The 144,179-nt window shown below is 34.8% G+C and overlaps 4 protein-coding genes and 1 pseudogene across 4 annotated transcripts; 2 read left to right on the forward strand and 3 right to left on the reverse strand.

Annotated features, from left to right (window-relative positions):
* Window positions 1-24,109: 24,109 nt before the first annotated feature.
* Window positions 24,110-29,940, reverse strand: LOC148547474 (uncharacterized). The gene is made up of 7 exons (XM_088495457.1): window positions 28,943-29,940; window positions 28,168-28,885; window positions 27,967-28,094; window positions 27,537-27,848; window positions 27,344-27,440; window positions 27,031-27,244; window positions 24,110-24,258 (listed from the first exon to the last, which is right to left on the reverse strand). The coding sequence occupies exons 1-7, from the start codon at window positions 29,938-29,940 to the stop codon at window positions 24,110-24,112; spliced, it is 2,616 nt and encodes an 871-aa protein (XP_088351583.1).
* A 4,871-nt stretch (window positions 29,941-34,811) lies between these two features.
* Window positions 34,812-35,849, reverse strand: LOC110265812 (dnaJ protein homolog; annotated as a pseudogene).
* A 31,633-nt stretch (window positions 35,850-67,482) lies between these two features.
* On the reverse strand, window positions 67,483-71,321 carry LOC107623068 (serine hydroxymethyltransferase 1, mitochondrial-like). Its single transcript, XM_088497517.1, has 7 exons — window positions 70,968-71,321; window positions 70,769-70,819; window positions 70,559-70,645; window positions 70,169-70,245; window positions 69,813-69,937; window positions 68,728-68,845; window positions 67,483-67,514 (listed from the first exon to the last, which is right to left on the reverse strand). The coding sequence occupies exons 4-7, from the start codon at window positions 70,233-70,235 to the stop codon at window positions 67,483-67,485; spliced, it is 342 nt and encodes a 113-aa protein (XP_088353643.1). The 5' UTR covers window positions 70,236-70,245; window positions 70,559-70,645; window positions 70,769-70,819; window positions 70,968-71,321.
* A 3,034-nt stretch (window positions 71,322-74,355) lies between these two features.
* On the forward strand, window positions 74,356-76,470 carry LOC148547475 (uncharacterized). The gene is made up of 5 exons (XM_088495458.1): window positions 74,356-74,659; window positions 74,745-75,142; window positions 75,378-75,399; window positions 75,500-75,698; window positions 75,819-76,470. Exons 1-5 carry the CDS (start codon window positions 74,356-74,358, stop codon window positions 76,468-76,470), a joined length of 1,575 nt encoding a protein of 524 aa, XP_088351584.1.
* A 12,757-nt stretch (window positions 76,471-89,227) lies between these two features.
* On the forward strand, window positions 89,228-92,122 carry LOC107613836 (uncharacterized). The gene is made up of 3 exons (XM_088496181.1): window positions 89,228-89,443; window positions 91,638-91,729; window positions 92,011-92,122. Exons 1-3 carry the CDS (start codon window positions 89,228-89,230, stop codon window positions 92,120-92,122), a joined length of 420 nt encoding a protein of 139 aa, XP_088352307.1.
* The last annotated feature ends 52,057 nt before the right edge of the window (window positions 92,123-144,179 follow it).

Genomic DNA, 144,179 nt, shown 5'->3' on the forward strand with positions numbered 1-144,179 from the left:
TGGCGTTCAACGCCAGAACAGAGCATGGATCTGACGTTGAACGCCCAAAACAAGCAGCATCCTGGCGTTCAGACGCCAGAAATGCACACTGAGGAAAGCTGGCGCTAAACGCCAGAAACAAGCACCAATTCGGCGTTTAAATGCCAGAATTGCATGCAAAGGCATTTTACATGCCTAATTGGTGCAGGGATGCAATTTCTTGATACCTCAGGATCTGTGGACCCCACAGGATCAACTCAGCATCTGTGGACCCCACAGGATCTCCACCTACCACCACTCATTCTCTTCCCTCTTCTCATTCATCCTCTCTTCCCAATAAACACCCTTCCCCAAAACCCTTCACCAATCAACTCAATCTCTCTTCCCTATTACCCCTTCACCACTCACATCCATCCACTCTTCCCCATAAACCTACCTCATAAACTCCACCTACCTTCAAAATTCAAAATCAATTTCCCACCCAAACCCACCCTAAATGGCCGAACCTTACCCCTCTCCCTCCACTATATAAACCCCTCCATTCTTCTTCATTTTCACACAACACAACCCTCTCTTCTCCTTCTTGGCCGAAACACAACCCTCTCTACCTCTCTTCCATATCTTTTTCTTCTTCATCTATTCTTTCTTCTCTTGCTCGAGGGCGAGCAATATTCTAAGTTTGGTATGGTAAAAGTAGAGATTTTTTGTTTTTCCATTACCATTGATGGCACCAAAGACCGGAGAAACCTCTAGAAAAGGAAAAGGGAAGACAAAAGCTTCCACCTCCAAGTCATGGGAGATGGAAAGATTCATCTCCAAAGCTCATCAAGACCACTTCTATGATGTTGTGGCCAAGAAGAAGGTGACCCCCGAGGTCCCTTTCAAACTCAAGAGAAATGAGTATCCGGAGATCCGACATGAGATCCAAAGAAGAGGTTGGGAAGTTCTAACAAACCCCATCCAACAAGTCGGGATTCTAATGGTTCAAGAGTTCTATGCAATGCATGGATCACTAAGAACCATGATCAAAGTAAGAACCCGAATCCAAAGAATTATATTACAATGGTTCGGGGAAAATACTTAGATTTTAGTCCGGAAAATGTGAGGTTGGTGTTTAACTTGCCTATGATGCAAGGAGATGCACGCCCCTACACTAGAAGGGTCAACTTTGATCAAAGGTTGGACCAAGTCCTCATGTACATATGTGTGGAAGGAGCTCAATGGAAGATTGACTCAAAAGGCAAACCGGTTCAACTTAGAAGACTGGACCTCAAGCCTGTGGCTAGAGGATGGTTGGAGTTCATCCAATGCTCCATCATTTCCACTAGCAATCGATCTGAAGTTACTGTAGATCGGGCCATCATGATTCATAGCATCATGATTGGAGAGGAAGTAGAAGTTCATGAAGTCATCTCCCTTGAACTCTACACAATAGCCGAAAAGCCCTCTCCCTTGGCAAGGCTAGCTTTTCCTCATCTTATTTGCCATCTATGTTACTCGGCTAGAGCTTCCATAGAAGGAGACATTCCCATTGAGGAAGAGAAGCCCATCACTAAGAAAAGGATGGAGCAAACAAGAGAGCCCACTCATGGAGCTCAAGAAACACATGAGGAAGCTCATCATCAAGAAATCCCTGAGATACCTCAAGGGATGCACTTTCCTTCACAGAATTTTTGGGAGCAAATCAACACCTCCCTAGGAGAATTAAGTTCCAACATGGGACAACTAAGGGTGGAACATCAAGAGCACTCCATCATCCTTCATGAAATTAGAGAAGATCAAAGAGCAATGAGGGAGGAGCAACAAAGACAAGGAAGAGACATAGAAGAGCTCAAGGACATCATTGGTTCCTCAAGAAGAAAATGCCACCATCACTAAGGTGGACTCATTCCTTGTTCTTACATTCTCTGTTTTTCGTTTTTTATGTTAAATGTTTATCTATGTTTGTGTCTTCACTATATGATCATTAGTATTTAAGTGTCTATGCCTTAAAGTAGTGAATATGAATCCATTACCTCTCTTAAATGAAAAATGTTTTAATTCAAAAGAACAAGAAGTACATGAGTTTCGAATTTATCCTTGAACTTAGTTTAATTATATTGATGTGGTGACAATACTTTTTGTTTTCTGAATGAATGCTTGAACAGTGCATATGTCTTTTGAAGTTGTTGTTCATGAATGTTAAATATGTTGGCTCTTGAAAGAATGATGACAAGGAGACATGTTATTTGATAATCTGAAAAATCATAAAAATGATTCTTGAAGCAAGAAAAAGCAGTGAATACAAAAGCTTGCAAAAAAAAATAGAAAAAAAAAAAAAGAAAAAGCAAGCAAAAAAAGCCAAAGCTCTTAAAACCAAAAGGCAAGAGCAAAAAGCCAATAACCCTTAAAACCAAAAGGCAAGGGTAAATAAAAAGGATCCCAAGGCTTTGAGCATCAGTGGATAGGAGGGCCTAAAGGAATAAAATCTTGGCCTAAGCGGCTAAACCAAGCTGTCCCTAACCATGTGCTTGTGGCGTGAAGGTGTCAAGTGAAAACTTGAGACTGAGCGGTTAAAGTCAAGGTCCAAAGCAAAAAGAAGAGTGTGCTTAAGAACCCTGGACACCTCTAATTGGGGACTTTAGCAAAGCTAAGTCACAATCTGAAAAGGTTCACCCAATTATGTGTCTGCGGCATTTATGTATCCGGTGATAATACTGGAAAACAAAGTGCTTAGGGCCACGGCCAAGACTCATAAGGTAGCTGTGTTCAAGAATCAACATACTGAACTAGGAGAATCAATAACACTATCTGAACTCTGAGTTCCTATAGATGCCAATCATTCTGAACTTCAATGGATAAAGTGAGATGCCAAAACTATTCAAGAGGCAAAAAGCTACAAGTCCCGCTCATCTGATTGGAGCTATGTTTCATTGATAGTTTAGAATTTATAGTATATTCTCTTCTTTTTATCCTATTTGATTTTCAGTTGCTTGGGGACAAGCAACAATTTAAGTTTGGTGTTGTGATGAGCGGATAATTTATACGCTTTTTGGCATTGTTTTTAGTATGTTTTTAGTAGGATCTAGTTACTTTTAGGGATGTTTTTATTAGTTTTTATGTTAAATTCACATTTCTGGACTTTACTATGAGTTTGTGTGTTTCTCTGTGATTTCAGATATTTTCTGGCTGAAATTGAGGGACTTGAGCAAAAATCAGATTCAGAGGTTGAAGAAGGACTGCTGATGCTGTTGGATTCTGACCTCCCTGCACTCAAAGTGGATTTTCTGGAGCTACAGAACTCAAAATGGCGCGCTTCCAATTGCGTTGGAAAGTAGACATCCAAGGCTTTCCAGAAATATATAATAGTTCATACTTTGGCCGAGTTTAAATGACGCAAAAGGGCGTTGAACGCCAATTCTACGCTGCAGTCTGGAGTTAAACACCAGAAACACGTCACGAACCAGAGTTGAACGCCAAAAACACGTTACAACTTGGTGTTCAACTCCAAAAGAAGCCTCTGCACGTGTAAACTTTAAGCTCAGCCCAAGCACACACCAAGTGGGCCCCGGAAGTGGATTTCTGCATCAATTACTTACTTCTGTAAACCCTAGTAGCTAGTCTAGTATAAATAGGACTTTTTACTATTGTATTTACATCTTTGGATGATCATCATCTTTAGTTTTCATCTTTAGATCACGTTTGGGGGCTGGCCTCTCGGCCATGCCTGAACCTTCATCACTTATGTATTTTCAACGGTAGAGTTTCTATACTCCATAGATTAAGGTGTGGAGCTCTGCTGTTCCTCATGAATTAATGCAAAGTACTACTGTTTTCTATTTAATTCAACTTATTCCGCTTCTAAGATATCCATTCGCACCCAAGAACATGATGAATGTGACGATTATGTGACGCTCATCATCATTCTCACTTATGAACGCGTGCCTGACAAACACTTATGTTCTACATGCAAACAAGGCAGAATGAATATCTCTTAGATTACTAATACAGGGGACCGAGTCCGAGATATTAGGATCTTCGTGGTATAAGTTAGAACCCATGGATGGCCATTCTTGAGATCCGGAAAGTCTAAACCTTGTCTGTGGTATTCCGAGTAGGATCTGGGAAGGGATGGCTGTGACGAACTTCAAACTCGCGAGTGCTGGGCATAGTGACAGACGCAAAAGGATAGTAAATCCTATTCCAGTATGATCGAGAACCTCCAGATGATTAGCCATGCAGTGACAGCGCATTGGATCATTTTCACAGAGAGGATGGGAAGTAGCCATTGACAACGGTGATGCCTTACATAAAGCTTGCCATGGAAAGGAGTAGGAATGATTGGATGAAGACAGCAGAAAAGTAGAGGTTCAGTGAAACGAAAGCATCTCTATACGCTTATCTGAAATTCTCACCAATGATTTACATAAGTATTTCTATCTTTATTTTCTATTTATTTATTATTAATTTTCGAAAACTCCATAATCAATTATTATTCGCCTGACTGAGATTTACAAGATGACCATAGCTTGCTTCATACCAACAATCTCCGTGGGATCGACCCTTACTCACGTAAGGTTTTATTACTTGGACGACCCAGTGCACTTGCTGGTTAGTTGTATCGAAGTTGTGACAAGTATGAATTAAGAGTAGAGCACCAAGTTTTTTTTGGAGCCATTACCAGGGATTGTTTGAGTAATAATTTCGCCCAGGGATCACAATTTCGTGCACCAGATGCCTTCCACGAAGTGGAAATTGCCCGTAAAGGTTATACTTTTGATTGGGACCCCGTCCTAAAGGTGATTGCTAAATCCGGAAGCACTTGGATTTATGGGCAAAGCAAGGTTAACCCAAAGGGGCTTTCAGCTAATGATTTAACAGATGAGGCTCGTCTCTGGCAACAAATTATGTCTTACTATGTCTGGCCGAGTACTCATGAATCCTCTATCACCGGGGACATGGCCGTCCTTGTATGGTGCATTCTGACTGAGAGGCCATTAGCATCCATAGACTCCTGTGCCGGGCCATGGGCCACGTTCACACGATTGGTAACATTCCCTTCCCAGCCTTGGTCACGAAACTAGCATCTGCGGCTAGCATTACGCACGAAGCGGATGACGTCAAGAGTAAAATTCCCTTAGGCGATGAACTGGTTCCCCATGGGAAGTGGATTATGCCACAAGTGCCACCCAAGAGCCTGAATGACAACCCGTCTGTGGATGCCCCATCATCTTCTGTCCCACCATCATCAACACCACATGCACTACCACCATCCAACCACCAGTTGCTACTTGAGATCCTAGAGAGGCTAGACCGGCATGGCCAGCGGATGGAGCAGATTGAGCGCCACAACAAGCACCGATACAACTACTTAAAGAAGCTCAATAGCTGTACTCACCCACCTCCGGAGGAACCCGATGATGTGCGGAAAACGATCCGACACAAAACTTACCGGCAAGTGCACCGGGTCGCATCAAGTAATAAAAACTCACGGGAGTGAGGTCGATCCCACAGGGATTGAAGGATTGAGCAATTTTAGTTTAGTGGTTGATTTAGTCAAGCGAATCAAGATTTGGTTGAGAGATTTGTGATTTGCAGAATTTAAATTGCATAGAAAGTAAAGGGAATGGGTAAATTGCATGAAATTAAAAAGAACTGAAATTTAAAGTGCTGAATCTTAAAGAACAAGAAATTAAATGGCAGAAACTTAGAACGCAAGAAATGTAAATTGCAGAATCTTAAAGTGCAAGAAATGTAAATGGCTTGAATTGTAAAGGGAATTGGGAATTGGATTTGCAGAAATTAAACAAGGAAAAGTAAAATTGCAACAAACATAAGAGTGGAAGATGAATTGGATTGAATCGGATCTTGAAACAGAAATGTAAATGAGCTTGAAAGCAGTAAATAGAGAATGTAAAATGATAATTCAGATCTCAGGACCCAAGAGACTAGATAACCAAGTCTAGATCTCAATGCCTTCCTAGATCCAACAAGAACAATTGCAAAGGAAATGTAAATTGCAGAGAAAGTAGATGAAGAAGCAATTAACAGAAATTTAAATTCAATTGTGCAGTAAAGAAACAGAGAGGTCTCAGGATGAGATTGAAACAGAATTCCTTCAATTCTCCAACCCAAGATCCAAGACAATTGTAATTGAAATTGAAAGCAAGAAAACTAAGAGGAAGGGAATTCAATTCTCCTTCCCCGAGACTTAGAAATTAAAATTCACTCCACACCAAAAGCTCTCCGAAAACTCTCTATGAAAACTAAAAGGAAAGCTCCCCAAAAACTTAAATCCTATGCTATTTATACACTTTCTTCAAATGGTCTTCAAGCCTTCAATTGGGCCTTTGCTCTTGATGGAATTGGGTTGATAGAGGCCTTGGTTGATTGCTCTTGGAGTTTGGAGAAGAACCGAAGTGAACCGGGTTTGGAATCATGTAAGCTTGAGTAAAAGTTTGAGTAAAAGTTTGAGGCAAACTTTTACTCAAACTTTTCATATCAGCCACCCCATCCTTGCTGCTACCAACGTTTGAGCCAAAGTTTGGGGTCAAACTTTTGCTCAAACGTTGGCTCCCCCTTGCACACTCATGGCGCCAACGTTTGCCAAAAAGTTTGAGGCAAACGTTGGCGCAAGCTTTTGCTCTCCAGGGTGTGTTGTTCATGGCGCCAACGTTTGCCAAAAAGTTTGAGGCAAACATTGGCGCAAACTTTTGCTCTCCAGGGTGTTGATTTGTGATGCCAACGTTTGCCAAAAAGTTTGAGGCAAACGTTGGCTCAAGCTTTTCTCCCAAAAGTTTGCCAAAAAGTTTGAGGCAAACTTTTGCTCAAGCTTTTTGCCCAAAAGTTTGTGCAAAAGTTTGAGGCAAACTTTTGGTCAAGCTTTTTGCTCCCTGGTTCGTTTTCACTTATTCCAAAAGTTTGAGCTAAAGTTTGAGGCAAACTTTTGCTCAAACTTTTTGTCCTCTCTTCCTCCTAGCCATTCCTTCTTGCTTCAACCTTTCTCCAAGCTTTCTTCACCTATCATTAATCAACCAAACACATCAAAGCTATGCTCAAAATCATGAGATATTCATTCTTTCATAATATGTGACAATTATAGCATAAAACCTCATGAAATTGCATTAATTCATCTATGGTTGATTAAATCAAAGGAAGCATGAAAATCTACCCAATTGGCTTGCTTATGGCTCAAGAAAGTGCATAAATCAATTGAAAACAAAAGAAAAAGGCTAGTGAAACTAGGCTAAGATGACTTGTCATCACAACACCAAACTTAAAGCTTGCTTGTCCTCAAGCAAGAAAAGATTTATTGAGAAGAAAAAATGAAATGGAAGATGATGTTCATGCTAGCAGAGTATTGTTGGTAGTTCATGGGGTTTTATGTGGATATGTAAACACTCACTTCTTATTGACTCTTAGGCCTAGAAAGTCTTCTTCAAGCATCAAGCAACACACTGCTATGACCTCTCATTATTCCTTTATCCTTGGCTATTATTTTGTTCATAAGCTTTATTTGAGTGTCATGTGTAACAAGTTCATTGATTTCTTTATACTTGACACATTATTCACTATAGACACTTGGCTCACATTCCTTCTTAAAACATTGATGCCCAGCACCTCTTTGGGTTACTAAATGCCTTGTAGTTAGGTTGCTCTTGATAGTGGACTTTCAGCTGATGATCCCGGGTTAGTTAACCCAAGTCACCAAGTGTTGATGCACTCCAAAGAGCTTAATAATCCAAGCAGATCCTAGTACAAAGACACCACAGGCATATATTCTAAGGTTCAAGCTATTGGTGTCTAGCTTTGTTTCTTTTTGTTTTTCTTTTGTTCTGTTGCCATTTTTGGCTTTTTCTTTTCTCTCTTTTTTTTTGTTTTTCTTTTTAACCAAGGATTTTTATTTGATTGAGATTCATAGACAGTAGGCCACTTTCTACTTAAGAGGAGACATCCTAGTTCTCTTATTCATTAAAAGTGAGCTATTATGCAATCACACATTCATACCACCACTTACTTTTATTGTACTTCTATCTAATAGAGAACTATCTCACTTCACATTCAAACATTTCTTTTATTGAATTAAAGATGCAGGGGACAAAGCATGCTTTTTGTTCAGTGAAAGTAAACACACAAGCACACACATAGGCTAGCTTACTTATTGCAAAAGAAAATTGATTCTACTTGTACTAGATGAACACTTTAGCAAGATATAAATCATAGCATCTCTCAACAGCTGAAGTTAAGTATAGATACAACCTATTGGTTTGCAGTTCTTTTGTCCTTCTTTTTGTTGATCCCTTTTTGAGTCATGGTGCATTATGTCTTCAATTGGTGGTTAGTTCCCTGCACCATTCTCAAAATTTGCTTGCTTCTCAAGCCCTTAGGTGACTGGTTAGTATGCATGAATTGAGTGTGGCTTTTGGATTTAATTTGGTGTGGGAACACCAAACTTAATTCCTTGCCACTGTCTCTAATGCAACAGGTTGTCTACTTATGACTTCTTTTGGCCTTGCTAAAGGTTATGGAACCAAAACTAAAAGCAATTAAATGGTTGAATAATTTGTCTGATTGCTTGGAGCTAGCATTATACATTCGCCACTTCCCATTTGATTTTTTCACGAAGACGACGTTGGCTAGCCATAGTGGGTACTTGACCTCTCTTATAAATCCTGCCTCCAGTAGTGCTTGTACTTGTTTTTCTACAGCTTTGGATCGTTCTGGCCCGAGTTTTCTTCGTCTCTGCTGCACCGGCCGAGATCCTGGGTAGACCGCCAACTTGTGGCACATTAGCTTAGGGTATATGCCTGGCATGTCTGCGGCTTTCCATGCGAAGAGATCGACATTATCTCGTAAGAATTGTATCAGTAATTCTTTTGAGTCTCCTCTTAAGATCGTGCCGATATTGGTCGTTTTGTCCGAGGTTTCTCCGATTTGAATCTTTTCTATCTCGCCTTCTGGCTGTGGATGGAGTTATTCTCGTCGCTGGACTCCGCCCAATTCAATTGTATGAAACTCTTCTCCCCGGCCTCTAAGGCTTAGACTTTCGTTATAACAGCGGCGTGCCATCTTTTGATCTGCTTTTATCATGGCTATCCCTCTGTGGTTGGGAATTTCATGCATAGATGTGGAGTTGAGACTATTGCGCCGAGTTGATTGAGTGTTGTCCGACCTATTAGAGCATTGTAGGCTAAACTTACGTCGACCACAATGTAGTCTATTTTGAGGGTCCTAGATTGGTTCCCTTTTCTGAAGGTTGTGTGTAGCGATATGTATCCCAGTGGTTGTACCGGGGTATCTCATAATCCGAACAGGCTGTTCAGGTATGCTCTAAGCTCCTTTTCGTCTAATCCGAGTTTGTCGAAGGCTGTTTTGAATAAGATGTCGGTAGAACTCCCTTGGTCCACTAATGTGCGATGTAGATTGGCGTTTGCCAGTATGATAGTGATGACCATGGGATCGTCGTGTCCCGAGATGATGTCGGATGCGTCCTCTTTAGTGAATGTTATCGCAGGGATGTCGGGTGCTTCCTCCTTTCCCTTGACATGATATACTTCTTTGAGATATCTTTTGCGAGATGATTTGGAGATCCCTCCTCCTGCGAATCCGCCATGTATCATGTGCACGTGTCTTTCTGGTGTCCGAGGTGATCGTTCAGTTCGTCCGTCATCTTCGTCCCTTCGTCTTTTTCTTTGGTCATCATCTCGGGTAGCCAGAAATTGATCTAATCTTCCTTCTCTCACCAATTTTTCTATGATATTCTTTAAGTCGAAGCACTCGTTGGTGGAGTGCCCTCGAACTCGATGGTATTCACAATATTCCTTCTGGTTTCCCCTCCCCTTTTGCCTTTGAGTGGTCGCGCTGGGGGGATTTTCTCTGTATGACAGACTTCTTTGTACACGTCGACCAGGGATGCCCTGAGAGGAGTGTAATTATGGTACTTTTTTATTTTCTCCCCCTGTCGATCTTCTTTCTTTTTGGATTCCTTGTCTTTATCCCGGTAGGGGTTCCCAGATTTTGAGGTTTCTCCCAACCGAGCGTTTTCTTCCATGTTGATGTATTTTTCTGCTCGCTCCTGTACTTCATCTAATGAGGTAGGGTACTTCTTTGATATAGATTGGCTAAATGGTCCCTCTCATAGGCCATTGATGAGTCCCATGATGGCGGCCTCTGTTGGTAAGCTTTGTATGTCCATGCATGTTTCGTTGAATCTTTCCATGTAGTTACGGAGGCTCTCCCGATCTCCTTGCTTGATCCCTAGTAAACTGGGGGCGTGCTTGGCCTTATCTTTCTGGATGGAGAATCTGGACAGGAACTTTTTGGCCAGGTCGTCGAAGTTTGAGATGGACTTTGGAGGTAAGTTGTCGAACCATCGGATTACTGTCTTCGTGAGAGTTGTTGGAAAAGCTTTGCAGCGAACGGCGTCTGAGGCGTCGGTAAGGTACATTCTGCTTCTGAAATTGCTAAGATGGTGGTTGGGATCTGTGGTACCGTCATATAAAGTCATATATAGGAGTTTGAAGTCCTTTGGGATTTTGGTTTTCATGATCTCCCTGGTGAATGGATCCTGTTCTTTGCGTGGGCTTTCCTCAGGAGTGATCCGAGGGGCCTTTGATTTGAGATCGGCTTCTAATTGCTGTAATTTTTCTTCCAATTCTCGACGTCGATGTACCTCTCTTTGTAGATCCTTTCCGATTTCTCGTTGTTGTTGGGTTTCTTTTTCAAGTTGCTTCAAGCGATCTTGAAGTGCTTCTATTGCTCCCGGGTTTGCTGAATTTTTGTCTCAGTTGGATTCCGGGGTGTTTTTTGGTGGGGTGTCCGCGTTTTTGTGCGGCGTTCTGTTTTCTAGATCTGAATCATGGTCGTTGTCATGGTCGTCCGCCATGGTGTTGGGATGACTTCCAGGTCCCCGGCAACGGTGCCAATGTTCCGAGGATTACCTGAAACTGGAGGTCGATCTCGGGTGAGATCTTCGGTACTTGTCGGTGCCGACGTGTCCGGCTGGTGGGAATGGCCGGAGCTGTCGTGTCCGACTTGTTGGACTGGATGCACTGCTGATCCTTTGTTACCGGATGGTGGGGGGTACCTGCAAGAGACTCCGATGCTTAAGTTAGCATGGGTATTAAACAGGTTTTTCGTAGAATCAGAGTATGAGTTATACCTGGGTACTCCAGTGTATTTATAATGGTGAGATGTGACCTTTTGGATAAGATAAGTTAGTTATCTTATCTTATCTTTTTCTTCGAGTTGAGGTCGGCGTATCTTCAATGGAACCGCCTTTATCTCTATAGGCTTGGGCCGCCTTAGGATTTGAGTCGTGTTCCTCTATCCGGGCCCTTTACTGAGCTCTCTTGTTGACTCGGCCGACTTCTTTACAAAGAAGTCGGTCCGCTTGACCTGAAGAGGTCGGTCGCTTTGTCGTCGATTATCCCAGGTCGGATAGCTCGACCCAGGGTATGAACAAAAACGATGTATGTTAAATAAAAAACCAAATCTTCAAAAAATCGATCCGATTGTCTAATTAATTGTCGATTTGGCCAATTTTTTAACCAATTTTTTGCAAGACAATTTTAAAGGCCAATTGAACCGACTAGAAGATCGGTTTTTGATTAATACGCGAATCAGTCAGTCTAATTCGATTTTCAGAACTTAAATTTACTATGCTGCATTTACACACACAAAAAAATCCAAGTACATAGCATATAGTAAAAATAAAAATAATTCTTTTAAATAAAATATTAAAAAATATTCTTAACAAAATTCAAACTAAGTCAGACTAAGTTATTAATAAATTATTAAATAACAAATTATTAAATATTCTTTTATTAATAAATAATCAAATTTTTAGATGAATTTATTTATCATAAAAATAATAATTACAAAATAAAAAAAATCTCATTTTAAATACTAATCAGGGCGTTTACTTTTAATACTGACCGAACTAATATTTTATCTGTATTAAATTTCATTTTTGTCTATGTCTCACGTTGGTGCTTTTCTATGATCATACTTAAATTTCAATTTTGTCCGTGTCTTATGTTGGTATTTTTCTGTGATTACACGCTAATGCTATCTATTTACCTATTTAGCACCAATATTTTAAATTAGCTTATCTAATACATATCTGATATGATATTTTATAAATACTTTTAATTAATAATATTATTGACTTTTTTTTTATCTTCAGATATTTTGAATTTTATATATGTATATATAAAATTTAGAATTTAGTTAGAATTTAAAAATTAATAAATAAGTGAATTTTATTACGTTTACACTTAAATGATGCTAATATCAAAATCATGGTTTCACTCTTTTTTAGCTTAATATAAAATTTTAATACGTATTTATGTTAATTTTATATTATTATTATTATTATTATCATATATTATACTATAGATTTATATTTGAGTTAAATCTTAAAATGGTTTTTGAAATTAATAGTTATTTAAATTTATTTTTAAAATTATACTTTAGAACTCATAATAGTCCCTAATGCATTTTTTGTTATTGAAAAACTGAGTTAAATTGATTTCAAAACGACGTTATTTTGTATTTATAAAAGAAAAATATTAGTCTTTGATGGCTCCTCCCCAATCTCTCTCTTCCTTCGTTATGGCCATCCTCCAACAAGACCACAATCCATCTATTAAATTCAGCAACCCAAACAGTATAACCGAATTTTTGCCACTACTACCGCTACCATAAGTTTTGTGATAGAATCCAAGGATTTTTTAAAAAAATTCGTTTTCCAATCTCTTCACACGGCACACTCCAAGATTCTACTCAAACTTCAACAATTCTCAATTTTGCTGTTTGTTTGTACATACATTTTTTGAAGACTAAAATTTTCATATTTTCAATTTGTTCTGCTTTGTGCTGTTGATTAAGATTTTATTCTTTTATTTTTTCAATTTTTTGTTTGTGCTGTGATAGAAGGTTCTAGGTGATAATGTGTTCCCAAAAGACGGTGGCGCCATTGAAGGTATCAGACATGGTGTCATTGTTGATGAGGCCAAAGGTGAAGGCAGAGGAGTTGAGGGCGCGTGTGAAACTGAGGTAGTTGAAGATCTTGTTGAAGAGCTTGGAGGTGGCAAAACAGAGCTCAACTATTCTCACTAACCCTAACATCAAACACTCTTCTTTCATTTTCATCTTCTTCATCTTTTTATTATTTTCTTTTGACACACTCCTCCCTCTCTCAGAATTGTATGGAGTTTCATTCACAAGATTACTCAGCAACAAAAACAAAAAGAAAAATAAGAAAAAAAGGAAGATGAATCAACACCTAAAAACCTTTAATACGTTAAACAAATCAAAAGCATATGTTTCTCTGATTTGAGAATATGGCCGAATAAAGGGGGAAAGGAGTTGGGGAGAGAAACTCGAAGGCTAATAGTTTTTTTTAATAAATACAAAATGACGTTGTTTTGATAGAAATCGGTCTAACTCAACTTTTTGATGATGGAAAGTATTTTAGAGATTATTATGAATCTTAGAATGCAAGTTTGAGAACAAATTTAAATAAGTATTAATGTTACAGATTACTTTAAGATTCAAGTATAACTTCAAAAATTATTTTAAGACTTAACTCATATGTAACTTTTATCGTATTTTACACTTTTCTATGCTGTTGTATTTTCGTAGTATGTATCATATCCCTATATCATATTTATATACATGCTTTATAGCTATTTAGTCAAAGCACCAAGCCTGATCACTTGGCATATTTAAATATGAAATGTTATTTGACTTATTTGTACTTTCAAATAAATGTAAAAATACTTATGTGGAAGAGCTAAAAGCAAGAAATTAGAGACAAATAAATGGAGAAAAGTATAAAAAAAATTGTCTCCAAAGATTTACGCGTAGATAGAATATTTTGAAAAAATCAAAACCAAAAAATGCTTTCAAAAATTTTTAAAAAATGACTAAAATAACAACAAAATGTCCTTTTTACAAGTGGTAAACTTTTTCGGGTATTTGGCAAAATGCTATGAAGTACAAACACTTCGTTGAGTTGTCGTGTCTGTGTGTCGGACACATTTTAGACACGACACTCACCGATACTCGTCCGACACACGAGTCTGCTATGTCCAATCGTATCTTAATAAAAAAAAATTTCTTCTCTAGACACGCTTGGACACACTTAAATACCATCACGTGTCAGCGTGTCCAATCTTATTCTTAACATATATTCTTGAAATGAATTTAGATATAGTATATATTATTATTTATTAAAACAAAAAATATTTTAAATACTTGATATAATTAAAATAAGACATTAAAAATAATTTAAGAAATTAATTTATATTTTAATATCAATAAAATATCAAAATATGATTACGATTTATCCAAAAAATAATTTATATTTTATATGTATGTGTGTCCCGTGTCTTATAAGATTTTACAATTTGCGTGTTGGCGTCACTACAAGAAAACCGGCAGATAGCGGCGGATATTTAGCAGCGGTTTTTTTCAACCGCTGTTAAATAGAATCTGCCAGCGGTTCTTGTGGCGGTTTTAGGAGATGCTACCAAATGATCTAATTTTGCAGCGGTTTTTCGGTCACCGCTGCGAAATGTACCTGTTTTGCAGCGGTTCTAGTGGCGGTTTTAGGAGACGCTACCAAATAATTTTATTTTGCAGCGGTTTTTCTGTAACCGTCGCAAAATGTAAAGTTGTTGAATACATTGATACTCATTTTGCAGCGGTTTTTGTCTAACCGCTGCAATATTATTTTTAACTTGAATTTTTTTTGTATAAACATAATTGCCTTCTTAAAACTATTCTAGTCCTCGCTATTTTTTTTACTGAAAAAATATGTTTCAAATACTGCAACTTAATGCATTAAATAAATTTTCATTTTTGTGTTACATAAAAAAGAATTCATTAATTAAAAAAATATTTATAAATGAATAACTAAAAATAAATTTACGAATAAGGTTTTCTCTTGAACTATCAGCCATTTTGAGTTTGTATTCAACCATAAATGGTAACATAAAAATCAAGTGAACGTCCGAATTCATAAACTCAAAACAAAGTTCAATGGAGCATAAAAATCAGAATTACTAAAGTAGACAAACAAGTTTTGATTCATAATTTCTCATCAACATCGTATTGACCTGGCCAGAAATACTATGTCAGAAACCTGCTGCAGTAACGTGATAATAGATCTGATAAGTCATCTCCAAACCATGGCAACTTGTTTAGATCGAAATCCCTTTTTGCAGCTCGTACGGCATCTTCTCTATGTTGGGTGTTTAAAGTTTCATTGTCTTCTGGAACCTTATTGAGCTCAACATCCCTGGAGATGTCATATCCACTGGAGGAGATAACATCTAAATCGTCTTCTAAATCAGTGTCTGCTCCATCTAGAGTGTCAGCAACTATTTCACCTGAATATTCAGCTGACACTGAATACATGAACATGCAACCAACAACATATAAATCTACTTAAAAGATACTGATAACTTCCAGGTCATTACCTAGTTATTAAGGGAAAAAATTGTGGAATTATGGAAAGAGGACTTTCAAAATTAACAAATACAAAATTAACTATTACCATCTCCTTCATCGGTAGTTTGGACAGATTTCTTGGAAAGAAGCTCTCTAATAGCACGTTCTATATACTTCAATTCCTCTGTTGAAGCAATCTCCAACTCAACACCATGCGAGTTATTAAAGCGAATCTACACCATAATAAAATGTATAGTTGATGGTCTTTTTTGTAAAGCATATTGTGTCTCTATAATTCACTTTCTATGCTAGAAATTTATTTCTAACATTTAATTCAGCAAGTATGTCTTCAGATGTCCTACCAGCTACAAATGTCACAAAAACATAGCCAAATTTCTCCTCGTATCTTAATCCCCATTCATGAAGGTCCTACAAATTTTAGCATGAACGTAACAACTATCATTGGTTAAATGTTGTACGCATATATCAAAGTAAAATACTTATTAATAATGTTTAACTCAAGTGTTTAAGGGTACGGTTAATGAACAGACCTGCATGGTAGCTTCGTTCGCCATTTTCAAGTATTCATTAGAACAAGATCGTCTTGATATAGCCTCCAACCAAGACCTAACATTCAACTTACGGTACCATATGTCTCTGGCAACCGTAATTGCATGTTCCAATGAAGAGAATGGAGAGGCCATAGCCATTTCGTTAGCGAATGTTGTGCCTGCACAGCATGATGAGAAATCCTCCGTTTTCATTACTCCTGTTACAACACGATTTTAGCATTAAATATATTTGTCAATGATAACAATATCGTAATTCAAGATAATTTACTCGATATCATAATTTTCTTTATTGGAGGTTAAGAACAATAACAATGATGATGAGAACAACAAAGCTTTGAAAACTAACTTTTAAAAGCAAAAATCGTTGGAAAAAAATGAGGAACTGGTGGTATTCATGAAAATCAAATTAAAATAAAAACTTAATTCAAATACGAAAACACAGATAGTAATGTAACCAGCAAACTACGTACATCATAAACACTCTTAAACTTATCAAACACACACAGATACTCTAAAAATGATGTACATGTTTAGCCATATTTTCACTATGCCACATAATCGATGTTATCAGAAACATCTGCTACTGGGTCTTCTATATCATCATCCCTTGTCAACTGTAAATCACTGATGTCGCCTGCTGTTGACATGTTCAACCCGGGCTGAGGAGAAAAAGCAGCTTCAACATCTTCATTCTCTCCTTCCATGTCATACAAGTTTCGTGGTTTTACATGAACCACTACACTCTATTCTTGATCTACTTCATCACATACATAGTACACGAGATGAGCTTATGATGCTAATATGTACGGTTCATCCTCTTCTCGATCACCGGTGTGAATTGGACGAGCGAAATTAACGCTGGTAAGCCCAGATGGTCTTGTTTAATTCCTCTGCTCGTAGTTGTATCAGCCCAAATACATTTGAACAAAACCACTGTGAAATGGCAGCTGTAGTTCAGTTCGATTATGTCCACAATTTTTCCATAATATGGAACACTACTGTTCATACCCTGGGTCGAGCTATCCGACCCGGAATGATCAATGATAAAGCGACCGACCTCTTCAGGTCGAGCGGATCGACTTCTTCTTAAAGAACTCGGCCGTGTCAACAAAAAAGCCCAGTAAAGGGCCCAAATGGAGGAACACGACCCAAATCCAAAGGCACTTCAAGCCTATAGAGATAAAGGCGGTTCCCTTGAAGATAAGCTGACTTCACTCAAAAAAAGATAAGATAAGATAAAGTAACTAACTTATCTTACCCGAAAGGTCAGCCCACATTATTATAAATACACTGGAGCACCCAAGTACCCCCCACCCTTCGGTGACAGAGGATCAGCAGCACGTTCAAGTCCAAACAAGTCAGACGTACCAGCTCCGGTTACCATTCACCAGCTGGACACAACGGTTCCGACCAGCACAGAAGATCTCGTCCGAGATCGACCTACAGTTTCAGGTAACCCTCGGAACATTGGCGCCGTTGCCGGGGAACCTGGAAGTCATCCCATCACCATGGCGGACAACCATGACAACGACCACGACTCAGATCTAGAAAATAGAACACCGCACAAAAATGCGGACACCCCACCAAAAAACACTCTGGAATCCAATGGAGACAAAAATTCAGCTAAACCGGGAGCAATAGAAGCCCTTCAAGATCGCTTGAAGCAACTTGAAGAAGAAACCCAACGACAACGAGAAATCAGAAAAGATCTACAAAAAGAAGTACGACGACGTCGAGAATTGGAAGACAAGTTACAGCAATTAGAAGCCGATCTCAAATTAAAAGCCCCTCGGGTCACTCCTGAGGAAAGCTCACGCAAAGAACAGGATCCGTTCACCAGGGAAATCATGAAAACCAAAATTCCAAAAGACTTCAAACTCCCGGATATGATTTTGTACGACGGCACCACCAATCCCAACCATCATCTCAGCAATTTCAGAAGCAAAATGTACCTTACCGATGTCTCAGATGCCGTTCGCTGCAAAGCCTTTCTGACAACCCTCACGAAGATGGCGATCAGATGGTTCGACAGCTTACCTCCCAAGTCCATCTCAAACTTTGACGACCTAGCCGGAAAGTTCCTTGCCAGATTCTCCATCCAGAAAGATAAAGCTAAACACGCCCCAAGTCTACTAGGGATCAAGCAAGGAGATCGGGAAAGCCTCCGCAACTACATGGAAAGATTCAACAAAACATGCATGGACATACAAAGCTTACCCACAGAGGCCGCCATCATGGGACTTATCAACGGCCTACGAGAGGGACCTTTCAGCCAGTCTATATCAAAAAAAGTACCCGACCTCCTTAGACGAAGTGCAGGAACGGGCAGAAAAATACATCAACATGGAAAAAAACGCTCGGTTAGGAGACCTCAAAATCGGGGGCCTCCTACCGTGACAGAGATAAGGAATCTAAAAAAAAAGAAGACTGACAAGGGGAGAAAATTAAAAAATACCATAATTATACTCCCCTCAGAGCATCCCTAGTCGAAATATACAAAGAGGTCTGCCATACAGAAAAAATTCCCCCAACACGGCCCCTCAAAGGAAAAAGGGGAGGAGGAAATCGGAAGGAATATTGTGAATATCATCGGGTCAGAGGACACGCCACCAACGAATGCTTCGAATTAAAAAATATCATAGAAAAATTGGTGAGGGAAGGAAAATTAGATCGATTCCTGGCCACCCGAGATGATGATCAAAGAAAAAGACGAAGGGATGAAGATACCGAACGAACAGAACGATCACCTCGGACACCAGAAAGACATGTCCACATGATACATGGCGGATTCGCAGCAGGAGGGATCTCCAAATCTTCCCGCAAAAGGTATCTCAAAGAAGTATATCATGTCGAAGGAGAGGAGGAAGCACTCAACATCCCAGCGATAACATTCACTAAGGAGGACGGGTCCGGCATCATCACAGGACACGACGATCCCATGGTCATCACCATCATATTGGCAAATGCCAACCTACACCGCACCTTAATAGACCAAGGGAGTTCTGCCGACATCTTATTCAAGACAGCCTTTGATAAACTCAGCTTAGAAGAAAAAGAACTTAAGGCATATCCAAACAGTCTGTTCGGGTTAGGAGATAACCCGGTTCGACCACTAGGATATATATCACTACATACAACCTTCAGAAAAGGAGACCAATCCAGGACCCTCAAAATAGACTACATCGTAGTCGATGTAAGTTCAGCTTACAATGCTCTCATAGGTCGGACAACACTCAACCAACTCGGCGCAATAGTCTCGACCCCACACCTATGTATGAAGTTCCCAACTCCAAAAGGGATAGCCACGATAAAAGCTGACCAAAAGATGGCACATCGCTGTTATAACGAAAGCCTAAACCTCAAAGGTAAAGGAGAAGAGTTCCACGCAATCGAGTTGGGCGGAGTTCAACGACGAGATGATCTTCGCCCCCAACCAGAGGGCGAGATAGAAAAAATTCAGATCGGGGACACCTCGGAAAAAACAACTAATATCGGCACAATCCTCAAAGGAGATTTAAAATAATTGCTAATACAATTCTTACGAGATAATGTCGACCTCTTTGCATGGAAAGCCGCAGACATGCCAAGCATAGACCCTAAGCTAATGTGCCACAAGTTGGCGGTCTACCCAGGATCTCGACCGGTACAGCAGAGACGAAGAAAGCTTGGGCCAGAGCGATCCCAGGCTGTGGAAGAGCAAGTACAGGCACTGCTGGAAGCCAGATTTATAAGAGAAGTTAAATACCCGCTATGGCTAGCCAACGTCGTCTTGGTGAAAAAATCGAATGGGAAGTGGCGAATGTGCACCGATTACACCGATCTCAACAAAGCTTGTCCAAAAGATCCATACCCACTCCCAAGTATTGACGCCCTGGTAGATGCTTCCTCTGGATATAAATATCTCTCATTTATGGATGCATATTCAGGATACAACCAAATTTCCATGTATCCACCAGATCAAGAAAAGACCTCATTTTTAACACCAAAGGCGAACTACTGTTACATCGTGATGCCCTTCGGTCTCAAGAACGCAGGAGCTACTTATCAAAGACTAATGAATAAAGTTTTTTCGAATCACATCGGAAAGATCATGGAGGTCTATGTGGACGACATGCTAATAAAAACACAAAGCGAAGAGACACTATTGTCCGACCTGGCTCAAGTATTCGACACCATAAGGAAGCATGACATGTGACTCAATCCCGTGAAATGCACCTTTGCAGTAGAAGCAGGCAAATTCTTAGGCTTCATGCTCACTCAAAGAGGAATTAAAGCAAATCCAGACAAATGTCAGGCCATACTCAACATGAAGAGCCCAACATGTGTTAAAGAAGTACAGCAACTCAACGGGAGACTGGCCGCCCTATCCCGATTCTTAGCAGGAGCCGCGATAAGATCTCTTCCCTTCTATGCTACTTTAAGAAAGGAAAAACAATTCGAATAGACAATAGAGTGCGAGCAAGCCTTCCAAGACCTCAAGAAGTTCTTAGGACAGCCACATATCCTATCCCGACCGCGAGTTGGAGAACCACTCATATTATACCTCGCAGTGGGAAGCAAGGCAGTAGCATCAGCACTAGTCAGAGAAGACGAAAATGGACAACAACCTGTCTACTTCATTAGCAAGGCACTACAGGGATCTGAGCTGAACTACCAGCAAATAGAAAAATTCGCCTATACTCTTATCCTAACATCTCGACGACTCCGCCCGTACTTCCAGGCTCACACCATTAAGGTTCGAACTAACCAACCCATAAAAGGAATATTGCAGAAAACAGATCTAGCAGGCAGAATCTTACAATGGGCAGTCGAGTTGTCAGAGTTTGATCTCCAATATGAAGCTCGGACGGCAATCAAATCACAATATCTGGCCGACTTTATCGCAGAATTCACAGATGCCCTAGAAACCCCCATAGAATGGAACCTTTACGTGGATGGTTCTTCAAATAAGACTGGAAGCGGCACAGGCGTGATAATAGAAAGCAACCAAGGAACCCAAGTCGAGCTCTCCCTCAAGTTTGGGTTCCCGGCCTCAAACAACCAGGCGGAATATGAAGCATTATTAGCTGGCTAAAGAGGTCGGAGCTCAAAAACTCAACATTTACAGCGATTCACAAGTGGTTACATCATAAATAACAGGGAGCTACCAAGCCAAAGATCCCACCATGAAAAAGTATATGGATAAAACCAAGGAACAGCTCGGACAAATCGGGGAGTATAAGATCTGCCACATACCCCGCGAACAAAATGCCCGAGCTGATGGACTCTCAAAACTAGCCAGCACCAAACCAGGGGGTAACAACAGAAGCCTCATCTAGGAAATGTTGCAGAACCCGTCAATCTCGGAAGAGGAAAAAGTCCTGACTATAATAAGTCAGGACCAAGGATGGATGACCCCTATAACCAACTACCTCAAAACAGGAACACTCCCCATAGAAGAAAAGGAGGAAAAAAGGTTAAAAAGGGAGGCACAGTACTACACCATCATAAACAACATCCTGTACAAAAGAGGAATCTCAACACCTTTACTAAAATGCGTGCCAACCTCCAACACAAGAGAAGTGCTAGAAGAAATATACGGCGGTATCTGTGGCAATCATCTCGGAGCACGAGCTCTCGCCAAAAAAGTGCTTCGGGCAGGATTTTATTGGCCAACTCTACAGAAAGAAGCCACAGAATTTGTAAAGACATGCCCACCATGTCAGAAACATGCCAACTTTTACATCGCCCCGCCAGAAGAGCTCATCAGCGTGACCTCGTCTTGGCCATTTGCAAAATGGGGACTCGATCTTCTCGGCCCCTTCTCACAGGGATCAGGACAAGTTAAATTCCTCATAGTAGGGGTAGATTACTTTACAAAGTGGATCGAGGCAGAGCCCCTAGCCAATGTCACCGCTCAAAGAAGCCGGAAATTCTTATATAGAAACATTGTCACGAGGTTCGGGGTTCCATATTCAATAACCACAGACAATGGCACTCAATTCACAGATGCAGGCTTCAGAAAACTAGTAGCCGACTTGAATATAAAGCACTAGTACACCTCCGTTGAACATCCACAGGCCAACGGACAGGCCGAAGCTGCTAACAAAGTCATACTGGCCGGATTAAAATGGAGATTACAAGATGCAAAGGGAGCCTGGGCAGAAGAGCTTCCACAGGTCCTATGGGCATATCGAACAACGCCACATTCCACCATAAAGGAATCCCCCTTCCGATTAGCATACGGAATAGAGGCAATGATTCCAGTAGAGATCGAGGAAGGGTCGCCCAGAGTAGTTCACTACAATGAGGGAGCAAACTCCCAACTTCAGAGAGAAGAGCTCAACTTGTCACTCGAACTCCAGGAAAGAGCTCAGATCAGGGAAGAAGCTCTAAAGCGCCGAATGGCTTCCAGATATAATCAAAAGGTAGTGCCGAAAAGTTTTGCAGAGAATAATCTCATCCTAATCCGAAATGATATCGGAACAACTCGACCAGGAGAAGGAAAGCTGGCAGCAAACTGGAAAGGACCCTACCGAGTTGTAGAAGTACTTGGAAAGGGCTACTACAGACTGTCTGAACTCGAGGGACGAGAGCTTCCCAGGTCGTGGCACGCTTGCAACCTAAGAAGGTACTACAGTTAAAAAAAGATAAAAGATCTCATCATTGGATGCGCTCTTTTTCCTGAAAAAGTTTTTTAATGAGGCACCAAGTTGAGACTCAGACAATCCTATATGTATCTATTTGCACTTTTCCTTTAAATAAAATATATTTTAGATATTCTACAAAGATTTCAAGACGCATTAATCTGAAGCATTCATCGTCCGATTGTAAAGCAACAGATCAGCAGAAAGTGAAAAACAATTTCACTGCACGATCACGATAAAGACAACCGTCCGATAAAGGTGAAAATGCGATTCACCCAAAGGACTATCTAGAGATGACAACCACTTTCTACAAATCGGCAAAGATGAACACAGAATAATGTAAGAAGTTATCGAAAGTGATCTAAAAAAGAACCTGACGAGGTCTTACGGATCGCTAAAATAATAACTTAAAAACTGGTCGAACATTAAGAAGTCAAACCAAGTCAAACCAAGTTATAAGTAAACCCTGGAAAGAGGTCTGGCCAACCCTATTAAAGAGGATTACTTTAACTTAGAAGAGCCCGACATAACAAAGTCAGCCCAAAACAAAAAGTTATTAAAGTAGTCCCTGAAAGAGATCTGACAAAGATCCAAGAAAGAGGACTACAAAAAATAACCTAAGGGAGACCGACATAACCAAGTCGGACTCCTACTACCAAAAAAGTTATCAAAGTAGTCCCTGAAAGAGATCTGACAAAGATCCAAGAAAGAGGACTACAAAAAAATAACTTAAGGGAGACCGACATAACCAAGTCGGACTCCTACTACCAAAATGTTATCAAAGTAGTCCCTGAAAGAGATCTGACAAAGATCCAAGAAAGAAGACTACAAAAAATAACTTAAGGGAGACCGACATAACCAAGTCGGACTCCTACTACCAAAAAGTTATCAAAGTAGTCCCTGAAAGAGATCTAACAAAGATCCAAGAAAGAGGACTACAAAAAATAACTTAAGGGAGACCGACATAACCAAGTCGGACTCCTACTACTGATAAGTTATCAAAGTAATCCCTGAAAGAGACCTGACAAAGGTCCAAGAAAGAGGATTACAAAAATAACTAAAAAGAGATCGACCTGACGAAGTTAATCTCCTACAGACAAGTTATAAAAAAGTAATCTCTGAAAGAGAGGATTACAATAATAACTTAAAAAGGGACCAACGCAAAGGAACTAGTCACAAATACAGAAAGTCGAGAAACAAGTTGGACCTCACAAATCATAACCTCAAAGGATTCAAGCTGCAAACAACGAAATAACCCAAGGAGGTCGAGCCACAAGATATCACACATCAGCAGAAAACAGAAAAATGGCAAATCAAAAGGCATTATGTAAAATCTACAAAGTTGCAAAAGCCTCGAAGGCCAGCAAAATCTAAGGATGGCGAGCTACCTTTTTTGTTTGTTAGAAAAGCAACTAGGAAAGCGTCAATAAATAAATAAGAAAGTTTTAAAAAGCCCACAAGCCGGGCCAACTACACAAATTCCCAGGAAAGAGATCAGCAAGCATCAGGAGCCTTCTTGGCAGCATCAGGACAAGGAGAAGGAGGACGAGTATGAATCGGTACGGCGTCTACAGTTCCATCCTCCCGGTTCAGAATCTGGTAATCCGAATCAGGTGCAACCGGAGGAACAGAAGAAGTCGGCACTTTAGCAGAGGACACAGGGGGAGGAATAACCTCATCATCATCACCCTCATCATCAGGGACAATCTTGTCATCTCTGACAATAATATCTAGGCTAAAAAGGGTAAGATCGGCCTCGGGAGCAATGACCCGAACTTGCTCCTTCAAGTTCTCGTAAGCAGCAGTCACGCTGCCAACGAGATGACCTTGAAACTCAGAATAATCTTCCCGGGCATGGTCGAGCTCCTCCCTCAGGCGCATCACCTCTCGATAAGAGGTAACGTAACTATCCTTGTGCATCAAGACTGCGTCCTCAGCCAACCTCAACGAAGCTGCCAATGACTGAGAACTCGCCTCCTCATTCTTCAAGTCCTTCTCCAGCTTGGCCACCTTCGTCTCAAGCTCCTCCTTTAACTCCTTCATCCGATCAAACTCTTGTTTTGCCTCCTCCATAAACGCTTTAGTGGCGTGGAGAGGGAGATTCTGAGCAGTCCGATATATGGCAGCCGACATATACGCCATCTTCACATGATTTCGGGCCATGAATTCCAAGTGATAAAGTATGGACACATCGTCCATGGAGAGAGCGCCGTAGGGACCGATTTGTTGATCCACGAATTCAATAGCATTAAAATCAGGAGCATCGAGGTCGAAGGGCTCAGCAGTCTTTTGTTTTTTATTGGGAGGAGCAATAGAAGGAGCAGCAGAGGCGATGTGAGGATCTACCAAACGAACTCGGGGTGTAGGGATCACTTTCTTCACCCCGGCAGAACTCTGCACTGATGGCTTCTCGCGCACCTGGGAGGATCCCTCCCCAGCTGCCCTGGCAGCAACATTTCTGGCAGCAGTTGCCCTCTGTGCCCTCTTAAAAGCTTTCATAGCTTCATTATTCTTCATTGCCTCTGCAAGCAAAATAGAAAATTCAGCTACAAGTCGGATAAGTCGGAAAAGACAGCTACAAGCAACATAAACAAGATAATAAAAGAAACACAAGATACCCAGTTCAGTTTGAAGAAGAGAAGGATTGGTTAGAAATTTCTTTGTGTCAAGATGGGGAGGTTGACCCCAGCGTTCTTCTAAGATAGTCACAAAGGCTCGCTCAGCTTCATCCAACATTTCCCACGAATACCGGGAGACCCTCACGTCTTTTTGCCATTCCAAGGGAAAAGCAGGTTCGTCATTCTCATCTAGAAAAAAGGGCCGAGCTCCTTCAACAGCTCAGACCTTGAAAAAGTAGTTTTTAAATCACGGAACGACTCGTCAAACATGGAAAAAAACCTTCTTTCCTTGGGTAGAACGAAAGGAGACCCAAGCTGACTTCTTTTTTACCACACCGGGCTTAGTCGAGACAAACAGATAGAAAAAGAGAGATTGGGAAGCAGGAATACCAAAACCATCGCACAGCAATTGGAAAATTTTAATAAAACCCCAGGAATTGGGGTGAAGTTGAGAAGGGACAACATTACAAGACCATAACAGATCGGCTTCAAATTTGGTAAAAGGAAGGGTGATACCCAGCTGACCAAAGAAAAAATCATAAGCATAAAAGAAAGGGCGACCATCAACAACCTGAGTTGAAAAGCAGACTCTCTCGTCAGAAGAGGGGGGACAAGTTCATAGTTCTTCTCATCTCCAGAATTACTACAGACACTATGAAGCTGCCTAAGCTGAGCACAAAAATCAGAATCAACCAACGAGACACACATGAGAACCATGGAGTCCACCCAGTCGGCCATACCTGCGGGAACCTGGGAAGGCATCTCTACAACGTTATTTCGGGAAGACATGAGGTCAACTAAATCCTACAAAAGAAAAGAAGAGTGGATTACTAACAAAACATCTCGGATGAGGGGCAAAACAACTCGACAGACAAACAAACAGGAAAGGAAAATCCCAAGACTCAAACCAAAGCCCTTGGGGCATCCCTTGGAGGCAGTAAACAAACAAGGACTTTCAAGTTACTTCTACAGCCTACATCCCGGCACTCATCAAAATAAAATACAGAAAGAAAAACAAAGGAAGAAATTGCAAAGAAGTTACGAAAAGAGCGAAGAAGGGAAACCGTTTCCTGAGTATGAAATTCAAAAATAAAGAAGTTTAAGGGAAACGGGGCAATTAAATGCCAATTAATTAGGGTATTAAACCCTCGCACGTTCCCCAGAACAAAGCGCTAATACAAAAGCACGCGCTTTTTGAGGAAAAACGTTCTACATTCAAAAGCTACTACGAAAGAATCGACAAAAATGCTTGAGTTCGGCTTCAAGAAGGACTGAAGTCAAGGACTTGACCTCGACAAAGAAGACCGAGCTCAAGCAGGGGCACTGTTCATACCCTGGGTCGAGCTATCCGACCCGGAATGATCAATGATAAAGCGACCGACTTCTTCAGGTCGAGCGGACCGACTTCTTCTTAAAGAACTCGGCCGTGTCAATAAAAGAGCCCAGTAAAGGGCCCAAATGGAGGAACACGACCCAAATCCAAAGGCACTTCAAGCCTATAGAGATAAAGGCGGTTCTCTTGAAGATAAGCTGACTTCACTCAAAATAAGATAAGATAAGATAAAGTAACTAACTTATCTTACCCGAAAGGTCAGCCCACATTACTATAAATACACTGGAGCACCCAGGTACCCCCCACCCTTCGGTGACAGAGGATCAGCAGCACGTTCAAGTCCAAACAAGTCGGACGTACCAGCTCCGGTCACCATTCACCAGCCGGACACATCGGTTCCGACCAGCACAGAAGATCTCGTCCGAGATCGACCTACAATTTCAGGTAACCCTCGGAACAACTACCAACAGTCACTCTGTTGTCACGTATGCTGGCATAAATTCTTGTATTGGATGAGACATAAACTCCACTATTTTGTGTTTTCAGCCCGTCTTCCTTTGTGATGGTTCTAAACTTGTAACCATTGACGTTGTATGCCCCAAAACGTCTTGCCTGAAGCATGGGACCACATGCCAGCAACTTCATTTCTTTCGAATGTACAGTACTGTCCATTGGAACCTAGCACCATAAATTAGAGTTTGTTCGTATAAAAAATTGGAATTCATAATTTATAATTCTAGGGCACAAATAAGTTGGTTAGGTTAAATTTCTACGAACCTCACGCTTGAACCGGCGAGGAAATTCTGCATGCACAACACGGTCTATCTTAGATTGCGACCTTATTTGATCCCGTAATTTTCGCTTGGTTTCTGACCTAAATGTACTTTACGACATAACAAGAAATTAGTCCAACGACTGAGTGTTTGAAATTGGTTATAATCGTGCTTAATGGTTACGTGTGCATACTTACTCAATAAATGGAGCAACAGCCTCGCAATTGACTAGCACATGACGATGTGCCTGATCTCTTTCCATTGGGGTCAGTACAAAATATGATACAGCCCCTGAAGCTTTTCCAATTTTTGGGAACATAGTACATCCTGTATTATTTGTAACATCAATAGGTCGATCGTCAACTCGTGCTGGTCGGTTGATTCTAGTCTCAATATTATCCAAATATCTGGAGCAGAATGTCAAAATCTCCTCAGATAAATAGCCCTCCGCAATTGAGCCTTCTGCTTGTGCCCTGTTACGCACGTATTGCTTCAATTGTCCTAAGTACCTTTTGCATAAATACGACATAACGCTTAGTATATACGTAACGAATTTGAAAAAAAATGACTTGAATGTGTTTAGTATCAAGCTAACCTTTCTATTGGATACATCCACCGATAATGTACCGGCCACCAAGTTTTATTTCATCAACGAGGTGCACCGTAAGGTGAACCATGACAGTGAAGAAGGATGGAGGAAAAATAATTTCCATCTGACATAGAGTTTTCACAACATGATTCTGAAGGGCACCAAGCTGCATAGGATTTACAGCTTTTCCACAGAGTTCTCAGAAAAAATGAGGACAGATTCGCAATCACATTCGATACCGGACTTGGCAATGCATTCTTTCCCAAAATTGGAAGTAATTGTTCTATTAGAATGTGGCAGTCGTGACTCTTCAACCCATATAACTTGCGCTGCCGGATGTCAACACAACGAGCAATATTGCTCAAGTAACCATATGGAAATACCATGTTCTGTAGAGTCTTCAAGAATACATCCTTCTGTGGATTCGACATTGTGAAGATTGCTGAAGGATATTTACCACCTTCATCCGGCCACAATTCAGGCCTTATGCCCATGCTTTGTAAATCTTTGCGAGCCTTAAGATTATCTTTTGATTTGACACTATCGTTTAAGATAGTGAAGACCACATTGTCACAAATGTTCTTCTCTATATGCATCACGTCAAGGTTATGACGCAACATGTGATCCTTCCAGTACGGGAGTTCAAAGAACACACTCCTCTTTTTCCAATACGAGTCATCTTGATTTGCATCTTCACCAATGCGTCTTCTTTTGGCTGTCAGAGTTAAGTTCTTCCCAAATGATACTTGCATGTTACACTGCTGCCTTAAGACATCTGCTCCAGAATACTTCTTCGGTGGATCTCTGCTTTCAACTTGTCCGTCAAATCTAATCCGGTCTACTCTATATTTATGGCCATAATCCAAGAAGCGGCGATGGCCCGTGTAACACCATTTTAGACTGAATGTTAGTCGCTGAGCCTTAGCATCCACGTTATACGTGGGACAAGCTAACCCACTGTACGTGTTCCACCCAGATAAATTTCCCAACCCTGGAAAATCGCTAATAGTCTACATTAGCGCCGCATGCATCTTGAAAGTGGTCCCCTTATTAGCATCATAAGTTTCAATGCCATCCCAGAGTTGCTTCAACTCATCCACCAGGGGCTCCAAATAAACATCGATGTCGTTACCCGGCATTTTAGGACCGGGAATAATCATAGAGAGTATAAAAGATGCATGTTTCATGCATAGCCAGGGAGGAAGATTGTACGGAATAAGAATCACAGGCCAAATGGAATACGTGGTACTCATATTTCTGAAAAGATTAAAACCGTCACTTGCTAAAGCTAAGCGAACACTGTGAGCATCATTAGAAAAAAAAGTATACTTTGCATCAAAGTCTTTCCATGCTTCAACGTCCCTTGGATGCCTCAAGTACCCATCATTGTTATCTGCCTCTTTATGCCATAACATGTCAGATGAAGTTTTGCTACTCATGAATAACCGTTGCAGTCGTGGTATAAGAGGAAAGTAACGAAGAGTCTTTGCTGGGAGAGGCTTTCCATTTTTTCTGACAGGTATTTTGAGTTTCGTAACGGAACCCTTTCGCGTCTTCTGCTTCCATCGTGAAGTCCCACACTGCTTGCATCTGGTCGCGTCATCATCCTCACCCCGATACAACATGCAATCATTCGGGCATGCATCTACCTTTTTGTACTCAATTCCTAACTTTCGGATAGTTTTCTTGGCTTCATACAAAGTGGACGGGAATTTGGCTTGCTCAAATGTATCCCGCAATAAGTCCAAAATCATCGACATAGCTTTGTCACTCACACCACACATACACTTAATGTGATAAAGCTTCACTAGGAAAGACAATTTTGAGTATTTCGAGCAGCCGGGATATAATTCCTCCGCTCCATCCGCAAGAAGATCGGCAAAATCCTGTGCCTCGTGACTTGGACCATCGTACAAGTACGGCAACTCTATATCATCATCTTCTACAGGATCCGCTGTTGTGGTCTCCTCACTTCCAGGAGGCATTGTGAAGTTAAATGCCTCGTGCACCATTTAAAGATATGGTTTCACCTCGGGTGTAGGTTTCTCAACTATCGGTGTGCAAGTAGAGCTCTCCTCAGCTGGTTTCTCACCATGACGCAACCACAAAGTATAGCCAGCGGGAAAGGGCTTTATCAACAGGTGATCGTACACATCCTCTCTTGTTTGCATAACTTGAAACCCACATTGAGGGCATGGACACTTTATCATGTTATCCGACGATGCATTCGCAAATGCAAAGTCTAGGAACTTATTAAGTCCTAGTCTATATTCTATGCTATCTTGTGGCTTAAGAATCCAGGTTTTGTCCATATCTATTATACAACAAATATATGGTTTAATAATTAATGTGATACAACTTTTTCATCACTAAAATAATGTTACGTATCTTACTATATTCATTCCGCATGATATAAGAAATACGGTTCTAAAAACATAACATGCATGGTAAAATACGTGTGCAACTACGAACATTAAAATTTATACTGAAATGTGCAGTAAAGGTAGAATATAAAACTAATATAGAACAAAAAATATGCCTCATAATCACAATTATAATACGACAATAAAATTTACGCCAATTACTTTTTGGAAAAAATAACAAGATTCATTTTTACATATAATAGTCATTTATATAAGTTCATTCATGGAGTACCTTACGAAAATTTTTTGTCCGTAAAACACTCCTCCTATAAACCTTTTTATAGGAGGGAATTCAAAATTTCTGTATTCTTATTTGCATTCAAGGTTTATTTTTATGTTTTATTTTAGGTATGTTAATAAAAAATGTTAGCATTAGTTTTAATTTTTTTGTATTTTCTAGAGCTAGTTTTTTCTAGCTTTCTTAGAGGGGGGCGAGTAGTGGCCTCGACCCCCCCTCGACATTTAAGAAACTATACTTATATACGAGATATGTATTTTAGGAATAAAAAATATTACATAATTTAATAGTTTTATATGTAATTTTACTATCTTAACAGTTTAGTTCACTAATATTTTTTACTTAACTAACTTAATATCATACCCTCAGGTCTTTGTACCTTTCAAATTAGTTTTTATAAAATAATCTATATTTATTTTTAAAAACATCATTTATTTTTTTATAATACTATATTTAATGTTTATATTATTATATTCAAAATATTTACGTAATTATATTTTGGTAATCACATTATGTACTTTAGATATTATGTCTCTTGTAAAAAATACTCATTTTTCTTCTAAATTTATGTTCTTAAAAGAAAAAATAATATAAAGATATCTTATATATTGTATCTATAAGAGTATTTTTTAAAAACCTTTGAAAGAATTAATTTTTGAATAATAAGATATGTGATAATTTTTAAAAGAAATCCGCTATAAATTATTGGTTTTTTATAATTTTATAATGTACTCTTGATATTGTTATATTTCTTTTATGTAATTATCATATTAAAAATAAAATTGTGAATATATATTGATAAATCTTTTCAAAAACCAACTCTAATAACTATATGTTAACTACTTTTATGGAATGAAAAAATTTATCTAAATTTTGGCCCCTGCATATTAAACTTTCTAGATCCGTTCCTGTATATGGTATTAACTAATTAAAGAGAACATAAAAAGAGATTAAAAATATGAAGTAACTTCTATAATAATAAATTCTTTAATAATATGTATAATAAAAAAAATGCTTTAAAATGATGTAACTCACCAGAAATTTTTTCTGGTGTAAATTACAAATCATCAATAGAGTGACTACTAATTAGTACTCAGCGGAAGAATACATCAAAGCCACAAAAAATGAGTCAAACTATTTTAATTAAGTCTTACAATTTTTATAAACTATAATTAATATTTATAATTGGATAATGAATAAGCTAAATATTAATTCAATATGTCAAATAATAACGATATTCATTAATAAATGACCATTTCTTAAAATTAAATAATCAAGACACCCATTGAGAATATTATTATGACAAACTAATAAGGGAACTAATAAATCCAAGATACTCCAAATAGTACAACATATACACATAACTCATTACGCACTTTATGTTTGTAGGTCAAAGATGCCAAAAAATAGTTTGAAATGTGTATCAAATAAAAGTAAAAGAGTTAGTAAACCAAAAATTAAGTCCAAAAAATTATTCTCTTCATCCAAACATTTCCAAAAAATTTTATCATAAAAAATAATATAAGATAATTATATTCTAAACCAATAATTAAGAAACAGTTTATCTGTAATAACATATATCACGTACAACATACTTAAAAATAAAAAAAAAGAGATCAACAATATAAAAGGTACACAAAACTAATTTATTGTTTTTCCTATATAGAACATGATTAATCAAAAAAATATATGTTAAAACCATCATTAAAATTTTTAGTATAACATATTTATAAACATTAGCTAATCAAATAAAAATTACCTTTAGCATAATCAAACAGACTTATTTTCTTCTTTTATTGTTTGTTTAAGTGTAGTCGGTTGATTAAGAAAAAATTAGATATTTTAAAAATTGAAATTAAACCGATGAACCGGCCGAGATCCGGTCGGGTGAACCGAACTGTGACCTGGCCGGCTTTTTGAAGCAACATCATAAAATCCTCCGTTTCAACCCACAATTAACCCTAATTAGAACCCACTCCAAGAGAAATGAAGAGATGCTACATCTAAAGTTCAGAGCGCCGCCCTCACGCGAAGGTCTCCGCCGAATCTCCTCAAGTGCGTCGCCCTTCACCTACGGCCAGCCATATCCGCGTGCCGCCGCCGTTGGTCCTCAGGTCGCTCCCTTTTCCTCCGTCGCAACCCTCCTTCCCTTCCATTAAGCAGCCATTGTGATCACCGCGAAGCCTCCCTCGCGCACCCAAGCTGTCGCAAGCTCTGTTCGTTTCTCGGTCGGAAGGTGCTCCAATACTGCTACTTGCCTTGGTCACTCGGTGGCTCTGTCTCCCCTCCATGAACGTTGACATTTGGTCGAGCTTCCAGGTATTTTTCTCTATTTATTTAACTGAATATGCATGTTTTTTTTAACTGATTTTTGTTTGTTTATTTAACTCAAAATTCATGCTTTTTTATTTTTAGTTTTAATGTTTATGAAACTCTATTTTAGTTATACGCTAAGTCTGGTTCCTTGTTATACCATGTTTGTAGTTTGGTTTTAATTAAACAAAATAAATAAAGCTATTAGGCTTGTGCACTCAACAATTCCTTACTGATATCTAAATGGATAATATTAGAAAAATTAGTCCATAATAAATAAATTAGTTCACTGTCTCTTAAAATTATTATTATGTTTTGGATGAACGACACATGAAAGCTTAATCAGTGGCTTTCAGTTTTATAATGCTAGAAGCTATGTACGAAGATAAATCATATGATAATGATTATGGTATATGTAATTGATGACTATAAATTTTGATAATACTTCAAAAATCAGCTTAAAATCAAAGTTATAATTTTATACTATGTAAAACTATTTTGATTTGTGAAAATCATTTTGAGTCCCCTACTTAATTTATTGTGTTTTATTTGAGTCCCCTACTTAATCTATTAATGAGATTTTTACTTACTTGAAAAATTAAGAACATCGAAAATTTGAGTTTAAAAATTGGAGAAGAGATTAGTATCTAACACTGAAAATGGTGGTACCTGGATGAATGTGTAGTATGGTGGTACCTGGAAGAGATTAGTATCTAACACTGAAAATGGTGGTACCTGGAGAAGAGATTAGTATCTAACACTGAAACTCACAGAAGACTGGTGTTGGCTCCTAACATTTGAAAAGAAGAAGAGTGGAGATTTTTGAGTTTAGAATTATATGGGATGAAATATGTTATTATATAGATATCTTTATACCTTTAAAATATAACTAATAATCAAATTTGTTTTGAAGATAAGAAAAAAATTCAAATTTGCCATCATTGACCGGATTTACAGTCACTTTTTTAACAGAAGGCATTTATTCAGATACAAATAATTAATTAAAAGGATAAATTAATTATATAAAAGATTAAATTTATTAGAAGTAGAAACGGGCTACTCAAATCAGATAAATTAAAATTTTAAATTTGAAATCAAATTAGGTAGTTAAGTAAACGGAGAAAATCTGATTCAGATGAAGTTATTAGGATTTCAAAAAATTCACCCAATATTTTAGCAGTCACTCTCTCCCGTCTTGTTAACATACTCTGTGCCTCCTTCACCCCAAGCCAGTTTATAAGACTGATTTCGTATAATCTTTTCATGAATACTAAGCTTACTCCTCTGCACAGTAATCATGTCTTCTTAATCATTGAGAAGAAGGCTCTTAAATTTAGTTAAAGGGTTGAAGTGATTCTGAAACAGTGGTTTTTGGCTCTATATTTTCTGCTCAGTCACCTAAGGTTAATGTATTTTATTTCATGTTTCCTTTTGTTCATTCTTATGTATTTAATTCCTGTAGTGTCTATCTTTCTGCACTTCATGCTTAGGTTGATGATGATTTCTCCTATGTAACAGATTTTCTTTTGCTTTTGCATTTGTTTTTTGATTTTGTTTTTGTTGTTCCTGCAACATAGTTCCAAATAACAAAGATAAGCATGTAACTTGGACGTGAAGATGAATTGAATTCAGTTAGCTTTTCCAAGTTCTTTGAAACATCTTAACAAAGTTTTCATTGCATATACTTAGACTCATTATTAAGTATCTCTTACTGTTTTTTATTTTATTTTAGTTATTTGTTTATTTGTGTTGAGTCGGGTATTAGGTAGAGAATCTGAGTCATACTAATAAATTTCTTTAAAATTTACTACTTTATTGAAAATTTGCTGAAATTCTTGTGTGGAAATTTACTACTTTGTTGAAAAATTGCTGAAATTGTTGCTGGAAATAATGAGATTGTTTAATCCTATTAATCCACATGGACCTCAAGAACCTTCTTCTCCTGTACAACCTTCTCTCATTTGCACTATGGGCAACGGTCCCTGTCACTGATGGTTTCGCTAGTACCCTTACATTCATTGCAAGGATGCTGCATTTGCTGAGCAATAGAGGGACCAAGGTGCCTGATAGAAACCTTCATACCAGTTCCTTGGCAACCAGCGCACTTTGTAGAATTCCCAGACTTGTACTCTTTGCTACAAAGTTCAATAACACAAACAACCACACAAACGTAAGAAACCAGTGTACATACAATCAATCACATCATAATAGAGTACCAATAACTTGAAATTTTGATATGATTATACTTACCCATTGCACTTTGAGCAAAGCACATTGCGAGAGAGCGAGAGCTTCTTAGATGTTCTGAGGTATAGGTTTTCAAGCGAGACCTTTAGGGGGTGAACCACATCTTCTACCCTTTTCTGCCTCCTCCCTCTGCTACTACCACCTGTTCAAAGAAGCCATCAACAAATCTCTCAAAACCCAATCAAAATACAAAATTAACACAACCAATAAAAATTTCCCAAAGCTGAAAATACATCTGATTATAACATACCGCCGCCAAAGGGACTCCCACCAAAGAAAGACTGGAATATATCAAATGGGTCGTGGCCGCCATCCATTCCTTCTTTGAGAGCATCCTCACCCTACTGATCATAAATCTCACGCTTTTCAGGATCACTCAGAACCTCATAAGCCTGGGCAAGCTCTTTAAACTGCAACAAACCAATCCAAAATCCATATTAACATCTGCTCCACTCCTCACCTCAACGACACACAAAATTCACAGAACAAATCTATTTCACAAAAGCAAAACAAGAAATCATGTTTGACCACACAACGCATCATCATATATTGAATTAGCTAAGCTGAACATACCAGCTTCAACCACGCTAGAGTTAACATAATCTTTATCCTTTTCATCAAAATTCTCAGTCGTACCTCCGCTCCCATTTGAAGGTGAGTTGAAACTGCAATGCACAGTCTTGCTCTTGCACTTTCGCATGTTCATATGGAAAGAAAGAACAGTGGCCTTATCTCTGCTACACTTGAGTCCCCAAAATTCAGTTCGAATACACTTAGCCTTCATTGGTCCAATTAAAGGAACACTGCAGAGCCCTGCTACTTTGGCACGAACAGTGGGGATCACAACCGGTCCCTTTAGATTCAAAGAACCTATTCTACCTTTATAATATATATATTCTCACAACCTTCACCAAAAAATTCACAAACCTTTTAGCCATCATGATCTAAAATTTGTATAACCCGTTTATAAGCATTTTGAATTATTATTAATTAAATTTAAAAGCAAAACGCACCTCGAACTCGAATTCTGAAGTGTGAAGCTTTAGGATCAGACGATGATCCAGTCACCGATCAACGCAAGAATATTGAAGAATTGGGTTAAATAGGTTTGTGAATTCAGAAGGGGAAATTAATTATATGTGTATTATTAGTACATGTCTGATCAGATCAAGGTGGAAAGTGAAAAGACGAATTGAGATCTGAGAGTGAAAAGAAGGAACGGAATTGAATTGAATTGAATTGAATTGAAGTGAAGTGATGAATAGGGCTCAGAAAAAAGGGGGATATAAAAGAGGATAAGAGATTCTTCTTGGTGTGTTGAGGGAGAGTGAGAGAAGGATCCCAAATCAATAATCAATAAATAAATCTTACTAAGCAAGCATGGATCCACCGCATGCATCAGCTTCAGCATCATCTCATAGTAAAATATGAAATCACTATTCTACCCTCCTACGTCCTTTTCCTCTATATATATTTGCACGTCATAAATCAGCTCAATCCGAAGTCCAAACACATCTCATAGTATGAATTGCTGTTTTGCCTTATTTTCATCATGCTATCATGCTATTCTTAAGTTTGAATTGCAATTTGTTCGAATATCTGAAATATTGTTGAGATATTGCTGCTGGGATTCGTGAGTTTGAGTTGCATTTTGATTAAATGATTTTCATTCTTAGTTCTGTCTCCAACCACTAATCTGTGATTGTGTTTTTATATTTAGGAACAAGATATGATTTGATTATTGTTATTCATTCATCCATATATATGTGCAGAAAAGTGTATGGTTTATCCCTCTTGTTCCTGTGCTGAATTAATGCTTAGATGTTATTTAGATTAGCCATTGTCATTAGATATTATAAAGAACCAAAAACTAGTTGTAATGAACTTAAATAGTTAAAAAAGGCTATAGTATTAATTTTACTGCTTAAAAATTATGGTTTGAAAATCGGAATTTCTAAAAACTAGTTTTAAAACTGGATTTTTGGTTAAAAAATCTGGTTTGGAAATGGATTTCTAAAAACTTGTTTTAAAACCGGATTTTTGGTTAAAAAACCATATTTAAAACTGGATTTTAAATTTGGATATTAAAAAACTGGATTTAAAACCGATTTTTATTTTTTCAGACCGGCTTAGAACCGATTTCTCTTTTTAATCCGGTTACAGTTTGGTTCTATAACAGTTGATATTGCGGAAGAAACAATAAATTTTTTGGCTCTGCCTGAACAGCTATTTCAATTTTATTTGTTTACTTGAGTTATTTTAATAAAACATGATATTATATTGATGTAAGGTTATATATATATATATATATATATATAGTAGTTATACGTCAGAAGCTTGATCACAAGAGGAATGGAACTCAAGCATATACATATATAAGCTAAGGCAGAGTATAAATAAAACTAGTTTATATTGTTAATTTATAATAATATATTCTCGAATTTATCCTTATCTAAAAGGATTTTATTTTACTAAAACACCTATCAAATATTGATTCAAAATAGAAACACATCAATTATTGAGTGTCTATCTAATTTGCAGGCTGTTGATTTTAGGAGCTCTCATCAGAACTTGAATGTGAACTTTATCCCACAGGCCATAAAGGTACGCAGTATGGGCAGAAAGGAAGAAATAATCCCTATATATATAATATGTAATGAAATTAATAATGAGTCATTCAACATTCCTGCTTTAGTGTCTTTAGTGTTAAAATATTTGAGATCTCATGCATGTATATATTTGACTTAATATTGTTGTAATTTTGTTGTCTGAAACTGAAATTGCAATGCCCCACATGTGTTGATACTTAAGTTTTCTCCCTTTGGTTCTTGATGATCTGCTACTTTACTTGCAAGATAGCCCAGTTACTACGCTACCAAACATTTACAAAATTAATTAGATTTACTTCTAAAAATTGTCGCTATATAAAGGTTGAATAACCATCAATATTCATTGACTGTTACCCCCAATCTTTGGATTAAGGCCTCAAAATTGGACATGACTTGTTTAGGGAAAATTTAATGCAATAGATGTTTAAAGGTCGTATGATTCTATATACCAACAACTGTAATGCTCGCTTTGCTTTGATTTAATCAAGGTCGCAGTTTCATTAATTTCTCACATCACTTGGAGACTTATTTTTTGGGGAAAAAATTTTTTTTGTCATGTCATCTTTAACACCACCAAGTTTGTCTCCTATATTAGCACCTTTAAAAGTTGATACCAGACTTTTTTTGATTAATTAATTTTATGTATTTATTACTATTCAGACATTAAAATTGTTAAATAGTGCACTATATTGTTTGACACTTGATTCAATTAATTGATATAATCATTGTGCACTATTGAGTTTTACATTGTTGTTCTCTTGCTAAAGGAATAGTCAAATGCCAAGGAAACCTCGGTACACCGTTAGTACTGCAGTCGGACCTGTAGCTGCCCCTGATAGTCAAACACACGCTACTCCGGTGAGTTATTTAATGCACAACTTAGATCAAATGTTCATTTGCCTATTAGGATAGACTTTTATTCAATATAATTTGTGGGAATACTGAAAAAAATTGGTTGATGTATTAACTACTTTGTTTTTAGCACACGGATGGAACACATGATGCGGGTGCAAATACTTCTAGTGCACAGCGACGTGCTAGAGCACCTCCACCTCCGCATTCCAGCAATGGTGCTCGACAATCCCGGGTTAACGCTATACCGTTTAGACCACCGCGCAATGAAGCACGGCTGGCACCGTCAAGTGACATTGGGGACGCTTGAGCTCCTGCGACAAATAAAAAACATCCGGATTTACATGAAGTTGTAGATGACCATTCAGAAGATGAAGACTATGACCCGGAGGCGGATGAGGTCGAGTCATTTGATGACCATGTGGATGACTTATTTGCTGCACATGAAGTTGAACGCCAAGGCAATGCCAACGGCAAAAAAAAGGACACCGATTATTGGGTTGTTGATGTCATAGGTATTCTTTTGATGCTCGTTTCTTAGAAAGTGTAATTACTCTTCTCCGTGCATTCTAAATCGCTGAGTAAACTAACATTTAAAGTTTGTTCCCTCTATTAGAAAATGGTGTGACTTATTGTATGGAGCTGACTGTTAAGGAGGCATTAGCACTTCCTCCTGGAAAGAAGATCGTGCTAAACCATAACAGAGAGTTGCAATAAGTTGGTCAGGCAGCGGGCCTATTGAGCGGGTTCTTGGGGACATTGGCGTCTGATTTTCAACAGTTACCAATTTATGAAAAAAGTTGGAAGACAATGAGCAAGGCTTCCAAGGAGCATGCCTTTGACCAGTTTAAGGTAATGTTTAGTATTTTTTTATAAAGTAAGGCGTTACCAATGCTTAGTGTAAAATGCTTTTTTTTTATCTATTAAATGAACACTACAAGGAAAGATTAAGATGCACACACATGATATCGACCATACAGATTTTTTTTATAGAATATCGATAAATTTCTAATGAATTTTTTGTATAGTGTAAATTGCCAAAAAGTTCTAACAAATTGTATTAGTAACTAGAATCATTATTTAATGAAGTGATATATATTTGATCACTACTAAGCTGGTCCAGCAAGGGGGATTCGGTTCATACTTTGAAGGTGATTAGGCATGCTTATATTGGAGGTGATTCTTGCTATTTATATGTTTATATTGGTTGTCAAACTTGGATTTTGAACTTAGTCTTTAGGATAAAGTTTTCATGGTGGAAAGTTCTCAATCATATTTGTTTGTGTGTTGAGTTGATGAATCGTGTATATAGGTTCTTCTGTGATGTAGAATGGATTTGGAGTTAAAGTTAATGGTTACAATGATGGTGCGAAAGCACTGATGTCAATATCGTTATCATCTTTATTGTGTTATCTTATGATCTGAACTACTTGTAGCGAGTCTTCCACTATGAGGACGATGGAAGAGGGATCATAAAGCGGGAAATTGTACAAAGAATAGGAAGTTCCTGGAGGAATGCAAGAAATCATTTGTTCCATAAGGTTTATGACGAAGAACTGACGTTTCCGGAAAACCTCATGCGTAAGCCAGCAGGAATAAAGGCAAATCACTGGAGAAAGTTTCTTGAATATCGGTTGAACGAGGACACACAGGTAACAAATATTTAGTTGATATTTCGTTGTTTTCTAATATAAATCGTCATGAATTACTACTAAATATGCTGAATTTATTGTGATAGTGGAAAAACTACTACCAAAAAGTTCGTCACCTTATCCTTTTTTGTGTTTCCTAAAGTTGTACATGCCTGACTTATAAAACCATTAAAAGTGTAGTAATTTATCCCAATAATATTTATGTTTGTCATTTTGTGTGTAAGAGAAGTGTAAAAAAAATGCCATTAATCGTTCAAAGCAACTGTACACACATATCGGAGGTTCGAAAACGATGGCAAGAAAGAGACACGAAGAAGTAATTAATTTAAATTCAGTTCCAGAATGGTCACGTGTTTCTAGTAATATAGTGTTGTCTGCTATATGATTGTGTGTTGATGATTGTTATAGGAGCTACGACAGGGAAGGCCTATTGGTAGAGGAGAGGGATGGACCATGAGTCATAAAAAAAAGAATGGTTCATATATGAATAAAGATGTTCGTCTAGTTGGGGTAAATCATCTTCTTTACTTTTTCAAATTTCTCTTTACAATTACTACCATTGAATTTAAATTAGTGTAAATCCAGATCTCACATGTTTGCAGGAAGCAATTGAACTTATTAAGAGCCAAGATCCCTCCAGCAAGGAATTTTCACAGAATGATTCCCTTGCACAAGTGCTTGGGAAGGAGCACCCAGGAAGAGTTCGTGGACTCGGTTTTGGTCATGTCCCAGTTAGTGTTTTTGTAACATTCCACAGCAGTCTGACTACGGTGTTCAGATTGAGGAGTATCAGATGAAGATTGTAAAACTTAAGGTGGAGGCAGCAGAACTCAAGGCAGCAGCAGCAGAGTCAAAGACAAAGAGACAGAGAATGGAGGCAAAGGCAGCAAAGGAGAAGGCAAAAATGTAGACTATGAAAAATTTGTTAAGATACATAATTCAGCAACAAGGAGATAATTTGCCACCTGAAATAGCTGCAGATTTGGATTCTTTGAGAAGTGCACCAACCTCATCCCATGCAAGATTATGTGCGGGCAGCTACTGATTTGAATTATAAATGTTGGAATCTGAATACTCTTTAATTTTTTACTATCATAATGACTTTTGAGATATTTATTTGTAGTTTTTTATTTTGGTGACTTTATCTGTATTTTACAGTCATCGATGCACTAAATTCAAATAACTATTATAATGATTCACTTTTGCATATATTTTTGTTTTGTTTCGTAATTTATAGTTTGATTCGCTGTTAGTTATTTTAATAAGTTAACATAACTGAGTGGAAGAACGTATAAAGAATAAAAGAATTGGCATATTTTAGTGTAAATTCGGGTTTTTTCAAAAAAAAAAACGTGTAACTCAACATTTGGCAATGGTTTTAAATCCGCTGCTATATCTTAACAGAATAATTCAACGGATAGCATTTTGCAGCGGTTAACAACTGTTGCCATCTCCAAGTAGTCATATTCTAACGATTTTGTAGCGGAAAGAACTGCTGCAAAATTATACCGCTGCAAAATACCATTTAACTGTGGTTGTTCCAGCGGTTGCTATTAACCGCTGCAAACGGTTTAGCCGCACGCTATCTTTTAGCGGATATATCAACCGCTGCTAATCCTGTACATAACTGCTACTATTTGCCGGAAATGGTGTAGTGCGTGTCCCATGTCGTATCGTGTCCCGTGTCTATGTCAGTATCAGTGTCTGTGCATCATACACAAAATAGTTTATAATTTACTCAAATTTTTGTAGAAATATTTGAATATCTATTTAAAAAATATATAAAAAAATAAATTAATGTAAAATTTGATTTCTAAACTATTTTTTATTTTTTAAAATTTAGAGTCGTTCACAAAAACAAAATTTTAGCTTAGTGTAAAATCACTTAAACTTTAACTATTAAAGTATCTTATTTTTTTAATAATGTAAAAATTGAAAACAAATTCGAATCTCTAAAATCATTTTAAAATATATATTTAATATCTAATTGTTTTTAACATTTTTAATTTTTTTTTCAGATATTTTTTATCGTTTTAATCCTTGAAGAATATCTTTTTTGATAATCTTTTAAGAATATTATTTTTAGCATATTACTCCAAATATATAGTTCTCATATGCATCTTCAGTCTGAATATTAATGAGTTTATTTATTTATCTTTTTGTCCTCATGTGGGTTAATATAACGAGTTAACTATCAATTTGGTACTCGAAAGATTCAGATGCCGATAAATTTTTGAAAAAAGTTATTAACAAAATAGTCTCTGAATAATTTGAAATTGTGACAAAATAATCAATAAATATTATATTTTTTATAAGTGACAAAAATTTTTCATATTTATTAAACGGCTTATCCATTTTATTCTAACTTTATAACAATATTTGAATAAATATTTAAAATGTTTTTTTTTTAGTTTTTCTTTTTGTTTCTTAAAAAATGTGGTCATTCACAATAAAAAATTAAAAACATTACTTAATATAAAATTATCAAATTTTGAAAAAAAAAAGATCTTATTTATCTAATGGTGATTGTAAAAAATTATATCAAAATATGATCTCTAAAATATTTTTAAAAAATGTATATTTAATATTTAATTTATTTTATTACATTTTTAAATATTTCAGAATATTATTTATTGTTAATATCTTTCAAATTATTTTTGTTAATGATATCAACTTTGAATATCTATTAATATATAATAGTTAACTAGCCAAACAGTAAAACCACACGCTATTTAACACTGTTAAATGGTTTCTGAGAGAGTGACAGGTGTCTCCCAAACCTTTTCTTTCTTTTGTGTTTTGCTTCCCAGCAAAAAGCCAAAACCTTTTTACCTGGTGGAAGGTTATCAGAGAAGATCTTTGTCCAATGGGTTGAAGAGAATTAATCCGGCAGCAATCCCAAAACCACCATTTAGGGGAAGAAAACGGAAATGCTAGCTTCTGATTGGATGATTAGAGTAAACAATGGATTGAGAACTCATTGTCCCCCATATAATGAAGCATAACTCTCTTCTGCATCAATTATTTGAGTGCGATCTTTTCTTTTCAAATCAGGATTTGAACACCAAATTTTGAGCGTAATTTTTTTGTTTGAAATCAGAGTTCAAAATGACATCCTCAAGCGCCTCTACCACATCGAAGATGCTCCTTAAGGTCTTTTCACTCACAATTTTTGTTTCAGTTTAGCTTTTGAGGGATTTATTATTAGCATTATTAATATTCTTTTTGTGGGTTCAGATATGATGGAGATGAGGGCAGAAATCGTGGCGATGCTGAAGTCGCTGTCGCTGCACCCCTGGCGGCATTCCTTCATACCCCGTTGGATGTGCAGGAGTTGAAGGCTAACAAGAAAGAATTGCGAGTAGAAAAGTTAAAGGACAAAGAGGAAGTAGAGGACTTAACTCAGGAAATGGCTGAGCTACGGTATCGAACTCACATCCCTAGACCTCAAGCTTCATCTCTCCAACTCAAGTAATCGGTACACTCCTATTTTATCGATACCCCATCCTTCATTTCTCTCAATTTTTTTATAAATTTGGTTCCAATTCTGCTTTTTATGATGTTGGGTACCCTCAAAGTTGGCAAATTTTTTACCTTTTTACATTTTGCTCATTAACTGTCCGTGACGAGCAATCCCTTGTGAGTGTGTGTGATCATTCATCCTTCACTAAATTCATTAAAGAAGATGAATTTCATGTTGCTGCTGAAACCTGAGAGGTTATTTTGTCGGAGAAGTATTTTTATTGTGGTGATGTTGTGCATTCATTATATCACCTTTGCTTATTATTTAGCTACAATTTAATGATACTTGCTTGCTTTATGATCAGTTGGCAGGAATGGACCTTTGGTGGATGGATGGAAGTGGTCAAGGCCTAATGGAGGGCATGCAGGACTAACATCAGCACTGAAGACATAAAAGATTTAAACAAAACAAGGTATACTCAAAACAAAACTACATTTTATTTTTTAAAAAATATGTTTTCTCAAAACACCTTCCCTTTTGGGTGTTAATCATAGGCCAAAATAGATTGAGTTGAATTTGTCATTTTTCTGTGAATGATATGGATTGAGTTCTACTAATGTTTGGAGCAAAATTTATGTAAAATTGATGATTATGTCCAAGAACTAATAGGATTGCTACCTTTTAAATTGATGATTATGCTATCATAATTTTTTCTCAGCTAATAATTAAAATTAAGAAGTGTTTTCTCTTTGCCCCAAATTTTAAAATAGGGAGAGAAGAAGTATGATATAGAGGGTGTGAATTTGGATGGAAAATATAAAAATTGGCAAAACAAATTGCATTATGATTTTTACATTCTTAGGTCGGTCTGTTTGGATAACCTTCTTTGATATTTTTCCTTGCACTATTTTGCTTTGTCTCTTTACTCTTTGGTGAATAGTTTGAAAGTTTGTGTATTTGAATGAGTCATAGGAGAAGCTAATATTTTTTGTTTAATCCTATCATTTGTTTTTAAAGAAAGGGATTTCGATGCTGAGCAATCTGCAAGGGTGATTGATGCATACTGTATGCTTAGCAAGCCTTTGACTACTGATTATATTGTTGTTATCTTCTTTTGTGGAATTATTTGCTGAAGATTGGTAATGAATTGTTTGATTACACTTAATGATGACCAGTTAATTTTTTTTGTTTTATTGAGTAATAATTTTTTCTTTTTTTTTTAACTGTAATAAATGTTTGATATCTATATTTTAAAGCAAATGTCACTGCCCCTTATATTTTACCCAATGTTTTGCAGATTTTTCATGTTTGGTAGACAGAGTAATAGAAAAGAATTGGGTTGCTTTGGTTTCATCCGGTGATAAATTAGGTTATTATATTAAGTGATTAGATGTAAGTGTAATGGTGTCTATTGCATAAATTTTGTGTATAGATGTATTTGCATGTGTTTTATCCCCCTTTTTTTTCTCTTTTAAAGGAAATGTAAGTGTGTTTGTTTGAGTAACATTTACTTACTACACATGATTCTTTGAGGCCAAGTTTATCCATTTTCCTCCATCATATATATAAAATTTTAAATCATTTTATTGTGTTGAGATGACTTTAATTCTTTTTATCATTTAGGATATATATGTGTGCATTCCTAAAATTCTTATTCCTTAAAGAGATAAGATACTTTAAAGAGTACTTGGCTATTCTAAAGAGGTAAGATATTCAATGTTCATGAGAAATATTTCACTCATTTTTTTGTTTTGACAACAACTTTTAAACATTCTTTATTTTGTTGTAACACTTTTTCTTTGTGAGAGAAAATTAATTGCAACCAAAATTTTTATTAGTTCTTCTCACAATAGCTTAGTATTTTTTCTTTCTTTCTTTTTGCTTAGTGTTTTATTTTTATTTTTCTTTAGTATATAAAGTGGATGAACATGATAAGATATGTTGTTATATGATGTTTGTTTTATGCATAAAAGAAATTTTATATCCAAGTCTGTGCTTCATAAGATAAGTGAAGAGTGAGTAAATCAGTTTAAAAGAGCAGAATCTGTTATTCGCAAAAGGTTTAACATCCTTATATTGATAAAAGTGACCTTCTTTATCCTAATTAACTCACAATTTGAAGGTAAATGTTAAAAGAGTTTGCAACTGAATGATTCCTTTCATTTAAACCCTGACAGAAATAGTTTTCATAAGTATCATAGAATTCCTAATTCTAATAATTCACTTGATAATTTTTATTTTCATTTCTTCAATTACAAGAGCAGAAGAAAGATTTAGTCTTTTCCATTTGAGAATAACTATTACATGACTATAATTCAAGTAATAGATTGCTGACTAACATTAGAGTAGGGGATGCCTGTATCTTGACCATAGCAGTTAGTTGTTCACTAAAGCCCCTTTTTTTTTTCTTCTTCTTCATATTGGTTTATAGCTTTATTGGATTAGTAATTGAAGTTGGGAAAACTTATAACGTATATTACTATATGCTTTTTAATATAATTGAATTCACCAATTTAGTCAGCATCTGAGTTTAGTTGCTGCTTCAATTGCAGATCTTCTTGCGGAGGGAGAAAACATTCAGTCAAGGCAGAAGAAGAAGGGGCAGTAGTTAGAATTTGGCCGGTGACTCAAAGGTTAGTCCATATTTTTATTTTTATTTCTTCAATTACAAAAGGATTAAAAAAGATTTAGCCTTTTCTACTTCAAAATAACTATTGCATGACTATAATTCAAGTGATAAATTACTGACTAATATAAGAGCAAGCCAGCAGTGGATACCTTTATCTTGACTGTAGCGGTTAGTTGAACATGGAGTCCTTTTTTCTTCTTTTTTTTATATTGGTTTATAGCTTTATTGGATCAGTAATTGAAATTGGCCAAAACTTATAATTAATGTATATTTTTATCTTTTTTTTTAATATAATCAGAATTCACTAATTTGGATTAGCGTTTGGTTCTGAATTCAGCTGCTTCTTCAATTGCAGGTCTTCTTGCGGAAGGGAAACGGATCGGCCAAGGCGGAAGAAGAAGGGGAGGTAGTTGGAAGTTGGCTGGTGACTCTTCAAAGGTTAGTATAAATTAGAATCTCCAATACATTATTATTTTACGCACCCCTGATTTCAAAGTCCAAAACTTTCCCACACCCAACCATTGAGGATTCTATTCTTCTCTCTTTCCTTTTTCAATCAAATTATCTATTTCATGTCTAAATCGTTGTGATTGTTTTAGTGACTAAAAGAGAATCAGAAGCAAAAGAAGAAGAACGAAAGGAAAAATTATTATTACACTTATTATTTAATGATATTTTTTAAGTTTGGGAGTGCCATATTTGTGATTTTCAATTCAGTTGACAAGTTACATTGCATTTATTATGTCATTGTGGTTGCTCACCCTGAAACACTTATCAAGTATGTTATTTTATCCATAGACCCTTTTTTATAAAATCAATCTTCCATTTTTTGTTTTTTTTTTTTAAAGATCAGCTCATAAATGATTTTCATTAATTATTTATCTTTTGTGTCAAATAGATACATTCCAATCAAAGAGATTCCAATTTAATATGATGGTCTCAAGAGGGAAGATGACACCGTTCTCTTTTGAAGATGATGCTGTTTCAGAATCCACACTCCCTATGCATCAACTCCAACTTTTGAGATTTCTACATTGGAGGTACCTACTACTACTATTACACTTACTAAATTGAGACATTGGAAAATTAATCTATTACATGAAATTTTTTAATTAGTTTCCAGTGGTTTTGAAGGTGTGTTTTATGCAAAAAGAATTTAAAATGACTTATAAGAACTCCTTCAATTGTTGTGCATTTATTTGACTTTTGAGTTCTTTTAATAGTCTAAGTTGTCAAAGAAAATTGTTCTATAATAGCGTTTTTCTTATAGTGACTACTAATTTTATTATTGTTGTCATTTTTTTTTGTCGGATTGTTTCCTTCAAAGTCAAAGCTCCATGCCTCCTTGCATTCTTTCTTTTTTCAGGGGATGACGATAAGATTAAGCCTACATATAAAGATGTAAATGTAGTTGTGTTTATAGAGTTTGTTTAAGGATTCGATGGACAAATTTGAAAATATTAAAACTCAAAGCTCATTTAAAAGGGCTGTTTTCTTGCTATGTTTTCGAATCAAATATATCATTGATTTTTTCTTACTATCGAATCTATTTTTGCTTTTCAGAAATTTAGTTGTACACGTATATTTTTTTAACAAATTTACGTAAATTGACTGCTACAATGCAAACCACAAATCCTTCGAATATGTATGAGTTTTATAAATGATAAGGATGATTATAATTAGAAAATATGAAAATGAAGATTACATTCAATTTTATTGTTTGAAAAATTATTGAATTATTACATGGCATTGAGAATTTTAATTTTCTATCTTTCGATCTTTACTTAAATTATTAATTTCAAGTTTGAATATTTGTGGTTGTTTCAGTGACTGAAACAAAATCAAACACAAAAGAGAGAAGATGGGAGAGGTGAAGGTGTTGAACAAATACTACCCACCTCTGTCGCAGCGCTTGACCTGAAGCATACACTGGGTAAGACGAAATTTTGTTTTTGCTACATGTTTTGCCTTCAGAGTCATATTTTAGTGAATAACAATGCTTATTCCGAATTGTTAAGTCATTGCTAAAATTTTCCTTTTCCCTTTTAGAGGGTAGCAATATATGTGTGCAACAATCTTATAACTGTATGTGATTAATTAATTCCCTTGCTCATAAGATGTTTGTGTATTTCTCTATGCGAACTTTGGGGAGAAATTAATGCCAATGTTTCATTTTGAATCATTAATTTTCTTTCTTTCTTAGATGCTGAAACAGTGGTGCATATTGTGGGTTGCCATCGCAAGAGTGTGAGGTAAAAAGTGGTTGCTCTTTCAGGTGTTGTTGCTTATATAGAAATGCAACCGCTCTGACTCTTTCATGAGAGCTAATACCCATTCTGTTGTGTTTGCTACCCATTAAAAGAAAGGCTCAGCGGCGTTGGTGTTGCTGCTGTAGTGTTAAGGCAACAGCTCTGTAGCAAGATGGTAACGCCAAAAAGCTAATATTGGGTAAGTACTCTCACTATATTTTTGTAGACCAAGCATTTTTTTTCCATGCAATTTCATATTTTTTGTTATTATTTGCTGGCAGTTTTAATTTGATTTTCAACATTTGTTGCAATTTGCTGAAGCCATTAGAAAAGATTATCTCAATGAAGATTGGTTACATTTTACTGCACTCATTCATGATACATTAACTTAGATATTCTTTTCAAATATTCTTTTTGTATAAGCTTTGCTAAAAGAGCAATTAAAAGTCTTCATCATAAACATACATATTTTTATTTCTTCTAATATGGTGAATCCCGCTTGCTTGGATATTTTGGGTTCCACTATACATGAAAACTAAGCTTCTCCTGTTTACTAAGAGAAACATCTCATTTTAGATCTATAGGAATTTACAAATGATAGTTAATTTATTTCAAATCTTAGAAAGATTCTTCTCCTTCCTCCTATGATATTTTAGCATTTTCAGCTGGTCTTTTCTAAGACTATTCAATTGACATTGAGAAAGCAATAATTGAAATTGTCCATAATAAACGGTAGTTTTTTCATTATTAAAAAGTTAAACAAGTTTAGGCATTTTTGAAGAATATTATTGAATGCAGTGGTTTATTTAAGGGTGAGGAAGGGAGATGGCAGAGGGGAAGGTGGTGAATAAATATTACTAACTTGATTTGTTGAACTATATATTGGTAATATGAAATGAATTTAATTTCATTGGTATCATCTTACACCCGTTGAATTTTTCAAACGATGTAAAATAAAAATAAAGTCATTGAGTTTGGGGTTTAATTTGAAGTATTTTGGTTATTAATGTATTTCCTATGAAAAGCGTGAATCAAATATGTGAATATCTTTTAGATACTTAATTTGTTTTTGTCCTTAATTTTTAAATACTGAATGGTATCTAAAAACTTGATGTCTGGCACCTATATTATTTTTGTCACCACCTTTAACATTTAATATAGACAAAGAAATTGTGGGATCAAAACCGATCTTCTTGAATTGTTTTTGTATCAAAATCTAAATAAATATGATAAATTACATGAGCTATAAATGAATTTTAAGTGAACCAAAAAGTTATTTAACATTTTCTGCATTTTGGTTAACTTAAATAAGTATGTTAAACCATAGAATTTGAAACTTCTTGAGTTTTATGTTTGATCTTAGCAAAGCTTAAACTCTTAAGATATTATGACTGCAGTTACTCCACTACAATGTTGCTATTTTATTATGGTGGTTATTATTTTGACAATCTAAAAGTTCTCCAATTTTCATGGGAACTAATAAAAGTATATCTTATAATATTCTTTCTTACAAGAAATAAGACCTCTTTTTTTCTCTATTACTAATGTGAAAATTTTTATTATTTTACATGATTAATAGTTGTATTAAACAATATTTACACGATTAATTTCATTAGTAGGGTTTTGATTGAGAAGAAAATCTGCAAGCTATTTGTGTTGGTGACTGTTATGATAATTTGTTCTCAACTTTTGGTGCTAATGAGTAGCCCGTGGTTTTGGATTTGGCGATGCCATTGTAGTGGAAGTAAGTCTATCACTTTTAAGTAGTAGGAGAAATGGGATAATCATGATGTTTTGCTTTTTTTTGAATTACTTGCTGCCTCCGGATTTGTCATTTTATTTTAAGTTTAGGACTAGGTATAGCAAATCATGAGAACTATGCAGTTTATTATCTATAGTTCTTTAGAAAGCTATATGATTTGACATCATGTAATGACTTTAAAAGCTTTGACTCCAATAATATTATGTTTCTGATTCCAAATTGTTCAACTTGCAATTAAGTGAGTTTGTAATGGAATTTTTTGGCAATTTTAGAGCAAGGAGAATTACACAAAAAAAAATATAGAGCAAAGAGGATAATGTATTTAAAGAAGGTTACTCATGTACAATTTTATATCTAAATTCTATGTTTTTACCGTTTTTATCGTATAGAATTGGTCAAATTCTTACTTTTCTTCTTATTTTGACTAATTTTTTTTTAAAATTTTGAATGATTTTCTTTTTTATTACTAGCTGAGGTGATTGAATATTTACCTAATTTGCTTTTAATTAATCTAAATTATAAATAAATACTTTGTGCAAAGAGATCTGTTATTATGAATAAATTGTTTATAAACCGGCTACAAAGGACTTTTATAATATAGCAATGAGCTTAAGTAACAATTTAGATCTTTAGAATAGTTTTACATTTGTACTGGACAACAATTTCTCTTCAAATACTATTTAATATACTGTTTTGGATTTATGATTCAGAATATAGTGTATTTGCTGTTTTTTAAACCTATAAAAATAATAGATGGTTGAGGACAACTAGGCACTAGCATAAACTGATGACTTTGACTTTTTGTAACTATGATGAATGTAACTCATGTATGTACAAACTAAAAGTACTAGATTCTTTTTTATAAATTCATCTTCAATTAATTTCAGGTAAGCAACAAGCCATATAACTTTTGTTGAGATGCTGATAAATCACGTTAAATGTGAAGGCTATTGTTTCTTTTAGTTGTGAATTTCACATATGATGATGCAAACACCATCGAATATTTATTATTCGAGTAAATATTGTTTTTGTCTCCAACATTTGGAGTAAAGTTTTATTTGTGTTTCTAACATTTAAATTGTCTTATTTGTATCACTAACGTTTATAAAAGTGATTTAATATTATCATGTCGTCAATTATACATCATGAATTATAGTTGGAGTTTTGAGAATCTCTTCTTGAAATTAGAAATTTAGAATACAAATGTTTTGGATAGAATTGGTAATTCACTCTGAATAATAGCTCATCGAAAGTATCCCTAACTTTTAAAAGCCGCAAGTATAAGCACATGAGCTTTTGATTTATCAAACGCAAAACGAGGTGCTTATGCTTTTGAAAAGCAGAAGCATTTTTTCGAAAAGTTTTACTAAACTAAGCCTAAGTATGTTCAAAATTATACCTTCAAAAATTTCACAAATACAAAACCAAATTATTAAAATAAGTATTTACGTTATATTATCATATGTTCAAATTCTTCCTATGATAGCAAATGGATTTAGACAAGATATTATTAATGCATCAATTGATTCTTTTTATCTATGGCATGAATAGAAGTTATTAACTTTAACTTAGAATATGAGATTAAGGTCTTCAATAGAAAATGAAAGCGTCAGAGAGCGAAGAGAATCTGTATAATAGATCTTTGATTTGAGAAATAGAAAGCTTGCATATTCAAAAAATGAATACAATGTAGTGCCTATACTACCTGAACTCTTAATTACAAATTTTGATTACTCAATCGTTAAATTAAACATGTTTAATTAATACATGATTTAGAATTATTAGTTGTATTATTGTGATCATATTTTTAAGCTCAATAAATATATATAACAAATATATCATTATCCAATTTCTATATATTCTTTTTATATTTTTGTTATTAATTTCATAAACTCAATCACCCACCCGCGGATAGTCATTTTAATAGTTTACCCTAATATAATATCACAAGTCACAACATAATATTGCAACATTCACCCACTCTCACACTTAACGTCAAGGGTTCTCATCTACATTGGCCCAATCAAATTTCGAACTCAATCATAAAATGGACTACATTGGAAATATAGAGCCCAAATGTAATTTGCATAACGCTATGTAAATTATATCTACGCGTATTATTGAGGCCCGAGTTTTATTTTTGTTGTATGTTATCAACTTGTTATGTATGACAAAAAAAAAAAGAACATATTACTAATTTACTATGCTGCATTTACTCAAAAAGAAAACCCAAGCATATAGCATATAGTATATAGTATAGATATTAAATTCGGTATATAGCATATTTGCAGCTGTTTTTCTTAAAAAATAAAAAAAAATTCTTTTAAATAAAAAATTAGGAAGCATTCTTAACAAAATTCAAACCAAGTCAGACTAAGTACTTAAAATATAGTAAATTATAGATTAAACTCAGATTAATTAACTATATTGTAAGTCTGGCTTATTAAGAGTAAAATTTATAAGAGATTCTCATTGAAAATTTTCCATAAAATTAACAAATGTATACCTCTTAGACCAATTAACAAATGAATTTAATTTTGATACATTATCAGTATAAAATAATTTTATACATGCATCCAATTACATATTGTCACATTATAAAAAATAACTACCTTTTACATTGATTATATAAATGGTCATCTAAAAAAATAAATGTGATTGAATGACAATTTAAAATATTTTACACTAATAATATATCAAAATTAAATTCTTAAATAATTACTAACTTCTAAATGTCTTCCTTTCTTCATTTGTGTTGCTATTAGCTTAGCTCATAATTTTACTCTCATTTTTAAAATAGTTATCTCTTTTACTTTTTAAATTTATTAAAAATTAATTTTTTTCTTTTTTAAAATTTTAACCAATTTCAAAAGTAAAAAAAAAAATTATTTTGTGAAGTGAGTAATTTGAAAAAGTAATAAATTATTCTATTTTTTTCAATTTTTTTGGCTGGGAAAATTTTTTTACCTTATATTTTCTTTGGAAGGCTTTCATATATATATATATATATATATATTTTTTTTTTCTTTTCTTTTCTTGGTGGGCGGAGGAGGTCAAAGAGTCAAGCTGATACTCATATTTTGGGTCAAAACGTCGTTTTTCTTGTGTCCTTTGGAAACTCAGTAAATATGTTTTGGGAGTCCAGCCCATGGAAAAGGGCTTACATTAGTGTCTAAAAGTCCAAAATGGAAACACGAGGTGCATGCATTTGCATTCTGCCACACTTTTCTTCACGTTATTTGACTATTTGAGGCGCTCCTTAACGACATTATAAATAAAGCTTTAACCTTTAATAGAATGTTCTTAGGTATTATATCACGGTCATCATTAAATTCAATTAGATTTATAGATTTACACAAATTTTTAAGTAATGAATTTAAAAATTAATTATTTGTATTGAGATGTAATACATAATTAAATGTTATATAAAAATTAAATCCTTAAATATATATTATATTTTTTTTATTCTTTTAATGAATAATGGTCTTAGCCCAATCCTTTTGTCCGAATTATACTAATATATACTCTTTGATTGTAATCTCAAATAAGTGTTCATTTTTAATATTTTTCATTTACAAATTTTTGTCCAATTAACAAATTAACATAATATTATTATAATTTTTTAACCAAAACCCTGAACTAATGGACGAGAGAGTATAAAATTAGTAAATTATTAAAAAGGAGTGCATGCCAGTTAAATTATTGCAACATGTTTCACGTTTAAATTAAAATAATTCATTTTAGTAAGTAATTTCAAACACTAAAGTAAACGTTGTTTTTACTTGCATTCGGCTCAATATATTATTTAAGTGTGAAATTAAGACAACTTGCATTCACGTTCTTGCTTTCTTTCCTTAAAGTAGCAATTCTTTTATACTTTCTAAGCAGCACACTAGTTTCGTATTAATATTACATAAAATAAGTGTACAATGGTAAAAGGACAAAGTGTATGTTTAATTACTCATATCGAAGCATGCATGTGTAGTGTGCCAATAACCTATCGAAGGAATTGGTAAGTAGTTTGATCTCTAGGTTCCAGGACTGAGCATTCTTCGAGCTATGTTATGCATGAGAATTAAGAACGAAACGAGTTAAAATATAGATTTTTATTACTCATGGATAATAATAAAGTGGATTCTATACAGAATAAAATATGATTTATATTTGGTGACGTTAACTAGTGTAAAAATCTGCCCCTACCAACTTACTGCCATCTCTAATGAGAATATAGTGTTATAAAAGTTGAGGTAGGCTTGTATTCCTTTGGTTTATTTCCTTTTATTTAGTTTCTAGTCAACAAAAAAGATTGAATAGTTTTTTTTAGATGTTTTGATATTTTTTAAGCTTTTTTTGAATGTTCAATACAAAAATTGAAATATATATTAACAAAAATATTATGTTCATACTAAAAATCAATTATTAAATTAATTATTATGTATTTATATATAAATATATATTGTTTAAATTATTTTTAAAAATTATCACTAAATTGCAGATGGTAGCTGTTTTTGAAACCATACCAACCCTAATAAAGCGCTGTTATCTACTGTGTGTCTTGTAGTAATTTTATATCAGTAACTAATTTAATAGTTATTTTTTGCATGTGTACACTTAATATAATCATTTAATATATTTAATTTGGTAGCTAATTTGATTTTTTTTTTTTTTGAAAGAAAAGGCTCAACACATGAAATGGAGCAAATAACCTACAGAACCATGAACAACAACAAAACCAAACAACTCCTATGTCATCTCCAGCATATCCATCAACAACATGAGTTAAGAACCACACCAGTCCTTAGCAGAACAGAATGATCTAACAACACAATCAGCTAGGGGTGGGCATGGCCCGACCCGGCCCGAAAACTCGGCCTGGCCCTGAACACTTTAGGGGCTATTTTGGTGTGATTTCACCGGGTTTAGAGCCGGGTAAGGGTCTCAAAAATAGACCCGGTCATTATTTCGGGTCGGGTCCGGACCATGGCTCGGGTCACCCGAAGTCGGCCCGGTCATCATACACAATTAATATTTTGTGTTATTAGTGATGGATGATGGTTATTCTTATGTGAAATTTAAGTATTGTAAACCTTAATATTTTGTGTTATTAGTTATTATAAGACTATAAGTTAATGTTTTATGTTTAAAATGTATAAGATTTTAGACTAATGCATAATATTGTGTTATTTATATTGATTTAAATATTTGTTGTTATTAGACAATATTAGTATTGATTATGGTTATGCTTTAATTTTAGAGAAGAGTTGGTTCTTGTTATATTTTTCTAAGTGAATTTTACCATGTAAAATAATTGTTGGAGTCTTGAAAATTTGGATATTTTCACATGCTAGCTTATAAGAAGGTATCAAGGTAATGTAATGTTAACGATCCGATTTTCACCCGGTTTTTACCCGATAAAATCGTGGCTCGAAAGTGTATAGGTTTCATCGGGTCTAGGACCGAGTTCGAGTCTAATAAATAGGCGCGGTATATATTTCGGTCCGGGTCTGGATCATATCAAACCCGGTTTCACCCGACCCATGCACACTCCTACAATCAGCCACGTCTGATGTCTTGTTCTCGAATATAGCATCATTTCTACATAATCATATATTCCATAAAATTGAGAAGAACCCAATTTGCCAACACTTACGCAGTTCTGTTGTAAACGACATAGTCCGCCAGCTCTCAAAGTAGTCTTTTAAGGTACTTAGTATAGTCCACTCTCGTCCAAACTCCTTGATCCATGCGCACTACACCTGCCAGGAGTACTCACAAGTAGCAAATAAGTGTAGCACAGTTTTAACATCCTTCTTACACAAGACGCACATGTTATCATTCCCTTCAATGATCCCTAGCCGACTTAGCCTCTCCTTTGTATTTACCCGGCCTACTAATACAAACCAGGTGAACAACTCTACTTTTGGCCAGACCAGACCTTTGCAAATTTTCTTTGTGAATTCGTAACTCAGGATATCATCAGCCATAGTCTGTTCCTGTAAAATATGAACAAAGGAGTTAGTAGAATAAATGCTTTTCTTGTCAAATTTCCACACCACTATATCTTGCACATCTGCTATTAATCTAACAGACTGTAAGACTTGAAGCATCTGATCCAACGTGTCAGCCTCCCACTGGCGGAGTTCCTTCCTCTATTGGAAGTTCCAAACCCACTCTATCCCATCCCAAAAGCCACAATCCCCAATTACTGATCCTTTTTTGTTTGAAATTAAGAAGAGTGTTGGAAAGGAGTCTTTTAGCTTTCCCAATTGGAGCCAAGTATCCTCCCAAAATCTGGTGGATCTACCATCCCAACCTCCATAGCCAGACCATTAATCATCTTCTGCCTGAACTATTGGTCCTTTATTCGCAATTGACATATGTCTCTCCACAGGCCTCCTTTCACTGGTAGAGATTGAGTTGATAGCAACTGATCAGAATTTAGGTTGTTGTCGAAACACACAATTTTCTTCCATAACGAACAGTCTTTCTTCGAGAACTGCCACCACCATTGAAACAATAACGCAGTATTACGAACCACCGTATCTCTCACCCTCAAACCTCCTAACTTCTTCGGTGTCTGAACCATCTCCCACTTGACAAGAGCCATGCCAGGTTGTCCATCTTCCTTCCCCCAAAAGAATCTCCTCTGCAAAGAGATTATTCGTTGTGCGATCGTATTTGGCATCTTACACAAGCTCAAGTAATAAATAGGTAAGCTGTTTATTACTGACTTTATAAGTACTAGCTTTCCAACCTTGCTAAGGACCTTTGATTTCACAAGGTGAGCTTTTCTTCTACCTTATCTATAACTGGCTTCCAAGTTTTGGCTAACCGGGGATTTGCTCTGAGGCTAATTCCAAGGCTCACCGGTAGAGCTGCCTGCTAGCAACCGAGTAGTAGGCACATTCGATTCACCCACTCTTGACTACGATTCCCAGGGATCAAATTAGACTTGTCGAAATTAATACTCAACTCCAACATTATTTCAAAGCACCTCAAAAGCCTCTGATAATTTCTGATTGTGCCATCTTCAGGCGGACAAAACAATATAGTGTCATCAGCAAATTGTAAGTGTGATAACTCTATATTATCCCTCCCGACTAACAGTGGAGAGATTCTCCTGTTCCTTACCGCTTCCCTGATCATCCTGTTAAACATATCCACCACCAATACGAACAAAAAAGGCGATAGTGGATCACCCTGGCGAAGCCCCCTCTCCATCTTGAACGGTTTCGTTGGTGACCCATTAATCAGAATAGAAACAAATGCCGATATAATGCACTCTCTGATCCATGCCCTCCAAGTACTCCCGAAGCCCATTTTCTCTAACACAGTATCAACAAAGCACCATTTAACTCTATCATATGCCTTTTGGAAATCCTGCTTGATTATCGCTTACGCCTTCTTCTTCAATTTCAACCAATGCACAATTTCACATGCAATTAAAGCTCCATCATGTATCTTCCTTCCCTTCACAAAAGTACTCTGTGATTCTCCAACTAGATATGGCATAACAGTCCTCATTCTTCTTGTCAACAGCTTAGATATAACTTTATAAACGCAGCCAACCATGCTGATAGGTCTGAGGTCTTTTATCTCCTTAGCCCCAACGAATTTCGGAGCCAACGCTACCCACGTGACATTAGACTTTGCTGGTAGTCGTGCCGTCTCGAAAAAATTCAACACAGCAGCAGTGAATTCCAACACTTTTTAATGAAGTTCATGTTGTATCCGTCACACCCTGGATATATTGATATATTGACATTAGCTAATTTGATATATTGATATATAATTGAAATGATACTTCTATTATAACTTAACCATATTTTCGAATTAATTTATTAGTAATCTTCAAAACCGCAAGTATAGTGATATTTTTTTTTATATATTTTAGTGTTAATTATCTCGTCAATTCATTTTTTTAAACAAAAAAAAAAAAAAAAGAAGAAAAGATAATGAATATTGGATTGTTGGGTAAAGTGAAGAATGCGAGGAATGATAGGTGTTTTGGGACAATCTCACTAACATGTTGTTGCTACTGCTATATGCTTCTGCACCCAACCATACACATTCCTTCATTGACTAGTAACAATAATCCACGTTATCCAATTAATTATATTCCCTTATCATATAGTGTGATATGATATGATTTTGCGACATGTATCATATGATTATGAAATCAACTGGAGTCTCTTGCTCATTAAAGTCTCACACCTACATCAATAAAGTTCTTGTTGGTTGAGTGCCATATCCAGAAACAACAACTAAGTTCTATCAATCATACATGATATTATGGCACCTCCTAAATTATTGCACAACCGGGGTTAGATTATTGGATCCTTTAACATTACAGTAGAAATAACTCTCATAATTCACACTATATATCTGCTTGTCAGAATTTATTAAGGTCCCGGGTGCTTCTTGCTAAATTATCAAGTAAAAAATTATAGCTTTCATTTTTTTTTTTTGGTAATTAAATATAGCTTTCATTTGTTTTGCACTTTTGAAAAAATGAATGTACTGAAAAAGCCCAATTATGAAAAATAAAAAATTTGTAGTAGTATAAAAAAATTTGAATTTAATTGAAATATTTTTACATTGTATGTATAGCTTTTCTTTTTTCCATTTACGTTACTATTTAAAAAGTTGGGAAAGTAATTGAGATTAAAGTAATTATTTAAATTAGTTTTTAAAATATACAAAATAGTCCTTAACGTTTATTTTTGTTAGACAATAGAGTTTCTCTCCGTTAGTCATTAACAATGATTGTTGACGTAGATCGTTAACTCGTACACGTAGCCGTCAAGTGTCCCTGAAAAACAAAATAATCTCTAAAAAATTTAAAAAATCTCAAAATAGTCTCTGAAAAAATTTAAAAATAGTTCTTTCAAATATTTTTAATCTTTTTCAATAGTCAACATCTTATAATATATTTTTAATCAAAATATTAAAATATTATTAAAAATATATATAATCAATAAAAATACAAAAATAACAATATATAAATTAAAAGATAATTTTATTCATTAATACTAAAATGTCATAAGAAATAATATTATTTAATAATTAATTTATGATATCTACTGCATCGAGGTGATATAAAAATCATAATAATAACAACTAAATTTAAGAGGTTACTGCATTATAAAGGGCACTATTTATATACATAAATTCCTATGATATTGACACCAAATAAATTTAGAGAAAGAAGTAGAAAAAATCTATTTTTTCTTAACATAATTATTAATTATAGTAGCACAAAGAACTTTAACTGTAAACCTATTTTATGCAATATTACATCTCTAGTGAATCCGAAAACTTTCAATAAAAGATGAACAAAATACTTGAATATTTGTTAAGACATTTCTTCTTAAAGTGTTGCAAAGTATTAGAAATTTTATATTATATTGGAATTTTGTAAATCATCTACATTGATATTGTAATGACCAAAACTTACAAATTTGACTTCATATATGATTTGATTGGCATTGTATGCAAGTTTTAAAGTGTTATCTTCATAAGCATTTGCACACATATTTTCAATTGTTTATGTGAAAAAGTTTATGTTGGATAAAAATTTTTCACTAGCTCATTTTCTTCTTCACCATTAAAGAATTATTATAGAATATGGTACATACAGATTAAATTAATATTTTACACGATAAAAAATAAATGAGTTTATTTAATTATTTAAATTTTTTTTAGAGAAACTTCAAAATTAATTTATAATTTAAGATTGTCAAATTTGAGATAAATAGATAAAAAATTTTAGAAATTAAAATTTATCAATTTAAAAATAATTATATATAAATAATTTAAAGGGGCTATTTTGGATTTTAAAAAAAATTTTAGGGACTGTTTTGAAATTTTTTAAATTTTTCGGGGATTATTTTGTACTTCATGATACACCACTATTTTATGATATATTTTGGACTAAATTGAGTGAGTTTTGTCAACTATTCTCACACTTATTCATGTAAATTGCATGTTTTTAAGTTTCCTTCCTAATTTTGTGCTATGATTGAAAACATGTTTCCTATGCCTTAAAATTATTAATTTTTAGTTCTCCTTTATTACCATTTGATGCCGTGATGTATTTGTTAAGTGTTTTCAGGTTTATAGGGCAAGAATGACTTAAAGGATAAAGATGAATCATGTTAAAGTGGAAGGAACACAGGAAATTAAAGACTTGAGAAGCGAGGAGTGACGCGCACGCATGGCTGACGCGTGCGCATGATCAGGAGCGTCTTTCAGTGACGTGTACGCGTGACAGAGCGTCACGTGCTGCACTTAACAGAACTCGCTGGGGGCGATTTCTGGGCTGATTTGGACCCATTTTCAAGCCCGAAAACGCAGACTAGAAGCTGGAATGGAGCTGAGACTGAACACACTTCACTTTTCACTTTAGTTTTTATTAGTTTTGAATTCTAGTGAGAGAAGCACCTACTTCTCTCTAAGGTTTTTGACATTCTTAGTTTTACTTTGAATTGAATCTTGAGAGAGCTGCTACTACCTTTAATTGGAGTCATTGTCCTTATAGTTTTCTTCTCTAATACCTCTATTGCTCTTTTCCATTTGATTGCTTTGAATTCATGTTTGGATCTTGTCACTCTTGAATTTTATTAATGCATTGAATTATTTTTATGTTTATTTTTATTGCTTGTTTGATCCTTATTAATTACTGTTAGTGCCAATTTTGATTTAATTAATTTCTCATAACTATCATATTTTTTATTTACTCCTACCATGTGTTTATGAAAATGGCATTCATGTTAATGGAGTAAACTCTCAACTTGGTTGGGGGTTGAGTAATTGGAACCCCTTGAATTGTTATACCTAAGTGGTAATCTGTAACTGGAAATTGTTGGCTAGCTCAATTCTCACTAACTCTAATCCTTCTCCGTGAAGTGACTAGGACTTGTGAGCTAGAGTTAGTGATGCCCATTTGACTTTCCTTCAATTGTTAGAGGATAACTAAGTGGGAGTAATGAACCTTTATTTTTATACTTGGGAAAGACAACAAGGATAGAACTCCAATTCTCTCCCCTAACTAAGGCCTTTTATTTTAAATATGTATCATCTCTTGTTAGTTATTCATTGCTTTAATTCCTAACTATTTATTTTTCCGTTTTCAATTTCAAAAAAAAAATATTAAAAAAATCCTAACCAATAATTTGCATCTTGTGTCAACTCTTAGGAAAACGACCTGGGATTCTACTCCCGGTTATTTATTATTAATTGCGACACATTCTAAATTGATAGTGAAAATTTCGTCGGTTAAGGCTGTACTTGCAACGCCATTTTGGTAAATACTTTTCAGAAATTCTTAACCGACATTTATCCACCCATCACTTTATTCTCGAGACTAATTTGTCTAGATCGCACACGTTGACATTTAACGGCCACGTGTGTGAGTCAACATTTCATGTCCACAATCATTGTTAGTAATTAATGGAAGGAGAATGTATTGTCTAACAAAAATAAACGTTGGGGATTATTTTCTGTATTTTAAAGTCTAAAGGACTAAAATATCTAATTTTAAAAACTTCAAAGACTGATTTGAGTAATTAGAGTTAATATTTAAAATGGTCCCTGAAATTTGACCCCGGTACAATTTAGTCCTTTAATTTTCAATTGACCTAAATTATACCGTAAAATTTTGACGCGTGACTCAAGTTGGTCCTTTCATCTATTTTCATCACCGAAAAAATAATGTAACATTTTTAGTTGACACCTGACATAAGAAAAACTACGTCGTCGTGTTGTAGTTGGCACCTAAAGTTTGAAAAAATGACGTCGTGCATCAATTCCAACCGGAGATGCACCCAATTTTGCCAGAAATTTGCTGGAATGAAGTAGAAGACTGGGAGATTGAGTGGGAAGAGATTCAGACTAGACTTCTACCACAACCACAACCACAAATCGATCAAGAAACAACCAAATCTCAGCCATCAACAGAGCAAGATATTACAGCAGCATCAGTAGAAATTCAAGGAAAAAATAAAGAGAGGCAGGAATCTATGCAAATTCAGATTCAAAAGCAAATCAACAACAAATTCAACAATAAATCACAAATTCAATTTCATAAGATCAGTTCACAAATCAATAGGTCTAGAATATGAAATTGATGAAGATGTAAGAACTACTCATAATTCAAGAAAAATTGCAGAGCTCTCAAATAAAATAAAAAACACATCAGAAGTTGAAGATGCAACATTAGAAGAAAACCTAGATCTACATATGGAGTATTCAAATCTGGAAGCAATGGATCCGGTTGAGAAAGATGTCATCATCAGCGGCGACAATACATCTGCGAGCGCCGTAGTGGTGTTCGATGCAGGGCCAACAGTTGCCGAGGTCGGCGCCATCACGAAGGAGGAAGGAGATGACACCGTGAATGAAGGAGGTGGCTAGGTCCAGAGTGGCGAGGATGGCGTCGTGAGTGTTGTGAGTGTGACTGTGTGAGAGAGTGGGAAGGAGGTGAGACGGAGGCACCACGGCCATGAACTGAGGTAAGAGAGAAGATTGGGAATTTACTGATTGAGGAAGAAGAGGAAGAAGAAGGGTCAATTGAGAATTTGCCTACCGAACATTGTTATTTTGTTGTATTTTAGGCACTAAATGTCAATTAAACATGTCATGTCACTTTTTTAGTAACGGAAATTAATGGAGAGGTCAACTTGAGTTACGTTTTAAAATTTCAAGATATAATTTGAATCAATTAAAAATTGAAAGACTAAATTAAACTGGAGATCAAATTTGAGAGACTATTTTAAATATTAACTCGAATAATTACTCTTAGAAATTAAATAATAGGCGTGATAGAACTAAAATTGTTGACTAATAATTGTATTTATTTATTAGATTTTGAATTAATAGTATAATTGTCAATTTAGCTTTATTTCCATAGATTGCCCCTTGCTTCCAATGATATCATGCAATGTATATAGTGCAAACTTTGTTGGAACCAAAACTTTGCAAAATGGGTAATATATAGTCTGATCTAGTGATAACTGTGTACATCTTGTTATAAATAAAAACATACAAAGACCCAAGCGCATGTGAACATGTGAGAGAGATTCGAGGGGGGATAAATGCCGACAAACTTTGGCAACATAGAGAGATGCTTAGATATTAGATAAGATCATAAGATAAGCCAACTCTCCTTTCATTGTATTTTCACAATGCAATTTCGATTCTATGTCGGTCTAAATGTCATGCTGTTAACCACTATTACGATCTTTGTATACATGTGTTTTATTTCGTTGATTTTCATTTTTTAATTTTATTATATGATCTCAATAATTATCCTTTGCCAGCAATATATATGGTGGACTGATCGAAGGACAATGGAAGGACCACGCTAGGCCTTAGACCTTATAGAGACGTGTTTGGATCAAATATGAATTGCCTGATACAAACAATTAGCTACATTGACTCATTATGATATCTATGTCATATCAAGGAATTTTTTGATTCTGATTTATATAAATTGTGAGGTATCAAAATCAGAGATTCTGATTTATATATCTCGAATTTTTTTAAACAAAAATCGGAAAAAAAATTGATTTTTGTACTTTTCAAAATTAAAAAAATTTCATTTTTACCCTCTAAATTAAACCGTAACACATTTAAGATTAACGCCCTATTCGTTTACCATTCGAATAAAAAGCGCTCATGGTGGATCTGATTTTCATATATTCATGGTCATAATAAGAAGACAACATGGGTGCACCCACCAGTGTTTTTTAGTTTGCATTGTACTTATCTGTCGCATGTGAAATGTACGGAGCATTATTACAGGTCATGTGCATTCGCAGCACCTACCCATCACACACTCTCTCTGTCTCTCTTCTCAATCATGTGCCATTATGCGCCATTTGTTGACCTTTTGCCAACAAGTCAACAAGATATTTTTCTTCTTTTCATATGCTATTTCATTTCATGGACCACCATGCTTTCATGTCTCTTACTTATGTTTAGCGTAATTAAACCGGCGATTGATTTAATAATTAAGACCCCGGAGATCTTTAGATTAAATGGCAGGTTACTAGTTGTCTAAGCTTTTAACCAAAAGTAATTTTATGATATAATATTAAAATTTTTATAATTAAAATATTTAAAATTTATCTTTATTTAAAAAAATTATCAAATTATTTGATGGTTCATTTGTAAAAGAATTTTAAGTTTGATATTTTCTTTCACAATAATTCTTATAATCTCTAGTAATTATCACACGGTGAGAAATTTAAAATTTGATAGAAAAAATTTAGAAGGGCAGCATTTTTATTAAAATTTGGCCAGCATTTAACTATCAAGAGAAGAGTGAGTAATCTCACATTATTGGATAAAATCTCACACCATTAAAAATACTATTAATAACTAATTGATGGCTACAAATTACAAAATTTACTGTCCTAACACTCCTCAATTTAATATTGTACCTCATTTTATACTTCTCCAAATTTAAAGGAAATTTCATTAATTATTATTAGAAAAATTCTATGATGCTGACATATGTTTTCAGCATCTTATATGCTTATTACGCGTGTCAAGTTTTGAGATCAACGAATGGAGGAAAAGAATGCTTGTAAAACGGATGAGTGAACGTGTCTCGTTTCATGTGTGATAATCATTATGTTAAGTGAATTGTCTAATTATTTTTTTAAGCTAATTGGGGTGATGAGTCCTTTATGTGTAAGCTCCGTGGGATTTTTGTTTGAAAATATAAAATTGGGAGAAAAATAAAATTTAAGAAGTATAGTCTTTTGTTTTTAAATAAAAAACGTATAAATGCTTACAAAACATTTTTATTTTGTAGATTAATTATTATGCAATAAACTTTTTAACATAAAAAATTTATGTTTAAATATGAATTTAAAATACAAAATATAAAATATTTAAATTATAAAAATAATTACAAAATATTGTTATACACTTCTCTTTTATTTAATGGAATAATAAAATAATAAAAATAGTTCCTAAATACCAATTAAATTCTTATTATACCAAAATTTAATTAATTATATTTAACTAATTCAAACTATTTTTTTAGTATATTTATTTTAAAAAATATATATAAAATGATTATTAATTAGAGAGATGGCTAGTACAAGATAGTAAAGAGAGAAAAAGTAAAAAAATTATAAATTGCTACACATTTTCGGAAATTAATTTAAGAATAGAAGTAATGATGGAGATGTGCAAGTATATTGTGATTTGAGGTGTATTTTATAGATGTGGATCTGTTGAAGTCAATAATCTACAAAATGTAGGTTACGTTTTGCATCACATGAAACCAAAAAAGCTGAGGCTCCTGCAAAACGCAGGATACGTTTTGCGTGAATCCAAAATCAAAAAGCTGCAACAACCTGCAAAACGTAGCTTCTGATTGGTAGGGAAGCAGATCGAGGGCTCGAAACGTGTCCATGTCCCCTGCATGCAGACTAGACCTGCTTTGTTGACCATGTGGGAACTCGAAAAACAGAAGATGCATTTGGCAGTCTTCCCGATTGCATACATGCCACGTGTTATGGAGAAAAGTATTGTGGGAATGTATAAAAACGCAAAACGCAGGGGGAGGAGTTACTGAAGAGTAAAGAGTGTTGTGTGAGGTTAATACTGAAGAGTGAAGAGTGAAGACTCTTGTGTGAGAAAGGTTGTGGGAAGAAGAAGAAGAGTAGAAAACTTAGGTTGATTTAGTTCTTTAAAAAAAATGGTTCGTAATTTTACTAGACCTGAAGATCACATTGTTGAGTACTTGGATCATTTTCAATGGATAAGTAAATTTTTTAAAAAATTTTATGATAAATAAATATATTTATTTGGATTTTGTTTATTTATCTTTTAACAAATAATAATTTAATTTATTATTTTCGTTATTATTATTATTATTATTATTATTATTATTATTATTATTATTATTATTATTATTATTATTATTAGCCAGTGTTATCATGCTTAAGACTGATGAAAAAAAATTGTTATCATGAGTAGTATAATAATAAAATACTATGTAGGATAATGATAATAAATTATTAATATTTTTTAATAATAAATAAATAATACTGTCTAAGATTAATAATTAATCGTTAGTATTTTATAATAAAAAATAAATAATGTTTAATAGTTATATCTATGATATGAATAATAGTTATGTTTTATCATACCGGTATTATTATTATTATCATGTTTATGATATGAATAGTAGTTGTGTTTTAATTTATCATACCGGTAGTGATGAAATATTATTATCACTACAAAAAAAAAGGGTTAAAATGGCGGTTTTTTAAGGTAATTACGGCGGTTACAACCGCCATTATTACCGAAAATGGCGCCTCCAAAAAACGCCGGAATTCTGGGCGCCATTCTGGTTATTACGGCGGTTTTCTGAAAACCGCCGTAATAACCAGTGGATAATACGGCGGTTTTTTGGCGATTATAATGGCGGTTTTTAACCGCCATTTTAACCAAATAAAACGGCGGTTTTGTTGTTGTTTAAAATGGCGGTTTGTAACCGCCGTTTTTACCTGAGTTTAATGGCATCCTCCTCGTTTAAAATGGCGGTTTATAACCGCCGTTTTTACCTGGGTTTAATGGCATCCTCCTCATTTAAAATGACATTTGTAACCGCCGTTTTTACCTGGGTTTAATGGCATCCTTCTCGTTAAAAATGGCGTTTATAACCGCCGTTTTTACCTATATTTAATGGCATCCTTTTTGTTTAAAATGGCATTTCTAAACGCGGTTTTTACCAGGGTTTAATGGCATCCTTTTCGTTTAAAATGACATTTTTTAACTGCTGTTTTTACCGGATAAAAATGATATTTTTTATCTTTTAAAAATGTAATTTTTACTATTATTTTTATCTTGCTAAATAAATAATTTTTTTATTAAAATTCCACAATAACAAAATCATAATCCATAGACAAAATATTATATAACTCAAAGTATTAAACATAATATATGATTTTTTAGTATTACAAAAAAAAAAAATAATAACTCCTATACAAAGTATCAAACTAAGAAATATTGTTAGTTCTATTACATTGGGAGTTTTTCTAGAGATGCTCAACAAATTTGCTACGGATCATTCCAACATTTTCATTCCAACATTTTCATTGTTCATGTCCGTGTAAATAAATATTACCTGCAAAAGAAAATTGAACGTTAGAAATAAATAGTTACTCAAATAAATAGCAAACTACCAGCATTTTGAAGAATTAAAAACTACACCAACAGTCTCACAAGAGGGACTAGATATTAAAAAATTTATTCATATATATGATTATTTTTTATATTAAAAATATATAAAACACATCTATTATGCAACAATCCGTAAAAATAATAAGGGGCTGGGTTATTCATGGTTTGCAAAGATTTGGTTTTCATCACCATAAGTCAGTCAAACTCAGAATAGTCACACACAATATGAATCCAATGAAGAAAATCTATTCATCACCATTGCATATTCCAAAAAGGACCAAAATGAAAGAAATTATTCACCGTATGATTTTCCACTTTGATTGGTGAATAAGCCATGAATTCAGACCATTGTCTCTCAAATAGGAAACACATCTCCCATTTTTTAATAATTAATTAATATTATTACAACATTATTAAAACCTCATTTATTTTTTTATTAATTTTTTTATAACCCTCCAATTTCCATTCACTAGTCATATCAATTCACTCCCAACCACTCCAATTCCCTTTCACTGCTTCCATACTCTTTCATTCTCAGACACAATAAACTTTCTTCATTCATAGCTACTGTGTTACTTACATCAAACACATTGGTCAAATAATTAAAGCCCTCTCTTCCACCCTAGAGTAGTAGTAAAGAAAACCCTTCACTATATTTTCACTGATCATGGCTCCACCTGCATGTAGATCCTACTCTCTACTACTACATGGACTCATCAAATTTCTCACTGTGCTTTTCATCTTTTCCCTCTCCATTCTACCTCCCAAATCAGGTAAGAAAAAAATCATTCCATCACTCTTATATAATAATGATTAATAATTAATAATTATACTCTATTTTCTAGTTATTAATAAGAACTGTTATGTGTATGTGGTGCTTCTGTTGATATATAATAATTCCTGTTTAATTTTCATATGGTTTTAATTAATTATTTTTCTAGGATTTTTTAGTTTTACAATAATCTCTATCTCTACATATATCTCTACCTTGGCATTAATTTATATATGATACAACTGTTCCTATTCCGTTAGAAATACAAGATGATAAAGCAAGTAAATTCATATATAAATGAATTCTTCAGATTGATCATAAAGCTAGGAGCAGTCAGACAATTACGTCCCAATGATGAAGACAAGAGTAAGGATATGAATATTACCTATCTCTATAACTTTGTTCCTTGATGCATTCTTCAAAGTAGATAAGGCCACTTTTCCTGTATAAGATTTAGTGCTCAAGTGATACCCCTGAAATGCATTTATACAAGCATAAAGCACCTGAATCCTTGTTAGATGCAGTAAATCAAACATGTATATAACAAAGCATATAAATATCTCACATAAAATTTTTTAATTGTAGGATTTATCTTCTTCATCAGGCCTTCCAAAATGGAGGAATCCCATGGATCAATGCCAATGTTTCCCAACTCTGTGGATCCCTTATAATCAATCTGAAATTAAAAAATAAAATGAAATATATACAAAAGAATTCTTAAACTGTAAATGCAACTTTTTTTTCTTAAATAAAAAACAAATATATTCCAAATCATTCACCTGTTGAAGAAGTTCCCTCTGCAGGTATTTCCTATTAGAAAGATCATATTAGCACAAATAAAAGAATTAATAGAAACCAACAGAAGCAATTACTGCATTTCTTACTATTTAATTCTTTTTATTTTTTCCACAGGAAAAAAGTAATTAATGTCATAGTCCTTTAAATAAACTCTTATTAACACAAGTGGTATACAAATATTTAAATCGAGAGTAGACTAATTTGAGGCAAATGGGGATTGGAAAATGTTCAATCACTCAGCAAGTGAAAAGTACAATTGAAGGTTATACAAAGACCATGATACAAGACTGCAATGTGCAAAAGTACCTGGTCATAGTCAATATATCTTGTGCTTTCATTCAGTCAGTATGGCATTGTCTCAAAAAATATAGAGACTACAGAAATCTTTTTGGTATCAGTCTGCATCATGACAATAGTGACTATTACTTTCTTATCCTTAATTGATTGTAACTCTGTACAAATGTTAATAGACAAGAAATGCTCCCATTGCTGAAATGAAAATCCATTAATCAAAATAATCTTATGTTTCATAAAAGACTGCTAAGTTATTCTAGTGAATCTCATAACAGCTTTATTGGGGAGAAAAATGATAACAGTGATCATTGATCTATTTCCATATATCTAACTAGATTTTATTGAAACAGGTAAATGAGTGAGGGAAGTTGATAATACCTGGTATCCATGAGAAAGATGCCCTCCATGAGGAAGGTCAAGCACCATGATTCGCTCGTGAGGTTTCAGCAATGCGGTATACACATGAAAATTTGCAGGTGAACCAGACAGAGGTTGCACATTTACTGCAACATTGGGGTAAGAGACACATAAGCTACATTTTCCTCTCTCTTGTTTTTTCTTTTTTTGATTCTTTTCCCCTTTCCTTTGGGAATTAAAACAACATATTGAACATAGAAATATTCATTGGAGAAAGTGTGAGATGTGAAAGCAAAGTCCTATGAAGCCAAAACAGGGAAATTTGTTCATATACAATGAAAAACAAATCAGGTACTATGTTAGTATTGTGTGATTACCTCCCCATTTCGCTGGATCCAACCGGAACGCTTCCAAGGCACGCTTCTGGCATAGTGTTTTAGCCATGTCAATATACCTGAAATAAGAAAGATCAGAAATTTTTTGAGGATATGAGTTCCAACCCCTTCACAAAAACAAAAACAAGAAGTCAATCCATATGTGTGGTGAAAACTGAAAAGCAAAACTCTACCATCATCTCATCAATCATCATATATGATAGGCAATAAAACATTCAATCCAATATTCCCCCTGGCTAGGAAGAATCATATCATGCAGCATAAACTCAGCAATATCAAATGTTTTGCATAAACTCAGATAGTTGGATAATTTTTTTCAAGATTTTCTATATCCCTGGCAAAGATGCAAGTAATAATAAACTAATATATTACCTTCCATTGTCTAGCTTTCTCTAGCTCAATTATATCAGCAATCTCAGGATCAACTTCCTCAAGTGAAGCATTCAATTGCTTTGGCCACTGCAAAGGAAAATCAATATATTATGATAGAAGTCTGATTTTTCTTCCTTTCTGCTTGAAAGTTGAAACAATATGTATATCTAGATATGCATAATATTAACTGTAATTATATAATAAGCTTACTGAAACTCAGGATTTTTCTTTGTCGTAAACAGCTTCATCAAGTAAAGAGAACTACATTCAAAAGCAAGGGAAAGGAATGGCAAGTAGTTAATTGGTTAAGGTAGGGGAGCATAGAACATTATGAATATGAATATTTGTTATTATAAAGATAATAATATAATATAAAGCATATATGGTTGGAAATTTGATTAAAGAAGACCTTGTAGTAAACAATTGTGCCTGCACTAAAGAGAGGACGTAAAGGCTTGTCCATGGAAGTTGAAAGCCTGCGAAGAAGCGCCATTGCCATTGCCATCTCCAAGACACAAAACACAGGGTGTGTGTGTGTGTTGTTGTGTGTGTTTTTTCTCTTGTAACTTAGTTTACAGGTTTTGGTTGTTTTATTTGTTTCTGTTGAGTTTTGATTTTGGTGGTTGGTGGCTCTTGATGATCCACTCCTTATTCCTTAGCCCCACTTCTGCTCCTGGATGGTTCATTGTCACCGCTACTAACAAAGTGTGCAATAGTGATAAACAACCCTTACAAGGTTTACTACCAGCCAGCACAGAATTAAATGTCCATAGTGATCAAATTCCTACATGATTTGAAAACTGTAAAATATTTATATATGCACCAATTATCTTGTGCAACTTATATTACTTGTTTAAACTAAATAACTCCTTCTTCATTACTTCCACCTAAACTTAAAATTTTAACAATTTCTTGTACAATCAAAATCAAACTCATCTTTCTTGTACTCTATTTAACAATTATTTTTACTTGCAGTTTTTAGCTTCCTTTGATCCTATAAAAATGTCTAAACATAGACCAACAATGCAAATTGAAACCACTATCAACACCACCACATATAACAATTAATTAAATAAGCATGAAATCAGTTGCTGCTACATGTGTTCTTATGATTTTAGTAACCTCAGTAACTAGTTCTGAGGCTACAATTTCATCATGCAGTGATGTAATTAAGAACCTAAAGCCTTGTGTGAGTTACTTGGTGAGTGGAATTGCTAAACCACCAAGACCATGTTGCTCTGGCATTAAAGCTCTTGCAGCTACTGCAGCAACCTCTGCTGATAAGAAAACTGCATGCTAATACTAAATTTAAACTAATTATTTCAAGGTCACAAGCACTATTTAAGTTCAGCATGCTAATACTCACCAGATGAATGAAAAGATGATGTCTATCTTCAAGTGGTTCTTATTTAAGTAGCTTCCATCTTCTAAATAGTTCCAAATCTATTTATCTTCATCACCTGCATATAAAACAACCTGATTATTAACAACTTCATTGTTCTCTAAAGCAAATAACTTAACAAAGCACAAAAACAAGTTTCAAGCTAATAAAAGAATTTGTGATATGTCTGCAAAAGCGATATGTCACATACAACAATGATTGAATAAATGTATAAACAAAAAAAGTAAGCATTCAAGCAATTCATCAAACACGTGCTATGCAAATCAGTAAAGCACCAACCGAGAGCATATTTATAAATCAAAACCACAAAGAGAATGGAAATTTGTATACACGGATGTAAGAAAAAATAGAAGAAATTACATGAAGACCTTACCCCCAATTTCTGCTAACAAGGAAGAAAATCAAAACCTAAAATTACAGAAATAGAAGTATTAACAATTTGCAAAACAAAATATGAGTAATTAAAAGCAGAGAATGTGGATTTGTATATAAACCTAATTCAACGAAGATGGAGAAGGAGAAGTTTCATAGAGAACAACACGGTAGAGCAGGAAAAATCACACAGCAGATCCATCAATTGAAGAAACGTTGATGGAGGAGATCCAGCTGGAAGAAAAGCGTTGATGGAGGACTTGCCGCCAGAAGAGAGCCTCGTGGATGAGATTGCATATCTCATGTTGCGATGGAGTTTCTTCCTGGTTTCTCACTTTGCGATGGAGGTTCGATTAAATAGCACAATATTTATTAATGAAATAGAAGAATTTTTATATCACTGAAGCAGAGTAGGTAATGGCGTTTAAAATCGCCAGAAGCACCAAAAAACCGCTGCTTTCTACAAGAAAATTATGGCAGCTGCATAAACCGCCTTAATTTATAAATATAATGGCAGCTTTATAGAAACGCCGTTATGTTGCTGCCATTTTGTGCTCTTTTTTTTGTAGTGTATTATTATTATTATTATTATTATTATTATTATTATTATTATTATTATTATTATTATTATTATTATCTAATAGTAAATAAATATTTATTATTTTTTAATAATTTATTATCATTTTTTAATAATTTATCATTATTATTTAGAATTTAATAATTATCATTTTACTTATTGCAGGCTATCAGGAATTTGTTGCCCAGAAATGCACGTGTACTTGTCATTGTATCTTCTGATCTCCCAACGAGCTTTTTTTCGAATCAAGCTATCTCGGATAAGCCAGTCGCACCCTGCACCATACCCCTTGCATTTCGCATAGAATGTTTGCGGCTCAGACTCATACACAGTTTAATCAACTCCTCTAGAGATGGTGTAGCTTTTGATTGCAGATATCACCGACTCTCTCGAACTAAATTCAATTCCGACACTAAACTCGCCATCTTCCGCCGCACGTTGACTTCACCTACGACATGCGCACCACCATCAGTCAGACAAGGAAAATAAATTAAGCACTATAGGAAACTTGAGTTAATAATCATAACATACCCGTATTCACTTACTCAGAAAATTCTGAGGCATGCATGTCTTCGAGATCTAGAGTCCGCATAAAAGACAGAACACCAAATGGGTGTTGGCTTACAATCGCATTCGCTTCATTTTGCACCGCCGGATTTCCTGCCAAGTCTCTGTCATCGTTTTCATTATCGACTTCATAGTTAGCTTCGAATTCCTCTTCGTTGTCATTATTATCTTCTTCCCAATCTATATCCCCGAGCTCATCAACATTGACCTCGTCGCCGACCGTACCCATCCCCGACTGCTGTTCAAACTCAACGTACAGCTCTATCATCGGCACGTGAGATCGGATTTGTTGATAAATATACAACATCTGCTGCATACTGGCATCGTCAGTGATGGGCATTATTTGAAACTGTATTAGCCCACCAAATACTTATACAGGACTTCTGTATAAAAGATTGCTCACCCTTTTCAAAATATGGCTTTGAATGTTATTACAAAGACCATTTTGCAACTTGACAAAACTCATGGTACATGGAATAGCAAATGACAACGGACATTCACAAACAAAAGTCACTCCTTTATGTGTGTTTGTTATAACCTCACCGTTATAATATACTCGCAAATTTGCAACACCTTTCATAACTTCAGCCTCAACTAACTCTATTTTTTGACACAGTTATCTGCCAAATAGTCACATTTTGTCTTTGGGAAAACATGTGAATGTCCGTTTTCATTTGCTATTCCATGTACCATGAGTTGCAAAATAGTCTTTGTGAAAACATACAAAGTCACATTTTGAAAAGGGTGAGCAATATTTTATATAGAAATCTTGTACAATTATTTGGTGGAATGATACAGTTTCAACTAATGTCCATCACTGACGACGCATGTATGCAGCGGATGTTCTATATTTATCAACAAACTCAATTTTACATGCCGATGATAGAGCTGTACGTTGAATTTGAACAACATACGGGGAGGGATGTGGATGGCGACGATGTCAACGTTGATGAACTCGGGGATATAGATTGGGAAGAAGATAACAACGACAGTGAAGAGGAGTTTGAAGCCAACTATGAGGTCAATGACGAAAATGATGACAGAGACTTGGCAGGCAATCCGGCAGTACAGAATGAGGCGGATGCGATTGTAAGCCGGAACCCCTTTGGCATTCCGTCTTTTATGCGGACTCTGGATTTCAAAGCCATGCATGCCCCAGAATTTTCTGAGTATGCGGATATCGGTATGTTATCTTATGGTCATTAATTAAAGTTACCACTACTATTAATTTTATTTGCCTTGGACTAACAGTGGTTCCTTCGTCGTAGGTGGAGGCAATGTTGTGGCGGAAGATGACAAGTTTAGGGTCGGAATGGAATTTGATTCTAGGGAGTCGGTGATATCTGCAATCAAAAGCTACACTATCTCTAGAGGAGTTGATTACACTGTGTATGAGTCTGATCCGCAGACATTCTATGCGAAATGCAAGGGTTATGGTGCTGGGTGCGATTGGCTTATCCGAGCTAGCTTGATTCGAAAGAAGGGGTGTTGGAAGATCAGGAGATACAATGGCAATCACACGTGTACCATGGGCACGATTTCACAAGATCATGCCAAGTTGGACTCAAACACTATTGCAGATACCATTAGGTCGTTGGTTGAAGCCGACCCGTCGATAAAGGTGAAGTCTGTTATTGCAGAAGTTCATTCTAGTTTCAACTATACTGTAAGTTACCACAAGACTTGGTTGGCAAAGCAGAAAGCTGTCACAAAGGTTTTTAGTGATTGGAAAGTTTCTTACCAGACTCTGCCAGTATGGTTGAAAGCAATGACTGTGATGATGTCATAGTCTCGTGTTCAAATAAAACGGTCCCTGTTTACCGTGAGAGTGAGGAGGTTCAAAGTGTAAGAGTTCTGCACCGTGTTTTTTGGAGCTTCTATCTGTGTATTGTAGCATTCAGACATTGCAAGCTACTGGTGCAGGTAGATGGCACGCACCTGTACGAAAAATATAAAGGTGCACTTCTGGTTGCGGTTGCACAAGATGGGAACTAAAACATTGTGCCTATTGCATTTGCGATAGTTGAGGGCGAGACGGCAGACGCATGGGAGATTTTCCTAACCAATTTGCGGAGATATGTTGTTACAATTGATGGTGTGGGTATTTCTGACCGCCATACCTCCATCGACACTGCAATAGCTCGCAGTAACGGTGCATGGTCACCACCAAGAGCGTGGCACATGTATTGCATTAGGCACATCGGGTCTAACTTTTTAAGGAGGTACAAGGCTCCGTATTTGCATAAACTCGTGGTGAACACAGGTATTTCATTTCACTGTTATGGTTCTAATCATAGTAATTTTGTGGCATTTGCTTATGATTAAATGGTTTGTTCAACAAGCTATTCTAGGACGAAACAGGAGTACAACAAAAACTACCAAAGGCTTAAAGAGCGGGGTGAGGCATATGCTCAATGGTGCGATGACATTGGTGTTGAGAGATGCGTGTTGGCATTCGATAGGGGTCATCGTTGGGGACATATGACGACAAATTTAGTAGAGTACATAAATTCTGTCCTGAAGGGTGCATGCAACCTTCCTGTGACTACCATTGTTAGGTCTACTTTCTATCGGCTGAATGAATTGTTCACTCAGAAGAGCGCCAAAGCTCATGAGCGTGTCCGCAATGGATTCACATATTCAGAATTTGCAACGAAGAGAGTTGAAGAAAGCTTTCAACGAGCAAGAAACATTATGGTCAACCGGTTCGACAAGCGCAACGAGATGTTTAAGGTTTGTGAAATGCAAGATGGCTCCATTTACACTGTTAACCTTGCACAACGACACTGCGACTGTGGCCATTTCCAAGTCGAGCGACTCCCATGTCGCCACGTTCTTGCATGTTGCGCTAACCAACATCTTGATTGGCAAGTATATGTGCACGACGTGTACAAGATGTCTAAAATTTGCAAGGTGTACAGAGGCAAGTTTGTTCCGATGGATGACCCATCTACGTGGAATAGATATGAAGGAGCGATGGTGATCGCCAACTAGACATTGAGGCGCGCGACAAAAGGAAGACCGAAGTCAACCCGCTACTTGAATGAGATGGATTCGTGGGATATGCATGGTCCTTGCCGGTGTACTATATGTGGACGCGAAGGACATAGCCGTAGCCGATGTCCTCAACGCGCAGGTCCAAGCTCTGTTGGAGGTCATTAGTGGTTAAGCTTTTGAATGTAACTTTGTTATGACCTACTTCACAATTATATGTAACTTTTTATGTTACCTCGTAATTTATTTTAACCTAGTTAACAGTTTATAATAAATAAAGTTTTTAACCTCGTTATGTAACTTTTTAATAAATAAATATTTCGTTACAAAAGTGCAATATGATCATCTCAAACAGAGTTATAGGAGAACAAAGCTAAATATATAATAATGATAATAATACTAAACAGAATCATCTAAATATAAGATACAACACTGAATACAACTCTGAATACAACACTGAATATAAGATCAACTGCAGCGGACTACTTCCTCGGTGCCTTCTTCGAATACAAGGATGAGGTGTATTTGTCCGGAGGCGCAGTTTGTGTCCATAAGTTATAGAGATGACCTTGAGACACACTGGCATCCAAACCACTGCCAACGTCAGGATCACCAAAATCCGGCATGCTCACACCACCAGTGTCATACAAACCGGAACCACTTATCCCCGGAGTACTCGCTCCACCAAGATCATACTAGTGTTGCAAATCATGTCCTAAATCTCCCTCTTCCTGCTACGGGTATTCATTCAAATCAAACAATTGGGTACGCGATGGTGGGGAAAGACCGGGAGGATCTACATGACCCGTCGATCGATCAAAGTTGAAGTCAATGGCATGACCTAATGTGGTGCGGCGACCACCAGACTGTTGAGATGGAGCAGGCCCTTCCTGCGGTGGCATCGGAAATAGATAATCTGTATCTTTTAGGACCTGAGACAAGCTGAGGGTGTCAGATCCACCCAACGGACTAAACTGACCATCGGCTACAATTACCAGCTGTGGTATGTAGGGCTCAGGTGCCTGATGTGGCTGTGGTTTCGGTATGTATGGTGCCTGCTGCTCATATGCTGGCCATTGCTATTGCTGTTGACCGTAGGCGAGTGCTTGAAACTGTTGGGCATATGCCAGATCCTGAAACTGCTGCTCATATGCCGGCATCTGATACCGGTGCTCATATGCCGGGACCTGATAGTGGTGTTCATATACCGGGACCTAGTTAACAATTAATTACAATTAATAGTAATTAATGATAATAGATAAACCTAAACAATAATAATTTAAAACGTTAAATAATAATAATAATAATAATAATAATAATAATAATAATAATAATAATAATAATAATAATAATAATAATAATAATAATAATAATAATAATAATAATAATAATACGTGAAACTGTTGCTCATGAGGCGGGACATACTGCTGAGGTCCAGCTGGTTCTTCCTGTTGCTGCTGTGGTTCATTTGCGCCAACCTCTTCACCTGCAACTCTATCTGACAGTCGTAGGTGAACCCCGTACTACTGTGTGTACCACACGTAGTACACTGGGAGATGATGAAAGTCTATAATCTCCTTACCTAACTGCAATGTGTTATAGTAGTCAGATCTCCACCTGTTAACCCATTGACTATAAATCTCTCCCCAGTCATGGTTCTGTGCTCCTGTCAACCGCTTGCAATTATCACGATCAAGGTTGAATGCCGGGCCTGGTGGAAGCTGTTGCATCTCGAACTGTCATCTAACTCGGTCTGTCGGGTGCCACTCTATGCACTCGAATGACACTAACAGCGACTGCGTGGAGCATAAAAACAAATGGGCAGCGAGGTCATCCGGAACCCCACTCCCATATACGGCCACCATATAAACTGCACATTAGGTACCAAGAGGTCGATTAGGAAAATTATTCTTCTGAATAAAAACATTGGACATTAATGGTTAAAACTTACATCGTCAACTCCTATGTCATCGAGTCCTCGCCTAAAATGCACAGTAGGCCTCCGTATATATCTTGTATGTCGGCACCAATGACTCCACCTAAACAAAAACAGAATGATTGCAATAATAATAATAATAATAATAATAATAATAATAATAATAATAATAATAATAATAATAATAATAATAATAATAATAATAATAATAATAATAATAATAATAACAACAACAGCAACAACAACAATAACAATAAGTACAGTAAAAAACAATACCGTCGCGCTAGTGGAATACCAACATCGCGGAGCTAATCGCAGGGTATAGGTGCCAAGAGCGGCATATGCTCCCACGCACAAACAAAAGGTAGTATGAGTGGGCTATCCATCTCTTTACAGTTGTATCGTGATGCATGACACAACGATCTGTATAGGTGTATCAGACTGGCTTTCCCCCAACTGTAAGCTGGAATCCGGTGAAAATTGTGAAGCAGAGGCAGAAACTTCGAGTTCAATGAAGTGGTGGACTTATCCAGAAACACAACCGTTCTAAGCACGCAGAAAATGTGATCCCGAACATACCGCTCAATCGACTCCTGCGTGTCACACGGTTCGGTGTCTCTGCACCGCCGAATCCATGCAAGATTCACCTTACCCAAGACGTGATCCTTCGGACCTAGTTCCCGACCAAAACAAGCAATGCAGTTCTACACCAGAAACTGGTGACTACTGTCTGTTCTACTCGTGACGGGCTACCCATTAACCGGGAGGCCAAGTATATATGTAATGTCTTCCAGTGTCACCGTCACTTCCCCAACTGAAAGGTGGAACATGTGAGTTTTCGACCTCCACCGTTCCACCAATACACTCAGCAGTGCAAAATGGCCTCTCATTACGCCTACTCGCGAAACGTGTTGAAACCCAGTAAACGCCGATGATACTGCAGCTACTTCGTTAAAAGTCTCTGGCGGATTGAGTTTTCTGGACAACAAATTCCTGATAGCTTGCAAAAAGAAATATCATAATTATAATAATCACAACAAAATTACTCATGATAGTAATTATTATAACAAGGTTACTAATAACACTAATAACAATAATAATAATAATATAACAATAATAATAACAATAATGCAAGTGATAATAATAATAATAATAATAATAATAATAATAATAATAATAATAATAATAATAATAATGACGACGTTACTCATGATAAAAAAAAATAATAATAAAATTATTAAGCACTCTTCTTTATTTTCACTTTTGCTTCATCAGTTTTTTCACTCTTGTTTCACTCTTCTTCAGAAAAGCTTGGTTCACCATTGCTTCTCCTATCTACGTTTTGGTTTTGGCTTTTATAAACATATTTACCACCCTCCATGACACGTGTCGCACATGCAGCTAGGGTGGCTGCCAAACGCAACTTGCACTTTGTCCTGCACGGTTGACAAACACAACCTGCATTTTGCCTTCTCTAACGTTGGTCAACAACTGCTCCTGTCTGCATGCAGGGGATACAGGGCCACGTTTCGTCACTTGGTTGCCCTGACCTGCCAAATGCAGGCTACATTTTCCAGCATGCTACATGTTTTTGGTCTTCGTCCCAGCCAAAACGTAACCTACATTTTGTGCTTTCTGACAATGCTAGCTCCAGATTTGTGGATAACACACCATGCATCCATTTTTCAGCATTTCACCTTTTTTTATCCATTTATAAATCAATTTCTGCATTTTAATAATTTATGATGGTAGTCATATTCATAAACTTATACACTCTTTAAAGATTTATGATGATAGTCAATTTTTACATAAATATCTATAAATTTAGTGGTTTATGTATAAATTTTAAAAATTTATACCATGTAGAAATTTGTATAAAATAAGTACAGAATTAAAATGTAACTATTTTAAAAAAGTTATAATTAGATCAAATTAATTCATTATTTATTTATTTATGCAATTTGTCCTTTAATTTATGTTGTTCTAAATAAGATTTTTTTAATGGAAATTTAGGAAGCCATTAGTTAAGTAGATATACATAATTGAATATTTAAATTAGAGAATAAAAAATTTAATATCAGGTCTTAAATAAGATTTATGCAATATTCATAGTAGAAATCGCCCCTAGCGTTTTGTCTTTAAGTGGGTCACGTGTGAGTATCGGCGCGTACGCGTCATGTGCGCGTGCGCGTCGATTGGCTGTTTCTTCATCCGCGCATACGCGTCATGTACGCATGCGCGTCTCTATGCGAAGCCACTTCTGCACGCGCGCACGCCTTGTACGCGTGCGCGCCATCGATGCATTCCCAGTTCTTGTTTCCTCATACATTCTCCACTTTGTATGCTTTTCTCCTCATTTCTTCCATCCAATACTTGCCTTATGAACCTGAAATCACTCATCAAACACATCAAGGCATCGAATGGAATTAAAGTGAGTTAAAATCACCAATTTAAGGGTCTGAAAAGCATATTTTTACACTTAAGCACAATTCAAGGGAGAATTACAAAAACATGCTATTTCATTGAATAAATGTGGGAAAAGGTGATAAAATCCCCTAAAATAAGCACAAGATAAACCACGAAATCGGTGTTTATCAGGAACCAAGGAGGGGATCATAACCTCCCACCATCTCGCTGGGGGCGATTTTACAATACCAGGAGGAACAAGGAAGAGGATCCTTACCTTCCTCCATTTCCCTGGGGTCGCACTTCCGAGAAAGAGAGCTCAAGATAAAGCAATCATTCAAAGGCATATTTTCATTTCTAGCCATAAATCAATATTTATCATAGCCATCCAGCTCATGGCATAATCCATAGCCAGCCAATAATCATTATCAAATACAACCCTTTGGCTCACGGTATACACCGCACTTCCATCATCACCCTCAGCAACTCATACAATCATCATTTCTCATCATTCATCATTGATTCTCACTTTACTTCATCCACAAGTTACCATATGTCCTAGCCTCTTCCCATCACTAGACATACTATAAGTATTGAGGACATAAAGGATGAAAAAGGGGACTTAGAAGTCTGAAATTCAGCTTTGAAAACTCAAAATCAACTTTGGGATGAAAATAATGTCACGCGTGCGCGTTGCCAACGCGCACGCGTGGAATGCATCAAGGTACAGCGACGCGTACGCGTCCCTCCACGCGCACGCGTGGATGGGAGAAAAACTAAATGACGCCTACGCGTCAGCCATGCGTACGCGTGGGTGCGTTTTGTTCCCCAGGCACAAAACCAGCACAACTCAGGCACAACTCGGGAATTTTGGCTGAGCCAATTGAATTCGCTCATCGACGCGTACGCATGGGCCACGCGCACACGTGGGTAGTGAAACTTTGAAAATGATGCGTGCGCGTCGGCCACACCTACGCGTGGGAGTGCATTCTGCCAAAAATTTTACTAAGTTAAAAAGCTGCAGAATTTCATTTTTAAATCTCAAACTTCTACCACACATAACTTCTTCTACAAAATTCTCCTTTTAACCATTTCTGAACCGTTGAAAAGATCTTTGAATAAACTTTCATAAAAATCTATTTTTGAAGAATTCCGAACCTCGTGGACCGAGTTACGAACCGCCAAAGTTGGTCAAAAATTAGTTTTTACCCAAAAATAGAAATCACCAATTTTTCCAATGTTCACAAGCCAAATTCATTCCCACTCATCCAAATGGCCACAACCCAACCACATTCACATAATTACACTCAACTAAAACCAAACCTACCATAGCTACACAATTTCACCCAAAACTATCAAATTCCACACCTCAATTCCTCAAATCTTATTATTCAATAACCAAACCAATTATTCACACTTTCGATATCTAAATCCAGCCAATCACTTATATCATCACACAACACACATATCAACTTACCTCCCTTACCTCTTTCCGGCCTCCGGCCTAATTTCACAATTTAAATGCATATTCCACAAACCAACATTCATTATCCAATTCATTAAATTTTCAACACACCAAACATACAAATTCACACAATTCTCAACTCAATCATTAATTCACATTACATATCAACTATGCATATTAGCACCAACCATTTACACAATCCAAACTTAATCCTAGGGGCATCTAGCCTAGGAATTCTCATCACACCACACGGTACTTAAATGAAACTTAAATCGTACTTCTTGTAACCAAAATAATTGAGCTCCTTCTTGGAAGTCTCCACCAACCCTTAGCTCCAAGCCTCACCAAAGCTTAACAAGCAACACCAACCTCCCAATTGTGCACCAAAATCACCAAATACACTAACATAACTAATTTCACATATATATATATATATATATATATATATATATATATATATATATATATATATATATCAACCTAGGGTTCATAAAATTGATAAATCACAAGGATTTGAGTACTTCTTACCTCAGCCCATATGAAATAGGGATATAACCCACTTAGAATTCATGTTAGAGTATCTCTAAACAACCAAAATCACAAGATTTTAACACTAACTATCCAAAAACGTGTAACAGTGGGAAATTTTGAAAACTGGGCAGAGATGAATGGAATACTAACTACAAAACTTAGATAAAATTGTAGAGGATATGAAGAGCGACGCGTGGCCATAAACGGCTCGTCAATCGGAGTTCCGTAACTCAAGTTATGGTGATTTGAAGATTGAAATTGAAGTTGGAACCCTCCCCTCTCACCTCTCTTCTTATTTCAGTGCCCCACACCCCCCTTCTTTAGGATAAGTGAGCTGTTATGCTCATAACTAATGTTTATATATATTGGGTTTTGGGCCCACTTGGGCCCGGTTCACTTATTTTTGTCAGTTGGCCCAATTTTGGGCCAAAACATTTAAGATTAGAGTTTTAAATTGCATTTTAAATATTTCTATCTCTCCTAATTATAACTCATAATTTCTTAGCCTTATTCACTTATAATTAATTTTCTCAGCTGCAGTACCAGATAGATCTCAGCCGGTACTGCCGGTCAAAATTCCAGTGCGCGTTTTTACGCAGAAATTTATGTTTTTCGACTCAGAAAAATTTACTGAATCCAAATATCATAGTTAAATTATCAAATTCCGATTGATAGATTTTATAACCATATTCGCTCCTATTTAATTTATTATTTAATTAATTACGGTTTGACTGGGTTTTACACAAACCATGGCTTTTTGTTCAGATTGAAGCTCCTTTTTGCAGCATGTACATCATATTCTCTTTGTTGGGTGTATAAGGTTTCATTTTCTTCTTCTGGAACCTTATTGAGCTCAAACTGCCTGGAGATGTCAATTTCACCGGAGGAGATATCATCTAAATTGTCTTCTGAATCAGTCTCTGCCCTATCTAGAGTGTCATTAACTATTTCTCCTGAATAGCTGACACTGAAAATATTAATATGCATACAACAATCTAAGTCTACTCAAAAGAAAATGATAATTTCCAGATCATTAGCTAGTAATTCAGAAAAAAAGGTGTGTTAATATGGTTAGGGAACCTTAAAATTAAACAAAAAAGTAAACAACTATCATCTCCTTTGTCGGTAGTTTAAACAGATTTCTTGGAAAGAAGCTCTGTAATGTGCAGTTCTATATACTTCATTTCCTCTTTTGAAGCAATATCCAATTCAACAACATGCGTGTTTCTATAGCGCATCTGCATCATAATAAAATGTATAGTTCATGGTCTTTTTTGTAAAGCATGAATGTTTCTCTATGATGCACTTTCTATGCTAAATATTTATTTTTAGCCTTTAATTCAGTAAGTATGCCTTCAGAGGTCCTACCAACTGCACATGTCACAAAAACATATTCAAATTTTTTCTCGTACATTGATCCCCATTCATGAAGTTTCTACATATTTGAACATTAAATTAACAACTATTATTGCAGCAAATTTGTTAGCATATATTAACTTAAAATTTATATTATTCAAATATAGTTTAACACAAGTTTAAGATTATGCCTAACGAACAAACCTGCATAGTAACTTTATTCGCCATTTCCAAGTATTCGTTAGAATAAGATCGTCCTAATATAGCCTCCAACCAACACCTAATATTCAATTTACGGAACGATATGTCTCTAGCTAGCAACAGTAATTACATGTTCTAATGAAGAAAATGGAGAGGCTATAGCCATTTAGTTAGCAAATATTGTGCTTGCACAGCATGATGAGAATTTCTCTATTTTCATTTCTCCTATTATCAAAAGTCAAACCCTAAGATAAACAAAAAAAGACATGGTTAAATAGATCAAGATAGTGAACAAAACATTCGTATGCAAGTAAAAATTAGTTTCAGATTATAAAAACATTTGTATTGAGGTAAAAAAATTATTAATCATAAATAAGTTATAAACAAAATACTTACTAAAAAGTAAACTGTATAGCGAAATTAGTTTGCAACTGTGAAATTAGTAAAATTATTATTAAATTTAGTACTCTACATAATTGTAGTTATAAAATAATTCTGAAAATAACAAAAATACTTTGGTTGTTTATTAAATAGATAATTATTTAATAAAATTGTTCGATAGTTAATTTTTTATTATGTTAAAATAAGACCAAATTTATAACATGGACAGTTTTCAAAAAATTTAATATTAATTAATTTAATATTGATTTTAGTAAGTTAAATATAATTACACTGTATTTCATTAATGTAGACATAATTGAACTCAACTCAGTATAATCTCATCCTAATTATTTATGTTAATATTTCCAATTAGTTAATTAAGTTTTTCTGTTTCTAACATGTAAAATGAAAATTGAGACATAATTGACTATTAGATATAAATAACTAATAAGTTGTATTAACTATTATATAAAATTATGTATTAGAAATTGAAATAAAGAAAAAGGGAGGATTAAAAATGCGTGATCTTAAAACATATCTCTCCTTGGCTCCGGTGGTAAGTACTCTAAGCTTCGGAGCATTAACGGGTCTATTAATCGAAATCAATCGTTTTTTTTTTCGGATGCATTGATATTCCTCTTTTTAAAATTATAGTTATTAAAATATAAAATTTAATGTAAAATTAGTTTGTATCTTTAAATGATAAAATTTATAATAAAATATAGCTAACCAAGTTTGTTTTGAAGAACAAATGAAGGAACGTATTATCTTTCTTTTTAAAATATCACTGCATTTTGAGTAACTGTACACTTACTTTTTAGATAGAAGATAATTTTTCATTTATAATTAAATAATAAAAAGGATAAATTAATTAATGGGCTGTTCAAAGCAGATAACTTAAACTTTAAGTTTATTTGCCAATTAACTAATCAGGGAATAATTTGATAGAGAGAAAATTGATACAAATTTAAATTCCACCCAAGATTTTAGAGGTCAGTTTCATCCACCATGTTGACCTAATCAGTGCCTACTCAATGTAAAAGAACAAAACCCTAAGACAACTTAAACCTAAGTTAACAAACCCTTCAAAACCTACTGCAAGAACTCCAACTGCCTGCATCTTCCAGAGCGCCGCCATCCATTAACGTCGGACCGCCATCAATTGCCGTCACTGCACGTCGAAGGTGTCGTCGGTAGTTGTTTCGTGGAAGTTTGTCCCCCTCTTCGTTGTTTTGTCTTCCTGGATTCGTTGGCGTTGCAGCCTCCGTTGTCATCGACAACGGCGTCTCTGTGGTCAGCGATTAAGGAGTTGTCGTCAACGTGGGCCCTGATTTCGGTGCCTCTGTAGTTAGAGCAAAGTAAATTATTTGAGAACTCCTCTCTCTATCTGACGGAACCCACTTCTATTCTCCCTCGCCGAGGTATGTAATGCCCCCTCAAATAATATTGTTGGTGTTATTATGAGAAATACGTTGGTTGGAGTGGGTCTGTGGCTTCATTTTTTCCTGTAAACATTACTCTAAGATAGTTTTAGTGGTGGGGTTCTGGGTTGGATTGGAAAGTTGATATGAATTTTGGGTTGAACTTATGTTTTAAGCTGGGTTAGCTGCTCTTGTCAGTCTGCATTACGCAATAATCTATGTTTCATAATGTGGTTAATGTAAGTTGCCAGGTTCAGTGGTTTCATAAGCAAAAATACTTTGAAATTTGTTGGCTTTTCATTTAATTGGTTTGAAAAATCATGTTTGGTTTAGAAGAGAGCAAGTATAAAGTGTAAAATCCTCAAACGAAATGCTATTTGTTTCCTTACATGCATATATCTGGATATCCATTTCTTTTGTTTATTTGGTATAATTTTCTTGTTTTAACTACGCTGAATTCAACAAGTTGAGTGATATTTGAGCAGTGTAAATCCATAATATGCCATTCTCGTAAGCTTCATGGACTGACACTTAATATTATTTTGATTTACAATTATTTTTTGAATAATTATATAAATACTTAAATTACCCTCTATAATTTTTGCAAAATCAATAATTGTTTCTGAAGTTTGATGCTGAAGGTTTGAGTTTTCGTGTCACTGTTGAAGGTTGCTGTGAATGGGGGTAAATAAAATTTTTTCAGCTGGGGTTGCTGCCATTGTGAGTTTTTATTTTCCCCAATAATGTTTGTTTTTGACTTTTACAGAAACCCTCTTTTGATCCTGTAACACGTGACTCATTGGGAACTTGGGAGTAGAGTTTCTAAATTCTTGTTACAGGAGAGAAAGATACGATAGCAACCATTGCAAACTCAGCTACCATTAAGGAAGTTGCAGCAGTTGTTTACAGTGAAGCTGATACACTTTTGAGAAAAGAGAAGCAAGGTTTAACTTTCACCTGGCCGTTTCTTGCATTCCTAGTAACTTCCCAAAAGAAAGCTGTACAGGTTAGATAAACTTGACTCGTCATGCTTGCAATTTTTGTGTTGTTTCCCCTCTCCCACCCATGAAAAATATGTATACTTAATCAATCTCCAGATACAGATTTTCAATATTAGCTTGTAATCACGAGAGAGGCCAAAGACTTCCCCATTATTGTCTCTGCCTACTTTCCATACTTGCAATTAATTTTAAACAAACTATCTACAACTGTAGTTGCTGTTTTCCTAAATGAAGTAATCACCAATTAAGGTTGGCATGACTTCTCAAATAAAGTTGTGTTATTGCTCTTTCTGCTTTTATTTGTGTTTTGTCCTCCTAAGCCTCTGGAATAACCAAATTGTTCAAAAAATACCCTTCTGTTTTAGAAGAAGGCAAATATCAAGTTTCAAACCTGGAAGATGTTTGAGGGCACGGAATGCTAATCTTTTAGCTCCCTGCCTTGTTATCTTCGGATTTGCAAGTATTTTATTTCTGGGCTTGCAATTTCCATCTTTAATTTTACAACATGAATTGAACTAAGTTTGATTGTAGTTGTACTTGAATGATTCAGATTATGCTGTTCCTATAAACTTCGTACAACGGTCATTAATATTCCTTTGTTCTCAAAGTGTTTTTCTTTTTTTCTTTCTTTTTTGTGTTCATTTAGTCAAAAAAGCATAACATATCTGCTGAATTTTTTTATAACTCACTTAACATTAATATTTTTCTAATTTGATTATATTTTTATGGTATCGACAAATAAATTCATTTGTCTTTATTTTAAATGAAGCAAAAATTGAATGCGGTTTATATGTTTTAAGCCCCCATCAGAAAGCTGAAAGTGATCAATTAAAGATCTTTCAGTTTGCACAGAAGTGGAAAGGGATAGGGTTTATTCCAGCAAAATCTTTGAAGGATTATCCACAAATCTGTTTATTCTTATTATTTTCCCATCTTGTGTTGCACAAATTTTTTTATTTAATCCATTACGAATGTTACAAAACAAATAAAAGGATGCAACAAACACACCACTATCTCTTGTTTGTGATGCTGACTTAAATTCACAAAAGGTTTCTCTGTGGTTGTCTACCTTCCACCTTTTAGATGTTCAATTATGTGTATTTGGTTACTTGAAAAAATCTTAGAATAAATAAATATCTTTTAAGAAATATTTTCAATCAAATAATGGTACCTAAGCATACGTTACGCATTTGGAAAAAAAACTTAACTTATCCTCTGTATTTTTAGAATAATTAGTTTTGTTACTAAATTCTGTTTGTGAAGGTTTGAGTTTTTGTGTACTATTGAGTTGCACATTGTTGTTCTCTTGTTGATTGTCTAATGACCTTATATTGTGTAAAGGATTAATCAAATGCCTAGAAGACCTCAGTACACCATTAGTAGTGCAGCCAGAATTGATGCTGCCGCTGATTATCAAACTCAAGCTAGTTTGATGAGTTAAGTAATACTGGTTTGAGCTTGAAATATTGATTTCCATTTTAGTATAGATTTTTAGTCAATATCATTTGTGGGAATACTAAAAAAGATTTCTTGATTATGTATTTAATTTTATTTTAACTAAAGGATGGAACAATGGATAAGGGAGCTAATACTTCAAGTACACATCGACATCCTACAGCTCCTCCACGTCCGTATTCTAGCAACGGTGGTCGACAATCTCGTGTTAATGATGTACCATTTCAACCACCACACAACGAAAGAAGGCTGGCTCCGTCAACTGACATGGGTGACACTCGAGCTCCTCCCAAACGCACAGAGCATCGGGATCACGATGACATTGCCGATGTCTATTCGGAAGATGAAGATTATGACTCGGAGGCAGATGAGGTCAAGTCGTTCGATGACCATGTCGATGACTTGTTTTCTGCGCAAGCTGAATATCAGGGCAATGCTAACAGCTGCAAAGACACTGATTTTTGGGAAGTTGATGTCACCGGTATGGTATTATTTACCAGTTTTTTAGAAACTATAATTAAATCTTTCCTTGAATTCTAATTCTCTGAGTAACTCTAATGTTGTAAGCTTTTTTCCTTCACTAGAAAACGGCATGAAAAAATAGATGGATCTGACTGTTAAGGAGGCATTAGCACTTCCTCCTGGAAGGAAGATTGTACTCCAACATAACACAGAGTTGCAACCAGTTGGTCAGATAGCGGGCCTATTAAGCGGGTTCTTCGAGAGTTTGGGGGCTGACTTTCAACAGTTACCGATTTGTGAAAATAGTTGGAAGACAATGAACAAGGATATCAAGGAACATGCGTTCGACCAAGTTAAGGTAATTTTTAAGTTTTCTGATATAGTAAGGCTTTACAAATGCTTGAAGTTATTTTTAGGTCCTTCAACCATATTTCGAACGTAAAAATGTTTCTTTTTGTTTCTCTTAAATCAAGGGTACATTGGAGAAGATTAAGATGTAAACACATGACACAATGCAAACCCCAAATTAAATTAAAATTTGCTTAAATGTGAAAAGAAAATAAAAAATTGTGAACCTACGTGTTTCATTGATGATTGAATGATTTGTGGCATACTATATGACATAATATCTTTATCGTGCATCTTATCTTATCTCTGGTACAAGTATTAATTTCTTCACACTAAAATTTAAATTTGAATAAGTTTGACTATTACTGAATCTAAGGCATGCAGCGAAGTAAACAATATGATGATAATGTGTTGAATATATATTATATTAACATGATGAGTTTCTATACAATCATCCTATCTTTATTTGGAAATCAATTGAATTTGATTTTTTTTTGTGAGCATTTGATGATTATTTAAGAAACTAAAGATGGACATACAATGATGCATTAAACTAGCCATATATAAGCTAGAACCTACCAGAAAAGGTTAAAGATTTTGTACACCTTTGCAAATAGTTTATATATTTTTGAATTAACCATATATCAAATTGAATGACGAAATGTAGTAAGTTACTTAGAATCTATAAGCTAAGGAATTCAAGATGACTAGATATATCCAAATTTGAAATACTTAGAAGAAGAGGATATCGAATAGTTTATACTTACAATATACCATCCTTAAGAATTATTGAAGTTGTTTTTTGAATTCACATCATAAAGGAATCATGAAGAAGAGAAGTTTAGAGATGATAAAAAAATTCCTAAGGGATCGCATGACCTAATAAAAATTGATTCCAAAAAAATATAGGCAGCAATAAGAATTAGATCAATCCAATCCTTTTGAAATTCTCCACTAACACTAAGATACACAATTATATCTCATATTGATATATTCGGCACTTCTGAACCATAGCTTCTACATATTGGAGGGAATATAAATATATAATATTATATAGATTATATTGTGCATGTTGGTGGTCCAAAATAAAGTAGCTGTAAGTGGAATTCTAATTAATAGACTATGATAATGATGATGACAAAGTGTTTGGGGCAATTCTTTCTTTGTTTATGTCATTGTGAAGTTTGTCTCACTTTCTTACATAAACTTGATATGACTAACTTTATGAATATTTATATGAGAACGGAATCCTTCTATAATTTGGGTTGTGAAATTAGTACTCAATGCAATGCAAGTAGCTTTCATATATTTTTTTAAACATTCTGATGTTTTTTTTTTGTCTTTAAGTTACATGTCTTTGAATAATAATAAATTATTAATGTCTATTGTTAATTATATGTCAGTAAAAAGTGTCTAAAAAATTTTATAATGTATAGCTATATTTTAAAATCATATGAAAACAAAAATACTATATAATAGTCTCTTAATTGAAAAGAAATATATATGTCATACTACTTGTCATTTTATTCTCTAACACAGAATTAAATTGCTTTCTGCTAATTCATATGATGAAATTTTTATAAATAAAGGAAATATGCTATAAAAACAAATATATACACCTTAATAAAGGATTATTTACATGATATGAAATAGTGATATTCATTGATTCATCTAATAAAAGTTGTAAACGTACCCAAATAAGATTATGTTGATATTCTTCACGTACTCAAATAAGATTATCCACATTCATCGATTTTGCTTACTTATGATGTGAAATGTTTGTAGCGAGTCTTTTACTTGGACGAGAAAAACTAAAGAAGGGAATCATACAGAGGATAGGAAGAAACTAGAAGAACACAAGAAATAATTTGTTTCATAAGTTTTATGATAGCACAAAGACTTTTGAGGAAAATGCCAACCATAAACCATCAGGAATAGATGGAAATCACTGGAAATAGTTTCTTGAATATCAGTTGAAAGACGACACAAAAGTAACAAATAATGAATTGGTACTTCATTATATTCAATTTCAAACCCTCTGAATTACTACTAAATATGCTGAATTGGTTGTGATAGTAGAAAAACTTCTACCTAAAATACCTTTACCTTATTTTTTTCTTGAAACCGTACATGGCTATTTGATAGACCTCTAACATTCTATTAATTTATCCCATGCATAGTTATGTTTATTTTTTGTTTTATAGGAGAAGTGCAGAAAAAATGCCCTAAATCATTCAAAACAACTTTATACACATACTGCGGGTTCTAAATCAATGGCCAGAAAAGATACAAAGAAGTAATCAATTTAAATTCAGTTTTAGATTTTTGCTTTGTTTTTGGCAATATAGTGTTGTTTGTTATATGATGGTGTCCACATGAATGTTAAAGGAGCAACGACAGGGAAGGCCCATTGGTAAAGGAGAGATATGGACCATGTCTCATAAAAAAATGGCACATATATAAATGACGATATGCTTATTGTTGGTGTAAGACGTATTTTTTAATTTTTCACTTTTCTTTATGAATTTACAACAATCGATTTATAATTGGTGTAACTTCGAATCTCCTTGTCTGCAGGAAGCAATTGCACATATTGAGAGCGAAGATGCATCTAGCAAGGAGCTTTCACAGAATGATTCCCTTGCACAAGTTCTTAGAAATGAGCACCCAGGACATGTTTGTAGACTAGGTTTCGGACCATGTCCCACTCAGTATTTTCGTAATATTGCATAGTAGTTGGACTCCAGTGTGCAACGTGAAGAGTATAAGAAGGAAATTGCAGAACATGAGGCAGAGGTAGTAGAGGAGAAGGCATAGAGACAGACAGTGCAGAGTTTGTTAAGATACATAATCCAGCAATAAGGAAATAATGCCCCACCTAACGTAGCTGCAACTCTGGATTCTTTGGGAAGTGCACCGATGTTATCTCGCACACGATCATCTTCTTGCGATAATGATCTGCATGATAAATCATGAGTTTGAGTCAATAGATACACTTGAATCTGATCACTTTTTAATTATTCATTGTTTAATTACTTTTGAGTTATTTATTTCTAGGTTATAGTCATTAATGCACCTAGGACAAATTACTATTATATGTATAGACTTTCACGTATATATTTATGTTATGTTTTTCCGTTTTAATGTTATGTTTTTTCCGTTTTAGTTTGATTGCTTAATGTTTGTTTTATTAAATTAAAGCATCTTACGTAGTGGAAGAACGTAATAGGAATTAAAGAATTGACCATATATTAAAAAATTAGGCGTAACGAAAAAAAAAGTATAATATTTTTGCAGCGGTTATAAATCCGTTGCTATAATAGAAACTAAGTTTTTTGTCAAGTCACATTTTGCAGCGGTTCACAACCGCCGCCAGCTACAAGTTGGCTTCGTCATGTATTTAAGAGTGTTTAGAACCGCTGCCAAAACAATGCGCTGCAAAATATCAACTGGCAGCGATTATTCCAGCAGTTACATGTAAGCGCTGCTAAAGGTTTTGCCTCACCGTATCTTTGAGCGGGTTGCCAACCGCTGCTATTCGTTTCGCGGCGGTTAAAAATCGCTGCTATCCGGCTATAAAACCGCCACTATCTGCCGAATCTGGTGTAGTGATGTGTTGTTAGTATCCATTTGTATATTATTATATTAGTCATTTTTAATGACGAATCCAAAAAATTTTATTAATGGAATAAAATATATATAATATAATAATAACTTATAATTATACTATAGTATCGTAAAATATAATCATTTAACCAACAAATTAAAACAATAAAATTATAATTGAAAATAATAATAAATAATTTATAATTTCATTCTTATGAGTTTTAAATTTTGAAAAAATTGAATAATATAAAGCTCTCTAATTCGATTCTAAAAAATCTCTTTTTGTTAGAAGAGGTCGATGAATTATTTTAGGATCTAATTTCTATCGATGAAATTCTTTTGAAATATTTTTCCATTACTAAAAGGATAAATTTATAAACCTAAGTTAATTGATTAATAAAAAGAAGGTTTAATTACTCTTCTGGTCCCTATAGTTTTCTAAAATTTTTAATTAGGTTCCTATACTTTTTTTTTTCTTTTAATTGAGTCCTTGCACCAAATTTTCTTTTTAATTGGGTCCCTACACTTTTTTTTTCCTTTTATTTAGGTCCCTATACCAATTCTCTTTTTTTTAGTTGGTCCCTATAAAATTAAGTCAATTACTAGTAAGAGGGACTTAATTGAAAAAAAATTTAGTGCAGGGACTCAATTAAAAAGAAAAAAAGTATAGGGATCTAATTGAAAATTTCACGAAACTATAGGGACCAACAGAGTAATTAAACCTAAAAAGAATACACAATTCCATACAAATTTAAAAGTACAATATAAAATTATAAATAAAAAACATAAACTAAACGATAAGAAAAAATGCACATAATATAATATCAAATTAAGAATGTAGATCAAAGTTGCGAGAACCAAACCGGTCAATGAACCGATAAGGTGACTGGTTCAATAGTTCGACCGTAGTTTAATCGAAGTTTAACCGATTTATTAAATGTTAAATAAATTATTAAAAATTTAATATATCATTTTAAATATTTAAATTCAATAATTTTTAACCTAATAAAATTTAAAATTTCATAATTTCACATAATAAATTGTTCATCATTTATCAATAAAAATTCATAACAACTTCAAACATCAAAGTTTATAACTAAAGTAGATCAAAACACATGTAAATGACAAATACATAATGTTCTACCACCAAAAGAAACAACATTGACAAACAATTTTTCAACTAAAATTAACTCATAAAATCATAAAACAACAACAATATTATTTTAGAAAATCAACAACAATATTATTTTAGTAGTTCATATAATTAACAAAATAAAAAAAATTGGATTTCTATTTGCAACCCCAAAACTATAATTAGCACAAAATCAACTTTTTAACTTATCCAGGCATTGAAAAACTAGTTAACAAATAATACAGGAACAGTTATTGCAATATTTAACATCGGGCAAAAACTATTAACAATCGTCAATTCAATTAAACACTTAAATCTCAAGCAGTGTTCTCAAACACAACCGAAATTGCTTACACAATAATTAGATTTTTACAGTGTTGATGAAGAAGGGTTATGACATGCATGATTGCAAAAATAAGAACGAAAAGAATTTCAAATTTTACCATGATCCCCAATTTAAATTTGAAATTTCAATAGGCGCGCACTTTCAGATTAGAAATGGTTCTTAATTGAGATTTGATTACACAATTGTTGAAGCAAGCTAACCCTATAATAATTACATGATCAAAACACAAGTACATTGTGTATCTCCAATTATTAATTTCAAAAAGATAAAGCAAATACAAAAAAGAGACAGATGCTCGACGACAATGGCTCGAAGACAAATGCTCGACGAAGAGGATAGAGATGACGATGAGGACAGAAGGGGCCGACAACGACAATGATAGAAGCTTCAAATCGACTTCTGACGATGACGACAGAAGCAGAGTGGCGAAGATGACAACCGTTAATGGCCACTGTCGGCACCGATAGTGGTAGCAATGGTGGAGGCTTTCCTTCTGCTCGTTGCAGGAAATTAGGGTTGGAAGGGAGAGGGAGGCATTCATGACTTCGTTAAGCTCGTTTGGGATTGGGTCACTAGGTTTTGTCTTTTTTTTCTGGCATCAAAACGACGCTATTTTTTTAGGCTGATTACAAAACCAGGGCTTCAGAAAACTGGGCCGATTTAGCCAGTTCACCAGTAAACTATCGGTTCGGCCAGTTTTTTAATCGGGTTTTTACAGGACAGTTTTGGGAGGTCAACCGGACTGGCCAGATGACCAATTTCCTGTTAATCTAATCGTACCAGACGGTCCAGTCCAATTTTCAGAACCTTGATGTAGATAATCGAAATAAAGCTAAGAAGGTAGTTGCTACACAACACAACTACAGTGACCATGAGGCACCAAGGCACAAGCCACCAATTGATTGCAACGAATCTTAAAAATGACTATCCCACAACATTGTTCCTCATCTTATAGCATCTTCCAATAAGAAAATCCACGGTAACAATCATTCAAATGAATTTTCAGCAGCAACAAAATACAATATCCAAATTCAATTATACGTCAATATACACAAACATAAATCATTCAATTATTGAAACAACAGCAAATTCACAGTTTCATAGTTTTAACTATTCAATCATTCAATCATTACAAGAAAACGCTGAGTACCGTCTGAATTACCGTCAGAAAAATGAATAAGATTTGACGGTAAGTTAATTACTGACAAAATTATCGTTGGAAGGAATCCGAGGGTATAAACCTTACCAGTAACCAGTTACCATTGGATTTTTTTGTCCGACGATAATTACCATCGAATTCTGTGACGGATTACCTGCCCGAAAAATCATTTGGTTACTAGAAGATTTTTCCGACAGTAATATTGGCGCCACAATATCTTGTTTTTCATACTATTACCGTCGAATTATGCCTTCGGTAAATCCGACGGTAACGTCAACTTTTTTTTAAATATTGTGACACAATTTTTTTAAATTTTTTATTCTTAAATTTATTTTTCACACAATTAGTGGTCTAATTGTAAATAATAGAAACCAATTATGAAATATTATATATAAATTTTTATTAAAATTAAAAGTCAAATAAATTAAATAAATATAATGAAACAGTAAAATAAATCCCTAATCACTAAAGATCCTGATAGTCATCGTCGTCGTGATTCCTGTGGTTCTGCTGAGGTGGAGAGAAGGCGGAGATGTCCGTGTCTCACCAGCAGCACCGTTGCCACTAGCAAGGCCGCTGCCACTGGCACGCATTTGAGCCTGGTATAGTGCCATCAGCTACTCCATCCGCTAAAGCTGCTCCAGCTGCTCCCTCCACTCCAGCCTGAGGTCGTCCCTGTCCGTCACACGTGTAAGGATCTCCTGATACCTCTCCTAAGTCTCGGTTAGCTTCTGAGCTGTTCATGAAGGCTCCGGGTGAGCTCTTGCACCTGCAGCTCAAATCAATGCATTCCTTGGGATTGACAGCTCAACTAGTGGCAGAGGCAAACAATGGCCCTAACGTGGAGGTGCAAAGGCTACTGGCGAATAATGATCCCAACCCGTATACGCAATTCTTGTATGGTGCTGAGGCGGTCTCGCACCAAACTGCATCGGGATCGACGACTAAAGCAGTAGAGCCATTAGCATCCTCCCCACTTTGCTGAGTTGCAGCCTCCAGTATCTCATATAGGACTCCTGTGTAACATATGTTATTATGATTAGGACGATAACTGTACAGTTAATTGAAAATTTTATATCACAAGATCAGAAGTTTACTCACATAATGATCCACAAACTGCAGATAAGCAAATCTTTCTTTGTTTTCCTTCAAAGTGTGGGCGTACTTGAAGGTCTCTGCCAATATAGCATTGCGATCCAACGACTTCGACTACACATGTTGTATTGAAAAAATATGTTAGGATGCTTACTAATGATATGTTAAAGTATAATTAAGTTAATAACAAAATTAGAGAAGCTACATACCAGCCTAGCCTTAGTCTTCATGAAGGTCACCGAGCCACCGATATACTTAAATGACCTGGCCGATGCCTGTTAGCTTTGTTTGTGAGACACAGATACATGAACCCCTCATCAGTCTCCCAGTGAACGTATAAAGCCTTATTGATTTTTTAGCGGAGCCAGGTAATGACGTGGTCACGCCTCTCACGTACATCCTCCAATATCTGTTGCACCTGCCTACCCGTTCGAGGGTCGTATATCTTCCTGATGAGAGCATTGTGCTCCTTGTCCCATATAAAGAGAAGCTGCACAAAGAAACTTTAAAAATAGTTAATCAAAGTATATCGTATTAAACAAAAATAGAAAATATAAACTAGCTAATAAGATTTTACTATATTAAGTTTTTACCGCCCACTTCTGAAACTATCGCTCACTAGTCTCAAAGGGGATCTTCTTGTAACTCGACCGTGGATGGTCGTACATCAGCTTGATGGCGTTAGTCATCTCTTGAGTACATGCATTGTTGCTTAGTGCAAACCTATCAATAATTCACAAATAAACCAATATGGGAATATAAATTAAAACTTCAGAAGCAAATAACCATATATATAGAGATTTTTTTCGAAATTTTGGTAGAGTTTCATCTATAATTGAAATGCGCCATAAATTCTATCCATCAACAATTAACTTAAACAGTACCAATTATCAACAATCAATGAACAACAGTCAATAATTAAGAAGAAAAATTCATAAATCCACTAAATTAGAATCAATAATCAAGAATCAATAATAAAGATATATCAAACACTTTCAGCAGTTCAAACCTACAACCCTAAATCCATTAAAACTAGAATCAATAATCAAGATATATCAATCACTTTCAGCATATAAAAGACTTAAAGTAATACTTACGCCGTTCTGCCATCGGGCTAGATTGTCAACTGTATGATGGGAGGTGGTGGAGGCGCATCAGCTGGTTAGCTTTTGTGAGAGGATTCTGGCGCCGCGGTGTCCGTCGCTAGAGGCGGCGTTGCCGAGACAGTAGGTTGCTGAGCGGATAGAGGCGTCGTCGTTTCCATATATGTAGGGACGTAGTTGGGGTTAGGCACCACGATGAATGGCTGTTCTGATGCACCCACAACCTATGACATCATCAGGATAGTCGGATTAGAGGGAGAGGATCTAGAATTCCGAGGGGTACCAGCAAAAACCTTCCCTCTACCACGACCACGACCACTATGCTGATCCGCAATACTTCTACCTGTCGTCATGTCTGCAAAGAGCATACCAATTAAAAATGTGTTAAACATATTCACAACATCATTCACAATACTTATTCAAAATAAATTACGTAAAACAATCAATAGAGAAATACATTATCCATTAAAATCAAATAAAACAAGAGGTAATTATACATTCCAACTTCACAAATAAGAAGTCATCCATAAGTCATTCAAAATGATCTCATATTTAATTTTTTTTAATTTACTATTACTTTCACTCTTAAAATGTATTGAAAATTAATGTGACTTATTATCGGGGCTACAAGTCAACTTGTTGACTATTGACTCATGCAAGAAATAATAATAATAATAATAATACCTTAACACAATAAAATATAGGGTTAAGTACAATTTTGGTTCCTAAGGCATAGATCAAAAATTTTTTTTGTCCACAACCATTTTTGTTATACAAAATCGTCCCTAAGGTTCAGCTAAGTTTTAAAATCGTCGTTCGGACCAAAATACCCTTCTCTAACAAACCTTCTTCACCAAAATACTCAAGTTTGCTTCTTTTTTTTCTTCTTCATCACAGCATCAACAATAACAACAATGGAATCAGAAACAGAAACAATGTGTAACAACCGCCTTTTATTCCTTCTAGAAACAAAATTAAATTCGAAATTTGAAAATTAGTTAGGAGATGAGTTTAGAATTTTGAATTGTGGATAGGAATCTAATAACCGCCCTTCTTTTGAATTTAAAATTATCCCAACTACCCTGCCACTGAAAGTATATAAATAGGGGTATACCAATAAGTAGAAGATCACCCCTCTCAAACACTAATCCTCCCCTTCTTTCTCTACGAAAATATTCTGTGTGCAAACACGAGGCAAGCTCATAGGCAATAAAGAGGCATTAGAAAAAAGAATAGGAAATTATGCTTTTTTTTTTTTTTTTTTACTTTTATGTTTGGCATGTATTATGCTCTATTTTTATTTTCTTCCATCCATGCATGTTATCATGTTTCAGTGTCTTATGGCATTAATTATCTTTTACTCATCCTTTATCTATATTGATCATGTTTGTCCATTATGTCATTCATGTCCTCTTGAGTTATTAGTACATACCTTCTTATAATATTTTATTCAATTATTTAATATTTTCTATTTTTATTATGTGCATTTATATGATCTTTTATACCATTATATTATTTATATTCCCTTAGGGTCGAAAGTACATACTTTCTTATAATGTTTTATTCAATTATTTAATATACCCTATTTTTATTATGTGCATTTATATGATCTTTTATACCATTATATTATTAATATTCATTTAGGGTCGAGAGTACATACCTTCTTATAATATTTTATTCAATTATTTAATATGCCTTATTTTTATTATGTGCATTCATATGATCTTTTATACCATTATATTATTTATATTCCCTTAGGGTCGAGAGTACATACCTTCTTATAATGTTTTATTCAATTATTTAATATGTCATATTTTCTGTACTTTAATATGACCTTTCAATTTATGCCATTATGTTACTGAGATGTTTTTAATTAGAGAGTTCATGCATATACTGTGCCTTATAACTAGGATCTCATTATTTCACATGCCCCTTTTATCGTCATGTTTGTCCATCTTCTAGCATGATTTCTTTCTGTATGATTTTCTTCTTGTGTAAGCCTAAACAACCCTAATTATAAATTAAACTGAGGGAATGATCCTTCGGTAAGGGAAGGTGACCCATAAAGACAAGATATTGAGATGATCCCTCGGTAAGGGAGGGTGATCGATTGAGATGATCCTTCGATAAGGGAAGGTGATCGCCAAAACGTTTGGGATAAGAACCTTCGGTAAGGGAAGGGAACTCCCATTTTTATACCGGTTTGAACTCAATACCTTCCATAAAAGCTACAAGTTAAGAAAGGAGAAGTATGAAGGAAAGTTTGATTATAATTATATTTTAAGATTATTTTCTTAAGTTATGATTATGTTGATGTTTCATGAGTTATTATCCTTTCTATTTGACTTGCCTATGTCAATATTACATGCTTTTCTTTTATGCCTATCATGTTTTACGTTTTACAAGAAAGGTTCATAATACATGCCATGCCATATGATTTTTAAATCCCGCATATGGGCTGGGGATAGATATGGAGGTGTTACATAGCACTCCTACTGAGAGTTTTTAAGTTCTCATCCCTTCTTTTTTCCATACTATCTCCAGAGGAACATGGCACAGCGGATGGAGACAACGCAACGCCCTCGAGGGTAACTTCTGAGTATGACCCCTCGAAGCATAAGTGGGTAGTTACGACTACTACTACCGTGCTCCAAACTATCTACTTAGGTCAAAATTTCGTAGAAAGAGACACCCAACTACCTGTCGTAACCTTCTTAGATGCGAACACTTCAGCACTCAAGAAACGGTCACCCGAGGTGGTATATCTTGAATTAGATTCTGAGGCAGAGGAAGAGGAGTCCGACAGCCCTAGCCAGAAAGAGGACTGCTAGTACCTCAATTCATGAAAGACTGAAGGGTCCCGACCAAGAATAGGATATGACACAAGGACGAAAGTTTCTTCGATGAAATTAGTTAGGATGCATTGGTTTCTTTTCCTTTTGTCATAATTACTTTTAAGCACCTTCTTGTTTTAGGACCGTACTCATGGGAATTTTGTTTTTATTCATTTTGCTTGAACTTCTTTGAGTGTATTCAATTCCGTCTTTTCAGTGTTATTCGATTGCTACCCAGGTTTTCATGCGTATTTCCCTCCTTTCTTGCATAACGATTGAGTTTATTAATTTTCTATCAAGTATGACACCCTATTTAAAGGCCTTCAAGGATGGAATTTAACTTAGGGTGTTACATTAAAGATATCAGAGCAAATTCGATCTAGGACCCTAATATGGAAGTATGACTAATAAGATTTTTCCCTATGGCTATCCACAAACAGGATAATCATGGAAAGCCGTGGATGCCCACGTGGATCAGGCTCGTGCTCCTCAAATCTAGCGAAATACATGAAGGATATGGCAAGGGAAAAAAAAGAGCAGGCCGAAGCCACCACTTTGATGGCCCAACAACTATCCAATGCAAATTGGGATTCCGGAACTCACGAATTAGATGTAGGACAAGCCCGTACAACCTTTGGTGACTTCAAGAAAATTGGTCCACCTGAGTTTCGTCTCGACCCCGATGTGGCGGAAGAATGGCTGACAGAAATGGAAAAAAGTGTTTACAATTTTTCCAGGCACCGAGGTACAAAAAGTGATGTATAATACCTTCATGCTTAAAGCTGATGCCGAGTTCTGGTAGGATGGAGTAAAATGATTGTTAGAGGATGCTGGGACGGATATCAGCTAGGCCACGTTTAAGGAAGCTTTCTACAAGAAGTGATTTCCCCTCTCTGTTCGGAAGTTTAAGGAGATGGAGTTTCTGCAATTGAGACAAGATAGGATCAGTATTGCGAAGTACATAGAGAAATTCGAGAGACTTTGCAAGTTTTCCGCCATGTACAAGGCTAATCCGAATGAAAAGTGGAAATGTATGAAGTATCAAGGGGCTCAAAGCAGAGGTCCTAACAACAATTGCTCCACTGGAGATCCGGGAGTTTTCCTCCCTTATTAGTAAGTGCCAAGTGATCGAAGGCAAGTGCACAATTAATGGGATCTCTCTAACTATTCCATACCGGTGCTTCTCATCTCTTTGCTACTAGTAAGATTAGCTTACCCATGTCTAAATCACCATGCATCTTACTAATGATCTTTATTGACCGATTTAATATGTAGAATTTGGGGACAAATTCTTTTTGTATGGGGTGGTAATGTAACAACCGCCCTATATCCCTTCTAGAAACAAAATTAAATTCAAAATTTGAAAATCAGTTAGGAGATGGGTTTAGAATTTTAAATTGTGGATAGGAATCTAATAACTTCCCTTCTTTTGAATTTAAAATTATTCCAACCACCCTACCACTGAAAGTATATAAATAGGGGTACACCAGTAGATAGAAGATCACCCCCTCAAACACTAATCCTCCCCTTCTTTCTCTACACAAATATTCTTTGTGCAAACACAAGAGGCAAGCTCATAGGCAATAAAGAGGCATTAGAAAAAAGAGTATGGAATTATGCTTTTTTGTTTTTGACTTTTATGTTTGGCATGTATTATGCTCTATTTTTATTTTCTTCCATCCATGCATGTTATCATGTTTTAGTGTCTTATGACATTAATTATCTTTTACTCATTCTTTATCTATATTGATTATGTTTGTCCATTATGTCATTCATGTCCTCTTGAGTTATTAGTACATACCTTCTTATAATATTTTATTCAATTATTTAATATTCCCTATTTTTATTATGTGCATTTATATGATCTTTTATACCATTATATTATTTATATTCCCTTAGGGTCGAAAGTACATACCTTCTTATAATGTTTTATTCAATTATTTAATATATCCTATTTTTATTATGTGCATTTATATGATCTTTTATACCATTATATTATTAATATTCCTTTAGGGTCGAGAGTACATACCTTCTTATAATGTTTTATTAAATTATTTAATATGCCCTATTTTTATTATGTGCATTCATATGATCTTTTATACCATTATATTATTTATATTCCCTTAGGGTCGAGAGTACATACATTCTTATAATGTTTTATTCAATTATTTAATATGCCATATTTTCTGTACTTTAATATGACTTTTCAATTTATGCCATTATGTTACTGAGATCTTTTTAATTAGAGAGTCCATACATATACTGTGCCTTATAACTAGGGTCTCATTATTTCACATGCCCATTTTATCATCATGTTTGTCCATCTTCTTGCGTGATTTCTTCCTGTATGATTTTCTTCTTGTGTATGCCTAAACCACCCTAATTGTAAATTAAAATGAGGGAATGATCCTTCGGTAAGGGAAGGTAACCCTTAAAGACAAGATATCGAGATGATCCCTCGGTAAGGGAGGGTGATCGATTGAGATGATCCTTCAGTAAGGGAAGATGATCGCCAAAACGTTCGGGATAAGAACCTTCGGTAAGGGAAGGGAACTTCTATTTTTATACCGGTTTGAGCTCAATACCTTCTATAAAAGCTACAAGTTAAGAAAGGAGAAGTATGAAGGAAAGTTTGATTATAATTATATTTTAAGATTATTTTCTTAAGTTATGATTATGTTGTTGTTTCATGAGTTATTATCCTTTCCATTTGACTTGACTATGTCAATATTACATGCTTTTCTTTTATGCCTATCATATTTTACGTTTTACAAGAATGGTTCATAAATACATGCCATGCCATATGATTTTTAAATCCCGCATATGAACTGGGGATAGATATGGAGGTGTTACGTAGCACTCCTACTGAGACTTTTTAAGTTCTCATCCCTTCTTTTTCCCATACTATCTCCAGAGGAACATGGCACAGCGGATGGAGACAATGCAACACCCCCGAGGGTAACTTCTGAGTATGACCCCTCGAAGCATGCGTGGGTAGTTATGACCACTACTATCGTGCTCCAAATTATCTACTTAGGTCGAGATTTCGTAGAAAGAGACACCCAACTGCCTGTCGTAACCTTCCTAGATGCGAACACTTCAGCACTCAATAAACGGTCACCCGAGGTGGTATATCTCGAATTAGATTTCGAGGCAGAGGAAGAGGAGTCCGACAGCCCTAGCCAGGAAGAGGACTGATAGTACCTTAATTCATGAAACACTGAAAGGTCCTGACCAAGGATAGGATATGACACAGGGATGGGAGTTTCTTCGATGAAATTAGTTAGGATACATTGGTTTCTTTTTCTTTCATCATAATTACTTTTAAGCACCTTCTTCTTTTAGGACCGTACTCATGGAAATTTTATTTTTATTCATTTTTCTCGAACTTCTTTGAGTGAATTCAATTCCGTCTTTTTAGTTTTATTCGATTGCTACCCAAGTTTTCATGCGTATTTCCCTTCTTCCTTGCATAACGATTGAGTTTATTGGTTTTCTATCAAGTATGACACCCTATTTAAAGGCCTTCAAGGATGGAATTTATTGGTTTTTTATTGAGTTTATTGGTTTGCGACGTCCTCTCTTGTTGATTTGCTGGCGTCGATGTCGAACACTGCCACAGGAGCAGAAACGGCGACGCAGCGTGTGGCATCTGTCTTCCTTCGCCAGCGTCATCGCCACCTTGCTCTTCCCCCTTCTTCTTCTTCCCTTTCCCATGGTTTTGTTTCTCTCTCTCAACTACAACACTCTCTTTTTCTTATTTTTTCTTTTCTTATTTTATAATTTTTAATTGGGATAATTTGGTCCAAAATTTTATGATTTAAATAAAAAGGACGATTTTAAAACTTAGCTAAATTTTAAGGACAATTTCGTATGTAAAAAAATGTTAGGAACAAAAACTTTTTTCAGCCTATACCTAAGGGACCAAAATCGTACTTATAATGACTAATATAATATAATTAATTGCACTGACTATGCATAAAATAAAGAACTACTAGAATGATAGAGAATTAATTATTTAATTACATATATAAAATTAGCTTAACCAAAAATTAACCCGTATAAAAGTATGTTTATGCAAATTGATAAACATTTAGTAATATGCCTATTTGAACAGAATAACTTGAACTATGTGAAGTATATGCATTTAAGCTTGAGCATCACCAATTTACTGAATTCAATTCTAATTCAAAACCAACAACACAACAACAACAGTATCATATCATTACAGCATTAGAACTCATAAAAGTCTAATAACATAATCTAATCCTATCTTAATCACGTAAATTCACTAAACAGAAAAATTATTTCTAACTAAATCATTATACTAATTAATAATAAAACTAAAATGAATCCTAAATTTAACGAAAATAAAAACAGAAATTTATTTATCAGAGAATGTAGACACAGAGGTGGACGGGAGAATGTTAGTGGTGGCCGGCGCTGTTGATGGCGGGCTGGCAGAACTGGATGGCAGCGAGAGGGAGAAGGGTTGTCAAAGAGGATATGCAGTGGCAGGGCTGACACGCGTCGGGGCTGACGAGGCGGTGAGGAGGGAGAGGGTTAGAGAGAGATTGGAAGAAGAAGGGAGAAATAGAGGTTGATTGAGGAGGCAGTGGTGGGGATGACGGCACAGCGGGGAGGGAGAGGGTTAGAGAGAAAGGGAGAAAAGAAAGGGCAGTGAGAGAGAGATGGATTTGAAATGAAGGGGGAGAGCGTTAGCGCTTTGAATTTATAGCAAAATTGCCGTCGGATTTACTGTCAGAAATATCCAATGGTAATCCATTGCAGGTCATCAAAACACAGCGTTTTCACTAAATGGATTTACCGGCGGATTTATCCAACAGTAAATCCGATATTAACTTGGGCGCCTATTTTTTTTCTTTTTCTCCAATTATTACCGGCGAATTCACTATCGAAAACTTAAATCCACCGGTAATAATATAACCTAACAAATTCTACGCTTTTACCGCCGATAAATCTGACGGTAAATCTGCTGTCAGACGTTAAATCTGACAGTAAATCCGATGGTACTTAACGTTTTTCTTATTGTGAATTATTCAAACAACAACAAATTCACAATTTCACAGTTCCAGTTATTCAATCATCCAATTATTCAAACATAAATCACAATTCACACTTCCTAAATAAGATAAACAAATTTTACTAAACAAAATACCAAATCAAAGCAATAAAGCGTGCATATTAGTCATTAGTGAATTTGTGAGTGTACCAACTACTCTAGAAGGAGAAGCTGAAGACTGAAGAGGTGCGTACAGCCGGTCCGGCGGTGCTTGAAGCGGCTGAAAACTGGAGAGGCGAGGGAGTCAAAGACGCAGAGACGACGACAGAATGGTGAGAGACGATGATGGAGTAGGCCGTGGGCGAGTAGTGAGACCGCAAGAGATGATGATGGAGTGGGCGCGCGAGCCAGCAACAGTTGGCGACACCGCGACAGTGACGCGGGGCAGGTCAGGAGGTGGGCGATGACGATTACACAGGGTTGGAGTTTTGGAGAGTATGAGAAAGAAAATTGAAAGGAGGAAGAAGGAGAAAGGTTAGAAATTTTAGAATTGAAGAGTGCCCAATAGGATCAAAAGTAATGACCCAGTGGGAACAACTAAATTTTTTTTACTAAGAACTGCTCAATTATTTTTAAAATTCCATTGGGGGCACTTGCCCCCACTAGGCAGTGAATGAATTCGTTCGTGGCCATTTCTAAATTTTTGCAAGTAAATTACCCAAAAAAATTGAAAGGTTACAAGACAATCAACCAAATCAATAAAGTATACTAGACTATTAGTAATTTAATTTTGTGACTTTAACTCTGGGTTATTAAATAAACATGTGGACAGAGTTCGAAAACTCTAGAATAGAGCTATTAAACAAACATGTGGGATGAGTTCGAGCTCACTTATCATGAGCGGTAAGTCAAAATTAAAATAAAAAAATAAGTTAATTCTTATTTTAAACGATTCAAGAAATTATTCGACTCAACTCATTCAAACTAACGAATTAATCAAGTTGACTTGTTTGACATGTGTTTTAATTTTTCTTAAAGAAAAATTACTACATATTTTAATTTTTTTACTTGATATATATAAAAAAATATCATACATTCATATACTTTAACAGTAACCTATCTAAAATTTAATAAATGTCTAGTTAATAAATCCATAACTGTATAATGTAAACTCATCAAGCATCATTCAAGTTTGGATTATTAAACTTCCCCCCTCCCCCTCAAAAAAGGAAACGAGTTAGATGAACCAACTTACGTACTCTGAATTCGAGTTCATTTAACTGCAAAGTTATTCAAGCCGAACTACATTGATCTATTTCTATACAAATTGTGATTTTATTAGTTTCACTCACTCATTTTATAGGTCCTACTTCAAAAATAAGGTTAGAAGACAACCAGCAGAGCTTGAAAAATTTTTTTGGGAAAAAAATTTTTTTAACATAAAAATTATATAATAATATTTATATTAAAATAAAATTTATAAATATAATTATTTTTAAATTTACTAGTAATATGACAATAAATAAATAATTATATAGATAGATATTATAAAATATTTTAAATTTTTTTTAAATTGTAAAATAATAATTATATAAATAAAAGAAATTAATTTTACTACAACTAATTCTAACATTAAAATTATAAAATGAAAGTTGATCCTATAAATTTAATGTAAAAATATAAAATTTAAACCAATTTAGTTATATTTGTTCTTTTGTATTAATACTATTAATTTTTTTAGAGTAAAGTATCGTTTTTGTCCCCAACGTTTGGGGTAAGTCATATTTGTGTCCCTAATGTTTAAATCGTCCTATTTGTATCCCTAACGTTTATAAAAGTGATTCAATGTTATCCTATTATCAATTATACTAACAAATCAGATTATATTTTTTAATTATTCTCACTTGGATGTATTCATTCTCAATTAGGCCTCACTTAGATGTGTTCGATTTCAATATTATATCCACTATTTGTGTTTATATTCAATTATGTTCTTAGAAAAGTGAATTATGTAAATGTTGTAGGAATTAGTTTTAATTTTTGATGAGCTATTTTTCGGAGTGGATCATCGATTCTATCCCAGATATTTGTATTCTAACTTCAAGAAGAGATTTTTAAAACTCAAACTAAAGCGTTCATAATGTCTAATTGACGGCAGGATAACATTGAATCATTTTTACAAACGTTAGGGATACAATTAGGACGATTTAAACGTTAGGGACACAAATAAGATTTACCCCAAACATTGGGAACAAAAACGATACTTTACTCTAAAACTCATTTTTTTATAAAAACTTGGGAAAATATGATCTCTATTATTTGAACTGAGCTCCGTCTATGAAGACAATGATACAATTTTCTTTTCTTTTTGAACGAAAAATGAAAACAATATTATTTTCCCAATTTGTTCGGATTTATCAGATATAAAGCTGGATTTGATAACTATGCTCTTCATAATAATATATGATATATATCTCACTATTTCGATATTTTCATGTTCATTCTCATTGGTGGAGCTTTGAGAGATCTAGAACCTCCTTCCTCCTCTGTTCTCTTTTCTGTTTATATATAAGAAACACTAAATAAATCGCCTTCACTAATCATGTGATTATTTTAATATGTACTTTATAATTGAGCTCTTGTTAGTTTGCTTTCAGGAATTGTGGTTGGTGGTTATCTGATAACTGTAATAATTGAATCTAAACTTTTAATTTTAAAATGATATAGGTATTATTTTAAGTTTTTAACTAATTTTAAATTTATTATTATTATTTATCTTTAATTTATAAAAAAACGATTAATAATAAACATATCCGCTGGTTTTAGTAATATTTATTAAGGCTAATAATAAGTAAAGTAGGATAGGATTTTAGACTCATCCTACTCGTAGATTTAAATTTTTTCTAAAATTCAATCTTATTCTACCTACAAATTGAGAATATCTCTATCCTAATTCTACTCGTATTCTAAAATTCTACACCCAATCTTACTTGACCCGACCAAAAAAAAAATCAAATTTTTCAATCAAATATAATATTTAATCATTCTATAATTCATAAACATACTAGTAAAATAAAAAATACAAAATTAAAAACAACAAAATTAAAATAAAATTCTTGTTAAAGTTAAAAAATAGAGGACGTAAATTCAATCTCCATTAATTTTATTATATATGCATAATAATTTTTAATTATATACTATAATATATCAAAAGTGTGAATTCATTAGATTGGACCTAAATTTATACTCTACTTTACTCGCAGGCCAACTTGCTTCGCTCTCAACCAATCCGATACATATCAATCCTAGCAATACTAATTTTCATAATAAAGTTATTATTAACTATGTTAGATGTATATTAACACCAATCACTAAAATACACGATAAGTGATTTTGATGCCCAAATAAAATTTTGAGTTATTATCATAGCTTCAATATTGTTGAGTATTTTTATGCGCGATCAAGTGCAAGATTGATGAGCATATATAAATAAATAGATCTAGAGAAAATATTTATATACTCTGGCAGGAATGTACTTTTTCTTCCTCCAGCTCATTAACTCTATCCATCAAATACTCATATAAAAAAGAAAGAAAGGACACTTTATATCTTATTGGGGAACTAATTAAAAAATAAAAACTAATGAATGGCTCTTCTATGTTTGAAGAGGTGGACAAATTTCACTTTCAAGAATCAGTAATTAACTAATTACCTCTGAATTAACTTGTTAATTAATGTGAGGTGGGCAAAGGAAATCAGTTGCCATTCATTGCAAATTAAGAAAAAAAAAAGGCTCAAATATAATGGAACGAAGTGGATTTGAATTTTTTGTTGGAAATAAATAGTATAACCACAATCCAATCAATCACGTGTCAAATAATTTGTTATTTTTATTATGTTAAAATGTTAATATAATAAGGTCCTTGATTAAATTTAGAGATTTATCATTGTGATAGTGATTATAATATTGAGAGATAAATATTTTATAATTTAATCTAAATTATTTTTGGTCATAGGATGATTAAAAAGGACATTAGTAATCCGAAAAGATCAATATATATATATATATATAATGGTCTTCATTGGATGTAGATTAATAGATCTCATTTATTAAATTATATATATAGATGGTGCATATAGAAATATGACCATTGAACTGACCCACTTTGAGAATTCATAATGGTTATAATTACCGTATATTTGTCAATAGAATATTCTCAAGATGAACATAGTAATAGAGTTTCTTTTGACATGCGACTGTCATAGTAATTAACAATGTATTTATTATACTTTGATTTCGGACACCTAATACCTTAGGGTACTAGTTGAATGGATATTGGGTATGATTTAAATATTTGTAGAATTAATGATTAGTCACTAAGAAATCCGTCAACTCTCGGTAAAAAGTTAGAGTTCTATAACTATAATGACTGAGATGAATAAAACCTTGGCCAAGGAGATTGAATAAATGAAGAAATAAATTTCTTAGGTCATTCAGAGTTCATTATAATAATGGTAACAAGTTAGAGTTTGACAATTAAACCATACTCTAAGGGTTAATCAAGAGCTGGAAAGATGGAAGGAATTATATTTTGTTCTTCTAAGGTTCTTAGTAAAAATATATTACTTCATACTATCGGGTCGTTGAGGAGTGTTGCTAGACGCCAACCTTGATTAGTAAATTTAGTATGACTAATTTACTACCCGTTTAGATTGAACCTATGGGTCACACACTAACGAGTGTTCTAATCTTTGCTGTAGAATTATTTAATTATTATTTTGATTTGATCAAATAAATAATTATATTAATTCAAATAGAATATTATTATATTTTTTTTTTAGCACCAAAAATATAATAATAGTATGATAATTGAGAATATTATATGAGATTTGAGAATAATTAGTTATTCTATTTCTAAACTTGAATTCTAAATTTGGATGAAATCCTAACTGATTCTATTTCAAATTGAGTTATGATATGATTCATAAATTTGAAGGATTCAGATTTAAAATTTTAAGATATGATTTAAATTTGAATTGAGAATCAAATTTAAAATCAATAACAAATCTCATACTATATATATGTATGCCAAGAGTAGAGGAAACAACAGAATGAAAAGAGAATAAAACATAAGGATTTTATTCCTTTACCTCTACACACATAAACGTATGTGAGCCTGATTCTTGGAGAAGAATTTTATGGCGTACAAAGAGTTGCAAGAGGTTTCTCAATTTAGATCAGATATCCATTGGTCAAAGAGTTGACAGTAAAGGTTGGTCTCGGTGTGGATACGCATAATGCCTTCGTACCATCGAAGGAGAGAAAGATTTTTACTAACGTACTCAGGTATTTAGATCTGATCTATACATATAAATTATTATTGGAATAAATTTTAAGCACAAAATAGATCTTTAAAGATTACTTTCTTTTCTTTCGCTGCGTGTTATGAACACATGGTAATCCTTTAGTGGTATTAGAGCTTTGGCTTTTTTTTTTTTGTGTTTAAATTTTTATTCCTATTTTCTTAAAGTTTGTAAATTAATAAGATTAATTCAAATTATTTTTTAAACATGTGATGTATTTATTTCTATTGAGATGATTTTTTAATAAATTAATAGTTAATTTATTTTAATTATTTAATTGTGATTAAATTATCATTCTTTTAATATAAAAGTTATATTTATAATCAAATATTTTGTTTGATTTTTTTATTTATTAAATTTTATTGTGATTTTGATCACAATAAAAGGAATAAGATACAAAATATCTTTTGTTTGTTTCTTATATATCTAAGTGTATATATAAAGGTCAAATTTGATTTGATAATTTTTAAGGCTAAACGTTAGTACATGAAAAATCAAATTTTGATTTGATTGATGTGTTTTGAACACTATAATTTTAGAAATTAATTTCTCTAATGTTCTAGATTATAAAGAGCGGCCTGACAACCAGGAGTTTTATTTTCAAGATAATAAGCAGTATATACATTTGATGTATTAAGGATTTAATTTTATATTTTTACCTAGACAATCTGGGAGTATAAAATTTAATCTATGAATACTGGTAGAAATTCTCTAACAATTGAGATAAATCCTAAAAGTTAGGAGTTTGTCAAGAATAAATTTATCTCTTGTTTACAAGGAGCAACCTGACAAACAGGAGACTTGTACTCAAAGACAGAATTTATTTATTCATATGATGATGTATAAGGAGAATTAATTTTATACTTGAACCTAGACAACCTAGGGGTATAAAATATAATTCAGTTAAATAATTGTCTGATAACCAGATAATTATTTGGAATTATAATTGTATGTGATATAATTTAATCTTATTTATTTGGAATAGATATGAGTAACAACTTGACAACCAAGGTACTTATTCACGATTCTAAATAATTTTGCCAGAAATATAGATTTCTTGATTTACTTTCATATTTTAAATTTTTAAATATGTCCATCTTTCGTATGGCATAATTGAAAGTAATAAATTGGCTATACATTGAGAATTGTTCTTATGTATGAAAGGGGTCATCATGGACATGATAATTCTATTGAAATAATATTGTCCAATAAAATTGGTGATAGAATAGTAAGTACTTTTGAAGTATCTAAAATATTATTTTATTACAATATAAGTTGTTTTGACAACAATAAATTCTAATTTCAAATACATCTCTCCACTATTTATTACTGAACATCTTGAGAAGATGTATGGTATCCAAAGTAAGATAATATGACTATCAAAGATTTTATTTAAACTAGTGGGAGTATTGGACAATATATTTTAAATTAAACAGCTTTAGAAGTTAGAATGCCATTAGGCAAATGATTTTAGCGAGAATTGTTCTTACAAGTATTTTTAGAGATTTATTTTGTTACAAATAATTTATAATTGGCCCTAATATGATTAAGGTTTGTGGTCTTTTTAGAAAAGCTTAATATGAGTATTGAGGATGCGTATCAAAATTACTCTTAAGGGTTGGTTTGACCAATAATAAAGATATTGAGTATTTTTATTATAAGAGCTTAAAGTAAAATCTCTAACATCTAATTGATATTCTATTGAATAGAGAATGAGATTCTCTCAACGCACAAATATTAGTACTCTATGTACTTCATCATGTTTAAAGAAACATGGAATTTAATTTAGTTGAGGATCACCGTTTGTTAAATATTTGGACGACATTTTAGAAATATTGCTAAATTAACAAATTTCTCATTAAATCAATTTTTTACCCATATGAGATATGGAAAAGGCATAAGCTGAAAGTCAAGAACATTAGAGTTTGGAGATGTTTTATATGTGTTAAGAGATTGCACAACAATAGAATTGATATTAGGTCCAATAAATGAGATTTATTGGTTACCCTAAAGAAATAATGAGATTATTTTTATCACTCTTCTTATGACAAAGTGTCTGTGATAAGAAGTTAAACTCCTTTTTAGAAAAGGGATTCCATCTTAAAGAAAGAGTGGAAGTATAATTACTTTTATTAAAATTGTATACCACTCAATAGAGGATATACTTTCTCCTAAAAATATAAAAGGTTTGATCGTCAAACTAACTTTTTGAAAAAGTAGCCTATTTGTATAATGATACAATTTTATAAAGATAAATCTAATGGTTACTTAGATTTTTTTATAATCATGTTCAATAAGGATTATTTTTAAAATAAAATTATGCACTATTGTAGTGGGAGATTTCATGTTTTGAGAAAACGTGATATTTATTATGCACTATGTAAGACCCAGAACTTTGAAAAGTCTTATTATGATCAAGTCACAAATTATATAGTTATTTATAGCCTTAATTTCAGAGATTATTTTATATAATTAAGGCAAGTTTTGATTTATTGAACTTGAGATAAGTTATGATTATTATCCAATTTTATAATTATTGGATTATTTTCTATATTTGAATTATAAAGTTGATAGTTATGAAATAATAAGGATTTTATATGATTTAGATTAGATAAGTAATATTTTAAATATTACTATTGCTATTTTCGAAAAATGAAGAAATTAAGTATATTATTTCTAATTGTTTGATTTGGGCATTTTATTGAAAGTAATTTGTAAAAATTGATGTGCAAATAGTATTTTCTATATACAATAAGTGTTGGATTTACATTGGGTTTCAACTACTATATTATTCCCAATTTTATGTGAAATTACCATAATGCCCTTAACCCTAATTTTCAAAAAGAAAATGAACCCTACCCCCCATTTGCTTCAGCCGAAACCCTCTCCCACTAAACCTAACAGCCGCAACGCAAACACTACTCCCTTCACCACAGAAGAAACCGAGACAGAAGCAGAGAGGAGGAGAGGGAGAAGAGCATCGCGCCTCACCACCGCCACCGTGCCTTGCCGCCGTGGCCTAACAGCGTCGCCGCCGGCCGTGAAGCTGCCGCCATAGTCCGTCGTGGCAGCTGCAAGCTCACCGCGTCGCGCCGCCTTGGAGTCCGCCGTCAGGTCCGAGGCGAAGAGAGAGTTCAAAACAGAGGGCTACGCGAGGAAGAGGGTGGTCGTGGGCCGCCGTTTTGCCTCGCCATTGCCACTGAGGCCACGCCCAGTCCAGCCGCGCCACCATCCCTGCGCCGTCACAGAGCAAATCTGAGGTGAAGGAGAGGACCGCGAAAGGGAAAAAGGGTCGCGCCGCCCAGTCACCGGATTGCTCGCCGCCAGCGTCGCCGGTGTTGTCGCGAGGAAGAGAGGGGGATCCCCGCCAGAGGAGACCCGTCGCGGAGCTGTTCCTGCCGCTGTGCCCAGCTACTGTTGGGGGCCTTGTCACCGCTCATGAGGGTGCGCCGGTAAGCCTCTGCCGCTAGAAATGCTGCTGCTGTCGCCGGAAGGCCTCGTCGGTAAGGATTTTAAGCTGGTTCTCCTTTCCGTTGAGTTTCTGGGAACCTCATTGTCACTGCATATGGTTCAGGTCATCGCTGCCGCTTGAGGTGGCTGCCGGGTTACCGCCAAACCGGTTCGGAGACCGCCGCCATTTCGGTTTAGCCGTTTCTCCTTCGGTTCGGTAAGCATTTTCGGTTTGAAAGTCTTTTGGTTACTATTCTGTTATCTCACGCTGAGGTTTGTGGCGTTAATTGCTATGCGATTGAGTTTCGGTTGTTGTATGTTGCGATTAGAGTGTTGAGACTGTTGCGAAAGTGGCTTGGAAATGAGGTTTTGGCTGCCGGGATTTTGATTGTTGATCTCGGGTCGATGCGGAAAGGATTATATGACGCGTTTGGGTTATGGAATTTGCATTTTGAGGTAGGGGCGCTTTCCAAAAACTATGTTTTATGTATTGGAATTATTACATATGGATACTGATGTGAGATATTGTGTATTTGGTGATTGTAATTGCCTTATGTATTATTTGATTGACTCGAATGATTATGGATGTTGGTTTGGCTGAATTGTTGTGCGGCTTTATGAAATGTAATGTTTTAAAGTTGATTCTTTAAAGATTTGAAATCTGAGTTTAAACCGTTGAGGATTGGTTTGAATTGAGTCAATTATTTCAATGATGTGAAAAGTCAAATGCACTTTTGAATTCAGCCTGGTTTACTTTAATTGACTTGGTTATGGACAAATGATTTATTGCCGAACTGATTCTTTAAAGCTTTGGAAATGAGTTAAATCGATTGATATTGAGTTGATTTTGAAATGGTATCCTTGAGATACGTCGCTGAGGTGATTGTTGGATTTAGCCTGCTTTGAATTGATTTCTGATTTTGTGTTGTTGAAAAGGAATGAGAAACGGTTTAGTTGGGACCCGAACCGGGTGGCAAAAGTCCAAGTTTTAGGGGAGGTGCTGCCGAAATTTCTATAAACTCTTAGTCTTGTTTGAAAGGTTATTTAAAAAAAAAGTTGGATTTGAGAGATTGTATTATTTGATTTATTAAAAGGATATTTATGTTTTCAAGCTTAATTTATTTGATGAACCTTATACGTTGAGTTCGGCTTATTTAGAACTGAACTATTTTTACCGTTTGAATCACTGAAGGAAAGAATGATGCTATAATATTGATTTCAATATAAAAAGGAGTTTTTAGTGATTTTTAAAGGAACTTAGATTTTTGATTGAGTAATCAAGTTTGAGGCATTTTAGAAGAGTTGGAAAAATGGGTTCCAAAAAGAAATCTGAAAGCGGTTTGATTCAAATGAACTGGTTCCGTTTCAAATGAGTTGATTTTGGACCGGGTTGGAACTTGTGATTTTGTATGGTTCAGTTTCATAATAAATTCAGTTTTATTTACTTGAACCGAGAATCTATGATTTTAAGAGTTTCAATGAATTTTAAAGAATTGATGTAAGATGACCTTCCCTAAAGACTTGGGACTCTGCCGAGAAGCTTTTGTTATAAAATCCCATTGTTGGATGAGTGATTTTGAATACTTTGAAATAAATCCTTAACTTGCCATGGTTTTGGAAGTTTTGGAAAGAAAATGCCGAGAGTGGCTTTGTTTTCAAAAGGAGACTCACTTTGAGTAAATTTGGCTTATGAGCCTGAGATGATTTGAGAAAATGAGATCTTTAAAGCCAAGGCTGAAAAGAGTTGAAATTTGATTTCAGAGTGAAACGGCTTGAGAAAAGTAATTTATGGCTTAAATTTCGGATTTATGAATTTAATGATGTTGAACGATGGAAGTGTTGTTTTGTTATGGGTCGGAATGGCTGTGTATGATTATGAATATTGGCTGGTTTTGGATTGAACCGTGAGCAGGAATGGCTGTGTATGATACTGATTTATGGCTGAATGTCGAATGTGTTATGGGCCGTATGGCTGACTATGAATTTTGAATTTAAGCCGGATGGCTGAGATGGATGTTGATCCATGGCTAGAACTGAATGAATATATGTTTGAGATACCTGGGTAGTAGCAAGGGTTGTGCTTCGTCCCACTTGCTCCAGGTCAGAGACTGTGACACCTGGGTAGTAGCGGTAGTAGTGGTGATTCCACTCGCTCCAGGTTGAGCTTTTAAACACCCGCCTGGGTAGTAGCCGCAGTAGTGGTTATTCCACTGGCTCTGGGTTGAGCGGGTAGTAGCAATGGGGTTGTAGCTCAAACCTACTTTCTCCGCGATGGGTGTTTCTGTCCATGGTTAGCTACCAGGACGTGTCGGGTTGGCTATATAACCGACAGATGATATCATCAGCCACTAGGGATAGGCATGCATCATATGCATCTATGTGACATTATTTGGGTGTGCATATTGTACTTGGTTTGCCTTTGTGATTAACTGCTAATTGTTTTACTTGCTGTAACTGTTTGTTTGTGCTTGAACTTCCTATCTGTGTTTGCAATTGGGACTCTGTTGGATTGTGGTGATTTGGTTGATGGTTGGATTGTTTGGGCCTAGGGCCGTGGTTGGATTGTTTGGGCCTAGGGCCGTGGTTGGATTGAGATGGACCGATGGTTGGTTTCGGTTTTGTGTTTCTGATTTGGAAAAATATGAAAGGCTATTTTGGTTCAGCATAGATAAACCTTTTTGAAAGGCTTTTGGTGTTTTTGAGAATTGAACGCTTCCTCTTTCAGAAAAGATTTCCGACTTTACCTTATTGAAAATTGTTGTTTTTGAAAAGAGGCATAAGACAGTTATTAATCACTGGTGCGGTTATCTTCATGTATCCTATTACAGTAATTCCCAAAAACCCTCTACTGAGAACCCTTTCGAGGATAATGTTCTCACCCCCTACATTTTTCCCCTTTCAGGATATGGGCGCAGAAGTTACGAAGAGCTTATTTAATTGTTGTTGTGATGCTCTGTATTGTTTTAGTTATGGTTTATTGTACCCTCGCCTTTATCTTGATATATATTCTGTAAGAGGGATAGGAATTGTATTGGTTAATGCTTGTAATAATATTTATATATATGTATGTACTCTTTATGAGTTTCTGTACGTTGTATGGTATGCATGGATGTACGTTGTATAGCAAAAGTATTTTTGGGAGCGGTATTGCGGTTTAAAGTTTCAAACAGGCTCATATTTTAGTATTAAATAGTATAAAAGTCGTCGTAATGTCCGAGCTATCAGAGTCGCGCAGCCGGAAGCGTGAGCTTTGGTAGTTAGGGTGTTACATTATGGTATCAAAGCAGTCCTTCCTGTAGAGCCTGAGGAATGGACCGACTATGCTTCAATTGCATACCCTAAGCTTTTGTCATGTATTAGGTCTTGTCGGATGACGAGAATTAGAGCTTTATGCACATGACGATCTATTGATTAACGCTGTTAATCTTGCATTGCATAATTCTTGGTATTAAGTTTGGCCGGCTTAATACTAGTGAATTATGTACATGAAAGCACTAATGGGTTATCATAGATAATATGTGAGTTTTGAGCAAAGCGAATCGCGGGTTTTGGGAACGTTGGAAACTATTTCTCGAGGCTATTCAGTTGTGTGTTTTGGATTTTGTTCGAGTCGACCTGTTCTTTCATAGCCTAACTTGAAGTTCTTGTTTGCTACTCCTCTTGAAAAGTAATTTGATGTTTCCACTCTGTTTCTCTATTCATATGCAATCTTGTTTGATCTTAAGAGCATATGCTTGCTTAAAATCCTTGTTGCATCTATCTTCCTCTATTTGAATTCTTCTTGAATCATGTATTCTTTGATATGGCTTTGAATTTGTCCTAATGCGCTGTGCATTTTTAACTCCGGGATTTCGAGTCCATTCTTAAAGAAATTGTTGATTCGGTTTTTCTCTTATTTGACAGTGATTACAGCCAGTTTTGAGACTTTTATGAAAATTGCTGTTGAATAGATGTATACTTATCTATATATGAAACTTTGAAGATTTCTTACACAGTTTGACAACTATTTATTTCTAATACCTCGCCTGTACTTTTACTGGTTTACGGAACTGCATTTTACTTTAAAATTACAATTTGACTTTCTAGTAACTTTACTATAGTTCCAATGCACATTTTCATTTGATTATGTATTTGGATATTTTTTAAAATTTTGGAAAGAAAGAATTTTTCATTTTTATCCTGGTTGAGTTTAGTTTGATAAGCTTTACTTAACTTATTTTGAATTGAGTTTGGTTTAGCATACTACATGGTTTATGCCATTGTTGTTCTTTTGAAAATGTTGGACTCATAGCTTTCTTCTTATGAACGGACTCGTTCCTTCTTAAGCTTTTCACCTCTATGAATGTCATACGTGACTCTGTTTTTAACTAATCTTTTACATCTTGTAAACATTACCATTGATCTTGGTTTGTCCTCTCTTGTGGATCTCATCCTTATGTGAGTCAGTTTGATTCGTTTCAAGTTAGTGCATTGTTTATTCTCTCATTATCTCTACAAGAGTTTTTAGTCAAAAATTTTATCCTTGAGAAATTACAAATGATTGAGTTGTCTTTTTCTATGACTTTTGTATTCTTTTGGATCAATTTAAAACTTGTTTGATGTTTCATGTCTAGTGGATCTTGTTTGGACTATTTTAATTTAAGATCCTTTCTAGTATGGCTTGACTCCTTTTTAGTACATCTTAAACTATTTGGATGTTCTTCTGAGATGGTGATTTCAAGAACACTTTTGGAGTCTTGTTTTGAGCCTTGGTTAAATGGGTTTTGAATCCTCTTTGAAGAAATATTAAACGGAATTTATTTTCTGTTGCTTGATGGATATTGAAACCATTGTTCAATTTTGACAAAGTTGATTTTAAGTTGGCATGTGCTATTTTAAATGAAGTTTTGAATAGCTTCGTGGTTTAATGGAAACCTGTCCGTTTGTAACGCACCACTTATTTCCTTTACCAAATTGTAAGCAAATTTTTACTTCGGAGTTTCTTTTCTAAAAAGAGTTTAATTTTCTCTTTCGTCTTTGCCATGATTTTATACACGCTTGTTTGAATATGAACTTTGGGAATTTTTGAACAAGCATTTGATTTCTTTTCTGGGTTTTATGATTGCCTTTGGTTAAGTTGTGCACCTAATTATCTTTCTAAAATATTTGAGGAAATATTTTAGCTTTTAGCCAAACTTGTGTGCACCTTGTTTTTAGAATTCTACATGATCTGTTTCAACATAAAATTGTATTACAGCAAAGCCACGTTATTGCTTTTGTTATTCTCTTAGAGAATGTTTGTCACTTAACCTTTCTTTTAGACTGCGAAGTGGTTTTTCCGCAAGTTTCGGTTCCTTCATGAACAATGTATTCGAAAGTATTTGTAATTGTGCTCTTGAGTTCTGTGAGCTTTGCCTTGGGTTTGAAATATTCTCTTGTGTAAACCTTATACTTCTTCGACTTGGCTTGAGTTTGTTTCAAACTGGTGCGCTGGTTTTCTTCCTATTGATCTTGTTGAACTTTTTTTGATCCAAGGGTTATCTTTGAAGTTGTCAATTGATCTATTTCTAGCAAACTTCATTGTTTGAACATCCTTGTTCATCTGGAATTGGATATATTCCTTCAAATCTATGAGTATTGTCCTTGACATTTGTCTCTTTTTTTTAAGACCTCGTATTCTTCTGAGTAGACTCGAGAATTGTTTTGACATCACGCGCGACTTGTAGACGTAGTGACGCGATGCACTAGTTCTTTAAGACGTGATAGGTGTACACGGAAGCTAGGGCGGTAGGTGTACAATGTTATGAGTTGTGGGTGTTTTGTCCCTTGCGAACGGGTTGCGGTTGTTAGGCCTATGATTGGCTATGAGGTTGTAAAATGATTGGTGGATTTGGAAAATTGAAGTTCTGAAGTGGGGATGAGGATTGTCAGCGAATGTTATGCCGCTGTTTAAATACCAACATGCCTTGCAGCCTTTTACCACACTAATTACCACTTTGCTTTGTGAACGCCTATCTTGATTTGCATCCTATTTTGGCACCTCAAGTTTTGTAAAGCTTTGAGATCATATGACCTTGTGCATTGAGCCTATCTTATAACGTTTGCTTTGCAATCACACTCCTACCTTTGCACCCTTATGCATATGACAATCAAAGTATTTGAAAATCGTATATATGATTATATTTTGAGATATTTTTGCTTCTTCCTTAAATGTGTTCAAGGGTGAACGGTTATGAAATTTCTTTCATTTTGTATCAATTTTTGAGGGCAAAAATTTTTATAAGGTGGATAGAATGTAAGACCCAGAACTTTGAAAAGTCTTATTATGATCAAGTCTCAAATCATATAGTTATTTATAGCCTTAATTTCAGAGATTATTTTATTAAGGATAATTAAGGCAAGTTTTGATTTATTGAACTTGAGATAAGTTATAATTATTATCCAATTTTATAATTATTGGATTATTTTCTATATTTGAATTATAAAGTTGATAGTTATGAAATAATAAGGATTTTATATGATTTAGATTAGATAAGTAATATTTTAAATATTACTATTGCTATTTTGGAAAAATGAAGAAATTAAGTATATTATTTCTAATTGTTTGATTTGGGCATTTTATTGAAAGTAATTTGTAAAAATTGATGAGCAAATAGTATTTTTTATATACAATAAGTGTTGGATTTACATTGGGTTTCAACTACTATATTATTCCCAATTTTATGTGAAATTACCATAATGCCCTTAACCCTAATTTTCAAAAAGAAAATGAACCCTACCCCCCATTTGCTTCAGCCGAAACCCTCTCCCACTAAACCTAACAGCCGCAACGCAAACACTACTCCCTTCACCACAGAAGAAACCGAGACAGAAGCAGAGAGGAGGAGAGGGAGAAGAGCATCGCGCCTCACCGCCGCCACCGTGCCTTGCCGCCGTGGCCTAACAGCGTCGCCGCCGACCGTGAAGCTGCCGCCATAGTCCGTCGTGGCAGCTGCAAGCTCACCGCGTCGCGCCGCCTTGGAGTCCGCCGTCAGGTCCGAGGCGAAGAGAGAGTTCAAAACAGAGGGCTACGCGAGGAAGAGGGTGGTCGTGGGTCGCCGTTTTGCTTCGCCATTGCCACTGAGGCCACGCCCAGTCCAGCCGCGCCACCATCCCTGCGCCGTCACAGAGCAAATCTGAGGTGAAGGGGAGGACCGCGAAAGGGAAAAAGGGTCGCGCCGCCCAGTCACCGCATTGCTCGCCGCCAGCGTCGCCGGTGTTGTCACGAGGAAGAGAGGGGGAGCCCCGCCAGAGGAGACCCGTCGCGGAGCTGTTCCTGCCGCTGTGCCCAGCTGCTGTTGGGGGCCTTGTCACCGCTCATGAGGGTGCGCCGGTAAGCCTCTACCGCTAGAAATGCTGCTGCTGTCGCCGGAAGGCCTCGTCGGTAAGGATTTTAAGCTGGTTTTCTCCTTTCCGTTGAGTTTCTGGGAACCTCATTGTCACTGCATATGCTTCAGGTCATCGCTGCCGCTTGAGGTGGCTGCCAAGTTACCGCCGAACCGGTTCGGAGACCGCCGCCATTTCGGTTCAGCCGTTTCTCCTTCGGTTCGGTAAGTATTTTCGGTTTGAAAGTCTTTTGGTTACTATTCTGTTATCTCACGCTGAGGTTTGTGGCGTTAATTGCTATACGATTGAGTTTTGGTTGTTGTATGTTGCGATTAGAGTGTTGAGACTGTTGCGAAAGTGGCTTGGAAATGAGGTTTTGGCTGCCGGAATTTTGATTGTTGATCTCGGGTCGATGCGGAAAGGATTATGTGACGCGTTTGGGTTATGGAATTTGCGTTTTGAGGTAGGGGCGCTTTCCAAAAACTATGTTTTATGTATTGGAATTATTACATATGGATACTGATGTGAGATATTGTGTATTTGGTGATTGTAATTGCCTTATGTATTATTTGATTGACTCGAATGATTATGGATGTTGGTTTGGCTGAATTGTTGTGCGGCTTTATGAAATGTAATGTTTTAAAGTTGATTCTTTAAAGATTTGAAATCTGAGTTTAAACCGTTGAGGATTGGTTTGAATTGAGTCAATTATTTCAACGATGTGAAAAGTCGAATGCACTTTTGAATTCAGCCTGGTTTACTTTAATTGACTTGGTTATGGACAAATGATTTATTGCCGAACTGATTCTTTAAAGCTTTGGAAATAAATTAAATCGATTGATATTGAGTTGATTTTGAAATGGTATCCTTGAGATACGCCGCTGAGGTGATTGTTGGATTTAGCCTGCTTTGAATTGATTTCTGGTTTTGTGTTGTTGAAAAGGAATGAGGAACGGTTTAGTTGGGACCCGAACCGGGTGGCAAAAGTCCAAGTTTTAGGGGAGGTGCTGCCGAAATTTCTATAAACTCTTAGTCTTGTTTGAAAGGTTATTTAAAAAAAAAGTTGGATTTGAGAGATTGTATTATTTGATTTATTAAAAGGATATTTATTTTTTCAAGCTTAATTTATTTGATGAACCTTATACGTTGAGTTCGGCTTATTTAGAACTGAACTATTTTTACCGTTTGAATCACTGAAGGAAAGAATGATGCTATAATATTGATTTCAATATAAAAAGGAGTTTTTAGTGATTTTTAAAGGAACCTAGATTTTTGATTGAGTAATTAAGTTTGAGGCATTTTAGAAGAGTTGGAAAAAGGGGTTCCAAAAAGAAATCTGAAAGCGGTTTGATTCAAATGAACTGGTTCCATTTCAAATGAGTTGATTTTGGACCGGGTTGGAACTTGTGATTTTGTATGGTTCAGTTTCATAATAAATTCACTTTTATTTACTTGAACCGAGAATCTATGATTTTAAGAGTTTCAATGAATTTTAAAGAATTGATGTAAGATGACCTTCCCTAAAGACTTGGGACTCTGCCGAGAAGCTTTTGTTATAAAATCCTATTGTTGGATGAGTGATTTTGAATACTTTGAAATAAATCCTTAACTTGCCATGGTTTTGGAAGTTTTGGAAAGAGAATGCCGAGAGTGGCTTTGTTTTCAAAAGGAGACTCACTTTGAGTAAATTTGGCTTATGAGCCTGAGATGATTTGAGAAAATGAGATCTTTAAAGCCAAGGCTGAAAAGAGTTGAAATTTGATTTCAGAGTGAAACGGCTTGAGAAAAGTAATTTATGGCTTAAATTCCGGTTTTATGAATTTAATGATGTTGAACGGTGAAAGTGCTGTTTTGTTATGGGCCGGAATGGCTGTGTATGATTATGAATATTGGCTGGTTTTGGATTGAACCGTGAGCCGGAATGGCTGTGTATGATACTGATTTATGGCTGAATGCCGAATGTGTTATGGGCCGTATGGCTGACTATGAATTTTGAATTTAAGCCGGATGGCTAAGATGGATGTTGATCCATGGCTGGAACTGAATGAATATATGTTTGAGATACCTGGGTAGTAGCAAGGGTTGTGGTTCGTCCCACTTGCTCCAGGTCAGAGACTGTGATGCCTGGGTAGTAGCGGTAGTAGTGGTGATTCCACTCGCTCCAGGTTGAGCTTTTAAACACCCGCCTGGGTAGTAGCCGCAGTAGTGGTTATTCCACTGGCTCTGGGTTGAGCGGGTAGTAGCAATGGGGTTGTAGCTCAAACCTACTTGCTCCGCGATGGGTGTTTCTGTCCATGGTTAGCTACCAGGACGTGTCGGGTTGGCTATATAACCGACAGATGGTATCATCAGTCACTAGGGACAGGCATGCATCATATGCATCTATGTGACATTGTTTGGGTGTGCATATTGTACTTGGTTTGCCTTTGTGATTAACTGCTAATTGTTTTACTTGCTGTAACTGTTTGTTTGTGCTTGAACTTCCTATCTGTGTTTGCAATTGGGACTCTGTTGGATTGTGGTGATTTGGTTGATGGTTGGATTGTTTGGGCCTAGGGCCGTGGTTGGATTGTTTGGGCCTAGGACCGTGGTTGGATTGAGATGGACCGATGGTTGGTTTCGGTTTTGTGTTTCTGATTTGGAAAAATATGAAAGGCTATTTTGGTTCAGCATAGATAAACCTTTTTGAAAGGCTTTTGGTGTTTTTGAGAATTGAATGATTCCTCTTTCAAAAAAGATTTCCGACTTTACCTTATTGAAAACTGTTGTTTTTTAAAAGAGGCATAAGACAGTTATTAATCACTGGTGCGGTTATCTTCATGTATCCTATTACAGTAATTCCCAAAAACCCTCTACTGAGAACCCTTTCAAGGATAATGTTCTCACCTCCCCTACATTTTTCCTCTTTCAGGATATGGGCGCAGAAGTTACGAAGAGCTTATTTAATTGTTGTTGTGATGCTCTGTATTGTTTTAGTTATGGTTTATTGTACCCTCGCCTTTATCTTGATATATATTCTGTAAGAGGGATAGGAATTATATTGGTTAATGCTTGTAATAATATTTATATATATGTAGGTACTCTTTATGAGTTTCTGTACGTTGTATGGTATGCATGGATGTACGTTGTATAGCAAAAGTATTTTTTGGAGCGGTATTGCGGTTTAAAGTTTCAAATAGGCTCATATTTTAGTATTAAATAGTATAAAAGTCATCGTAATGTCCGAGCTATCAGAGTCGCGCAGCCAGAAGCGTGAGCTTTGGTAGTTAGGTATTTACAAAATATAAATAAAAATATAAATCAAATTCACCCTTCATTTTCTAACCGCCTATCGAACCAAGCAAATAAAGTGTCTAATAAACTATAGCAGATATTAATAGAAATTAAAACAGGAACATTGAAGAAGTATGAAAATTTTTCACGTGGAGTTGCGTTGATGTGAATGAGAGAGGAAAATTCAATGCGTTAGACAATTTCATACGACAGGTGTGTTGATGCCCATAAAATTAACCAAATAAGAAAAACCATTATTGTCAAACTGAGAGTTCGAGACTGAAGTGGGAGTTGAGTTACTTCTATGTTCTTACGTTTAAATTATTAGTATTGGAAGAAGGGTTTTCTCATTTTCAGGTCAAGTGTAAACTTTTGTTTTTCTTCTCTTTTCTAACATGTTGATATATTACAATTAATACTAATTACAAATATAAGAGTAGATGTGTTTTCTGATTTTTTATTATTTGTTCGAATGAGAAACTATTCTATTATAGTTTAAATTTTTTTTAATCAATTTTCAACTATCCTATTATTTGGTATAAACAGTTTCTGTTATTAGACTAAGCAACGAGATTATATTACTATTTATAGAGATTGTTTAGACTAATTATTTAAATTATTAGAAATTGGTTAAAAATTTTAAATTATAAAAAAATGTTTTGTCTTTTAAATAATTGATCAGAGACTACTGAAAATAATATTTGTTATAAATATAAATATTAGCAGGTGAATTTTCATCATTTAAATTTAAGATTTTTTAAAATAATACTCTATTTTATTTTTTAAGTCAAACTTTTTTTGGATCGATTTTTAAGTCACACCTTGAACAAATTGAGAGGTTTTATAATCGTCTGTATGTTACACACTGTCCAATAATCATCATCCCCAGCTGCCACATCTCCTGCATAATAAAAAAATTGTTAAAAAAATGATATTGGGACTATTGTCCAAGTTGATATATGATAAGTACATTTGAGATTATATATTCTGCTATATGAATTGCATAATATTCCTTAAATAATTTATATTCTTTAAATAATTTATATTCTGCTATATTACTTTTTTTGAAATTTTTTTAAATTATTCCTAACATTTAACTTGATTCGATTTTATCCTCAATATTTTAAATAAATTTATTTCTATTTCTATCATTAATTTTTTTTATCGTCAATAATTAGTCAATTTTTTTATTTTATCTTTAATCAAAATTCTAATTTTAATTTCAATTTTCTCAAAAATTCTAGTATAACCCCGATATCCTACCCTCCATCTTTTTATCTTTTTTTTTTTGGTTATTATCACCCTCCATCTATTTATCTTTTTCTTTGGTTATTATTACTCTTAGCACCTCTTCTCTACCATCATCTTTTCTAACAAATTTATTTTTCAAATTGAAAATCATCATCATCAACATCATTCAATTTTTCCAAAAAAATTTTCATTTAAATTTTTTTATAAAATTAAAAAATTGAGAAAAGGTGATGCAATGTTACTTTAAAAAATCCATAATTACTTGCTCCTCCACGAAAAGGTCTTCCATGAGATTGGCGAATCTTAGCCAGATCTACCTTTGGTGCAACAGTAGATTTGCAAGAGGAGTAGATGGAGAGGATGAAGTGCATAACATTGCAGTCGCAAGGTGACTCTAGTCCTTAGCTCGTGGTGGAGTTTTCCGACGTCATCGAGGCAGAGCACATGCTCCGATTGGGTAGAGAGGAATTGCTTAGATTTAATGGGACATTGAATGGTTATTTAGTGGCACTAATAGGGTTGGGTGGGTGAGTGGGTGGGGGAAGGGGAAGGAGTTCGATGATTGAGATTCGGGCATATGGAAATTGAATGAAGTTGATGATGATTTTGAATTGGAAAGATAAGTTAGTTGGATTGTATAGGCAATCTTAGAAGCGGTGGAATATGTGGGTAGTGGTGGTTGTTAATGTTATGTGTTGGGAAAGATGAATAGATGATAGTGATGGTAACCCAAGAGAGGAATGGAATGATAGAGGATGAAATTGATGGGGTTGGAATTAGATTATAATTTTGAATGAATAATTAGGATTAAAATTAGAATTTTTATTAAGGGTAAAATTAAAAGAAAAAATTGACTAACAACAACAACAACAACAACAATAGCAAAGCCTTGTCCCACTAGGTGGGGTCGACTACATGGATCAAACGACGCTATTGAACTCTATCATGTATCATGTCTACAGAGAGACCGTTTACAAGTAGATCTCGTTTGACCACCTCATGGATGGTTTTCTTAGGTCTTCCTCTGTCTTTCACCCCCTGTCCATCTTCCATCTCATCCACCCTCCTGATTGGGTGCTCTGTCGATCTTCTTCTCACATGTCCAAACTACCTGAGACCCGATTCTACCATCTTTTCCATAATAGGTGCTACTCAAACTCTCTCTCTTATATCTACATTCTTTATTCTATCCAATCGCATATGACTACTCATCCATCTCAACATCTTCATCTCTGCCATACTTAACTTATGTTCGTGCTCCCTTTTGGCCGCCCATCACTCTGTACCATAAAGCATAGCCGGTCTGATAGTAGTGCGATAGAATTTACATTTAAGTTTTAATGGCACTTTTTTGTCACATATAAAACCAGACGAACTATGCCATTTTGACCAACATGCTTGGATCCTATGATTTACATCCTGTTCAATCTCTCCATTATCCTGTATGATGCACCCAAGATACTTAAAACTTTTAACTTTTTGTAGGATGTTTTCTTCAATCTTCACCTCTGTATTAGGATTTTTCCTTCTGCAGTCGAACTTACATTCCATATATTCCGTCTTGCTACGGCTTATGCATAGACCATACACTTCTAAAGCTTTTCTCTATAAATCTAACTTCTTATTTAGGTCTTTCCTTTACTCTCCCATAAGGACGATATCATCAGCAAAAAGCATGCACCATGGCCTAGGCTCTTGGATATGCTCTATGGGTACTTCTAAGACTAATGTGAAAATGTATGGACTTAAGGATGATCCCTGGTGTAATCCTATAACAATAGGAAATTCCTTTGCCACACCACCTTGACTCGATCTTCATACTAGTTGTAGCCTCATCATACATGTCTTTAATTGCACGAATATATGCGATCCTTACTCTCTTCCTTTCCAAAACCTTCCATAAGACCTCCATTGGCACCCTATCATACGCTTTTTCCAAATCAATAAACAACATATGTAGATCTCTTTTGTTACTACGATACCTCTCCATCATCCTTCTTAATAAGTATATCGCTTCAATGGTAGATCTGCCTGACATAAAATCAAATTGGTTCTCTGTTGCTTGTGTCTCTTGTCTCAGCCTCTATTCTATCACCCTTTTCCATAACTTCATGGTATGCTCATGAGCTTGATCCTTCTATAGTTTCTGCAACTTTGTATATCCCTCTTATTCTTGTAGATAGATACTAAGGTTCTCTTTCTCCACTCATCTAGCATCTTCTTTGACCTTAAAATCTCAGTAAAAAGTTTGGTTAACCAACTGAAGCCTTTCTCTCCAAGGCCCTTCCAAACTTTAACCGGAATATTATTGGGTCTTACTACCTTGTCATTTTTCATTCGCTTTAGAGCCTCTTTTACCTCGAAGTCTCGAATCCTTCGATAGTATTTGAAGTTTTGATCTTCTTCTCTCGTGCATAACCGACCAAGGCTCAGAAGAGTCTTCTGTCCTTTATTAAATAACTCATAGAAGTGGCTCTTCCACCTTTCAATGATCTTCTCCTCTTGAGCCAAAACCTCTCCGTCTTTATCCTTTATGCACTTAACATGATCCAAGTTTCTCGTTCTTCTTTCACGACTCTTTGCAATTTTATATATACCTTTTTCTCATTCTTTCATGCCTAAAGACTGGAAGAGACACTCATATGCTCTTGTTCTTGCTTCATTTATAGCTACTTTTGTCTCTTTCTTAGCCATTATATATTTGTATATAAATATATGTATAGTTTAACTCATTTTAATGTATATTTTATATTTAAAAATATATTTTATACTAGTAACTAATTTTGGTAGCTAGTTTTAATAAGCATCTAGCATAATTGTTAATATAATTTTTTATGTTTATTATGATATATAGCAGCTCTGCCAACTCAACAATCACAGTAAGATATATTACAGGAAGAATTTCAAGTATACAAGGTACACTGGTGTTCCAATAATTTTAACCGTTGATCTCAATAATAAAAATATATATAATATGATATGTCCGTTATAACTCGGTACACATTATAACTCAGCTATAAACATTTTAGATCCGTTATCAATAACAAATATTAAAGCAAATATCAAAATGCTTTAATATGCTATTATTCCCCATTAAAGTAAATTACTCGAAAACATAAATGTTAATACTTTGTCCCAAATATAAAAGGGAGGTAAGAAATTGATTTAAGCATAACTTGAATATATATCTTATTATTCACTCACTGACTTGAGCGTCGGAGTACCTTTTTGCAGGTGTCCACCTCTTTATTCTCTTAGTACCGAGGTATAACTCATTCCGACAGAAAACTTGAAGATAATCGCCGAAGGACGAGGTATACCACAGTCAACCCTCACAAGAACAATTGGCGCCCATTGTGGGCCAAGAATTTGAAACTTTTTCTTTAGCCTGATCAACCTCCTCCAATGCCATTCGAGCTTCTTCGGATGGTAACAGAATTACAACAGGCTAATCAGTGCATGGTAGAAGAAAATCAAAGAATGGCAAGTCAAATAGCCGAGCTTACGAATGCTCAAATAACTAATAATAATGATCACCACAAACCATTAGATGATGAAGAGGAAAACTCCGATCCAACTCACGTTTCTGAAACACAGCAACTAGAGGAGGATCAAACAGCCAATGAAGAGGACAAATTGGACAACGCAATTAGACCATTCACGACAGATGTCATGAACTTCCAATCGCCCAAAAAACTTTATATTACCTATGGCTCTAACTCCATATGATGGCTTGGGAGATCTGAAAAAATACATAAAAAGATTTCATCTAATGATGATAGTAAACGGTACTTTTGACTCTATTTTATGTCATTATTTTCCTACTTTTTTAGACGGTCCTGCATTTGATTGATTTTCTTCTTTGCCTACAAAATCTATTTTATGCTTTCAGGAGCTGACTAAGTTATTCGAAGATCAAATTGCTGCAGCTTCCATTTATTTACATGATTTTGATTAATTAACTATAATCAAGCAGGAAAACATGAAAGCCTTAGGGAATACGTTACTTGATTCACTAAGATAACAATGAGCATTCCAAATCTCCATCTAGAGGTGCACATACATGCTATTAAGAGTGGACTTCATCAAGAAAAGTTCCAAGATGCAATAATCGTGGCTAAGCCGAGAACCTTAGCCGAGTTTCGAAAGAAACCTATAGGTCAAATCGAGATTGAAGAGCTTCACCAAACTCGAAGGTTAGAGAAAAGTCACAACAACAAGGACAATGATAAAGCTCAAGACAACAAGAAACCTTTCCGGTTAATGCCCCGATATGATTCTTACACACAATTTAATACCAAGAGGGAGGAGATAATTAAAGAGATTATAAACGCAAAACTCATTAAACCTCCTCAGAAGGCTGTAAATTATCAAGATCTGAAGAATCTGGATAAGTCGAAATATTGTGCCTTTCATAAAAAATACGGACACACTACTGATGAATGTGTTGTAGCCAAAGACTTGCTAGAGCGATTAGCTCCGCAGAGAAATTTTGATAAATACATCGGCGGCCATATTCAAAAGCGCACCAGACATTCTAGTAACTCTTCTGCAGGACAATTTTCTCGTGACAAGGAGAAAAAACACTCACGCTCAACTTGACCAACCCCGAGGTATCATCAATTGTATATTTAGGGGCTTTGCTAGCGGTGGAATTACGAGCTCTACTCGTAAGTGCACCTACTGAGCTTGCTCTCCGTGGAAGGTGCCTTTAGCAGTCTTCAACCTCTTTCTAACTTTCCAAAAATGACGTACAAACCATCCGACTTCAATACAAATGCAATCAACTTAAATGACCCAATTGTGATCTATATTCAATTGGGAGATCTAATAGTCCGAAAGGTATTACTGGATCCTGGAAGTAGTGCCGATGTCCTCTTATACTCTCGATTCAGAAAATGAAGTTGAGCAGTCACGCATTGCAACCATCCACTCGAGACTTAGTGGGGGTTTTCAGGAGAACGTGTACCCGTTTTAGGGTCTATGTGGTTACGAACCACACTGGGTGAGGATCCTCTAACCAAAACTTTAAATACTCAATATCTTGTTGTCGATTGTTTAAGCCCTTATAACTTAATACTTGGTCGTCCTTTTTTGAATAAGTTTGGTGCTATTGTATCAAAAATTTATTTGTATGTCAAGTTTTATGTGCAGGACAACCTTGTTGTAACTATTCACAGTAATCGCTGAGAAGCTCGACATTGCTACAATATCAGTTTGAAAATGCCTGTCTTAAACTGAGCTACAAGTGTGTAGATCAATGTTGTTCACAATTTGATTGATCTTCCGCCATTAACCGAGATGGATCCATGAGCCGAGCTCCAAGACCGACCTACCCCAATAAAAGAATTACGAAAAATTTCTTTAACTAACGATCCAAACAAGTTCACTTTTGTAGGTTCGGCTCCGCAAGAAGACGAGAAAGATAAACTCAGTCAATTCCTTCAACAAAATGCTGATCTATTCGCTTGGATTCCCGCCGATATGTCCAGCATTGACCTTTATGTAATTTCTCACAAGATGGTATTAAATTCATCAATCAGACCTATAGCACAGAAAAAGAATAACCTTGTTATGGATAAAAGACAAGCATCCCTGGAAGAAACTAAAAATCTCATTGATACCGGCTTTATACGAGAAATCAGGTTCACCACTTCGTTAGCTAACGTTGTCATGGTAAAAAAAACATAATGATAAATGGTGCATGTGTCGACTTTACTGATTTAAACAAAGCGTACCCAAAGGATGCATATCCTTTACCATCTACTGATGATTTAGTTGATAATTCCTCTAGTTTTGGAACTTTAAGCTCTATGGATGCATATTTTGGTTATAACCAGATCTTGATGCATCCTTCATATCAAGATAAAATTGCCTTTATAATTGAATATGATAACTTTTGTTATAAAGTTATGCCTTTTGGCCTTAAGAATGCAGGGGTTACTTACTAACGACTTATGGATAAGGTGTTTGCCAAGCAAATTGGTTGGAATATGGAGGTCTATTTTGATGATATGGTGGCAAAAACCAAGGTCAGCAAGCCTCACGTCGACCTTACCGAAAATTTTGCTCAAATCAGAAAGTACAACATGCGACTAAACCCTGAAAATGTGCCTTCAATGTTCAAGAAGGTAAATTTCTCGGCTTCTTACTTACAAGCCGAGGTATAGAGGCAAACCTTGACAAATGCCGAGCTATGTTAGAAATAAAGAGTCCTCAAACAATAAAGGAGGTCCAACGATTAACAGGGAAATTTACTTCTTTATCAAGATTTTTACCTTGTTTAGCTTCTAAATCCTCTTGCTTTTTTCAATCACTAAAAAAGAAAAATAATTTTAATTGGGATAATGAATGTGGAAATATTTTTTCAAACCTCAAAGCTATCCTTTCAAAATTTCTGATGTTACAAAATCCTGAATATATATAGGGAAGAACTTTATCTTTATTTATCCATTACTGATTAGGCTGTTAGTTCTGTTCTTGTTACAGAAAGGAATAAGGTCCAAAGGACTATTTACTTTGTCAGAAAATCATTACAACATGCCAAGTTTCGCTATCTGAAAATAGAAAAACTTAGCATGGCCTTGGTTTCTCAGCTAGGCCATTCGACTTTATTTCCAAAGTCATATTATTAATGTTTGGACTGAGCAACCATTACGACAAGTACTGACTAAACCAGAGTTAGCTGGCCGACTAATAAAGTAGACTATCGAGCTCTTTGAATTTGACATTCGATATCAAGGCCGAGGATCCATCAAATTACAATATCTAGCTGACTTCGTCGCCGAGTTCACTGCTCCTAATTCCAATGATCATTCCATTGAGTGGACCTTTTATGTAGATGGTGCTTTTAATCCCAAGGATGTGGAACTGGAATGCTGCTTGAAGATAGTAATGGAATTATTTTGGAACACTTTCTACATTTCTCTTTCAAGGAAAGCCACAATCAAGTCGAATATGAGGTACTCATTGCAGGCATAAGGTTAGCAATAGAACTGCATATTTCTGAACTAAAGGTACATTGTGACTCTGTATTAGTAGTACAACAGGTAAACAAATTATTTCAAGTCAAATATCCTCTTTTGACAAAATATTTAGATATTGTCAAATTCCTTATTTCTTCTTTTTCCAAATTCGAAATCATATTCCAAGGGAACAAAATTACCGAACTGACATTTTATCTAACTAGCAAGTACACAATCACACACCTCGACTCTTTTACAATCTACTTTAGTAACTCCAAGCATAACTCTAAATGATGTTTTTAGTATCACTCAGGCTCATGATTGGCGATGGCCTTATATCCATTACTTAAAAACTGGAAATATTCCATCCGGAGTTAACGAATTTGAAAAAGTTTCGATGACGGTCTTCTTTCTTTATATTATTGAATAATATCCTATATAGACAAGGTTATACTCGTCCACTCTTAAAATGTTTGGATAGGTCGGAAGCTGATCTTGCTTTAGCTGAAGCCCATGAAGGCATTTGCGACACACAAGCAGAAGCTCGGAGCTTATCTTCCAAAATACTTCGTGCTAGTCTCTTTTGGCCGAGCTTACAAAAAGATTGACTTAAAAAAGTGAAAACTTGCACAAACTGCCAGAAACATGTTCCAATAATACATGTGCCAGCCGAGCTATTACATAACTCTGAAGTAAGTTGGCCTTTTTATCAATGAATAATTGATATTCTCTGTCCATTTCCTATTGCACCAGGTAAGATCAAATTTTTAGTAGTTGCTATCGATTATTTCTCTAAATAGATTAAGGCACAACCATTAGCTAAAATCACGTCTCAACAAATGATTTCATTTGTTTGGAAACATATTAGATGTAGATTGGATATACCATAACATATTATCACTGACAATGGTTGCCAGTTTGTCGATCATAATTTTACCTCTTTTTACAGAACTTAAAGATCCATCAACATTTTTCTTCAGTTGAACATCTATAGACTAACGGATTAGTTGAAACAGCAAATAAAGTCACCTTACATGCTTTGAGAAAGAAATTGAATGATGCTAAAGGACTTTAGGCCGAATTAATCCCAGAAATTCTTTGGGGATACGACACTACTATACATTCTACCACCAAGAAAACTCCCTTTCCTTGGTTTATGGGTCTGACACTATGATCCCTTTGGAGATCTCTCGATCATCGTTACGAACTCAACTCACCAACCAACATTTACAATCAGAAGCTCGACGGTTAGATTTGGATTCTATCAAAGAAATCCGAGATATAGCTACTCTTAGTCACCGAATAATGCATCACAATATTGCTCAGCGATACAATAAAAAATCCCATTCCCGATCATTTCAAATCAACGACCTAGTACTTAGAAAAACCGAACAGGCCAGACGACCTCCATCTCATGGGAAATTAGTAGCCAAATGGGAGGGCCCATTCTAAGTTGTTGAAATCCTAGGGAATGGAGCATATTGTATTCAATCTTTAGATGGTATAATTTTACCTAATACGTGGAATATTTCTTCTTTAAAACAATATTATAGCTAAAAGACTGGGACATGTTTGTACTCTTTTTTCTACTGATAAGATTTTTTCCAAAAAAGATTTATGCTTAGAGAGGTTTTAACGAGACATGCCTACCTGCACCTTTGTAACCAAAGGTCTAATAACATTCCGTTATAGTTATGTGAAATCTGACTTATTTATTAATTATTTCTTTAATAAATAATCTTTATCAATCCAACCTATAACTACCAAAGGCAAATTATGACTCATTTGTCATATGTATGACTATGAATCAATATTCTATCAATCAGATGTTTAATAACATCAAAATTTTATCCACTAGCTAGAACCTTTCAATTTGGTATAAATCCAATCAAAATTTTACAAACCCAACTTACCAATCAAATTGGTAATTATCAATCATTGACAAACTCAACAATAATACTTTTTCTTCACCTATTGAAATGATTTTCTATAAGATTTATCAAAATTGTCAAAAAAATTGAGTGATAAAAAATAAAATTTGGTATAGCATAATACCAACTCTTGGTAATCCAACCAAATTTTACAAATTCAATTTACCAACTCATTGGTCATTATCCATTATCACAACTTCGGTGACCATAATTCCTTCATTAACCTAATTAATTCTTCTCAATATATCAAATAGTCAATATCATCAAAATATTATCCATCAACGATAAATTTATACAACCAAATTCTTCTCAATTCGAAAAGCCAAGAAACTTGGCAAATACAAAATTCAAATCATCACAAGATTAATGACCAAAATTCTACATTCATTAAAAAAAATAAAAGCATAAAAACAAAATGCAAACATAAACTACAAATTATTCTATCAAATTTTCATCTTTTTCCTCAGCAGCTTCATTATCATCCATTAACATTTCTTTACGCACTACTTTACCCGAATCCAGTTGAGAAAAATCATGGTCCGGACCAGAAACTTTGATTGCATCATCGCACGTTTAAATCCTTTAGCAAAAGCATCTAAAAATTCAGTTTCCTTACCTTTTTTCAAATTTTTCGGTTTCACGGTCACTTCAATCATCTGATATTTCATGTTAGAAAGATCACTCTCTTTTTTCTTCAGCAAATCTGAATCTTTCTCATAACTATTCTTAACTGACTTCAATTCTCCCTGTTTTTTCAAAAAATTTCTTTTTTAAATCATCTATCAAATTCTTCTTCAATTCCAAATCTTCCTTCAAATTCACCGACTCATCAGTTTTCTCCAACAACTTTTTATGTTTTTTCTCTTGACTCTGACTAATGCTTGCCAAACAAAATCCAAGCACCTAAGTCAAAACAAATAAAAAGTTATATAACATAACTCATGCTTATCATTCATCATATAAGTACTAAAGTCATACTTGAAGATATTGATCAATAGTAATATCTCCAACCTCATTAACTAAGGTCACTTTGGAATCTAATTGAAACACCTCATCAACAACAACCATAAAAAGAAAATTTTTATCCAACACCGAAGATCCATCCCCACCCTCAACAAAACTATGCAACTTCTCTTGTTTACTCACAAAAGCAGTAAGCTTCTCTAGAGGAATTTCTTTTTCCTTTTCTATTAAGTCGTCAAATATATCTTCATTGATGAGATCGGTTTTTCTCTTTTTAAATATGGTATTTTTTATTTTTGGTGCTGGTTCATTAACCTCCCCCTCTCCATCTCTTTTATCAGGATTTGATGACGAACCCTCTTTTTCAACATTCTTAGTCTTTAGACGAACTCTCAAGCTTGCAGCCGAGACTCCTGGATATTTTTATCTACACAAACAAATAGAAACAATTTTAAAAATGGTCATATACTCGAATTTTAATATATTTTATGAAATCTTACCAAGATAGTTCACCACATACATTTTGTCCTTTTCCTATGGGAGCAAATCAAAAACATAAATTAAATTTTCTCTATCAATAGCCTCCACCAGATAACCTATTATACATTCATATCTGGCATTTATCTCTTCTGGATCCAAGATATGCTGCAGTTGTAAACACCAAAAGAGAGAAAATTTCTCACCCAGGTGTTCATCTAGATAAAAAGAAAAATTTTCATCTACTGATTTTACTTTAAGAAATATTTCTTTAAAATCTTTGAAAGAGGACTCAGTTTGAAAACTGCAAAACCAAGAGAGCTATTCAAATTAACCCAAATCCTTTTTCAAACTCCTTTAGCTTGAAAAAGGAAAAAGAACAACTCCACAGAGGGTTTTATTTCTAAAAATTCCATTAAAATTTTAAAACACCTAAAAAAGACTAACCATTTTGATGAAGTTGGGAGGGAACAGAGTTCAACTATTTCAACACTTCACATTCAAACCAGTAAATGGCGGTTTCACCTGAAGTTCTTCCAGTACACAACTACGCATGTAAAAGTATTCAAAATCACATTTTCTATGAAAAACACGATCAGCCCTACTGCATGGTAACAATTCAACTCGAACCCCAGACCATTCTTTCACTATTTTTGATGCATCTATTTCGCCTACACTATCCTTATCCACGAATAAAGAACCACGTATTTTCACATTCTCACTAACCCACTTATACTAACCATCATCATCATCATCTTTCTGTATTTTTTCCCTTTTTCTTAACCATCATTTTCAGAGAAAAAAGATGAAGAAGAAGAAAGTATAATAAACAGAGTGATAGAAACCAAAACTCACCTTTTTTTTACTCAATCATGTTTTTATCTCTCTTTTTTCTAACATGTTTTGATGAAAGATAAGTTACCTTTATGAAATTTTTCAGGATTCCAAATAAATACAATGTCAAAATTAATGGAATCTATTCAGTGCCATCTCAAAATCATAATGGTTGCTTCTTTTAAAACCAACGACACTGATTGCATTGGAAAATAGAACGGTGGCTTCTTTCCATTCAATGATAAGACTTTTCGTTTTTCAAAAATTATTTATCTATTTATTTACTTATTTATTTATTTCCTTTTTCTGTTTATTCTAATAAAGTTTGTTGAACTGGGGACTCCATACCTATAACTAAAAGCGCCGAATTATAACTCATCATTTAAAGCTCAACCTGCTTTATCAAAATATCACTAGACCAAGCTTGGGAGTTATGATATGTCCATTATAACTCGGTTACATGTTATAACTTGCCTATAAATGTTATAGATTGGTTATCAATAATAAACATGAAAGCAAATATCAAAACGCTCTAATATGCTATTATTCCGCAATAAAGTAAATTACTCGAAAACATAACTGTTGATACTTTGTCCCAAATATAAAAGGGAGATAAGAAATTGATTTAAGCATAACTTGAATACAAAGTTTATTATTCACTCACTGACTTGAGCGTCAGAGTACCTTTTTGCAGGTGCCTACCTCTTTGTTCTCTTAGTGTCGAGTATAACTCATCTCAACGGAAAGCTTGAAGAAAATTGTCAGAAGACGAGCTATACACAGTCAACCCTCACAAGAACATAATATATAGAGTAAATAGTCATTTTGAACCATGAAAAATTCGAACGCTGACATTTCTACCATGAAAGACGGAAATTAAAGTTATACCCATGAAAGATGAACTTTTGCAAACAAAATTATCCACATCCTAAAAAATTAAATAAAATGCCCAAACTATCCTCTAATATAACCTAATTCCAACTTCTAATTTTACTCCACATCACCATTCTCCCAATCCTAAACTCTACCACCACTTTCATCCTCAACTATCACCATCACTGCCATTATCACCATCACGCTTATTCTTCGACCTGGGTTGCTCTGTTTTGGGCCCGTTGAACTACACCACGTACTTCAACAACCTCTCCCCTTTATCCCCAATGAACCTCTTGGCCACAAACTCATTTGCCTTCTCGATGGTTCTAGAATCCTTCATGGCGAACGGTTGATACACAAATAACATCTCCCCTTTCTTGATTTGAAAAGAGTCATCTTGGCTATTTACTATTATGTTCTCCTTGGCCTTGGCGTATTGGTATGGCACTGCAGGCTCTATCCTCATAACTTCATACACAATGGATTTCACCAAACTCATTCTCTCAACACAATTCATTGTGATGCCTCCTTCTTCTTTCACTATGCTTCTAACTTCTGCCGCTATTTTCTTGTGGAGCTTCTCACCACCCAAACCCCCCCAATCTCTGCAAGTAATCCGTCGACGTCATATGCCATTGCTCTGCATCGACGAGTTTGTTGATGTCAAAATCATTATTGTAGGGTTGCCAGAGTGTTGCTAGTGAGGGTGGAGAGGGGTAATCGGAGATTTTTTTGCTGGCATCTTCGATACACAGCATGCTGGCGGTGGTAGTGGAGTGGTCCGAAGACGAAGAAGACACTGCGGTGGTGGTGGGTGGCAAATGAGGGTGTGGTAGGAGTAGGGCTGGAAGTGAGTCAAGCTAACTCATGAGCTAGCTCGAGCTCAACTCATTAATAGCTCGATAAGCTGAGCTCGTGAGCTAGTGAGCCAAACTTGAGCTTGGAATTGATCTCATAAATTAAATGAGTCGAGCTTGAGTTTGCATAAGTTCAGCTCATTAACTCGTGAGCTAATTTGATTATATATATATATATATATATATATATATTAATGATCTTAATTATTTAAAATTTTATATTTATTTTTTACATATAATTTTGATGTAGGACATAAATAAAAAATTTATAATTTATTGATAGATAACAATATATAAAATTTATCTTTTTAAATATTTTTTAAAATATATAAGTTATAATTTACTGATATAGAATTATAGATTATATATTTATGTTTCTATTCTTTGAGCCAACTCGTGAGCTCGAGCCAGCTCGTGAGCTTTCGATGAGTCGATTTTGAGCTTAAGAAATAGACTCGATTGTTAATGAGTTGAGTCGTGAGTCAAGCTCAATTTTTGTGAGCCGAGCTTGAGCTTGGTCTAACTCGACTCAGCTCGGCTCACTTCCAGCTCTAGGTAGGAGTAGTAATGGGGTGTGGTGATGGGTCATTGCATCGGGGGAAGAATCTGATGACGGTGGTGGTGATGGTGATGGCGACAGTGATAGTGGTAATTGAGGATGAAAGTGGTGGTAGGATTTAGGATTGGGGGAGTGGTGGTGTGGAATAAAATTAGAAATTAGAGTTAGGTTATATTAGAGAATAGTTTGAAATTTTTATTTAATTTTTTAGGACTTGAATAATTTTATCTGCAAAAATCCATCTTTCATGGGTATAACTTTAATTTCTATTTTTCATGGATAAAAATATCGGTGTTCAAGTTTTTCATGGTAAAAAATTATTATTTACTCATAATATATATTAATTAAAAATAACGATTAAGATTATTATTGGAACACCAGTGTTTCACTACATTTGAAAACTTTTCTATATTATAAATAAAATTAATCAAATGCATAACTACGAGTAATGTTATACAATATAGAGGACTTCGGCATAATTTATACCAATTAAAGAAATAATTAGCAAATCTTTAAATTGATCCCCAATAAATTGTTGGGAATAATTCACCATTCCTCCTTGAAAAAATATCTTTCACATAGAAATAAAATAGACACAATCACAACACAAGAATTTAACGTAGAAACTCTAATTACTGGAGAAAAAATCACGGCCATTGTCTAATAACAACCAGGGAATATCACTATGTGAAAATTGTTACAACACATAGACTTCTTTCTCTCTAACACCGGCACCCCAGTACACCCACACTCTCAAAGCAAATATTTAACTACACCTCACAACACTTTCTAATCAAAGAGTATAGAGGAAAAGAAAAGTCAGATACAAGCTTTAAGTGTTTCCGACTGGTACAAAAAATATGGAGAACTTAGCCTCATATTTATAACCTAGGGCACCACTCCATTTGCTATCCTAAGCAATGTGGGACTAATTCAACCAAATCCTAACAATCTCCACCTTGATTGAAATAGTCACACATCTTCAGCTTCCATAGTCAACACCGATAATTCTTTGCTGCCATTGTCTATACCGACAATCATAGTTCAGAGAACTATCATACTCCACCATGAAAGTATACTCACTTGGAATTAGACCACTCCAAGCATTTCACCTTGGTACAGATCGAAACCTTGCTAAAAATTCATGGTGCAACTTCCAAATTGGCTTTTCCTGGAAGTTCTTCAGCCATTGACATAACTCCACCACACACCTTGCATCTCAACGCCAATCAATGCCCGTGTGCAATTGTGGACCCGATTGCCACAACTTATCCTTATCCATGGCAGTGCGGCAATACCATGAGGATACTTCTTGTCTTCTAGAGAATATCATCTTCTCTCATAGAGAGAGCAATATTGCAAGTATCAGATTGAGAGCCTTTTTCTGAAACCGCATTACCTGGACAATTTCTCTTTACATGCCCAGGCTTTCCACATTTCCAGCATGTTACACTCCTTCCACGATTTTCTTTTCCATAATTGTCACTTCTAGCTATAAGCGCCAAATCTGATAAAGTGCTACCCTCATTTTTCATTATTCTTTCTTCAGCAATGAGCTTACTGGCAACTTCTTCAAAATTCAGAGTTTCCTTCCCATACATTAAAACAGGTTTGATATACTCATAGGAAGAAGGAAGAGACAATATGAGCCTCAGTGCCTTATCTTCATCATCAATTTTCACTCCAATTGCCTCTAATTCAGAGACAATACCATTGATAGCACTAAGATGGTCGGAGATTTTCACATTGTGATCCATGCGTAGGTTATGGAACTGCTCCTTCAATAACAACCGATTTGAGATGCCCTTTACCTGATACAACCCTTCGAGTTTATCCCAAAGTTCCTTGGCTGTTTTCATTCCTTGCATATTTGTAAGAACATTCTTAGCCAAACACAGGCAAATAGCACTTGCAGCTCTCAAATCTAGTTCCTCCCATTCTTCATCCTTCATACCAGAGATCTTCTCCTTCAACGCCTTGTGCAAACCTGATTGTATCAACACATCCTTGACTTGTATTTGCCACAAGCCAAAATTGATTCTTCCATCAAATTTCTCTATTTCAAGCTTCACAGCACTTGAATATCCTGACATTGTTGCAACCGTATACTGGAATAGTATAACTCAACCGTAGACTGTGCACTAGGAAGGGTCCCCAGGAAAGAGAGGTGGGTCACAATGGATACACTTAAATACCAAGTCTTTCCTTAGCCAGAACATTTCCAAACTGCACTCTCACAGTGTCACACTGCCTTCCAGCAACAACAACAGCAACAAAAAATCAACCTCAAGCCACAGGACAAAATTCTTTTCTGATGTGGAAGGTCAGACTAGGCTGTAACTACAGAGCATACTAAGAATAAATCCCACCGAACCGAAGCTCTGATACCACATGTTGGGAATAATTCACCATTCTCCCTCGAGAAAATACCTTTCACAGAGAAATAAAATAGACACAATCACAACACAAGAATTTAACGTGGAAACTCCAATTACTGGAGAAAAAAATCACGGCCGTTGTCTAATGACAACCAGGGAATATCACTATGTAAAAATTGTTACAACACATAGACTTCTTTCTCTCTAACACCGGCACCCCAATACACCCACACTCTCAAAGCAAATATTTAACTACACCTTACAACACTTTCTAATCAAAGAGTATAGAGGAAAAGAAAAGTCAGATACAAGCTTTAAGTGTTTTCGACTAGTGCAAAAAATATGGAGAACTTAGCCTCATATTTATAGCCTAGGCCACCCACTCCATTTGCTATCCTAAGCAATGTGGGACTAATTCAACCAAATCCTAACATAAATTCCTGTTACTGACTTAGAATTTTTTAAAACATGTTTTCATCTAATAGATTAATTTCGTCGTCATTATTAGTTTAATTTTAATAAAATTTTTAAGGATAAACTATTAAAATAGTATCTAAAAATTCATATTGCAGAACAAATATAATTTCAAAAAATTTGAATGACAAATAAACTCTTAAAATATTTAAAAATATAATAAAAATTATTAAATATTAAATATATATTTTAAAATTTTTAAAAATATAATTTTGATGTAATTTTTTAAGTATTATTACAAAAAATAAAATATTTTACTCTTAAAATTTCATCATTTTACACCAAGTGAATATTTTTTAATATTTTTTCTGTGAATGATTGAAATATTTAAAAAAAAATTTAAGAAACCTAGAAATTGAATTTTGTTTTGATTTTCTGTATGAACTTATTATCATTATAAGACAAATTAATTTCTATTTAAAATGACAGAAAGATCAATTTATCTGATAGAAATAATTTTTAAAGACTTTTAAAAAAATTATAATAAAACAAAGTGTCTAATCTAAATTTTTTTAAAAATTAATTTAAGTGTTTATTCTAAATTTAAATATTATAGTCACTGCTGATTTACTTAAAAAATATTTCACACAATACATTTTTAAATGATTATACATACTTTTCACTCAAGAATCCTAGATCTTAAAGTTCCACAAACTCATATTGCCAAGTTTTAATTTCAGAGGAGAATTTTTTTTAATTCAATTTATGCTTCAAATCATATTAAGTTAAACTTTTTTTTTTTTCTGTTACTTTCCTCTAAATCTGAATTTGCATGCATAATCTAACTAGTGATAAATATAGAGAATAGTGAGAGAAGAAGACATAAAATGATCCAGATGCATAGATTTTAGGGAACAAATAAATCAAGTAGAATTAAATAACTGTGTTTAAATGGCACAATTACACTCATAATGTGATAATGTATAAAACAACATTTATCCACTAATTTTAGAAAAACTAGGTAGTAATTGCACTGGTACAATACCAAGTTGTTCAAAATCACTGCAAAAGATGCTCAGACTTCACTCTCATTGTTCTACCTTTGACAGCATTGTGACAAGGACAATTCACATAGACGGATAGACCCCATTAATAAAACAGTACTATTGTTGGTAGTGTTGATCACTTGCAGTAGCAAGAGTGAGCAAGAAAAAAAAAGTCCTGTATGAAAAAAATAATGAGGGATATACAAAATGAAAGATTTATAGAATAAGGGTCATTTTAATATGACGATGTTACGGTGATTAATTGAGTATGATGTTTTAAAAAGTGTTGCTAAAATTAAAATAATACTTTTTATTGTTAAATAATATTTTTTAAAAAGTGTTAACAAAATATAAAAAAATATAATTTTAATATTAACAATACTTGTATAATCATTATAATCACCATAACATAGTCATATTAGAATCTATCACAGAATAAATGGTTTAAATTTTCTATTTGTTTTTA

Source organism: Arachis ipaensis, chromosome B8, assembly GCF_059453495.1.
Source record: "Arachis ipaensis isolate K30076 ecotype BB chromosome B8, ASM5945349v1, whole genome shotgun sequence".
Classification (NCBI taxonomy): Eukaryota; Viridiplantae; Streptophyta; class Magnoliopsida; order Fabales; family Fabaceae; genus Arachis; species Arachis ipaensis.

Excerpts from the sequence above, each read along its gene's own strand:
- LOC148547474 (XM_088495457.1), bottom strand. The coding sequence starts at position 29,940 with ATGGTGCACGAGGCATTTAACTTCACAATGCCTCCTGGAAGTGAGGAG. Across the intron at positions 28,095-28,167 it reads AGAATGCATTGCCAAGTCCG|CTTGGTGCCCTTCAGAATCA; the intron begins GTATCGAATGTG and ends AATCCTATGCAG. Across the intron at positions 24,259-27,030 it reads TGACAACAGAGTGACTGTTG|TGCCGACTTCTTCTGTTCCT; the intron begins GTAGTTGTTCCG and ends CCTCTGCTAAAG.
- LOC107623068 (XM_088497517.1), bottom strand. The coding sequence starts at position 70,235 with ATGGCTAAAACACTATGCCAGAAGCGTGCCTTGGAAGCGTTCCGGTTG. Across the intron at positions 69,938-70,168 it reads GGATCCAGCGAAATGGGGAG|TAAATGTGCAACCTCTGTCT; the intron begins GTAATCACACAA and ends CCAATGTTGCAG. Across the intron at positions 68,846-69,812 it reads ATCTTTCTCATGGATACCAG|GTGCTTTATGCTTGTATAAA; the intron begins GTATTATCAACT and ends ACAAGGATTCAG.
- LOC148547475 (XM_088495458.1), top strand. The coding sequence starts at position 74,356 with ATGATAGAGCTGTACGTTGAATTTGAACAACATACGGGGAGGGATGTG. Across the intron at positions 75,400-75,499 it reads ATTGCAAGCTACTGGTGCAG|TTGAGGGCGAGACGGCAGAC; the intron begins GTAGATGGCACG and ends CATTTGCGATAG. Across the intron at positions 75,699-75,818 it reads GGGTCTAACTTTTTAAGGAG|CTATTCTAGGACGAAACAGG; the intron begins GTACAAGGCTCC and ends TTGTTCAACAAG.
- LOC107613836 (XM_088496181.1), top strand. The coding sequence starts at position 89,228 with ATGGATCTGACTGTTAAGGAGGCATTAGCACTTCCTCCTGGAAGGAAG. Across the intron at positions 89,444-91,637 it reads ATGCGTTCGACCAAGTTAAG|GAGAAGTGCAGAAAAAATGC; the intron begins GTAATTTTTAAG and ends TTTGTTTTATAG. Across the intron at positions 91,730-92,010 it reads GCCAGAAAAGATACAAAGAA|GAAGCAATTGCACATATTGA; the intron begins GTAATCAATTTA and ends CCTTGTCTGCAG.